General features: G+C 46.1%; 1 protein-coding gene across 1 annotated transcript in view; it reads right to left on the reverse strand.

Annotated features, from left to right (window-relative positions):
* Positions 1 to 3,984, reverse strand: part of LOC123428752 (disease resistance protein RGA2-like) — a gene marked incomplete at its 5' end in the record, with an annotated part of 4,919 nt that extends 935 nt beyond the window's left edge. Inside the window, one exon of the mRNA XM_045112910.1 lies at positions 1 to 3,984. This exon is cut by the window's left edge and continues 935 nt beyond it. Within this exon, the coding sequence (XP_044968845.1) occupies positions 1 to 3,984 (3,984 nt within the window).
* Between the last annotated feature and the right edge of the window lie 140,195 nt (positions 3,985 to 144,179).

Raw genomic sequence — 144,179 nt, forward strand, 5'->3', positions numbered from 1 at the left:
ATCAGTTAATCTCTTCACTTGCCTCGACCTCGCAAGTTGTAAGCGTTGCAAGGAGGTGAGGTGCTTGCAGAATGACGTGGTAAGGACAGACGTATCATTGATGCAAAGCGTTTCCAGCCGAGGGCACAGCCTTGAAAAGCTCTCCAAACATGATTTCAAGCCGGGGCAGTCTGATACATCCAAATGCCTGATGCTGCCAAGGGCTTCCAAGCCTTCTAGTGCAGTGAGCGATCTACATAATCCAATCTTCAACTCGTCGAGTGCTGTGCATGAGTCCAACTGTATAGATTGCAAATCTGGACATATTCGTACCTCCAAAGTTTCAAGGCTAGTGCTATATGTAGGAAAGCAAGGTTTCAGGGTTCCATGGGAAGAGCTATTACTGATTTTAAGTTCGCGAAGTGATGTTGGGAGGAGCCATTTTCCGTTCGCCTGGTCAGCATTCCCGTCTTGATGCACCAAACCAGGGCAGCCTGATACATTCAAATGCGTGAGTCTGCCAAGGAACTGCAAGCCCTCTAGTGCTTTGAGCGATCGACAGTATCGAATCTCTAATTTTTCCAGCGCCATGCATGAACGCAGATGTATAGTATGCAAATCATGAGCCCACTCTACCACTAACTTTTTAAGGCTGGTTCTATGCCTACGAAAGCAGGATTGCAGCGTTCTGGGGGAGTAATACCCATTGACCTCAAGTTCTTCAAGTGATGGCAGCATCTCAAGGGAGGCGAATCCAGAGAAGCCTTTGTCGCTCCACTTAATAAATGTTAGACCAGGGCAGGACTTCGTAGTTATCTTCTTGAGAGAGGAGGCTAGATTTAATGGAATGTAAAAGTCTTTCTTTCTTGCTGACCATGCATCACCTGGATCTCCTGATGACAAGTCCTCCGTCAGTATTTCTAGTGATTTTAAATCCAATTCCTCTAAATTCGGTGCATGTTGCAACATCAGAGATAGCTGCTTCCCTGCTATTCCACATGACTTAATAGTGAGACTTCCAAGTGAAGGGAAGGCTGTCACATCTTCAAGGGTAGGCTGCGTCACATCTGAAGAGAAAAGTTTTTCACACCCTGTTATTACCAAACTCTTTAAAGAGGTGAGATGACTAAAACCTTCGAAAGAAAAAGACCTCAGGTTTTTCTGACCACATATCTTCATTGATTTAAGGTTTCCAAGATTACGGAACGCCAAAAAACTTTCATCCAGTATCCTCAACAGATAAGAATATTCATCAGTATCAATGTATGTATACTGATCAATATACCCAATACGTAAATTCCCGCTGGATGACCCCTCCATATCTGGAAGCATTGAAACTCCACTGATGAGTAATTCAGAACAGGTGGTTGAAGGCGGAAGAGGCTTCAGCACTTTCAATTGAGGGCAATGACACAGAATTAATTTTCTAAGAGAAGGCAACCATGAGCAACACTTGATTTCGAATTTATTATTGTTCTCAAATAGATCAAACTCCTTCAGTGCTGGACAATCCCTGATCTGCAGTTCTTTTAAGCTAGAGCTCATACGCCCCACAGAAGAGCATGAACATCTCTCCAACTTTGGCATTTCACCTAAATCTAACTCCTGCAGTGAAGGAACCAATACTTGTATTACTTCCTGCATGCTTCTCAATTTCAACCTTGTAAGCAATGGAAGACTTTCTAGTGAAGGAAGTATTTGCCATCCTCCACAATCATCAAGATGAAGTGTCTGCAAGGAGGTAACTGAGATATTCTTGGCAAGCCAAGTTGGTGAAGTAGTACCATTATACCCAGATATTTGTAGATGCTTTAAATCCATATGTGGTTGAAGACCATCAATCACTTCTCTTGCCATGTTTACAGAAGATTCAGGTCTAGTGTCGCTGACAGACTCGTTCTCTGGAAATGTATCATTCCAGGACAAATGAAGCTCCTCTAAGTGTTCTTTGTTTCTTAGTCCTGCCTCATAAGCCTCCTCCCAGGTTTTAACACTGCCAAGTTGAGACACTCCAAGTTGAACAAGCTCGTTCATGGATTTGAGTTGTGTAATCTCAAAGCCGGTAGAAATTCGAACCTTAAAATCATGTAGCTCCTGGATAGATGTCATGTTACCAATGTTAGCAATGGAAGAATGGACTCTCTTGTATGCAATAAGATGTCGCAGGCTAACAAGATTATGCAAGCCATTGAGTAGAGAAGTTTCCATGTTTGAGCCAACATCTAATACTTGAAGATGAAAAAACGTACACAAAACTTGTGGCACAACCCCGTACCACTTAAGTTTTATATAACGAAGATGCAAAGGATTTGCCAAACTGCACAGGAAGGAATTAAAATCAGCGGATGCTGCAGGCACTTGAAACGGATAAGTGGATGCTGGAGATACTTGCAGCAGGCGCAAATTATGTGCCTTCTGGAATATATCTTGGAACAACTGTACAAAGAAAGAGTCAAAGTTCCCAAGTACAACCAATGTTCTCAATTTGGTAACTGATGTAACTGAATTTCTCAGATTTTCTTCAAACTTCTCATTACGAGGAATCTTCCCATGCCGATCTTTGTTGTATGCATAATCAGTTATTATTGAAAGATGGTATATAGTTGGCAACATTTTATTGCTTTGTAGACCATCTATAATTGCATATTCAGCCCTTGAAACCAACCTCGCAAAATCATGCATGAGATCACACACAGAATACCAAATCTGACGATGTAGAGAGAACTCTTCTTCCTCATCCAATTCCTTTTGTTCTTCAATTTGCTGAAAAAATCCCATGTTTACCAAAACATTTAGATATTCCCATCCTGTCTCCTCAGATCTCTTACTTAAATGGTTGCAATGCACAAATCCCTGAGAAATCCAAATGTAGACCAAATCCTTACCAAGAAACATATATTTGTCAGGAAATATAGAACAATATGAGATGCATTGCTGTAATTGGTATGGCAACTCATCATAGCTCAGCTTCAAAGCAGACATGATGCCTCCACTGAGTCCCAATGATTTCCAGTTTTCTTTTTTGAGGATGTTACTCCAATGTTCAATGCTAAGATCATCTCTTAATAGTCGCCCTGCACTTATTGCTGCTAATGGGTTGCCCTTTAACTTGTCTGCTATTTTCCGTCCAACAGTGCTTAGATTTGGAGGACCTTCATGGTCCCCATCACCAAATGCACACGATTTGAATAATAACCAGAAATCATCATTTTCCAGTGCGTGCAAATTAATTGGCCCAGTTGTTCCCATCATTTTTGCAACAGACGATTTTCTGGTCGTCACAAGAATGACATTGCCGTTTGAACTGTCGGACTTAAATGGATCCAGCAGCAGGTTCCATCGGCAATCGTTCTTGTCATCCCACACGTCATCCAAAATAAGTAAGACCCTCTTCGATTTGACATGGCTTTTCAAGTTCTCCTGAAGCCTCGCAAAGCAGTTAGTTCCTTCATGTCTTTCTTGAGAAACAAAGCTCAACATCTCCATTGTGAACCTGATTTCGTCAAAGTTGCGAGACACTGAAATCCATATCCTATGGTCAAATAAGCTTTCCACATCCGGGTCATTGTATACAAGTTGAGTGAGAGCCGTCTTCCCAACACCTGCAATGCCTACAATAGGCAGAATAGTTACGCCATCGGATTTGTTTTCTGCGATCAACTGCATGATGTAGTTCCTTTCTATAACTCTCCCATACACTTTTCGTGGAGCGAGACTTGATGTTCTTAGGTGCTGGTTTGCGGGTGTACTCGCGCTGTGATTCGAACTTGAAGCAGAGTATAATCCATATAGCTTCAAAACCTCACTCACGTCCCCTCGGATGACTTGTAACTGATCTGTTATTTGTTGCATCCTGTTTGATAATTCGGCTTTGTCCCAAGGGGTGTGTGTATCAGCTGCAGTTATCGGGGCCAGCTCCTCACTCGTTCTCCTTCTTTTTCTACCAGATGAATCACCTACTAGAACGGGTGTAGCATTCGCAGTAGCATCACCGGTGCTGCAGTAAGAAAAAGACTGTCAAAAATGTGCTACATATTACTCCAACTACAATTATTTAGATACAGAGAAAGTAGAACCGGAGCTCTGTTACACAGAATCAACGGAGGTTAGGTCAGATGATGAGCTAATGATTTTTTAAGCGCTTTAGAAGAGGGATGGGTGAGGCGACGGACGGGGCGACTGGCGGGGCAACGCCGCCGCTTGCATCCCTGCCGCCTCAACGACCATCGGCGCCTCCCGACGAGATCGCCGGGCCGTTTGCCGACGCAACTGACGCGGAGATCGGCGAGACGATTGCCAGGACGATCATTGCGGCGACTAGCGAGGCGTTTGGCGGGGAGATTGCCAGGACGAGAGGCGATGTTACCGGTGGGGCGGCCTACTGTGAGATCAATCGATCTGCGGCTGATCTCGGGGCGGGCACTACGGCTTATCGCCGGTGGGATGTTGATTTCGAGGACACCACCTTGGTAACAAGGAGCGTTTTTCATGGATCCATCTGCCTCCACGAGCCTTCTCGCTGGATTACGGTAAGGGATGAGGAGGATGATATACTAGCAGGTAGATACCTGCAAATTCACGAATACCCCAAGGATGGGGAGGCACTTGACATCGACGGATTTCATCTGGTCGTGCGGAACCCTGCGTCGCCGCAAAAGAGTAACGAGCAGGTCACGGTATGCGTTGATCTTACTTCAAATCATATTCGTTTTGGTGGCCGTTTTTGGGTTCTTGCAGATCACGAGGAAGATGAAGATGCGGAAGGAATGGACAGGCTTCAGATCGAGGAGCCATCGCTGCCACGCTCGAACATGGCGATGCCGACTGCGGTGATTCAAGAACGTACGATCCATTCGGATTTCAAGGTGACGAAGAAGACGGTGGTGCCGTCTAAAGGAGGTAAACCTTGGATTGGACCAATCCCAAAGGTAAACCTTCTACCTCTCACTTTGTCAGATTTTATCAAGCCGGGATCCTGGACTGTGGTTAAGAAGAACGTGAAGAAGAGCAGCCGTTCTGGTTGGCCGTCGCTGGCGACGGTGCTGCCTACTTCCTTGCGTGATTCGAGGGGAAAAAATTTGAACGCTGTGATTGCGGAATGTGGGCCTGGGGTAAACGGCAGCGAGATGGGCTTGCTAACACCTGGGTATATGGCCCAGGAAGGAGCCCGGGCTGTCAATAACCCGCCGCCATGCAGTATCATCGTCCCAGTTGAGGATATACTGTCGTCGCACGCTAGGTTTCCAAGCCGACCGATACCTGGATTCCCATCATTGAGGACGGGTCGTGCCACTCGCATCCCTCCTCTCTTGGCGGCGATGACTGGGCGTGGTACGAACCAGCAGCCGGCGCAGCCGCCTGGTCGCCCGACAAACCAGGTGCAGCGTCGTTCTAACCAGTCTGGTCGGACGGCGGCTCCTACTACGGCTGATGCCAACAGAATGCAACCGAGGGGTAGATGGGGTGATGATGGCGTCAACGCCTACGGAGATGGGAAGCATCGTGGCTCCTCTTCCGTTGGGGGGAGGCGCGTCGACGCGTGGCAGGGCAATGGAGGTTTTGGCAATGGCTATACTGGTCCTCCTGGAAAGTTTGTGCCGGGGGTATCAGGCCCTCCCAATCCAAAGTGGGGGGGGGGGGGTTCAAGCAGAATTGGGGTGGCAGAGGAGGGGGCAGGAAGCCGAGGCCGCCTCTTCCGCCTCAGGAAGTTGCTGCCGACAAGGCTGATAATCCTCCTCTTGAACTCAAGATGGGGCCGACGAAGGAGGCACCCAAGGGTCAACCACAGCCTCAGCAAGAGCAACACGCTTGGGAAGCCTGAGGGGGGTGATCGACCATCCAAATGGTCGCGCAAGAAGGAGAAGATGATTTGCTATCGATGCGGTGAGACGGGACACTTTGTTTCCGAATGCAAGGTGGATCTTTGTGAGTTTTGCTTGAAGCCCAAGCATGGCTCGGCTCAGTGCCCTCTTACGATTGGTCCAATGCCAGTGGTGACTATTTACGGCGTCAGCTGCGAGGAGCTGATGTTCTTTGAGTCACCAACTGCTATGACATCGGTTCATGCGCCTGATGCGGCCTTTACAAGGACAGTTACCGTGGCTCGTGGGACAATGACTGTTGAGCAGGTGGTGCAGTAGCTTCGGGAACTAGTGTCTTCGTCGTGTCGGTGGGAACCAGTTTTGATTGCAGACAATGTGTTCAAGGTGGTTTTTCCTACCAATTAAGGAGGATTTAGCACGGCTGCTCAAGTTTGGCATGTGTAGAGTGCCTAGCACGAGCTGTGTGTTAGAGTTTGATGCGTGGAAGAGCGAGGAGCCACAAGGAGTGCCTCTTCCTCAGATTTGGGTTCGCTTTACGGGAGCTCCATCAAAGGCTGTCAATGACTTTCTGGTTACTTGGAGCTTGGGGTCATTGATAGGAAAGACTGAAAAAGTGGATATGCAGTATACCCGGGCTAAAGGAGTTGCGAGGTTGCTGGTTAGTGTCATTGACATCGAGCTCGTTCCAAATGAAGTTATATGGACTCATGAGGGAATGCATTATACCCTACAGCTTGAGATGGAGAGTCCACCTCTGTTTGAGGAAGGAGGGTCGGACAAAGATGTCCATATGACGGACGGGGATGATGCTTCTGGTTCTAGGGAGTCGGATAAAAAACTACAACCGCCCGAGACCGCTAAGGATTTGGAACTACCAGAATCAACATCTTCAGATGGAGGTGCCAATCATTCGGTCACAGCTCCATCGGCGCAACTCAGGTTCGGTTCATTTGAACCTGCTTTGGCGCCGGCCATGGTTGGAAGAGCCTGAGGGGGTGCGACCGTGGAGGGGCCGGTTCGGCCTACAAACCTAAAGCTCCTAGGCAAGAAACCCAAGGGTGCTTCTCTCGGTTTCTCGCAGCCTAAGGAGGATCTACCGGCAGTTTCGCTTGGAGACTATCTCACAGGAGCAAGGACCGATGGTTCAGGGGCGCTCTATGGCGGTTTGAACTCGAGGATCCCCAAGCCAGGTGTGTCGGTTGTTGTGCAGGAATCAGCTCCTGTCGCGACGCTGGCAACAGAGAAACCAGTACAGGGGAGTACCGAGCAGGGTCTTGCACAGGTCTCTGTTGTGGAATTCATAGCTTTGGGTGGTATCCAGAATTCGATGACACTGGATAGAAGGTCCAGTCAACGAATTCAGACCCAGCCAGATGCGGATGACTTGCAGTTGGGGCGTGCAATGCGTGCTGCAAAAATGAGAGATGTGGAAATTTTGACAGGTATGTCTATTAGCAAAGAAAATTCCATTCTTCATTTTTCTCTGCATGAAATCATAGATAATGCTGCTACTGTTGGGGTTTCCTTGGGGAGCACGAGTAGAGAAATTTTGAAATCTATTAATGATCTAGTGGACTTAGAAGTAGATAGAGCGTTGGATATTGTTCGAAATTTAGCTGAAGTAAAACCAATGCAAGAATCTGACATCACTGATCTCGGAGGCCTGAACTCGCTATGTGAGAGTCTGGCCCCAATGGAGGATCTGGAGGAAGGAGATGATCATGTCCTTGATAAGCGTTTAGCGTATGAATAGACTCTTCATGTAGACTCACAAATACCTGGTTATATGGACCAGGTCTTTGGATAAAAATCAAAACGGTCGTGGAAACGGAAAGTATATCCGGTTTCTGCGGTGTGTAGAAGCGCTAGATTTAAGACTGCCAAAAAAATCTATGATGAATAATGAGAGGATTTTTTTGGAATAGCAGAGGTCTTAGAGACTTGGCTAAAAAAAGATTTCTAGTAGAGGCTACTTTAGAGCATCACCTTGATTTTATCGCGCTTATGGAGACAGGGCGGGATAATTTTACTTCACAGTTCTTAAGTTCTTTATCAGCGGGGGTTGATTTTGACTCGCACTGTCTCCCTCCAAGAGGAAGGTCCGGTGGGATTTTACTTGGAGTTCGATGTGACACCCTTCAAGTGAGGGAAGTGGTGTTGGGGAATTTTGCGGTTAAATTCAGGATTAGATCTAAGGGGGGGCGGATTTCAATGGGCTCTTGTAGCTGTGTATGGTGCAGCACAGCCAGAGCTTAAGCCTGATTTTCTCGCTGGTCTGGTTAGGATTTGTGATGAGAAACTACCAATTTTGGTAGGGGGCGATTTTAATATTATTAGGCGGGCTGATGAAAAGAGCAGTGATAATTTTGATGGCAGATGGCCATTCATGTTTAACACAATTATTGAGAGCCTGGACCTAAGGGAGATTGAACTCTTTGGTAGGAAATTCACCTGGGCCAATGCTCTACAAAACCAGAATTTTGAAAAGTTGGATCGGGTCCTTACTAGTATTGAATGGGAACAGAAGTTCCCACTAGTAACTATTAGAGCGCTTCAAAGAGCGATCTCGGACCATACTCCACTTTTGCTGGACTCTGGTGATGCAAATCATATGGGTAACAAGCATGGATTCTCTTTTGAATCAAGTTGGTTCACACGGGAGGGATTCATGGATATGATTGCGAGGGAATGGAACAAGGAGTTGGGTGGGGCATCCAGTGTCGATAGATGGCAAAACAAGATACGACATCTTAGACAATACCTTCGGTGTTGGTCCAAGAATGTATCCGGGATTTATAAGGATGAGCAGGAGAAGCTTCTCAAACTTATAGATGATCTCGATCGTAAGGCAGAGATTTATACTTTGAATGCGAAAGAACGGTCTTTGAAGTATGAGGCTGAACAACGACTGCGTGTACTCCTTAGGGAGGAGGAAATGAAATGGGCACTTAGAGCCAAAGTGCGGGCAATAGTTCATGGGGATAATAACACTAAATTTTTCCACTTGATTGCAAATGGCAAGCATAGAAAAAAGAGAATTTTGCAGCTCGAGCAAGATGAGGGTACAATAGTAGGTCACGAGAATCTTAAATTGTACATCTCTAACTATTATAAACAGTTATTTGGTGCTCCTGACCATAGTTATGTGTCTATGGATGAGCATCAAGTTGCGGATATTCCTTAAGTTGGAGAGGTCGACAATGAGATCTTATCCGCTCCTTTCTCGAAGAAAGAGGTGCTAGATGCTATTGGGCAAATGAAGAATGGCAAAGCTCCCGGTCCAGATGAATTTTCGGCTGAGTTTTATAAGAAGTGTTGGCATATTATTAAGAAAGATCTTATGTCAATGTTTCATGATCTATTCTGTGGCCACCTCCAACTCTTTCATTTGAATTTGGTACTATAACGCTGCTACCAAAGAAGGAGGGGGCGACGCGTATTGAACAATTTCGTCCGATCTGTTTGCTAAATATTAGCTTCAAGATTTTCACAAAGGTGGGAACTGATAGGTTGACTAAGATGGCTCATTAGGTGGTGCAATCTACGCAAACAACTTTTATGCCTATAAGGGGTCGTTGTCTTACATGAAACTCTTCATGAAATACACTCGAAGAAACTTGACGGGGTGATCTTCAAAGTGGATTTTAAAAAAGCATACGATAAAGTCAAATGGTCTTTTTTGCAACAAACCCTACGTATGAAGGGGTTCGATGAGCTTTGGCGAAAGCATGTCGACAGTTTTATAAAAAAGGGAAGTGTCAGTATTAAAGTAAATGATGATGTGGGTCATTTCTTTCAAACACTGAAGGGTCTCAGACAAGGTGATCCAATGCCATCTATTTTATTCAACATTGTTGCTGATATGTTGGCATTAATGATTAAGCAGGCCAATGAGAAGGACCTTGTAGGGGGACTAATCCTGCATCTTGTCGATGGGGGCGTCTCTATTCTACAGTATGCGGATGACACAATTCTCTTTGTGGAGCATGATCTTAGCAAAGCCAGAAATATGAAACTCATCTTATGCTTATTTGAGCAGTTATCTGGGCTGAAGCTTAATTTTAATAAAAGTGAATAGTTTTGTTTTGGAAAGACCAAAACCGAACAACATACTTATAATCAATTGTTCGGTTGTGCAGGTTGGAATTTACCTTTCACGTATTTAGGGATTACTATTCATCACCGAAAACTATCAAATAAGGAATGGAAATGCATCGAGGATCGATTTGAAAAAAAGTTAAGCTGCTGGAAAGGCAAGGTTTTATCCTATGGAGGATGGGTGGTACTTGTTAATTCGGTATTATCAAGCAGGCCTATGTTTCTCTTATCCTTTTTCGAAGTACCTGTCGGGGTGCGAAAAAGGTTGGGTTTTTATCGATCTCAGTTTTTCTGGCAGAGTGATGAGGTCAAGACCAAGTATAGGCTCACGAGATGGGACATCATTTGTAGACCAAAAGAGCAAGGGGGTTTAGGGATTGAAAATTTAAAGATAAACAATAGATGTTTACTTAGTAAATGGTTGTTTAGACCATCTATGGAAACTGAAGGTATGTGGGTATAGATTCTGACGAACAAGTACTTACAAAACAAGACCTTGGCTCAGGTTACAGCGCGACCAACTGACTCTCCATTCTGGAAGGGTTTGATGAGGTCTAAAAATGCATTTTCAACAGGACTAGGTTTGTCATTGGTAATGGTGAATCAACTAGATTCTGGGAAGATACTTGGCTAGGGGAGACACCTTTAGCTATTCAGTATCCGCAACTGTACCATATTGCACAACGTCGATAGGCGTCCGTTGCGTCAATATTATGCGAGACTCCTCTAAATATTTAGTTCTGTAGAGCCTTAATTAGTAACAGATGGATTAGCTGGTTGCATCTAGTCAGAAGGTTGATGGACATTAACCTCTCTGATTACCCACATAGTGTTCATTGGAAGTTGACCACTAAGGGAGTATTTACGGTAAAATCTATGTACATGCACCTCATAGATTCAACGGCTATTCCAAAATCATTGCATATATGGAAGGTCAAAGTTCCACTTAGAATTAAGATCTTCATTTGGTTTGTTCACAAAGGGGTTATTCTAACGAAGGATAATTTGGCAAAACGTAAATGGAAAGGCAATCCAAGATGCAGCTTCTGTCAGAATAACGAAACTATTAAGCACCTCTTTCTTGATTGTCCTATGGCTAAACTTTTATTCGATCGCTTCATATTGCTTTCAACAGCAATCCACCTAATAATATAAACACGTTATTTGGGACATGGTTAAAGGGAGTTGATGTTAAAACTGCTCAACTTATCCGTGTAGGATCATGTGCACTATTATGGGCTGAATGGAATTGCAGAAATGACTTAGTTTTTAACAGACAACACCACATTCACTTTTTGCAGGTCATATTCAGGGCTACTGCATTGATCCGCATGTGGTCCTTACTAACTCCTGTGGAAGCCAGGGAGCCTATGGTTACTGGGTGTGTCCGATGGGAGATAGTAGCTCAGGGTATCTTCAACCGGTTTGGATGGCGACATATTAATATGATAGGTGGTTAGTCATCTAGGACTATTATCCTCTCCGGTTGTCGCGTGACAGATGCCGTGTATTTTTTTATTTACTTTTGTTAGACTTTTTTGTACTCTGTTGAGACTTGACTTTGATTTTAATATAAGGTTGTATGCATTTTTCGATGCAGAAGCCGGGGCTATGCCTCTTTTTTTTTTTAAAAGAAGTAGAACCATAGCGGTCTCTTAACTTTAGACAATAGAGTCACTGTTGTACTGTTAAACTATGTACATAGCGAAATTTAAAAACACGCCTATGTAACTATGCAAGGTATGGGATTCTTGAGCAGCCTTGACGGGTTAGGTGGCTGGTGGTGACTGTTGTATTGTTAAACTAGTGTAAATGATTTCAAATTTCCGTGACCGATATGCTACTTCCTCCGTCTCGGTGCATTAGACATCTTATGAAAATCAAATGTTTCCCAAATGCTAAGGCATATTACAGTAGTACTAGTTGCATGCATATTAATTAGACCCCATCTATTAATTGAAGGACCAATGCATGTAATTTATGCGTCATGTTTTTTGAATTTGAAGAGGTCTTCTAATTAATAGCATGTTTTTAGTTGAGAAAGGGATAGTGTGATCCTACCCAATCTCTATGTGCCTAGGTTGCAGTGCATCTTTTAATATGCCTAATGCACCGAGATGGAGGGAGTAGTGCTGATTCTTGAGCAGCCTACGACATTGGAAGAACCATCCTTCTATTTTTAAACTGATCTATGCAAATGATCTCAAAAGATATTGAGATTTTTTTTGACAAACTCGGGTAGGTCCCCCTCGCGTCGCCTCCCCTCGGGTGACGACAGAGACCCCGAAACCCTAGCCGCCAGAGAGTTTCTCCCCTTCCCCGGTCGTCGCTGCCGACGGCGAGGGCCGCGGTGGCGGCGGGTCCTGTGCCTTAGTGCCAGGGCGGGTGGTAGCCGCGGAGTCTCAGTGAGGCGGAGGGGCCGTCGCGCTCGTGGATGACGGGGGTGGCAGTCAGGGCGGCGTCCCTGCTGCGCGGCGGCGTTCATGGCCCTCATGGCCGGCCGTGGTCGGAGGTTGGATGATGGCGGTGCAACGCTCCATCCAGCAAGGGCGGCGGTTGCGTGCAAGGGCTTCATCGAGGACTGCGGATTTGGCGTGTCCTGGCCAGATCCGTCACGGCTTGATCTAGATCCGCCGGTGGCGCGAGGAGGATCGGTGAGGGGCGGCTGGAGGCCCCCTGCCGGCATGCCGACGGCGGCCTCGTCTACACAACGAGCCTTCCTCGGTTCCATCCAGCCACGAGATCGGGGGACGCGACTTCCGGTGAAAACCGCACCGACTTCGGTCATGGCGGACGATGGCGGCGTCTAGGACGTCGTTACCATCTTGAGGCATCGTTGTTGCAGGTTGTGGAACCACACTCGTGATGCTCCGGGGGAAACTCTAGATCTGGATCTACTGATCGGACGATGATGGCATCTACGATGTCGTTTCCTTCCTAAGGGCATCGTTTTGGGGGTACACGCTGGGTGGACGGGACAAGAGGAGGAGCGGTGTTTGATCTACCGCGAGCCCTGCGGTGGATCCCGGCAGCATGGCACTGCGGTGATTCGGCGACATGCACGTGTAAACGGATACGTGCAGGATGGTGGCCCTGTCTGGCGTCGTGGTGGCGTCGACGGCAGACCTAGCAAGGAAGATGCGTCTGATCTAGCTCTAGAGATGGAATGGTGGAAGATGGTGGAGGCAGCCTCTGAGAGTGCGCCGGACCGGTATGGGATCCAGTCCCAGTGGTGGCTGGGCTGGGGCATCCGGCTATAGATATTAGGATTTTGTGCGATATTTGTTTGGTATTTAGTCCGGATATTCAGCACACATTCATCAACGGATAGAAGTAGCAACAGGTGTTGCCTAGCTAGACGATGGCTTCAGACTGACTGATGTATTACTTTATATGGTGTCTGTGAATAATTAATAAAATAGTTGTATGCATCGTCCAGATAGAGACCGGGGGTATATCCTCCTTTTTCTAAAAAAAAAAGATATTAAGATGCAAGATTGTTTAGCTACCTTGACGGGTTTGGGGCGTGGCCATTCGGCCCAGCTGGTTTCTTCTTACAAACCCTGTTATGGCTGTGCATCCCGGAGGTTCCGTTCAAGGTTGTGCACTTGATCTCTGTGAGACAATGCTTACATCTCGCTTTGGCAGGCTTTTCGCTGTCATCTTCTTCTATGACATCAAAAGTTTCCCATGCCTTGGACCGTCGTTTCCTTCCGCGACGGCTACTGGTGGGTATATCAGAATTGCCCCTTGATGGATGTACTTGCTCTGGTGCGTTCACGTCTTCCGGATCGTCAACTGTTGCCGTGCGAAAAGCAACATGCATGTAACATGTATCAGAAAATCAAGGGGAGTCGGCATGATCCTGCTTGAATGATGGTCAACCGTGGCATGCAGTAGGCGCGTACCTCCTTCTACTTGCTGTTGCAGCCTGTAGTAGTCGAGCTCGTCGACAATGTCGTCGGCGTCGTAGAGCAGCTCCTTAAGACGATTGAGAGACCGGGACAAGGGCCTGTTCCCGGCCTCCCTCCCCTTCACAGCAGCCACCACCATCTCGACTCTCTCCACCTCAGACTGGAGCCTCTCGACGGCGTCGGCAAGCCCGACATGTGCAACCCACTCCACCATCTTGTCCATCACGAGGGTTGCAAGGATGGTCTGCGCCAGCCATGCAATCGCTGCCTCCATGAAATCCCTGCAGAAGCAGCTCCTGCGATGGTAAGTGGAGGAAAGTACAAGGGGAATGGCTTCGAGGGGAAGCAACCGAGAAGAGGAGCAACAATATACCATGCGATAGGAACTATAGAAGCTGGGGTCCACTACGTACATGGCAGCTGTTCTTACCTTGGTGCTCACGCCCATGCCTGCCGGGTCGCTCTCGCGGGCGATGATCCCCGAGGCCTCCAGCCACCACCACAACCCCCTCTCCCCTTTCCTCGTACCTTCGCCGCTGGCCGAAGTATATAGCAAAAAAAAAAAAAAAAACTACCACATTTGACTACAAGATTTTTTTTCTTTCAAAATGCTATCATAAAATTGGTCCACTGTTCCGAAAAACTATCATGTCGTACTGATGACTATGTTAATTAACTTTGAATGTTATTAAGACAGCTCGGGTCAACTTATCAGGTTCACCGTTAGATTTCATCGTTAGGTTGACCATTGAGAGGTTATGATAGATGGACCCAAATATTTTTTGAAATACAATCAGGTCCCTGAAAAAATATATAAACCAATTGGGTCTCTAGAAAATAAAATAAAAAGCAATCGGGTCCCTCGAACACACATAAGTTTCCATGAAAAACTAGATTTCCTTTCTAAACTTTCAAATGGGCGTTTTGGTCTTTCGAAAAAAAACTTCCTTGATGGTAGTCGACACCAAAAATCCACGCTCGTATGAGTAACTCTTACCTCATTACCTCCCGTGTTCAGAGAAGGTAAGATTGATCATGTTAAAAATTGCCCTATTATAAATGTTCACCAAAAGTACAAAGCATCCCAACACCTGATAGAAATTACATCGAAGGCCCTGGACCGCCAAACGACCACTTTGGTCGTCTAAACGATCTGGTCTCTCTTGTAAGAGTCGGCTTGATCGTGTCGATGACACATGAAAAGTCTTCATGACGTGCCCCTAAGGACGAGTGCTCCAAAGCCATGATCATCGTCGTTGAACCCTTGAGAAGTCTTCATGACGTGCCCCTAAGGACGAGTGCTCCAAAGCCATTATCATCGTCGTTGAACCATTGAATCGATCCGAAGAGCCTGACACCAGATCTCCCTATCGCGTAAGCATGACGAAAAATCCTATCCTTGCAATGGCAAGGATCTGACAAGAATCTATGTCGAATCTCTGTCTAATTCGTCCCATGGAAAAACACAAGGAGGATCGGAGCTCGGAAGACCGACTCAATAACGGAACAGGGCCATCCGCATGAGTGTCACCCATGTGAGGACTAAAACCCTAACCTATGCACTAACTAGAGCAAAGGCACGAGGATTCCCGTCACTGGCCGTTGGAGCAGCAGGCAGAGGGGTGTGAATCCATGGGCTTGCCAAATGAAGATCGATGAGAGGAAGGCTTCACCCTAGTTGCCTTGCATGACGCAAAAGAAAGAGTCGATCTCAATGGTGAGCTATTGGTTGTTCTTTTTTGTGAACTTTTGTGGCTAGTCACATCCCCAAAAAATTGCACATTTGAAATATGTAGGGACAATTAATGTTTTTAAAAATTGCTTGTGGTTGCTGGATCTTAGCCAAGAATTGACAAGGAGTTGATTGATTTGAGTGTATTCCTGGCTCAAAACAAATTGTGGAAATAGTAAGAAGTACTCCCTTCGTTTCTAAATATAAGTCTTTTAAGAAATTTCATCAAGGGTCTACATACGGAGCAAAATAAGTGAATCTACACTCTAAAGTATGTTTACATACATCTGTATGTAATCCACTAGTGGAATCTTAGGAAGACTTATATTTAGGAACGCAAACCAAAATTGCGCTAAAAATGTATGTGACCTTTTATTCAATATTTTGGATTAGAAATCAATTTCCATAAATCCCACGTATATTGAGACTATACCTGGCCATGGGCAATCCGGCCCAGACGGCCCGACCCGATCCGATCAAAAATCCCACGCCATTGGGTCGGGCCCGGGCCTGGAATTTGAGCCCAACGGCCGGGCTCGGGCAGGCTCGGGCTTGAGGAATACAAAATTTAAGCTGCGGTCGGTCTCGGCCAGTCGGGCCCAGTCGAGCTTTTTCGAGCTTGGGCTGGAATTGGGCCCAGCATTCTGGCCCGATGATTGGACCGGGCTGGGCATGGGCCTAGGTTTTCAGCACTGGGCTTTTTTCGGCCCGGCTCGAAGCCCAGCCCATCCCGACCTATGACCGGGTATAATTGAGACCCTATATAAAACCGGGTATAATTGAGACCCTATATAAAACCGGGCATTATATCAAACCCTAAAGTATTTAGAGAATAAATCAGTATTCCAAAATAGAGTGGCAATTCATACCTCTAAATTGGGTTGAAAAGTAATTTTCCTAAGTCCCAAATGCCTTCGTAATTTCTCTTAACAAGATTTGGAACACATTCGTTTTTGAATAAAATGTAAAGGTAATGAAAACATAAAAGAAAAAAGAGGAGAAAACCCTAACTAACTTGGCCTAGCCCATTTATTCTCTCTCTCTCTCCCTCCCTCCCTCCCTCTCTCTCTCTCTAACAGAGCGGCCTCAACGGCTAGGCCATCTCCTAACTCTCGCCCACGTCAATTGCGCATGTTGTGCATTACCCGAGCAAACATTTCCCACGACCTCCACAACCGCATGCCCCGTGCACGACAGGTAAACCATACCAATCCTATAAGTAGCCCCGACAGGCACGACAGGTACACAAACACGTCCCTGGCTTTTTTCCAATTCCGATAGGCACAAATCCGTGCCTCCACGAGAAACAGTGCCTCTCGCGGGGAAAAATAAAAAATGTTTTTTTCACTTTCCAAAAGGCACATATGTGGCTCTCTCAGAATCAAATTCTTGTTTCTTCGGAAAGAGAAAAAAACAACAAAAATCATATATTTTTTTAAAAAAATTCATCCAAATACTAGAAAAAACTAGAAAAAAATGCATACAGAAAAATAATAAAAAATTCAAAAGAAAACGCCTATAACACGATACGTGACAACGGCTGAGAGTGTACTCTTATGTTACCCACGTGACTCTTGAGGAGGCTTTCAAAAAGTATTCTCGATTATAGCATCTCCATCTGCCTTTATATATTTGCACTTACTTGTTATTTTACAAATCTTGGTCAAGAAACCTTCTTCAACAAGTGATTTCCACCATTTTTTTACAAAGCTTGCTATATTTGCACCCACACTTTGCATATTTGCCAAGCCAAAGACCACTTTGTAATTTTTAGTAAGACTCCTAAAGCCTCACTTTCTCTCAATGACAGGTGGATTCGTGTACTACTGTGTGTGTTGCGCATGCGCTGTGTGTTCGTATGTACGTGTTTTTTGTGTTTACGTGTACGCGGGTGCTGCATGTGTACGCGTGTGCGCACCATGTGTACGTGTGTGTATGCGCTGCATGTATGTAAGTGTACACGTGTGTGTGTATGCGCTGCATGTGTGTAAGTGTACGCGTGTGTGCATGTGTACGTGGACGCGATTTGTGATAGTATACATATACATGTATGTATGCTTGTGTGTAATGTGTCTATGACAAACTGTCGCCACATGTCATTGTGTGTTTTGTGCAATATAGCAATTCAATATACAAAGGCTATCAAAATAAAAACGTGTTTGTTTTGTAAACCTTCTCTCTTCTTTTATTATAATAAGTTTTTAGCAATTCAATATATAAAGGCTATTGGAGATGGTCTTAGTTGTTTCCCTGCTTCCTGGTGTTGTGTGTTTTTTATTTTTTTATTTTGAGGGGTTCCTGGCGCTGTAGGTGCCAACGTCCCCTTTGACCGGAGCGTGGTCGCCCTAGTGTGTTGTGGGCTGTGTGAGTTGGATCGGGCATTAATTTTCTTTAGAGGCCTGGCCTGTCCATTTCCAAAAGCTGAATTGAACCTTTTTTCATAAGGGTTATTTAACGTCTTAAGCGATCGGAATGGACGCCATGCTAACCATTCGACCCAAGCTTTTGTGCTAAGAACTAGCGGCGCGTAGTACTTGAGGCTACTCTAGCCGTTTCTTTGAGGATTTTTTTTGTTTTCGTTCTTACTTTCGTTTTTCTTTTATTGATTTTTTGCATTTTGTTTTTATTTGGTTATTATGTTTGTTTTTTTGCATTATTCTATTTTTGTTTTGTTTTCCTTTTGTTCTCCATTTTTTTTTCTTATGTTTGGTTTCGTTTTCACTTTACATTTTTCTATATGTCCGAAAACAAATGTAATAAATGATCAACATTTTTTCTATGCATGTTCAACATTGTGAAAACGCATATTCAACATATTTTAAATACTTGTTAAACATTTAGAAGTTACTCAATATTTTTTAAATACTTTTTAAACATTCTAAATACTTGTTTGACATTTTTAAGATATTCATTCAATATTTCTAATATATTATTTATTTTTAATATTTATTTAACCTTTTAAAATACATCTTCAGTATTTTTCATATACTTGTTCAACATTTTGTATTGCTTGTTCAGCATTTTTTTAAATACTTGTTGAACATTTTTCAAATACTTATTTTATATTTTATATACATGATCAACATTTTTTAAATACTTGTTCAACATTATTCAAATATTTGTTCAACATTTTTTAAATACTTGTTCTACATTTATATATACATGATCAACATTTTTTAAAATACTTCTTGAACATTTTTCAGATACATAATTACGAATTCAATAGCTTCCAAATACTTGTTCAACACTTTTCAATTTATTGTTAAATATTTTTCAAATGTTTCAATAGAGTGTTGTTTTCTAATATATAAATTTTAAATATTTTAAAGTAAAAAAAAAGAAAAAAAGGAAAAAATGAAATAGAAAACATAAAAAGACGAAAAACAAATGTTGTGACCTCTCGTCGTCGTGTGCCAGACCATTTAGGTCCCCTTCCAGAAAGTGATTCCTCCCCTCTCGCTGAAGGCGAGACGTAGGGACACTGCTCTTTTTCAGCATTTCGGCTGGTGCAAGTTCAGCCCAAATTTATAGTTAAATTGGCCAGTCTGAGCACATCAGCGCATTAAAGTGTTGAACGTTTGTTTTGCTGTTCTTGACTGCTTCTTTCCTTCCTCTGATTTTTTTTTGAATAATACGAGAGTTCTACTTCAAAGTCACATGGTTACAATCGAGAGGCAATAAATCCATACCGCAGTACATGACTCAATAAGGCTATAACTTACCATACAATTTGTTACCCTATTTTGAATTCTACTAATTTTTTGTTGAACAAGCTCCCTCTAATTCTTAAAAGATTTAATTTCTGCTACTAGACGACCATAGGCCGATCGGGACATACTATCACCAGAGAGGATCAAAAGTGCAGTATAGGAATCAGATTGCACCCTAACTGGTAGATCAGTATGTTGTAAAGCAAGGGCCATCCTCTGCAATATTGCATGTATCTCTGCCTCAAGTGCCTCATTGCAATTGAATATAACACCGTAAGCAGCAAAAATAACAAAGCCATCATTACAACGTAAAATTATACGAACACCTGCCTTGCCATGATGAGCCGAGAAAGATCCATCAACAAACAACGCAACCCAATTTTTTGGAGGTGATGGCCAATGAACAAGAGTCACGGCCTGCTGAAACAGATGCACTTTCGTTTATATTGAAAAACCTAATGACAAACCCGCCGATTAAAAGGCACAAGAGAAATCTGAAGCTCTGTTATCACTCTCAAGTAATCATAGTGTAAAGGGTTAAAAAAATAGCGAAATTTGAGTGAAATTTCCAAAATTCCGCATAATTCAGTAAGGTCTGAAATGTTTTTTAACCCTGAAATTTCAAGACAGATTCAAACTGATTTCAACACAAATTTAAATCATGTGAAATTTCTGAAATTATGTGCAAAATTTCAACACAAATTCATTAAAATTAGGTGAAATTTTAAATCTCAAAATTTGACATAATTTGCAAAATATACAAAAAATCCTAAATTTTGCATATTTTAGCGAGGCCCGAAATTATTTTGTTTTTGAAATAAAAAATCTTAGACTCACATCTCACTCTCACAAACATGTGAAACACACACGGATTACAACTGAAAGATTCTTGGAAAAAAAGAGAGATTACAAGTGGAAGCAAATGAAACATCAAATTCAGAGGTACAGACGCCACAACCTTTGTTATGTTGCAAGAGTAATACTTCCTCTGTTCGAAATTATTTGTCATATAAATGTATAAAAATAAATGTATGTAGAACTTAGATATATTTATTTCTATTACAAGTATTTGCCGGATGGAGGGAGTAGTACCTATATGACAGAGACAGACAGCAAACGAAATGAGCGAGAAATGGCATCAGCTATTTCACGTTCAGGAGGACCAACCCTCCGAGCGCAGCGACCATGACGAGGGGCACGATAGACACCCACATGATCGTCTTCCCGACGGCACGCCGTCCGACCACGTCGCCGGACACCCAGAAGCCAGCGGACGCCTCGAAGAGCCCGAAGATGGCCACGGCGACGAGGATGCCGTAGTACAGGTAGTATGGCGCCTTGCCGTGATGGAGAAACAGACCTCTGGGCGCGCTGGAGATGATCAGGCAGAGTGCTGCCGCCGCTTCGACGACGCCGCATGAGATAAGAGCGCCCGGCAGCTTCTCCGCTTCCTGGCACGCGTCGGAGATCATGGCACCGAGCTCGGTGGCGCTGGCCATGGAATCCACCATTGTATTTGTACGTCGTCTCCACTGAGGTTTATAAACATCGAAATGTCTTGGGAGGATTTATATAGGGGACGCTCGGCTAGCACACGACAAAGTGGAGTCACCGAGACAGGCAAAATCAAATGTCAAATCCAAAGTTGATATATTTTTAATCGCTCCCGAAACCGAAACCGTAACCGCAACCGGAGTACCGAACCGAAACACATTGGTTTCCAGACGTGATTGACAGTTCTCCCCGTCGTAATCATCCTTCGTTAGCATATATGCATACGCTCTCTTTGGCGGACGAGAAACAGAGCAACAACAACAACCACAAAGTGCAGTCAAGTTCCTTCGAATTTTTTTTCTTCTCTTTTGGATACACTGTTTTTTTTTTGTCGCTTAATTTTCAGTCCATGCTCCGAAAAAAGGATTCTCCAGTTCTACATAATCGAGCTAAAAAATATAAAAGGGTTTTGGTGCAATAATCTTATCTTCAAATGTGCATTGTGTCCTACTCCGATCGGTCGTTGGCGGATCTGCGTTTTGCGTGGCAAGAGGGTCGGTGGTGGCCTCCGCGAGGTGCGGACGGTTGTGTCGGTTGTGACGTGGCATGTTCGGCGGTGGTGGTAGAGGTGGACGGTGGGCCCTCATGTGGGAGGTTGATCGTCGGCAATCTCCACGAGGTGTGGTTGGCCGCGGCGGTCTAGGTGCATCTTCGTCGGCGGGCAACTTCGATGGTGGTGTCGGTCGGTGGGCTTGTCGGCGCTAGTGCAAGATGATGTGTGGCTGAGGTGGTGTGCGAGCTAGGGTGAAGAAACATTCTCGGCCTTGGGTCGTTACCAACGATGGCGGCGATCGTGGCCATCGTGTCCTTCATGGAGACATCTCTGCTCTGTTGCCACACCCCTCCTGCACGGACATGTCCATCACGACCTCTCCATGGGAAACCCTTGATCTTGTGATCGGGCCATGGCAACACTTTGGTGTGTCGCTCCCCCTCTTGGGGGCATTGTCTCGAAACTCGGCATCGACAAGCGGGACCGATGGTTTGTGGTGGTTTTGGCATCCATACTTCTATAGCAACGATGATGGTGGGAGCAAGGTCGGCGGCGCAACAATGGTAGCGGTAGTCGATTCTTCTCCGACGTGTCTGCGGTATTGCCTCGGTTCGTTTGTTGCCTTGGAGTCGATGCTGCGGCGGCGGGGCCTGTGGTATACGATGACTGGTTTTAGGTGGCCTATTTGGTGACCTTTCGTGGCGTCAACCGTGCCAGGTTTTGTCTTTTAGAGTTCTTCGTCGCAGTTGGAGCTGTGATGTGTGACCGCAGGTGGCTGGGTTTGCACGCAAATCTTCATAGAGCTTCACGTACTCGCTATAATGTGGATTGAGTTGACGATCGCCCATGGAAAAGTTGGAGCCAATTGCTCAGGGGGTAGGGATGGCGATGACGTCTCTAGGGGAGGAGTGATGCTGATGTAGTGTGTGTGTGTTGCCTCGTCGAGGCCCTCTTTGGAATGGTGCGTGAGGTTTCTTATGTGTGTCGCTCAGCGGTTGTGATGATTTTCGCTCGGATCTTCATAATTAACTCGGCAATCTGATTTTCACTCGCTTTTTCCTAATTAACTGAGCAACTTTTTTCTTTTTAATGAATGCAGGATAACTACCATTTTGAAAATAAAATCTAAAGTTGCACAACTTTTAATAAAATGTGCCAACCAATAGCTAGTTAAAAAAAATATGTTTTGATCTTTGACTTGGCAATAAACATTATGATAAATTGCAATTTAGACCAGTTATAGTGTAGTTGTTTCAGTTAAACAAGTTATTGTCATTTGTTGCACATTGCACACGTCCACATCAATTTTGCATTTTGGGTTTGGTTTTGAACTCTTTGTACGAATGACATCCGGTTCAGAAGGAAAATCATATCTAGTCCATTTCCATGTTACATGAAGCAGTCGAGCGGAGACCTATATGAGCAGATGCTTCACATGCTACACGCATAAAGCCTTCGAAGTCTTTAGTTCAGACAACTCACAACATTGGACTACCTATTCCACCTATGCCTTGACTTTAGCTTCCTCAACTTGGCACCACTCTCCCACCTATCAATGCCCTAAGCCCTCATCATGCTCCCATCTATGCATGCTCATGAAGGGGCTTTTGAACCAGAGAAAATGTTTAGGTCACAGAGAACCTTCAAGGACACAGTTGACATGTCCACAACACTATCAAAAACCTCAACCCTATTACTGGAATAGAGAACTAAATATTTGGTGAAGTGTGTCTACACCCGTTGGGTACCATGTGTATATATACTGATAGGAGGCCAATTGACCTAGGTTTTATACACCTTGGGTTACAAGAAAGGTTTAAGAAACAACTTGGTCTTCATCCATATGTAAATACCTTCCAATCATTAACTTACCAAACACAAATTTCCCTATCTTTATCCCCTCGATCCCAGCTTTCCCGTGTTGATATTATTCATAATCTCTGTGAGCATTCCAACTAGAAGAGATATAGTAAACCCATCGCCCAAATTGATTCTGGATAGAATGAATAGAATTTCTAACTTTCACTGAGGTACTATTTTTATCATTAAGTGGAAATTATAGCTCACTATGTTGTCCTTGCCTCCAAATCAACGAAATATCCATGGAGAGTCAGATGCCAAACTATGCCCTCAATGACGACAAATGTCGCGTCTTCTTCTTGGAGAGTCTCCGCCAACAAATGCCCTTTGCTCCCTTCACTATTGAGGACACCTCGCATGAAGTCCAGGTTCATCTCTCCCTTTATTTTCCTTTATTATCTATTTTTTTCATTTCTTGTATTTTTTATGTTTTTGTTATATTTTGTTCTTTCCTTTTTAATTATATACCATTTAAAGTTATTCCATTTTTCTATGTTCCATTTTGCATTTTCTTTGGTGGCAAACACATGAATATTTCTATGTGATATGAGAAATTGTTATACGTTTATTACCTTATTTTCCTATATATATTTTTTCCTTTCTCTTTTACCATTCTTTCATTATAAATTAGTGAACATTTGTTTTCATACATATGAGCATTTTGATCTGAGATATTTAAACAACGCTTTGATATACACAAAACATATACTTTAAAATGCATGAATATTTTAAATTAGAACGAAACATTGTGTTACGTATAACATTCTTTTTTTACACAATTTGTTTTTGAAAGTGTATGTTTTTCTAGTAGAGTGAACAAATATTTAGTATGCTTGAAAAAATTTCAGAAGTCGTGTAAACAAAGTTAAATATTCCTACTCCCTCCATTAAAGTATATTGGGCATATCTCTAAAACGATAATTTTTCATAATTAGAAGGAAATAAGACACATGGCATTAATTAGCCTATTAATTGAGATGTTTTAAAAACCGTCTCCATCAATGCATGCGAGGAAGTCGTTCATTTAGTGGACGGGGGGTTACTAATGCGTTAGTTTTGCGATTAATTAGGCGCTTCTACAGCTCGTTGGCTCGGTTTTTCCCATCAATAGAAAAACATCTAGGTCCCAGAGCCCTGTAAGATACGTCCAATATATTGTGATGGAGGTAGTACTAGATGAAACAGTTTTTATTGATCTCTTAAATGAATCATTAATATATGATATCTTAAAGTGATTACTGAAAATTTTAAGACCTATACTTTCTTGGAAAAAATAAAAACATACATGTGCTAATGGCCCGTGATAATTTCTGGCCCATTTAGTTTGTTGTCTTCAGGCTTACCCTCCGGCGCCACGCCCGGATAGTTGCCACTTGCCAGACGCCGCCGGTCGGATGCCGAACGTTCCGGCCAGCTCACCTTTTGGCATGTGTCATTTCTTTTGGCATGAAGTGGGAAGACTGCCTACCTTTCGCTGAGTTCTCGTATAACAACAGTTATCAAGCTAGTTCAGGCAAAGCTCCGTTTGAGATTCTCTATGGCAGGAAGTGTCGTACCCCGCTCAACTGGTCCGAGACCGGCGAGCGTCAGATTCTTGGGAATGACTTGATCGAAGAAGCTGAAGAGATGTGTCGGGTCATTCGGGATAATCTCATAGCAGCGCAGTCCCGTCAGAAGAGCTACTATGATAGCAAGCATCGTGACATGTCTTATGAGCTCGATGACTTCGTCTATCTCAAAGTGTCTCCTATGAAGGGCACACATCGTTTTGGCATCAAAGGCAAGCTTGCTCCTCGTTTCATTGGTCCTTTCAGAGTTGTTGGCAAGAGAGGCGACCTTGCGTATAAACTTGAGCTCCCTTCCAACTTTGCAAATGTGCATGACGTGTTCCATGTCTCTCAGCTCCGGAGATGCTTCAAGACTCCTGAGCGCACAGTTGATCTTCAAGACATCGACCTTCAACCCGACCTATCCTATTGTGAGCATCCAGTGGCAATTCTCGAGACGACCGAGCGCAAGACCCGCAACAAGTCTATCAAGTTTCTCAAGGTGCAGTGGTCACACCATTCCGATAAAAGAGGCCACTTGGGAACGCGAGGATCACCTCCGTTCCGAATTCCCACAGTTCTTTCAGTCCTAGATCTCGGGACAAGATCTTTTTGTAGTGTGGAAGAGTTTGTAATGCCCCAGAGTGTAACTTGCCATATTTGGAACCTTCATGTATGTGGGTCCATGTTGTCATTGCCTTGTGAGATATATGCATGTGTTATTTCATGTGATATTACCTTGTCTCCCCTTTGCATTCATGCATCCATATCATCCATGCCTTCTTGTGTTCGTTGTTGTTGTGGATCCATGTATGTGGTTGTGATGTTGATGTGCTATGTGATGATGAAGTGGTGTATTTGAAAGTGGGTTTCAATTATGCTATATTTCAACTAGGTTTCAACCCCCCCCTTCTCTATTTCTCAAAGCTCAAGTTTTACTTGCTCTAACCCTGGTTCAAAAATGTAGATCTTTTAGAGTGATTTGTGGTGGATGTGGTGCTAGGTTTAATGTGTTTTGAATCTATGTTTGAGAGGGGTAGATATTCACAAAACAGATTATTTAATCTGTTTTGTAAATATTTAAGTGCTCCAAAAATCCTATTTTCATTTTATTTTATTGGGTCATAATTCCCTTATGACCAGGGGCATTTTTGTTTTATTTTAGGGTCAACAGTGATGGTTGTGTGTTTTAATTTGTCTCTGTTTTGTTTTTAAATAGAAAAAACCCAGTGGGTTTTTCTTTTCTTACCTGTCGCTTCCGAGTGGGCCTCCTCCTCCTCGCTGGCCCAGTACCCTCCTCGCGCGCAGCCCACTCCCTTCCCTCTCCTGTAGACGCCATCTCCCTCCTCCCGCACCTTTCCGTCAGTTCGTCAGAGAGAGCGCGAGACAGAGAGTCGACGCCGTCGCTCACGAACGTCTGTTGGGGAACGTCGCATGGGAAACAAAAAATTTCCTACGTGCACGAAGACCTATCATGGTGATGTCCATCTACGAGAGGGGATATTCGATCTATGTACCCTTGTAGATCGCACAGCAGAAGCGTTAGTGAACGCGGTTGATGTAGTGGAACATCCTCACGTCCCTCGATCCGCCCCGCGAACCGTCCCGCGATCAGTCCCACGATCTAGTGCCGAACGGACGGCACCTCCGCGTTCAGCACACGTACAGCTCGACGATGATCTCGGCCTTCTTGATCCAGCAAGAGAGACGGAGAGGTAGATGAGTTCTCCGGCAGCGTGACGGCGCTCCGGAGATTGGTGGTGATCTAATCTCAGCAGGGCTCCGCCCGAGCTCCGCAGAAACGTGATCTAGAGGTAAAACCGTGGAGATATGTGGTCGGGCTGCCGTGGCAAAGTTGTCTCAAATCAGCCCTAAAACCTCCGTATATATAGGTGGGAGAGGGGCGGCCTTGCCTTGGGGCTCAAGGAGCCCCAAGGGGGTCGGCCGAGCCAAGGGGGGGAGTCCTCCCCTTCCAAACCGAATCCAACTAGGTTTGGAAGGAGGAGTCCTTCCCCTTTTTCCCACCTCCTCTTTTTTTTTTCTTTTTCTCTCTTTGATTTTCTTCCTATGGCGCATAGGGCCTTCTTGGGCTGTCCCACCAGCCCACTAAGGGCTGGTGCGCCACCCCCAAGGCCTATGGGCTTCCTCGGGGTGGGTTGCCTCCCCGGTGAACACCCGGAACCCATTCGTCATTCCCGGTACATTCCCGGTAACTCCGAAAACCTTCTGGTAATCAAATGAGGTCATCCTATATATCAATCTTTGTTTACGGACCTTTCCGGAAACCCTCGTGACGTCCGTGATTTCATCCAGGACTCCGAACAACATCCCGTAACCAACCATATAACTCAAATACGCATAAAACAACGTCGAACCTTAAGTGTGCACACCCTGCGGGTTCGAGAACTATGTAGACATGACCCGAGTGACTCCTCGGTCAATATCCAATAGCGGGACCTGGATGCCCATATTGGATCCCACATATTCTACGAAGATCTTATCGTTTGAACCTCAGTGCCAAGGATTCATATAATCCCGTATGTCATTCCCTTTGTCCTTCGGTATGTTACTTGCCCGAGATTCGATCGTCAGTATCCGCATACCTATTTCAATCTCGTTTACCGGCAAGTCTCTTTACTCGTTTCGTAATACAAGATCCCGCAACTTACACTAAGTCACATTGCTTGCAAGGCTTGTGTGTGATGTTGTATTACCGAGTGGGCCCCGAGATACCTCTCCGTCACACGGAGTGACAAATCCCAGTCTTGATCCATACTAACTCAACGAACACCTTCACTAGTAGAAAACGGGCCTTTGGCCTGGACCATTTAGTCCCGGCCTGCCTCTGGGCCGGGACTAAAGGCCCGGCCACGTCGCCCCAATTCTCAATGCCTCCCTCGAGGCTTTAGTCCCGGCCCGTAAGGATCCTTTAGTCCCGGTTCGTGTCCCAAACCGGGACTAAAGGGCTACGCGGCGAGCAGTGGTGGTGGCAACCGTTCGTATCCCCCTTTAGTCCCGGTTGGTGGCTCAACCCGGGACTAAAGGCCTAACACGTGGCCTGCCGTGGTTGTGGCGACGGTTGGTATACCTCTTTAATCCCGGTTGGTGGCTCAACCCAGGACTAAAAGCCTAACACGTGGCCTGCCGTAGTGGTGGGAACCGTTTGGTATACCTCTTTAGTCCTGGTTGGTGGCTCAACCCGGGATTAAAGGCCCAAACGGTTTGCATCCCGCGTCGTTTCGGGCGATGAAAAACACGAACCGAAGCGTACAGTCGCCATTTCTCTGTTCTTCTTCTCTCTCGCGTCGCCCTCTCTGTTCTTCTCCTCTCTTCTTCCCTTCTCTTCTTCCACCATGCCAACTAGCTTTCATGAGGTGGTCGCGCATGGCACGACCAAGCTCCGTGTCGTGTACACGAACCTGAGCAGGGAGGTGCCGTTTTTTCTTCAACAGTTGAAGGAACGATGGTTTGACCATGCAGCGGATCATGAGAAGTTCTTCGGGCTCGATCTGGAGTACACGGCCGATCAACGCGGTGTTGCCGTCATCCAAATATGCTTCGCAAGCCATGTCTTGATCTTCCAATGGGCGAGGTAAGTTTTGAGGCTTTCTTTGATCCAAGATAATGACATTGTAAGTTTATTTGTTTCAATCATAGTTGGTTCCCTTCAAATAGTTGTAGTGAAACAATTTTGATTAGTTGAAGGGGAGCACAATCTAATTGGAATAGTGTTCCATAATCTGAAAAATCGTATTGGAATCAACTAGTGTTTAATATGTTCCATTGGAATCATAGTTGGTTCCCTTCAAATAGTTGTAGTGAAACAATTTTGATTACTTGAAGGGGAGCACAATCTAATTGGAATAGTGTTCCATAATCTGAAAAATCGTATTAGAATCAACTAGTGTTTAATATGTTCCATTGGAATCATAGTTGGTTCCCTTCAAATAGTTGTAGTGAAACAATTTTGATTAGTTGAAGGGGAACACAATCTGATTGGAATAGTGTTCCATAATCTGAAAAATCGTATTAGAATGAACTAGTGTTTAATATGTTCCATTGGAATCATAGTTGGTTCGCTTCAAATAGTTGTAGTGAAACAATTTTGATTAGTTGAAGGGAACACAATCTGATTGGAATAGTGTTCCATAATTTGAAAAATCTGATTGGTTCAATATGTTCCATTGAAATCATACTTGTAGTGATACAATTTTATGCGGTGTTCTTTGATCGAAGGTTATGAAAATTGAATATAGCCAGTGATCTCTCTAGGTTCCATTGGATAGCAATATGATATGTCATAGTCATGAAAATTGCATATAGCTAGTGATCTCTCTAGGTTCCATTGGATAGCTATAGTGATCTCTCTAGGTTCCATTGCATATGTTCTATTTGAATCCTAAAGATAAGTTTCTCTTTAGTTGTAGTGAAACATGTTTCCTTATTGCAGCAGTATGTAACATTTGTTCCATTTTAATTTGTTTCTGTTGCAGGAGTGACAAGCATTGTCCAGAACTCATGGAGTTCCTTCGCAGCGGCATCACTTTTGCTTCCGTTGACATAAGGAACGACAAGCTGAAGATGAGGCACAGCTTCGGTATTGAGATACCAGCTGATTGCCTCGTTGATCTCCAAACGATATTCAGGCTTCGACATGATAGGACTTCGATGGCTCATATGGCAGTTGCCTTGATCGACGAGTCATATGGTGATATGAAGACCAGTTTCCCAAAGTATCAGCACAAACTTTGGGAGAAGGGCCCACTTGATGATATCAACATTGAGTATGCAGCAAAAGATGCATACGTTTCATACGAGTTGTACCGCAAGATTCGAGTCGTCAACTATGGCCAGCGTCACCTCGAGGAACGTGGACATTCTGATTTAGATGATTCAGATGAGTAGTGTTCTGAACGTCGAACACTTGTATATATATCTATGGTAGCTATTATTATGTACTGTTTGGGCTGGTATCATGTACTTCTTGGAGCAATTTATATATGTCTAGTTTCTGTTTGTGCCATTATAGTTTCCAAATTTGAATGGTTTAGCCCTTTCTAACTTCATTTGCTACTTTTGAATGGTTTAGCCCTTTCTAACTTCATGGTATCATGCATTTCGACCACATATATATACAAAAAGTCTTCAGTTCAAATAAGTTCAAAAAATGAAATCCCTTTTGTAACAGATCTGTTTTTGATTAAAACAATCATTTAAAAATGAAAGACCATTAGTCTCACGTGGCGTGCAGCGGAACCACGTGGCGTGCCGCGGAACCACTTTTGTTGTGGGGGTCGCTTCTCCTTCTTCTCCTTGTGCTAGATATTGGTTAGGCACTAGGGGAAGTAGGAGTAGCGACCATCATCGACGGTTGAAAAATCAGGTGAGCTAGTGTCCACCATATATGAGAGAAGAAGAAATCCCTTTGTGATGTGCCTTTGAATGGTGCATTTTGAACACACAAAAAGTATGGAGTTCAAATAAGTTAAAAAAAATGAAATCCCCTTGTAAGAGATGAGTTCACGTTCGAAACCCTGCTACTTCGAGAGAGATTGTCAGTTTTGTACACGAATTGCATCCAGTTTTTGTCGTAGCCCTCTCAACTTTTTAACACATGCTATGTGGGTGAAATGATGATAGCATGCCAACTTTCAACATTTTCAGAGTTCATTTGTAGTGCTTTTCAATTTCAGGGTCAACTAGCTCAAAAAAATAAGTAAATGCACGAAATATACCAAATGAAGTCATAAATTGTTGAAATTTTGTGATGTACCTTTGAAAGGTGCATTTTGAACACACAAAAAGTATGGAGTTCAAATAAGTTAAAAAAAATGAAATCCCTTTGTAAGAGATGAGTTCACGTTCGAAACCCTGCTACTTCGAGAGAGATTGTCAGTTTTGTACACGAACTGCATCCAGTTTTTGTCGTAGCCCTCTCAACTTTTTAACATATGCTATGTGGGTGAAATGATGATAGCATGCCAACTTTCAACATTTTCAGAGTTCATTTGTAGTGCTTTTCAATTTCAAGGTCAACTAGCTCAAAAAAAAAAGTAAATGCACGAAATATACCAAATGAAGTCAGAAATTGTTGAAATTTTGTGATGTGCCTTTGAATGGTGCATTTTGAACACACAAAAATTATGGAGTTCAAATAAGTTAAAAAAAAATGAAATCCCTTTGTAAGAGAGGAGTTCTCGTTCGAAACCATGCTACTTCGAGAGAGATTGTGAGTTTTGTACACGAACTGCATCCAGTTTTTGTCGTAGCCCTCTCAACTTTTTAACACATGCTATGTGGGTGAAATGATGATAGCATGCCAACTTTCAACATTTTCAGAGTTCATTTGTAGTGCTTTTCAATTTTAGGGTCAACTAGCTCAAAAAAATAAGTAAATGCACGAAATATACCAAATGAAGTCAAAATAACAAAATAGATAATAGTTTGGATAGTCAAAATTATTAATTATGAAAATAAAAAATAGTTTTGCATTATTTATTCAATTTGAAACACTTTTCATTATCATAGTTTTGTCAAATTCTCAAATATGCAAAAAGAATTTTTAATAAACATAGTTTTTAATTGAAAATAACAAAATAGATAATAGTTTGGATAGTCAAAATTATTAATTATGAAAATAAAAAATAGTTTTGCATTATTTATTCAATTTGAAACACTTTTCATTATCATAGTTTTGTCAAATTCTCAAATATGCAAAAAGAATTTTTAATAAACATAGTTTTTAATTGAAAATAACAAAATAGATAATAGTTTGGATAGTCAAAATTATTAATTATGAAAATAAAAAATAGTTTTGAATTATTTATTCAATTTCAAACACTTTTAATTATCATAGTTTTGTCAAATTCTCAAATATGCAAAAAGAATTTTTAATAAACATAGTTTTTAATTGAAAATAACAAAATAAGTTAATAGTTTGGATAGTCAAAATAATTAATTTTGAAAATAGAAAAAAATTGAAACTATATGAGAAATCATGGACAAAATTTGACCTGAATTCACTTTGAATTCAGATTGAATTTTCTCCACAATTTCGAATATAGTTTCAATTTTCAGTAAGTTTAGGCCCGTAAGCGTGCTTTGGAGAGGAGCTCGATGGACAAGCTGCGACGGGGCTTATAAACAAGTGTTTGTCCCCCTCGCTTGGCGAGGTGGGACTAAACTTATCGTGCAGCCGAGGAGGGGCTTTAGTCACGGGTGGAGCCACGACCCGGGACTAAAGACCCCCTACTTCCCGCCTCCTGGTGTGCCCAAAAAGAGGCCTTTAGTCCCGGGTCGTGGCTCCACCCGGGACTAAAGGGGGTCTTTAGTCCCGGCCCGAGCCACGCGCCGGGACTATAGATTCACCTATATAAGCGGGACTTCGAAAATTTCCAACCCAATTCATCCATTTCTCTTCTTCTTCCTCTCGTTCTCCTGCCTGGCGCGGCACATCGACGAACTAACCGACGCCGTCAGGCTGCCCGCCATCCTACTCGCCGCCGCCTGCCGTCCTCCTCGCCGCTGCGCCGTCCTCCTAGCCGTCGCGTCGTGCTCCTCGCCGTCGCGCCGTCCTCCGCACCGTCCTCCTCGCCGCGCGCCGTCGACACCTCCGGCCGGTAAGCCCCCCGCCCCCTCCTCCCCAACACTCCGTCGAGTATATATAGAAGAAAGGAAGAAAAAGGAGAAGAAAAGAAGAAAAAGGAGAAGAAAAGAAGAAAAAGAAAAAGATTTTTTTTGTCATTTAATTCCTATTGTTATTAGGTTTGTGCTAGATTATTAGGGTTAGTAATATTTAGAATTAGGTTAGGGTTACAAGAAGAAGAAATATGAACAAAAATAAGAAAATAAGAATAGGAAAAATGAAAATAAGAAGAGGAGGAGAAGAAAAGAAGAAAACGTGTATATTGTATAGTGTATATGCTTAAGTGTATAGTGTATATAGTGTATAGTGTATAAGGAGAGGAGGAATTTTGCTATAGTGTATATAGTGTATAGTGTATAAGAAAAGAAGAAAAGAAGAGGAGGAGAAGAGAAGAAAAGAAGAGGAGGAGAATAAAAATGAAAATAAGAAGATGAGGAATTTTGCTATTGTATAGTGTATATGCTTAAGTGTTAATAGTGTTTCTTAGATTATTGCTTAATTTTGCTATTGTATATGCTTAAGTGTTAATAGTTTAATTTTGCTATTGTATATGCTTAAGTGTTAATAGTTTATTTTTAGCAAGAAAATTAATAGAACTTGTTTATTTTTTTAGTTCATTTTACGATGCCTATCCCGCATCCTCATCGTCGACTCGGCGGAGGACACCTGCTTGATCAGAGGGGCCCTGTCCGGGACTGGGCTCCGCCCTGCTGGTATTGGGAGGTGCTACCTTCCTGGGGGCGTAGGTTGGTGAGGAGCCAGCCCGTCGTTGACCCGATCCTTGGTTGGTGGCGGTCGCGTGGGCCAGTGAGGGTGTCGACGCTTCCGGACTCCGCGGAGGTGGTACGTCACCGTGTCAGCGAGGAGGATGAGCACGTCCGTCGCTACATGGTTGCGTTGGAGGGCAGGTTCGAGCATACCTGGCAGGTTCTTCGGGGATCTCACTGGAGCTATGATCCTGTGATGGTTCCTTCTCTTTGGGTGTCCACCACCCGCGCCGATACCCGTCGGGCGCTATGGTTCTAGATGTATTAGTGATGCTATATGTATGATAGTATTCGAGGAGTATTAGTGATAATATTCGACGATGTACGGACAAAAGTGATGATGTATTAGCTTATAATTGAATGCATGCTAATTTGAATACTACTTTATTTTACGATTTGGTTTTGCTTATTGAATGCTCAAATTGGAAAAGTACTCCTACTTTGAATACTATGCGGAAATCTAGGAGTCTCAAATTGGAAAAGTACTCCTACTTTGGTTTTTGGTACAAAGGTTAAGAGAATCCGTTTTTTGCAGAACTATGGATCCACATATTAGGAACCTCGAAGAGGAAGAACTTCTGGAAGATATAATCAAAGACGGCCCCGACGTTGAACCAGCTGAATCTCCGTTGTCATATCTAAACCAGGACGTTGGAATGGAGGTCGAGCGACACGAAGATGAAGCCGATGGGGCAGGAGATAGGTCCAATGACGGAGAAGGTGATAGCTCCACTGATGGAGAAGCCGGTGAAGAGAGAAGTCCGGCGAGGTATACATATGAAGTTCGACAATCACTTGTAATATGTGAAAAATATTGGAGATAGCTCTATATTGTATACATATACATTCATTTGACGAATGTTTCTCCCTCTTAGGCCTCCACATCGAGCAAAACTACGAAACGAGGCCCGACTAGAAAGTTGGATGCACGGACGCATTACACATTTGAGGTGATATTTCCTACGGGCGAACCCAAGCTTCCTAAGAATGTTGCTGACACATTCAAGAAGCAATGCGGAGTTCTCGTTAGGGATCACGTCCCGATCAGCGTTCGGGAGTGGAACAAGCGCAAAGGGGCAGCCGATAGTGACTATGTCGCCGAAAGGTACAAAGATAATCTTTGGAATGATCTCATGTCACATTTTAACCTGCCAGAATGTGAGAATGAAGACGCCGCAGACAAACTGAGGGCCAAAGTCAAGCAGTGGACTCTGAAGAAGATGGCTGAACTGTTCCGTAGCTGGAAGAAGAAGCTATGGAAAAACTATCTGAAGACACAGAAAGTGCCAGTATTCGAGGGGTATCTAGCCAAGCAGGCGAATCACTGGAAGGCATTTCAAGAGTACAAAGAGTCAGAAGATGCCCAGGCATTATCAGAAAAGAACAAGATAAATGCCGACAAGAAGAAATATCACCACAAGCTGGGGCCAGGGGGCTATGAGACTGCCATCCCAAAGTGGGATAAGAAAGAGCAAGATCTGATAGATAAAGGCGTTGTACCTGAACCACTCCGTGATGAGTGGGAATTGAGAGCAAGAAATTGGTTCCTTGCGCATGGTGGGTCGTACGACGAAACAACAGGGGACCTCATCTGCAATGACAATCTTAGGATACCCAGGGAGAATTGGAAAAGGATAGTGAAAGAAATTAAGGAGGGACAAAGAAAGTTCACTGCAGATAGAGATAAAGATTTGCTCACACTGGTCCTCGGCAATGACGAACATGGAGGACGAACGCGAGGCTTCGGTCCTTCTTACCCATGGTGGCTTGGGTTTGCCAGAGACCAAGACACTTACAGAAGCCGAGAGAGAGCAAAGAAGCGGCAGCAGGATGAGGAGAATGACAAGTTCAACCAGTTGCTTGCCAGGATTAACGAGCAACAGAAGCAGATTGATGAGCTTAGAGGAGTACCGCGCCAGGAAGATCCTGCAGTTGATATTACCGGCGCCCCATCTAAGCGGAAAAGCAGCGTGGCTGAATCTGACCCGCCCGACGATGAACGAAGAATGATAGAGGGCGGTCCCGGCTACCCCGTGGATGGAATCAAGGAGTCAACATCATGTGAACTCCATCAGAAATTCAAGAACATATCCATGAAGGTGGCTGTCGGACAAGCTTTACCTTCTGGCCCTGATGCACGCTGGCATGGCCGTGAGATTCCAGCTGGCTTTGCTAAAGTCGGGGTGGATGAAATCATGACGGGGTTTAATGATATGGAGCTCGACATAGCTGGACCCGAAGATGAGAGGACACTCGAAGAAGTACTGGGTGGAGTCATCCTATGGGACAAGAACTACATCAAGCTTCCAGGCTCGGCCCCAAGGACAACACCGCCTCCGAGTCGTCGCAGGTCACCTACACCTCCATTACCTCCAAGCCCTCCACATGACGTCGGCCAGCACAACACGAGTCCATCTCGATCACCGCCGCCGTACTTGGGTCGTCCATCTCCGCCGCCGCCCGCACATGATACTAAGCGGAAGCGTGCCAGCAAGAATGCTTCGTCGATGATTTCTAAGGGACGGAGCTCCCCAAAGCGCAAACTGTCGCCCCTCCCAAAGGTGTTGGGGAACGTCGCATGGGAAACAAAAATTTTCCTACGCGCACGAAGACCTATGATGGTGATGTCCATCTACGAGAGGGGATGAGTGATCTACGTACCCTTGTAGATCGCACAGCAGAAGCGTTAGAGAACGCGGTTGATGTAGTGGAACGTCCTCACGTCCCTCGATCCGCCCCGCGAACAATCCCGCGATCAGTCCCACGATCTAGTACCGAACGGACGGCACCTCCGCGTTCAGCACACGTACAGCTCGACGATGATCTCGACCTTCTTGATCCAGCAAGAGAGACGGAGAGGTAGAAGAGTTCTCCGGCAGCGTGACGGCGCTCCGGAGGTTGGTGATGATCTTGTCTCAGCAGGGCTCCGCCCGAGCTCCGCAGAAACACGATCTAGAGGAAAAACTATGGAGGTATGTGGTCGGGCAGCCGTGAGAAAGTCGTCTCAAATCTGCCCTAACAGCCCCATATATATAGGAGGAGGGAGGGGGACCTTGCCTTGGGGTCCAAGGGATCCCCAAGGGGTCGGCCGAGCCAGGGGGGAGGACTCTCCCCCCCCAAACCGAGTCCTACTTGGTTTGGTGGGAGGGAGTCCTTCCCCCTTTCCACTTCTTCCTTTTTTTCCCTTTCCTTTGATTTTTTCTCTCTTGGCGCATAGGGGATTGGTGGGCTGTCCCACCAGCCCACTAAGGGCTGGTGTGACCCCCCCAAATGCCTATGGGCTTCCCCGGAGTGGGTTGCCCCCTTCCGGTGAACTCCCGGAACCCATTCGTCATTCCCGGTACATTCCCGGTAACTCCGAAAACCTTCCGGTAATCAAATGAGGTCATCCTATATATCAATCTTCGTTTCCGGACTATTCCGGAAACCCTCGTGACGTCCGTGATCTCATCCGGGACTCGGAACAACATTCGGTAACCAACCATATAACTCAAATACGCATAAAACAACGTCAAACCTTAAGTGTGCAGACCCTGCGGGTTCGAGAACTATGTAGACATGACCCGAGAGACTCCTCGGTCAATATCCAACAGCGGGACCTGGATGCCCATATTGGATCCTACATATTCTACGAATATCTTATCGTTTGAACCTCAGTGCCAAGGATTCGTATAATCCCGTATGTCATTCCCTTTGTCCTTCGGTATGTTACTTGCCCGAGATTCGATCGTCAGTATCCGCATACCTATTTCAACCTCGTTTACCGGCAAGTCTCTTTACTTGTTCCGTAATACAAGATCCCGCAACTTACACTAAGTTACATTGCTTGCAAGGCTTATGTGTGATGTTGTATTACCGAGTGGGCCCCGAGATACCTCTCCGTCACACGGAGTGACAAATCCCAGTCTTGATCCATACTAACTCAACTAACACCTTCGGAGATACCTGTAGAGCATCTTTATAGTCACCCAGTTACGTTGCGACGTTTGATACACACAAAGCATTCCTCCGGTGTCAGTGAGTTATATGATCTCATGGTCATAGGAATAAATACTTGACACGCAGAAAACAGTAGCAACAAAATGACACGATCAACATGCTATGTCTATCAGTTTGGGTCTAGTCCATCACGTGATTCTCCCAATGACGTGATCCAGTTATCAAGCAACAACACCTTGTTCATAATCAGAAGACACTGACTATCATTGATCAACTGGCTAGCCAACTAGAGGCATGCTAGGGACGGTGTTTTGTCTATGTATCCACACATGTAAATGAGTCTTCATTCAATACAATTATAGCATGGATAATAAATTATTATCTTGATACAGGAATTATAATAATAACTATACATTTATTATTGCCTCTAGGGCATAATTCCAACAGTCTCCCACTTGCACTAGAGTCAATAATCTAGCCCTCACATCACCATGTGAATTACATTGTAATAAATCTAACACCCATACAGTTCTGGTGTCGATCATGTTTTGGCCGTGGAAGAGGTTTAGTCAGCGGGTCTGCTACATTCAGATCCGTGTGCACCTTGCATATATTTACGTCCTCCTCCTCGACGTAGTCGCGGATGAGGTTGAAGCATCGTTTGATGTGTCTGGTCTTCTTGTGAAACCTTGGTTCCTTTGCCAGGGCAATGGCACCAGTGTTGTCACAGAACAAGGTTATTGGATCCAGTGCACTTGGCACCACTCCAAGATCCGTCATGAACTGCTTCATCCAGACACCCTCCTTAGCTGCCTCCGAGGCAGCCATGTACTCCGCTTCACATGTAGAATCTGCTATGACGCTTTGCTTGGAACTGCACCAGCTTACTGCACCCCCATTAAGAATAAATACGTATCCGGTTTGTGACTTAGAGTCGTCCGGATCTGTGTCAAAGCTTGCATCAACGTAAACCTTTACGGCGAGCTCTTCGTCACCTCCATACACGAGAAACATCTCCTTAGTCCTTTTCAGGTACTTTAGGATATTCTTGACCGCTGTCCAGTGATCCACTCCTGGATTACTCTGGAACCTGCCTGCCATACTTATGGCCAGGCTAACATCCGGTCTAGTGCACATCATCGCATACATGATAGAACCTATGGCTGAAGCATAGGGGACGGAGCGCATATGCTCTCTATCTTCATCAGTTGCTGGGCACTGAGTCTTACTCAATCTCGTACCTTGTAAAACTGGCAAGAACCCTTTCTTGGACTGGTCCATTTTGAACCTCTTCAAAACTTTATCAAGGTATGTGCTTTGTGAAAGTCCTATCAGGCGTTTTGATCTATCCCTGTAGATCTTAATGCCTAGAATGTAAGCAGCTTCTCCTAGGTCCTTCATAGAGAAACTTTTATTCAAGTAATCCTTTATGCTCTCCAAAAACTCTACATTGTTTCCAATCAGCAATATGTCATCCACATATAATATTAGAAACGCCACAGAGCTCCCACTCACTTTCTTGTAAATACAAGATTCTCCAACCACTTGTATAAACCCAAATGCTTTGATCACCTCATCAAAGCGTTTGTTCCAACTCCGAGATGCTTGCACCAGTCCATAAATGGATCGCTGGAGCTTGCACACCTTGTTAGCATTCTTAGGATCGACAAAACCTTCGGGTTGCATCATATACAACTCTTCCTTAAGGAAACCGTTAAGGAACACCGTTTTGACATCCATCTGCCAGATTTCATAATCGAAAAATGCAGCTATTGCTAACATGATTCTGACGGACTTAAGCATCGCTACGGGTGAGAATGTCTCATCGTTGTCAACTCCTTGAACTTGTGAAAAACCCTTTGCCACAACTCGAGCTTTATAAACGGTCACATTGCCGTCAGCGTATGTCTTCCTCTTAAAGATCCATTTGTTCTGAATAGCTTTGCGGCCCTCAGGCAGTACCTCCAAAGTCCACACTTTGTTCTCATACATGGATCCTATCTCGGACTTCATGGCTTCTAGCCATTTGTTGGAATCTGGGCCCACCATTGCTTCTTCGTAATTTGCAGGTTCATTGTTGTCCAACAACATGATTGATAAGACGGGATTACCGTACCACTCTGGAGCAGCACGTGGTCTCGTTGACCTGCGTGGTTCGACAGAAACTTGAACTGGAGTTTCATGATCATCATCATTAACTTCCTCCTCAACCGGCGTTGCAACGACAGAGGTTTCCCCTTGCCCTGCGCCACCATCCAGAGGGATGAGAGGTTCGACAACCTCGTCAAGTTCTATCTTCCTCCCACTCAATTCTCTCGAGAGAAACTCCTTCTCGAGAAAAGCTCTGTTTTTAGCAACAAACACTTTGCCCTCGGATTTGAGATAGAAGGTGTACCCAACTGTCTCTTTTGGGTAACCTATGAAGACGCACTTTTCCGCTTTGGGTTCCATCTTTTCAGGCTGAAGCTTTTTGACATAAGCATCACATCCCCAAACTTTAAGAAACGACAACTTTGGCCTCTTGCCATACCACAGTTCGTATGGTGTCGTCTCAACGGATTTTGATGGTGCCCTATTTAAAGTGAATGCAGCTGTTTCTAATGCATAACCCCAAAACGATAATGGAAAATCAGTAAGAGACATCATAGATCGCACCATCTCTAACAAAGTACGATTACGACGTTCGGACACACCATTACGCTGTGGTGTTCCAGGCGGTGTCAACTGTGAAACAATTCCACATTGTCTTAAGTGAGCACCAAACTCGAAACTCAGATATTCACCCCCACGATCAGACCGTAGGAATTTGATCTTCTTGTTACGATGATTTTCCACTTCACTCTGAAATTGCTTGAACTTTTCAAATGTTTCAGACTTGTGCTTCATCAAGTAGACATAACCATATCTACTTAAATCGTCAGTGAAGGTGAGGAAATAACGATATCCGCCGCGTGCCTCCACGCTCATTGGGCCACACACATCGGTATGTATGATTTCCAACAAGTCACTTGCACGCTCCATTGTTCCGGAGAACGGAGTCTTAGTCATCTTGCCCATGAGGCATGGTTCGCACGTGTCAAGTGAATCAAAGTCAAGTGACTCCAAAAGTCCATCAGCATGGAGTTTCTTCATGCGCTTTACACCAATATGACCTAAACGGCAGTGCCATAAAAATATGGCGCTATCATTGTTAACTCTAACTCTTTTGGTCTCAATGTTATGTATATGCGTATTGCTATCAAGATTCAATATGAACAATCCTCTCACATTCGGTGCATGACCATAAAAGATGTTACTCATAGAAATAGAACAACCATTATTCTCAGACTTAAAAGAGTAACCGTCTCGCAATAAACAAGATCCAGATATAATGTTCATGCTCAACGCAGGCACTAAATAACAATGATTTAAGTTCATCACTAATCCCGATGGTAGCTGAAGTGACACTGTGCCGACGGCGATTGCATCAACCTTGGAACCGTTTCCTACGCGCATCGTCACTTCGTCTTTCGCCAGCCTTCGTCTATTCCGCAGTTCCTGCTTCGAGTTGCAAATGTGAGCAACAGAACCGGTATCAAATACCCAGGCACTACTACGAGAGCCGGTTAAGTACACATCAATAACATGTATATCAAATATACCTGATTTTTCTTTACCCGCCTTCTTATCTGCCAGATACTTGGGGCAATTGCGCTTCCAGTGACCCATACCCTTGCAATAGAAGCACTCTGTCTCAGGCTTAGGTCCAGCCTTGGGTTTCTTCGGCGGATTGGCAACAGGCTTGCCGCTCTTCTTCGAATTGCCCTTCTTGCCTTTGCCGTTTCTCTTGAAACTAGTGGTCTTGCTCATCATCAACACTTGATGCTCTTTACGGAGTTCAGACTCTGCGACTTTCAGCATCGCAAATAACTCGCCGGGAGACTTGTTCATCCCTTGCATGTTGTAGTTCAACACAAAGCCTTTATAGCTTGGCGGCAGTGATTGAAGGATTCTGTCAGTGATAGCTTCTTGCGGGAGTTCAATCCCCAGTTCAGCTAGACGGTTTGAGTACCCAGACATTTTGAGCACATGTTCACTGACAGATGAGTTTTCCTCCATCTTGCAAGCATAGAATTTATCGGAGGTCTCATACCTCTCGATCCGGGCGTTCTTCTGAAAGATAAACTTCAACTCCTGGAACATATCAAATGCTCCATGACGCTCAAAGCGACGTTGAAGTCCCGGTTCCAAGCCATACAAGACTGCACATTGAACTATTGAGTAGTCCTCCTTACATGCTAACCAAGCGTTCTTAACATCCTGATCAGCCGTAGCGGGTGGTTCATCTCCTAGCGCAGCATTAAGGACATAATCCTTCTTTCCAGCTTGTAAGATTAGCTTAAGATTACGAGCCCAGTCTACAAAGTTGCTTCCATCATCTTTCAACTTAGCTTTCTCTAGGAACGTATTAAAATTCAGGATGACACTTGCGTGAGCCATGATCTACAACACAAATACATACAAAGTGGACTTAGACTATGTTCAAGATAATTAGAGTTCAACTTAATCAAATTATATGCTAAACTCCTACTCAAAAAGTACATCTCTCTAGTCATTTGAGTGGTTCATGATCCACTTACACTATCCCAAGTCCGATCATCACGTGAGTCGAGAGTAGTTTCAGTGGTAAGCATCCCTATGCTAATCATATCAACTATATGATTCATGATCGACCTTTCGGTCTCATGTGTTCCGAGGCCATGTCTGCACATGCTAGGCTCGTCAAGCTTAACCCGAGTGTTCCGCGTGCGCAACTGTTTTGCACCCGTTGTATGTGAACGTTGAGTCTATCACACCCGATCATCACGTGGTGTCTCGAAACGACGAACTGTAGCAACGGTGCACAGTCGGGGAGAACACAATTTCGTCTTGAAATTTCAGTGAGAGATCACCTCATAATGCTACCGTCGTTCTAAGCAAAATAAGGTGCAAAAAAGGATTAACATCACATGCAATTCAGAAGTGACATGATATGGCCATCATCTCGTGCTTCTTGATCTCCATCGCCAAAGCACTGGCACGATCTTCTTGTCACCGGTGCCACACCATGATCATCCATCAACGTGTTGCCATCGGGGTTGTCGTGCTACTTATGCTATTACTACTAAAACTACATCCTAGCAAAATAGTAAACGCATCTGCAAGCACATATGTTAGTATAAAGACAACCCTATGGCTCCTGCCGGTTGCCGTACCATCGACGTGCAAGTCGATATTTCTATTACAACATGATCATCTCATACATCCAATATATCACATCACATCGTTGGCCATACCACATCACAATCATACCCTGCAAAAACAAGTTAGACGTCCTCTAATTTTGTTGTTGCATGGTTTACGTGGTGACCAAGGGTATCTAGTAGGATCGCATCTTACTTACGCAAACACCACAACGGAGATATATGAGTTGCTATTTAACCTCATCCAAGGACCTCCTCGGTCAAATCTGATTCAACTAAAGTTGGAGAAACCGTCACTTGCCAGTCATCTTTGAGCAAAGGGGGTTACTCGTAACGATGAAACCAGTCTCTCGTAAGCGTACGAGTAATGTCGGTCCAAGCCGCTTCAATCCAACAATACCGCGGAATCAAGAAAAGACTAAGGAGGGCAGCAAAATGCACATCACCGCCCACAAAACCTTTTGTGTTCTACTCGAGAAGACATCTACGCATGAACCTAGCTCATGATGCCACTGTTGGGGAACGTCGCATGGGAAACAAAAAATTTCCTACGCGCACGAAGACCTATCATGGTGATGTCCATCTACGAGAGGGGATGAGTGATCTACGTACCCTTGTAGATCGCACAGCAGAAGCGTTAGAGAACGCGGTTGATGTAGTGGAACGTCCTCACGTCCCTCGATCCGCCCCGCGAACAATCCCGCGATCAGTCCCACGATCTAGTACCGGACGGACGGCACCTCCGCGTTCAGCACACGTACAGCTCGACGATGATCTCGACCTTCTTGATCCAGCAAGAGAGACGGAGAGGTAGAAGAGTTCTCCGGCAGCGTGACGGCGCTCCGGAGGTTGGTGATGATCTTGTCTCAGCATGGCTCCGCCCGAGCTCCGCAGAAACACGATCTAGAGGAAAAACTATGGAGGTATGTGGTCGGGCAGCCGTGAGAAAGTCGTCTCAAATCTGCCCTAAAAGCCCCATATATATAGGAGGAGGGAGGGGGACCTTGCCTTGGGGTCCAAGGGATCCCCAAGGGGTCGGCCGAGCCAGGGGGGAGAACTCTCCCCCCCCCAAACCGAGTCCTACTTGGTTTGGTGGGAGGGAGTCCTTCCCCCTTCCCACTTCTTCCTTTTTTTTTCTTTTCCTTTGATTTTTTCTCTCTTGGCGCATAGGGGATTGGTGGGCTGTCCCACCAGCCCACTAAGGGCTGGTGTGACCCCCCCCAAATGCCTATGGGCTTCCCCGGAGTGGGTTGCCCCCTTCCGGTGAACTCCCGGAACCCATTCGTCATTCCCGGTACATTCCCGGTAACTCCGAAAACCTTCCAGTAATCAAATGAGGTCATCCTATATATCAATCTTCGTTTCCGGACTATTCCGGAAACCCTCGTGACGTCCGTGATCTCATCCGGGACTCCGAACAACATTCGGTAACCAACCATATAACTCAAATACGCATAAAACAACGTCGAACGTTAAGTGTGCAGACCCTGCGGGTTCGAGAACTATGTAGACATGACCCGAGAGACTCCTCGGTCAATATCCAACAGCGGGACCTGGATGCCCATATTGGATCCTACATATTCTACGAATATCTTATCGTTTGAACCTCAGTGCCAAGGATTCGTATAATCCCGTATGTCATTCCCTTTGTCCTTCGGTATGTTACTTGCCCGAGATTCGATCGTCAGTATCCGCATACCTATTTCGACCTCGTTTACCGGCAAGTCTCTTTACTCGTTCCGTAATACAAGATCCCACAACTTACACTAAGTTACATTGCTTGCAAGGCTTATGTGTGATGTTGTATTACCGAGTGGGCCCCGAGATACCTCTCCGTCACACGGAGTGACAAATCCCAGTCTTGATCCATACTAACTCAACTAACACCTTCGGAGATACCTGTAGAGCATCTTTATAGTCACCCAGTTACGTTGCGACGTTTGATACACACAAAGCATTCCTCCGGTGTCAGTGAGTTATATGATCTCATGGTCATAGGAATAAATACTTGACACGCAGAAAACAGTAGCAACAAAATGACACGATCAACATGCTATGTCTATCAGTTTGGGTCTAGTCCATCACGTGATTCTCCCAATGACGTGATCCAGTTATCAAGCAACAACACCTTGTTCATAATCAGAAGACACTGACTATCATTGATCAACTGGCTAGCCAACTAGAGGCATGCTAGGGACGGTGTTTTGTCTATGTATCCACACATGTAAATGAGTCTTCATTCAATACAATTATAGCATGGATAATAAACTATTATCTTGATACAGGAATTATAATAATAACTATACATTTATTATTGCCTCTAGGGCATAATTCCAACAGTATCTCGGTTGAAGATTTGCTGGCTTCCCAAGACGATAGGATACCCAAGGCTGTGGTAGCCCCTAAGCCACAGTTTGTCATGGGAGAGCCTTTGGTCAGCAAAGATGATCTCCCAACAAATATGCGTTACTTGCATACATGGTACTTAAGTGAATCAAAGAATGGGAGAACGATGATCGTGCTGAGTGTCCCACACGAGTACTACGGCCGCTCTGAAGAAATCCATATCGACTTTGATGAACTCTTCCATATGTACAATGGCGACGCCCTCGACAAATCGCTTATGAGTTGCTATTGTCTGTAAGTTTTTCAATTTGTTGTCTACATATAACTTGTTTAGTTATTTCAATTCATTGTCTATATATAACTTGTACTCTATTATGCAGAATGAAGACTCTGGAGTGTAAAAATAAGAGCATCCTAAATATTGGGTTTATTGATCCAGATAAAATACATATAGCGACGCTAACTAATTATCCCAAGGAGACGGAGGAAAACCTTCTAAGGTTTCTAAGAGATCAAAATTTCTGTGACCACATACTGTTTCCATACAACTTCAGGTGAGGGTCTTTACTCTGTTGTGTCCATTCACTTATAAGTGTAATTGATAAGTTACACACACACACACACACACACACACACACACACACACACACACATATATATATATATATATATATATACATGTGCAGCTTCCATTGGATTCTGTTGGACATTCAAATTGATGAGGGAAGAGTTGATGCCTTCGACCCATTATCGAGACCCTTGGAACAGTTCCAAAGCTTGCAGGACATGCTCCAAGGGTAATTTTAATCATTCTTGCGCTCTATCGGTCTCTTTCAATGATTTTCTGATATATCAATTAATGAAAAACTTAGCAAATCATTATCCTTGTCGGGCAGGGTTTGGAATCAGTTCAAGTGCGTGACTCCCGGTAACTTTCGTGAGAAGCTGACCTTTAGAGCGGCTCAGGTAAGTAGTAGTATGGCATACTTCTATTAATTTTCAATACATTTATGATGCTAGATTATTATTTTGATTATATATATTCTCTTCTCGTAAAGTGCGACCAGCAGCCACGGGGAACGCATCTATGCGGATACTATGTTTGCGAGACCATTCGCACGTTTACCTCTGAGTTCAAGGATCACAGATTCGACGTAAGAAATGAACATTCACACCTCTATTTTTACCCGTCATTCTTTGTTATCATGATTGATATTCATATTCATCTCCTCTTCTTATATAGCACACGGCCATGAGGACGAAGGTCCTACCAGAGCAACGCGCGATTGCTGTTGCAGAGGAGCTTGCGGGATTTTTGAGGACGAAAGCTATAGAAGACAAAGGACGATTTAGTGTAGCTAAGGTCCATTACTAATGTTCGTCCATGTAATCGAATAGACGGGCTCTAGTCCCGATAATTCAGATCTCCATATAATTGTATATATATGATCGCTTGTAAGATAAGTTAATCTTATATATATATATGCATAATTATTTCTATTTTAAATTATATGAAAACTAATTCCCGAACACCAAACGAGGCATCACGTTAATCTCCCGAACACCTAAACCCTAAAACCCTAAAACCCAAAAATAATTTCATTAAAAAAAACCCAAAAGCCAGCAAAATCTGAAAATCTTTAGTCCCGGACCATGTAACGAACCGGGACTAAAGGGCCTGCCCCTGGGGCGCTACGAGGCGCCCACGTGGAGCACCTTTAGCCCTCGCGTGTAAGAGGGCCGGGACGAAAAGGTTAGGCCTTTAGTCCCGCCCCTTTAGTCCCGGTTGGTGAACCGGGACTAAAGCCCCTTACGGGCCGGGGCTATAGGCCCTGACCCCACTAGTGCTTCGGATATACCTGTAGAGCATCTTTATAGTCACCCAGTTACGTTGCAACGTTTGATACACACAAAGCATTCCTCCGGTGTCAGTGAGTTATATGATCTCATGGTCATAGGAACAAATACTTGACACGTAGAAAACAGTAGCAGCAAAATGACACGATCAACATGCTACGTCTATTAGTTTGGGTCTAGTCCATCACATGATTCTCCTAATGATGTGATCCCGTTATCAAGTAACAACACTTGCCTATGGCCAGGAAACCTTGACCATCTTTGATCAACGAGCTAGTCAACTAGAGGCTTACTAGGGACAATGTTTTGTCTATGTATCCACACAAGTACCGTGTTTCCAATCAATACAATTATATCATGGATAATAAATGATTATCATGAACAAACAAATATAATAATAACTAATTATTATTGCCTCTAGGGCATATTTCCAACAGTCTCCCACTTGCACTAGAGTCAATAATCTAGTTCACATCACCATGTGATTTCAACGAATCCAACACCCATATAGTTCTGGGGTCTGATCACGTCTTGCTCGTGAGAGAGGTTTTAGTCAACGTTCTGAAACTTTCAGATCCGTGCGTTCTTTACAAATCTTTATGTCATCTTATAGATGCTGCTACTACGTGCTATTCGGAAATGCTCCAAATATCTACTCTACTATACGAATCCGTTTCACTACTCATAGTTATTTGGATTAGTGTCAAAGCTTGCATCGACGTAACCCGTTACGACGAACTCTTTAACCACCTCCATAATCGAGAAAAATTCCTTAGTCTATTCAGTTACTAAGGATAACTTTGATCGCTGATCAGTGATTCAATCCTGGATCACTCTGTGTACCTCTTAACAGACTTCCTGCAAGGCACACATCAGGTGCGGTACTCAGCATGGCATACTTTAGAGTCTAAGGCTAAGGCATAGAAGACGACCTTCGTCTATTCTCTTTATTCTGCCGTGGTCGGGTTTTGAGTCTTACTCAAATTCACACCTTACAACGCAACCAAGAACTCCTTCTTTGCTGATCTATTTTGAACTCCTTCAAAAACTTGTCAAGGCATGCATCTTGTTGAAACTTCCATTAAGCGCTTTTGATCTATCTCCATAGATCTTTGATGCTCAACGTTCAAGTAGCGCAATCCAGGTATTCCTTTGAAAACTCCTTTCAAACAACCTTGTATGCTTTACAGAAATTCTACATTACTTCTGATCCACAATATGTCAACCACATATACTTATCAGAAATTCTATAGTGCTCCCACTCACTTCTTTGGAAATACAAGTTTCTCATAAACCTTGTACAAACCCAAAATCTTTGATCATCTCATCAAAGTGTATATTCCAACTCCGAGATGCTTGCACCAGTCCATTGAAGGATCACTGGAGCTTGCATACTTGCTAGTATCTTTAGGATCGACAAAACCTCCTGGTTGTATCACATACAATGTTTGCTCAAGGAAACCGTCGAGGAAACAATGTTTTGACATCCTACGTGCAATATTTCATAAATAATGCAGCAACTACTAACATAATTCTAACAGACTTTTAGCATCGCTACGAGTGAGAAAGTCTCATCATAGTCAACTGTTTGATCTTGTCGGAAACATCTTTGCGACAAGTCGAGCTTTTCTTAATAGTGACTTATCACCATCATCGTCCGTCTTCCTTTTAAAGATCCATCTTTACTCAATAGTCTTATGACCATCAAGTAGTTCTTCCAAAGTCTACACTTTGTTTTCATACATGGATCCTCTCTCGGATTTCATGGCTTCTAGCCATTTGTCGGAATCCGGGCCCACCATTGCTTTCTCCATAACTCGTAGGTTCACTGTTGCTCAACAACATGACCTCCAAGACAGGTTTATCGTACCACTCTCCAGTAGTATGTGACCTTGTCAACCTACGAGGCTTGTAGTAACTTGATCCGATGCTCGATGATCACCATCATCAGCTTTCACTTCAATTGGTGTAGGCGCCACAGGAACAACTTCCTGCGCCCTTCTACACACTGGTTGAAGTGATGGTTCAATAACCTCATCAAGTTCTACCACCCTCCCACTCAATTCTTTCGAGAGAAACCTTTCCTCGAGAAAGGATCCATTTCTAGAAACAAACACTTTGCTTCCGGATCTGAGATAGAAGATGTACCCAACTGTTTTGGATATCCTATGAAGATGCATTTATCCGCTTTGGGTTCGAGCTTATGAGACTGAAACTTTTTCACATAAGTGTCGAAGCCCCAAACTTTCAAGAAACGACAGTTTAGATTTCTCTAAACCTCAGTCTATACTGTGTCATCTCAACGGAAATACGCGGTGCCCTATTTAAAGTGAATGCGGTTGTCTCTAATGCATAACCCATAAACGATAGTGGTAATTCGATAAGAGACATCATAGCATGCACCATACCAAATAGTGCGTGGCTATGATGTTCAGACACATCATCACACTATGATGTTCCAGGTGGCATGAACTGCGAAACAATTTCCACATTGTCTTAACTACGTACCAAAACTCGTAACTCAGATATTCATTTCTATGATCATATCGTAGACAGTTTATCCTCTTGTTACGACGAACTTCACTCCGAAATAGAATTGAACTTTTCAACATTTCAGACTTGTGATTCATTAAGTAAATACTCTTGTATCAGCTCAAATCGTCATTGAAGTAAGAACATAATGATATCCACTGCGTGCCTCAGTACCCATTGGACTGCATACATCAAAATGTATCACTTCCAATAAGTTACTATCTTGTTTCATCTCAATGAAAACAAGGCCTTGCTCATGTGGTACGATTTGCATGTCACTAGTGATTCAAAATCAAGTGAGTATAAAGATCCATCAGCATGGAGCCTCTTCATGCAATTTATACCAACATGACTCAAGCGACAGTGCCACAAGTAAGTGGTACTATTATCATTACCTCGTATCTTTGACACCAATATCATGAACATGTGTAACACTACGATCGAGATTCAATAAACCATTGAAGGTGATTATTCAAGCAAATAGAGTAACCATTATTCTCTTTAAATGAATAATCGTATTGCAATAAACACGATCCAATCATGTTCATGCTTAACGCAAGCACCAAATAACATTTATTTAGGTTTAACACCAATCCCGATGGTAGAGGGAGCGTGCGACGTTTGATCATATCAACCTTGGAAACACTTCCAACACGTATCGTCACCTCGCCTTTAGCTAGTCTCCATTTATGCCGTAGCTTTCATTTCGTGTTACTAATCACTTAGCAACCGAACCGGTATCCAATACCCTCGTGCTACTAGGAGTACTAGTAAAGTACACATCAACATCATGTATATCAAATATACTTCTTTCGACTTTTGCCAGCCTTCTTACCTACCAAGTATCTAGAGTTACTCCGCCTCAGTGACCGTTCCCCTCATAACAGAAGCACTCAGTCCCGGGCTTGGGTTTAATCTGGGGTCTTTTCATTAGTCCAGCAACTGTTTTGCCGTTTCACGAAGTATCCCTTCTAGCCCTTGCCTTTCTTGAAACTTAGTGGTTTTACAAACCATCAACTATTGATGCTCCTTCTTGATTTCTACTTTCGAGTGTCAAACATCGCGAATCGCTCAAGGATCATTGTATCTATCCTTGATATGTTATAGTTCATCACGAAGCTCTCACAGCTTGGTGGCAGTGACTTTGGAGAACCATCACTATCTCATCTGGAAGATTAACTCCCACTTGATTCAAGCGATTGTCGTACTCAGACAATTTGAGCACACGCTCAACGATTGAGCTTTTCTCCTTTACTTTGTGGACAAAGAATCTTGTCGGAGGTCTCGTACCTCTTAACAAGGGCACAAGCATGAAATCACAATTTCATCTCTTTAGAACATCACTTATGTTCCGTGACGTTTCAAAACATCTTCGGCGCCTTGCTTCTAAGCCATTAAGTATTTTGCACTGAACTATCGTGTAGTCATCAGAAACATGTATGTCGGATGTTCACAACATCCACAGACGATGCTCGAGGTGCAGCACACCGAGTGGTGCATTAAGGACATAAGCCTTTTGCGCAGCAACGAGGACAATCCTCTGCAAAGTTTGCTACTATCAACTTTCAACTAAATTTTCTCTAGGAACATATAAAAATAGTAGAGCTATAGCACAAGCTACATCGTAATTCGCAAAGACCATTAGACTATGTTCATGACAATTAGTTCAATTAATCATATTACTTAAGAACTCCCACTCAAAAAGTACATCTCTCTAGTCATTTGAGTGGTACATGATCCAAATCCACTATCTCAAGTCCGATCATCACGTGAGTCGAGAATAGTTTCAGTGGTAAGCATCTCTATGCTAATCATATCAACTATACGATTCATGCTCGACCTTTCGGTCTCATGTGTTCCGAGGCCATGTCTGCACATGCTAGGCTCGTCAAGCTTAACCCGAGTGTTCTGCGTGTGCAACTGTTTTGCACCCGTTGTATGTGAACGTTGAGTCTATCACACCCGATCATCACGTGGTGTCTCGAAACGAAGAACTGTCGCAACGGTGCACAGTCGGGGAGAACACTATTTCGTCTTGAAATTTTAGTGAGAGATCACCTCACAATGCTACCGTCGTTCTAAGCAAAAATAAGGTGCATAAAAGGATTAACATCACATGCAATTCATAAGTGACATGATATGGCCATCATCACGTGCTCCTTGATCTCCATCACCAAAGCACCGGCACGATCTTCTTGTCACCGGCGCCACACCATGATCTCCATCAACGTGTCGCCATCGGGGTTGTCGTGCTACTCATGCTATTACTACTAAAGCTACATCCTAGCAAAATAGTAAACGCATCTGCAAGCACAAACGTTAGTTCAAAGACAACCCTATGGCTCATGCCGGTTGCCGTACCATCGACGTGCAAGTCGATATTATCTATTACAACATGATCATCTCATACATCCAATATATGACATCACATCGTTGGCCATATCACATCACAAGCATACCCTGCAAAAACAAGTTAGACGTCCTCTAATTTTGTTGTTGCATGTTTTACGTGGTGACCATGGGTATCTAGTAGGATCGCATCTTACTTACGCAAACACCACAACGGAGATATATGAATTGCTATTTAACCTTATACACGGACCTCCTCGGTCAAATTCGATTCAACTAAAGTTGGAGAAACCGACACTTGCCAGTCATCTTTGAGCAACGGGGTTACTCGTAGCGATGAAACCAGTCTCTCGTAAGCGTACGAGTAATGCCGGTCCAAGCCGCTTCAATCTAACAATACCGCGGAATCAAGAAAAGACTAAGGAGGGCAGCAAAACGCACATCACCGCCCACAAAAACTTTTGTGTTCTACTCGAGAAGACATCTACGCATGAACCTAGCTCTGATACTACTGTTGGGGAACATCGCATGGGAAACAAAATTTTCCTACGCGCACGAAGACCTATCATGGTGATGTCCATCTATGAGAGGGGATATTCGATCTACGTACCCTTGTAGATCGCACAGCAGAAGCGTTAGTGAACACGGTTGATGTAGTGGAACGTCCTCACGTCCCTCAATCCGCCCCGTGAACCGTCCCGCAATCAGTCCCACGATCTAGTGCCGAACGGACGGCACCTCCTCGTTCAGCACACGTACAGCTCGACGATGATCTCGGCCTTCTTGATCCAGCAAGAGAGACGGAGAGGTAGATGAGTTCTCCGGCAGCGTGATGGCGCTCCGGAGGTTGGTGGTGATCTAATCTCAGCAGGGCTCCGCCCGAGCTCCGCAGAAACGCGATCTAGAGGTAAAACCGTGGAGATATGTGGTCGGGCTGCCGTGGCAAAGTTGTCTCAAATCAGCCCTAAAACCTCTGTATATATAGGTGGGAGAGGGGGGCCTTGCCTTGGGGATCAAGGAGCCCCAAGGGGGTCGGCCGAGCCAAGGGGGGGAGTCTTCCCCTTCCAAACCGAATCCAACTAGGTTTGGAAGGAGGAGTCCTTCCCCTTTTTCCCACCTCCTCTTTTTTTTCTCTCTTTGATTTTCTTCCAATGGCGCATAGGGCCTTCTTGGGCTGTCCCACCAGCCCACTAAGGGCTGGTGCGCCACCCCCAAGGCCTATGGCCTTCCCCGGGGTGGGTTGCCCCCCCCTCGGTGAACACCCGGAACCCATTCGTCATTCCCGGTACATTCCCGGTAACTCCGAAAACCTTCCGGTAATCAAATGAGGTCATCCTATATATCAATCTTCGTTTCTGGACCATTCCGGACACCCTCGTGACGTCTGTGATCTCATCCGGGACTCCGAACAACAATTGATAACCAACCATATAACTCAAATATGCATAAAACAACGTCGAACCTTAAGTGTGCAGACCCTGCGGGTTCGAGAACTATGTAGACATGACCCGAGTGACTCCTCGGTCAATATCCAATAGCGGGACCTGGATGCCCATATTGGATCCCACATATTCTACAAAGATCTTATCGTTTGAACCTTAGTGCCAAGGATTCATATAATCCCGTATGTCATTCCCTTTGTCCTTCGGTATGTTACTTGCCCGAGATTCGATCGTCAGTATCCGCATACCTATTTCAATCTCGTTTACCGGCAAGTCTCTTTACTCATTCCGTAATACAAGATCCCGCAACTTACACTAAGTCACATTGCTTGCAAGGCTTGTGTGTGATGTTGTATTATCGAGTGTGCCCCGAGATACCTCTCCGTCACACGGAGTGACAAATCCCAGTCTCGATCCATACTAACTCAACGAACACCTTCAGATATACCTGTAGAGCATCTTTATAGTCACCCAGTTACGTTGCGACATTTGATACACACAAAGCATTCCTTCGGTGTCAGTGAATTATATGATCTCATGGTCATAGGAACAAATACTTGACATGCAGAAAACAGTAGCAACAAAATGACACGATCAACATGCTACGTCTATTAGTTTGGGTCTAGTCCATCACATGATTCTCCTAATGATGTGATCCCGTTATCAAGTAACAACACTTGCCTATGGCCAGGAAACCTTGACCATCTTTGATCAACGAGCTAGTCAACTAGAGGCTTACTAGGGACACTGTTTTGTCTATGTATCCACACAAGTACTGTGTTTCCAATCAATACAATTATAGCATGGATAATAAACGATTATCATGAACAAAGAAATATAATAATAACTAATTATTATTGCCTCTAGGGCATATTTCCAACAACGTCGAGGCGGGCCTCCCTCGCCCCCTATTTAACCCTTGGCGTCCGGGCAGTGTGCTAGGGTTCCTTCACAACGCCGCCACCTCCTTTCCCATCTTCCTCCTCCCTCTCCATCGTCGACAATAGGTAGGTGAGCTCCTCCTCCGCCATGGCTGATCCGTGAAGAGCTCGTCGCCGTCGTCGCCGTACACCTCCTTCCTCTCCAAGCGTTCCAGGAGCACGCGGGATCTCAGGGGAGTCCGTTCCCGTAGCTAATCGTCGCCGATCGCACGTGCTTCCACTACTTCCTCGTCGAACCCTTTCGCTCCGACGACCACCTCCGCCACGGCTTCTTCCTCGACGTCCCCTGCTTCCTCTTTGACAGGCATGTCCTCCTCGTCCAGTGGGTGAGCAGAAGCACTCCTCCCCCTTCCCCTCCTAGCAGATCTCGAGTAGAGCCGTAGCAGCGCCACCGCAGCTTTCTTTGTCGCCGGCGCTGCCGTGCACGTTGCTGCTGTAGTTGTAGGTGTTCCCCTCGCGCGTTTAGTTGAGGAATGGGTTCGTGGGAGTTCCCTCTTCCTCCCAGCGATGAGCCCGTGCTCAATTTGTAGTGGATCACCGGCGGTGTCCTTCCCCTGTTCCGGCCAGCGTCGGGCTGTAGTAGATCCAGAGGGGGTTGCTCAAAATAGCAGAGCCCCCCTCGCTGTTAACATTCGAACGCGCAGCGCGGTGGTAGGTGGGGTTTTGCAGATCGACAGGTCGTGGGTTCGAAACACAGTGGCGCCCCCTTTTGCTTATTTTGTTTTCTGTGGCACAGTAGCAGCAGAGGCAATCATACCCTGTTTGTCTTCCTCTATCTGTCGAGCCAGGAGTAGTAGCGCATTGGTTGTGCCTATGTGTGGTGTGGATCAGGTTGTGGGTTCGACCCCCCAAGCCTCCCCTTTTTATTTTGTTTTTCTCTTCTTTGTTGTTCATAGTTTTTGTTGTAGCTTGCTTGGGCAACACTATTTTGTTGCCTAAGATATCTAAACCAGTAGGTTTCACCTTGGTTTTAGTCAGTATGTGTGTGTAGGGAGTTATTGATGTATGTGTATGTGTGTAGGAGGTGTGTGGTGCAACTTCCATGAGATGTGTGCTCGTGTGGTGCAAGCACCCAAGTGCTTGTGTAGGTGTATGAATCCATGTGTGTGTGTGTATTTGTGCTTGTGCATATGTGCACTAGTGCATGTGTAGGAGTAGAGTGTTGGTGTGGTTGCAAGCACACCCATGCTTGATGTATGTGAGTGTGAGCTCATGACCATGTGTAGGTGCTAGTGTGTGTATGCTTGATGTATGTGAGTGTGTATGGTGATGTGCTATGGCACACATACATGAGGTCTAAACCCTCATGTCAACATTGGAGTTGTGGGTGTGTGCAAATGCATGTGTAGGTGATGAGCTAGTGTGTAACACATGTGATATGGCACTATTTGCATCAATGTGATTCCATGTTGTTTTCCTTTCAACTTTGTGCCTTCATGTTGTATGCAAGTACCTAGGTATTATATATGTGTTGTGGGTAGAATCATCCCAGGAATCCATTGGTGAAATCAGATTTCCCTTTTGGACACTTTATGGAAATGTCATTTTTCTATTTTGATCTATGTTTAGAGCTTGGTGCTGATGACCCACAAGTATAGGGGATCAATCGTAGTCCTTACAATAAGTAAGAGTGTAGAACCCAATGAGGAGCAGAAGGCTCTGATAAACGGATTTCAGCAAGGTAATAACTGCAAGCACTGAAAGTAGCGGTAACAAGTGATTGTGTAGCGAGGTGAAATGTAGCGAGCAAAAAGTAACAAGTAACAAGTAGTAGCAACGGTGCAGCAAGTGGCCCAATCCCTTTTGTAGCAAGGGAAAAGCCTGAACAAAGTCTTATAGGAGGAAAAACACTCCCGAGGACACACGGGAATTTCTGTCATGCTAGTTTCATCATGTTCATATGATTCACGTTCGTTACTTTGATAGTTTGATATGTGGGTGGACCGGCGCTTGGGTACTGCCCTTACTTGGACAAGCATCCCACTTATGATTAACCTCTCTCGCAAGCATCCGCAACTACAAAAGAAGAATTAAGACAAAGTCTAACCATAGCATTAAACTAGTGGATCCAAATCAGCCCCTCACGAAGCAACACATAGACTGGGGTTTAAGCTTCTGTCACTCCAGCAACCCATCATCTACTTACTACTTCCAAATGCCTTCCTCTAGGCCCAAATATGGTGAAGTGTTATGTAGCCGACGTTCACATAACACCACTAGAGGAAAAGACAACATACAACATATCAAAATACCGAACGAATATCAAATTCACATGACTATTATTAACATGACTTATCCCATGTCCCCAGGAACAAAAGTAACTACTCACAAAACATAATCATAATCATGATCAGAGGTGTAATGAATAGCATCAAGGATCTGAACATAAACTCTTCCACCAAGTAATTCAACTAGCATCAACTACAAAGAGTAATCAACACTACTAGCAACCTTACAAGTACCAATCGGAGTTGCGAGACGAAGATTGGTTACAAGAGATGAACTAGGGATTGGAGAGGAGATGGTGCTGATGAAGATGTTGATGAAGATGCCTCCCCTCCGACGAGAGGAGTGTTGGTGATGACAATGGCGACGATTCCCCCCTCCGGGAGGGAAGTTTCCCCGCCAGGATCGTCCTGCCGAAGCTCTAGATTGGATCTGCTAAAGTTCCACCTCGTGGAGGCGGCGAAACCACAAAAAAGCTCCCTTCTGATTTTTTCTGGACCAGGACGCTTCATATAGCAAAAGAGGGGGGCTAGTGGGCCGCCAGGGAGCCCACAAGCCCCCACTCCGCCACCAGGGGGTGGCGGTGTCAGGGCTTGTGGCGCCCTGACAGCCCCCACTCCGCCACCAGGGGGTGGCGGTGTCGGGGCTTGTGGTGCCTTGACAGCCCCCTCCGGTAGTTCTTTCGCCCAATATTTTTTATATAATCCAGAAAAATCCACGTAACTTTTCAGGGCATTTGGAGATGTGCAGAATAGTTGACTAGGATTTGCTCCTTTTCTAGTCCAGAATTCCAGCTGCCTGAATTCTCCCACTTCAAATAAACCTTGTAAAATAAGAGAGAAAAGGCATAAATATGGTACCACTAGTAATATAACAGCCCAAAAAGAAACAAATATCAACATGAAAGCATGATGCAAAATGGACGTATCAACTCCCCCAAGCTTAGACCTCGCTTGTCCTCAAGCGAAAACCAAGTCCAATAAACATGTCCACATGTTTGGGGACGAAGGTGTCGATAAAACATAATACGTACATGAGGGCATCATGATCACACATAGAACAATAATACATCATAAAGATTCTTATGGGAAAGTAACAATTCCTTCACAAAGCAAAGCATGAAGCAAAAACCTTACCGAAAAGTAACAAACAATAATCCATAGTCATTGAAGCAATTGCAATTTATCACAACATCAGAAAGAGTCAAATAAGAGCTTGTAAGGCAAACCCACATACTCAATCATCTCTTTCGTTTTTCACAATTGTTACAACTCACGTGGTACTCATGGTGTCAAAGTTTCAGCTGGACACAGAGGAAGATAGGGGCTTACAGTTTTTCCTCCCAACGGTTTACCTCAAGGATAAAGTCAACAACAATAAAGCATGAATACTCAACTCCAAGTTGATATATGAATATAGATCTTTCCCAAGCATGTGACGGTAGCCAAGACAAAGGCAAAAAGGTAATTGGTAAAGATCACCATGACTCTTACAAGGGTAAAAAGTAAAGGTACAAGATAGGCCCTTCGCAGAGGGAAGCAGAGGTTGTCATGCGCTTTTGAGGTTTGAATGCGTGTCCTCTTAGTGCGGAGGAACGTCACTTTATATTGCCTCCTGTGATAAAGAACTTTATTATGCAGTCTATCGCTTTTATGTATTCCTCATCACAGGTTCGTACAAAGCTTATTTTCACACACTAATAGATCATACATATTAGAGAGCAATTTTTATTGCTTGCACCGATGACAACTTACTTGAAGGATCTTATTCAATCCATAGGTAGGTATCGTGGACTCTCATGGCAAAACTGGGTTGGAGGTTTATGGATGCACAAGTAGTATATCTACTTGGTGCGGGAGTTTTGGCTAATATGAGGTGGAAGCAATCGTCACATGCTAAGGGATCTCTAATCATATAACATTGTTTGGAACCAAGCAAACACAATTCATTATGTTGTCTTCCTTGTCCAACATCTACTCCTAAGCATGTAATAGTTTGGTGAGTGCTCACAATTGCAAAAAGTGTCTAAGATGATATATTTATATGTGAACCTCTCTTTCCTTATTACTTCTTATTAATTGCAACAATGACTGAGGTCTATGTTGATTTATTCTCAATAAGTTCCAATCATCATACGTGTCATATGTGAAGTTATCACTTTCCATAAGATCGTCTCATGATATTTCATGCCATCGTTCTTTTCATACTCTTTGATCATGGCACAAAGCAAAGCCCTTGACTAAGACACTCTTTATTATATAGCTCGTAAGCTCGAATACATAGGGGGAGAGACAAAAGCAAGAGACTCAAACTAGAAACTAAAGACTTATTCCTCTAAAAGAACAAATAAAAACTGAAAAGGAAAGAACTAAAACAAAGGTAAAAGCAAACGATATAAAGGTGTTACGATACCAGGGCAACTCCCCCAAGCTTGGCAGAAGTCAAGGGAATTGCCCATACCAATGCTTAGTTGTCTTCCTTTGGTGGTGATGGTGGTGTTGTTGTCGCCTTTGATTCCAAAAGAGCTATCAATCTTTGATTTATACCTTTGAGATCTGTGACATGGTTTTCCAGCAAAACAACTTCACGAGAAAGGGAAATATTGCGAGCACGAGTTGTTTCGCAAAACCTCAAGAGTTCAATCAAGGATGGAGACAGCACGTGGAGGAAGGGTTGGAGAAAGTCTACCCCTTCAACGTCTTCAATGTTGAACATAGGTTGAACTTCCTCCCTAACTTGGGTTTTCTCCCTAGCTTGGTGCCTGGCTTCCATGACTTCTACTCTTTTCAAATCAGCATCTACTTCCTCATGAACTTGGTGAAGATCATTCTCCCCAACAGATTCCTAAGACATCTTTGCTCTAAATCTGCGGCAGACAACAAGCTTGAAACGAAAACAGAGGAAAACTGCGCGATATGGAGATCAAAACCTTCAGGCAACTATATATTGATTTTTTTCTGGGCCAGAAGGAGTCCTCCACAAGAAAACGGAGTCCGGGAGGCACATGAGGTGCCCACAAGCTTGCCCTCCGCCACCAGGGGGTAGGGGCGGTGGCAGGGCTTGTGGCTGCCTCGTTCGCTCTCCAGACTGATTTTTATTTTTCTAATTTTCCAAAAATTTCAAAATGGTAGAAATTTCCTATTGGAAAAGTATCGGAGTCCAATTTCTTACCGAAATAGATACATTTTCGTTTTGAAGGTGATGACGGGAAAATGGCGAGCGTGGAGAACACGCGTCCACGTCATTGATATAGAGTGAATATATTTAAAATGCATAATATAAATTCATACAATAAAAAGAGGATCAAACATTGTAGGTTCTTTATTTCCAGAACTCTTACATTTACATAAAAGATCTGTTAATTACATCTCTGTGGAGAAAACCCCTGATTAAGAATTCCAACATATATCTATTACATAGCATTGCAACATATGGGAACTACAAAATGTAGAAATAAAAGAAAACTACAAAATGTAGAAACAAAATCCTCCTCGCGGTCGTCGATGTCGGCATACTCGGGAAGCCTTGAAGTTCGTCCACGCTAATGTATGTGTTGCATAGCACTCATAATTTGACTATGCTCGTTCATATAACACATGCATTCCTGGCTCTTTAACCATCACGGATTTTAATACAAATATATATTTAATGGTTAACTAGCCTGGCTTGTGAGCATGTGTGCAATATATGGGATAACTCTTTTTATGAGTTAATTTTATCATGCATTTGATTCCCGTATGAATGCATGGAATTTAGGGAATATGTGTTCACTTTATGATAAAGGATATATTTTGTCAAACCACATATGAGGAGGCTATATGGAGTTGATGATGCACTAAGTTATGTTTAGTGCAAGTAACATAGGCTATGATCCTAGTTATCATTTAATTTTGTGGGCATATGCACCTATATGAGGGGAGTGCATGGTTTAATTTTAATCTATATGAGGTTATCTTATAACATGTGAGTTGATTTTATACATGCATTTGTATATAGAGCTTATGGTTTGATTTCAATTTATATGGGATTATCTTTTGACATGTAAGTTGATTGCCTACATGCACCTTACCCATACTAGTTCTTAACTATATCATATAGAACTAGTGAAATATTTATGTGATATTAGATTTCAGATTTATGAGAATATTTGTAAAGTCTGGTTTCACTTGTATTAGTACTATCATCATGTAGCAACATTGTGCCCATGTGTAGCCTAACCAAGAGGAGTTTGGTAATTTCTTCTTGCTTGTATTATCACCAGCAAAGCATAGAGTATATACATGTGGTGTAACCAAACTCGAAGCATATGTCAACTTATAAGTGTGTTACGTTTTCCTTGCGTATATGCATGCACTTTAACGGTATAATATGATTCTATCCCCTATGTTGCTACACTAGTTTTATATGAGGGACTAGTGACATGGGTATTTTGATTAAGTTTCGCTTCACTCGTATTATTACTATCACCGTGTAGCGATAAGCTCACGTGTAGCATGACCGAGTGAAGCATGATGATTTCTCTTTGTTTGTATTATCACTATCAAGGCATAGAATATATGCTCGTAGTGAAACCAAACTCGGAGTATGTGCCAATTCATATTTGCATGGGCATGATGAAAATTATCAATTTAGTTTACCTATATAAGACTAAACAATGCATAGGGTGATTATCATGTATGAGTATTTTGATTGTCATGTTTTATTTTAATATTAACAACATGATGCACTATGCTATTTCTAGTGCCAAATTAGTATAGGAAAAACGTTTGTCGAACAATTCATTTAGATGATACATGCATGCATCCATATAAGGAAATACATAATGTGATTCCTTTGCTAATGGCGACACCGATTCATACTTGTAGGGGATTAGCCTATACTAGCATGTGGGGGCAAATATGTCCTAGTTTCTATTGGTAGGACTTCGTGAGAGCAAACGAATATGAAGTTTTAATTCTATTCTAGATTTGTATCAACATGGGATCGGAATCACCATGTGACCAAACCAAGAAGGATTTTATTTTGTGTACCTAATTTGTATCACCATAGGACCAAAGATCACTATGTGACTAATTTAGGAATTTGGTTTGTTTCCTTAATTTGTATCAACATGAAGATCAATCAAGGTAAATTTAATTTAGTCATACCATGTGCCCATAAGCAATATGTATTCTACTCAAGGAAGGTAGCATACAAATATCCTTTTATCCAGTCTGAATGACCACAATAGTATGCATTTGATTTCTCATTCCAATCCTCAATTTGTATCAGCATGAGACCGGAGTCATCATGTGACCAAACAAGGGGCATATTAATTTTGGGCAGTACATATGCATATACAGAATAAAGTTTTATCCACATAATTAAATTAGTTTGGGTAATCTTTTATTTTTATCCTTAATTTGTATCTACATGGAAACCGGAGTAACCATATGACCGAACAAGGCCTAATTTAATTGGACAAGTTAGAACATGCATGTGCATGATATATATTCTACTCAGATATGATGCTAGCGAACAAGTCTGAAACTAGCAAGGCAGATGGTATACAAGAATTATCTCAATGGATCATATAGTAACCCATGACAATATGCTTTGATTTCTTTCTCTAACCTTAAATCGTATCAACACGGGACCGGAGTCACCGTGCGACCGAATAAGGAGCAGGTTCATTCGGACATGCTAGAACAACCAGATTATGTAAGATAGCGTGGAGAGGCACGCTATGAAATCTTACCTTGTCTTGGATGTCCTTACGTATGTGTGAAGGAGGGATGCAGATGAGCAGCCGGCGACGACGACGACGAGCGGCCGACGGCGACGGCGGCAAGCGAACGGCCGACGGCGACGATGAGCGGATGCGACGGCAACGACGACGGCGAGCGGACGGCCGGCGGCGACGAAGCGTAAAATGGATGATGTGCTTGACGATGGATCCACCCGCGACGTCGACGATGTGTGGCGTAGACGAAGAGCGGTCTTCGGCGGCAACGATGACAATTGACTGGTGTGTATGGGAGCAGTGGCTGGATGTATGAATGAGCAACGATGGAATGAATGAATGAGCCGGCCGCTGGATGGATGATGTGCTTAACGATGGATCCAACCAGTCCCTCTATACACTGCCGGGTTGGTATATATAGGACCGAGGACACTAGCGGGAGGCCTCCGGCTGGGCGCGGTCAAGTCATGTGATCGTGGGATCGTGGGAGTTTTGACCACGTTCTTCTGATCGTGCATAACCGAATGGACCTTTGATTTTTCTAATGGGCTTCAAGAGTTTAGTTGGATAAGCTTCAACTGATTATCATAAGTTAATGCATGCAGGCCTTACGCATTCGGGCCATGGGCTAGCTAATTACCCATTTAAAATTTGTGTGCAACGACGTCGGCTAATCAACGTGCACGTCTGAGCTGCAATCTTTTTGCCATGAAGCTGCATGTATGTGGGGCATGGGCTGCTAATTAGCCAGTTACTATTTATATGTAATGACGCCGGTAAATCCATGCACGTATGGGCTACAATTCCTTTGCATAGGGCTGCATGGGACATGGTCTGCTAATTACCCTCTCATAATTAATTAGCTGGGTAATGGCGCTGGCTAATCAACTTATGTAATCTTGCCGCCTAATCCATGCACGTAGCTCTTTGGCCATTATGGACATGGAATTTGGTTTGGGTATTTTATTAGCACCTATATGTTTGTATTTTCATCATTGCAGCGTATGGCTTATAAGATTTAGCAAGCTAGTATGTATTGCACAACTTTTTAATTTTAAATATTATTTGTACATATGATTTCGGTACAACCCGATCGTATTTTACGGGTGCGATCGCGTTGCCGAATATTTTGTAGACTATTATTGTTGGCGATATTTGGAAATTTAGATCTTAAATTTATTTAATTATTTTATCATATCTCACGGTTAACCGTATTTTTTTATATCCGTGACAAAATCGATGTCAACACAAGGTCTGAAACAGACTGATAAACATCCCTTATGTATTCCTCTGGAGTTATGACATTGATGATATTGGTCTCAACATTTATGGAAGTACCAGAAATGTAATGTTTGATTCTTTGCCCATTTACCACTCTAGGAAAATTTCCTTCCGTGTTATTGATTTTGATGGCATCAGAACGATATACTTCCTCGATAACATAGGGACCTCTTGCCTGCAAAGAATCTCAAACGAGAATTGTATAGCAAGACATAATCACCTACATTGAACTCTCGTTTCTGTATTCGTTTGTCGTGCCATCTCTTAACCTTTTTCTTGAACAAAACCTGGCATTCTCGTATGCCTGGGCTCTCCATTCATCTAACGAGCTGATATCAAACAACCGCTTCTCACCAGCAAGTTTGAAATCAAAGTTGAGCTCTTTGATTGCCCAATAAGCTTTGTGTTCCAGCTCAAGAGGTAAATGACAGGCCTTACCGTAAACCATTTTATACGGTGACATGCCCATGGGATTCTTATAAGCAGTCCTATAAGCTCATAGTGTATCGTCAAGTTTGCTAGACCAGTTATTTCGAGATCTATTGACGGTCTTTTGTAGGATCAACTTGATCTCCCTATTACTCAACTCCACTTGACCACTAGACTGAGGATGATAAGGAGATGCAACTCTATGGTTGACATCATACTTAGCTAGCATCTTGCGGAAAACACCATGAATGAAGTGTGAACCGCCATCACTCATCAAGTATCTAGGGACTCCAAATCTTGGGAATATGACTTCTTTAAGCATCTTGATAGAGGTGTGGTGATCAGCATTTTTAGTGGGGATATCTTCTACCCACTTAGTAACGTAATCCACAGCAACTAAGATGTGAGTGTACCCATTGGAACTCGGGAAGGGTCCCATATAATCAAAGCCCCAGACATCAAATGGTTCAATGACAAGTGAATAGTTCATAGGCATTTCTTGTCGCTTACTAATGTTCCCTATCCTTTGGCATTCGTCACAAGACAAGACAAACTTATGGGCATCCTTGAAGAGAGTGGGCTAATAGAAACCTGATTGCAATACCTTATGGGCAGTTCTATCTCCCGCATGGTGTCCTCCGTAGGCTTCGGAATGACACTTCTGCACGATCTGTCCCTGTTCATGTTCAGGCACACAATGTCTAATAACACCATCTACTCCTTCCTTATAAAGGTGAGGGTCATCCCAAAAGTAGTGTCTCAAATCAAAGAAGAATTTCTTCTTTTGTTGATAGGTGAAACTGGATGGTATGTATTTGGCTACGATATAGTTTGCATAATCGGCATACCACGGTGCACTATGTGAAGTGCGGATGACATTTAATTGCTCATCAGGAAAGCTATTGTCGTGGGTATAAGCCTGACAGTAGATGTGTAGGGTACGAATGAGATGGGCAGAGTCCTAGCTACGGCGAGGTTGTATGAGTTCAGGCCCCTCTGCGGTGGAGGTAACAGCCCTACGTCTCAGTGCTCTCGGAGCTTGTTACCGAGTGTAATATGGAGTACAATGATTTGCTAACCCTTTTACCAGTGGGGGAGGGCGGCTTATATAGAGTGCGCTGCCCTCCACAACGGTTCTGATTCAGGGGTGGAGTAGTGGCGATTGAATGCGTACGTTACAGGTAACGTATGCTCTAAATGCTAATAAATGGACCCGGAAACGTACGGCAGTTTCCCTCCAGAGAGGTTACGATGTACCGAGTGTATCCAGTCGGTTGGCCTGGTGCCTTCCGAATGCTAGTCTCCGACTGGATGATTCTGGGCCTGTTACCGACTGGATGATGGGGACTCCTTAATTCAGTCGGGGCAGACTTAGGGTCCTGTCCTTTGCGTGGGGTAGTCCTTGGGTAGGACATGTACGGCAGGCCTATGACCCTACCCTAGGACTATGACCCCATCATTAGTCCCCGAATGGATTGGGGTTGAAACGCCGAAGCGGTGCTTGAGGTTCAGATCCGACTGGACTAGGTTCGGCTTGGGTGTTGCTTGCCTCTATCCATTTTATCTTTCCTGACCAGCGATCCGAGTGGAAGTGTTTGTGAAACAGATTGTCGGGAACCGAGTGCTTCTGCGGCATCTTTTGACGCGACCGGTCAACTGACAGCAGCGGATTTTCCGGGATCTCAAATTTCGGATTCCGCGCGCTCAGCGGGGATGACGCCAGCGCGCTCGAGTAGCGCCTGACGCCTCGATTCTCGCGCCTTCAACTCCTCCACTGATATCGCGGCGGCCGGTCGGGCGGATAAGATTTCGGGCCCATTCGCCAGTGACTCAGTCGGCGCTCTATTTAACTCTGGGCGACGAGACTCCTCGGTTACGCTCGCCGAATCTTTCGCTCTCGCCTGCTCCGTCTTCCTCGCCACCTCCTGTGCTCATACGCTCCTTCCTTCTCCTTCTTCTCGAGGGCTCGCTGTCGCCTCCATGACCAAAGGTCAGACCAGCAAGATGGAGGCGAGGAAGAAGAAGAACAAGGCGGCGGCTGCTCAACGGCGGCAGTGGCCGTTGCCGGCGGGTGGATCCAAGGAGACTTCCTCCCCTCCACGGTGACGGAGGGAGATCTGCTGGAGCTGGTGGAGCATGGAATGCTCGTGCATAAGTCCTGGCGGCTGCCGGCGGACGACGAGGTCGAGCCGGTGCCTTGGGAGGGGGAGCGCGTCCTGCTCCTCAGCCATGCTCACAGAGGTTTTTCTTTGCCCCCGCACCCCTTCTTTAAAGGCATCATGAATCACTTCGGAGCTCAACTCCATCACTTTCCTCCGAATGCCATCGCCCATCTTTCTGCCTTTACCGTTTTGTGCGAGTGCTTTATCGGTTGCCCCCCCATTGGGGTTTGTTCAAACACATCTTCTCCGCCCGCTCCCAAACCATGAAATGTCTTAGTCAGTCGGACGATAAGACGCACCTCCTCCAGCTCTGCGGGGGTTTAGGGTTCCAGAAGAAGAGTCGGAGCAGCTATCTTGCTCTCCAGTTGAGTGAGTCGGTTAGGAACTGGCAGTCGACGTGGTTCTACTGCCAGGACATCGCCTGTCCGAATGCATCGACTGGGCTGCCTCCGTTTAGTCTAGACCGTCCCGCTCCGCCTAAGCAACTCGCGCTCTCGAAGGCCGAGAGGAACGACATCCAGCCTTTGGTTGAGGCACTCGTGGATGTTGTCAGGAGGGGGTCACCGGTATAGACCTGCTGGAAGTCTTCCTTGGTCGGCGGATCCAGCCGCTGCAGGCCCGCGACCACGCTATGTGGCACTACACAGGGCCCGAGGATTCCACTCGGACCAATGTAGTGGGCGTACCCGAGGAGAGGGTGACCTCGTGGGTGCTCCAAATCACGGGTCCCTGTGAGAACCCCAAAGGAGCCCGCCGAGTGACGCCTTACAGCGCGGACCACCCTCCACCGAATCAGGTGAGTGGCATTAGCCGAGTGCATTGAACTGTCTTGATTCCAGTCATTTACTTATATCTCCGTGTGATGCCTAATGTTTCCGACTGAACTTCATGCAGGCGTGGACCAACTGGTTCTCCCCCGTCTCGAATGGGAATCCGGAGGAGGAAGAGGAGGAAGGCAGCCAGGAGGGGAGCGTGGAGAGCGCCGAATACGTCTCCGATAGCGGGGAGTTGGAGGAGGAGGACAGCGAGGAAGAGGAAGAGGATGAAGAGCAAGACTCGCCACCTCCACGACCAGAGCATCAGACAAAGCGCCGACACGAGCCCGCCGTCCCTTCTGCTCCTCCTGCGTCGTCGAGTGCTCCGCCTGTTGCTCCGGTGGTCCCGAGTGTTCGAGGCACCAAGAGGGCCAGGGACGCCGCCGTTGAACCCGCAGGTCAGTCTTCCAGGGCGCCCAAGCCTAGTGGGCCCAAACCTCGGAAGGCTCTGCCGCGAATGAGGGTCGCTATCCCTATCACCTCCATGTAAGTGATTCTAGCTTTCGGCTCTTTCTGTTATCCGAGTGAACCTCTGTTTACGAGTTGAATGGATTTCACTCGACAGGGTCGCTACCTCTGCAACCTCTCGGGCTCGCCAAGGGGACGACCCCATGGACACGGACAACGTCGTTTCGTCCCAGCCAGGTGTGTTGTAGGAGAGTCGGGTGTTTTGCCTCCACAGACTATGCCATTCTTTCTTTTTCTGAGACGTCATGTCATTCGGCTTCTCAGGGGCGATTTTCCTGGGCGAGGACGACCAGGGGAGAGCTGACCCCGCCGTGGAGCCCGTCCTGGAGCCTGTCCTTGAGGCTGCTCCTCTTGCTGCCACACCTGCTGCCGACGCCCCGCTGACCGAAGCGCCGTCACCGACTGAACCGGTGCTGGTGGGGGAGGATCCGACTGGGGCGGACCTTGGGATGCCCCAGGAACCTCCGACGATTCCCGGTTCGTCGAATGCTGAATTCAGCATCCGGCGTCTTCCGGAGGAGCAGGTGGGAGCGGCCAAGGGGGCCATGGTTTAGGCGGAGCTGATGGCTGGAGAAGCCAAGAGGGCTTATGACTCCGTTGCGGCCTTGTACCAGCGGAGCTTGGAGCTGCGCGATGATATCCGAGTAAGTAGTCTAGTAAGTACTTACTTTTCTTCCGTAACCCACTGGGTGTTGTTGTTGTTTGCAATGGGTTCACTCCGAGTGAACCCAGTGGGTGTAGTCCCCGAGACTTCTGTCGAGTGCTTGCACCGACAGTTGTCTTTAGTTTGGTTGTGTCTGTAGATAGGATTTCCGAGTGCGAGTACTTGTTGCAGTCGGAGTGCACTCGCGGTAAGAGTCCCCGAGTGTAAGTTGCACTCAGGTCGGGTAGTATTGGCCTCTGAGGCGTATGTGAAAACATGCATCTCAATAGGGCAGGCCTGCTTGAGGTGCATGCCAGTGGGGTCACTCTCAGTGAACCCACTGGGTGTAGTCCCCGAGACCGCTATCGACTGCTTGCGTCGGCAGGGGTCTGAAGAACTTAGACTGTGAACTGATAAACTTGCTGATGGTCCTTTGTTTCTTGGTTGCAGAAAACTTGTGAAATGGGAACGGCCTATGAAGCCCTGAGGGCGGAGAGGAACCAGTACGCTGGTGAACTTGAAGCTGCTATGCTTGCCATGGCCGGTATGAAGGATGCTCTGTAAGTACGAGAGAAGTCCTTGGAGGAGGCTCTGGAGGCAAACAAGGTGTTGACGGCGGAGGTGGAGAGGATGAAGAAACAGAGGACTGAGCTGCACAATTAGATGGCCGTTCGGAACAAACGATACATAGCTCAAGAGAAGTATGTCACCGACTGGGCTGCGCAGATGATTACTCGTCTGGCTGGTAAGCTGTTGGAATTATGCCCTAGAGGCAATAATAAATGTATAGTTATTATTATTCCTGTATCAAGATAATAGTTTATTATCCATGCTATAATTGTATTGAATGAAGACTCATTTACATGTGTGGATACATAGACAAAACACCGTCCCTAGCATGCCTCTAGTTGGCTAGCCAGTTGATCGATGATAGTCAGTGTCTTCTGATTATGAACAAGGTGTTGTTGCTTGATAACTGCATCACGTCATTGGGAGAATCACGTGATGGACTAGACCCAAACTAATAGACGTAGCATGTTGATCGTGTCATTTTGTTGCTACTGTTTTCTGCGTGTCAAGTATTTATTCCTATGACCATGAGATCATATAACTCACTGACACCGGAGGAATGCTTTGTGTGTATCAAACGTCGCAACGTAACTGGGTGACTATAAAGATGCTCTACAGGTATCTCCGAAGGTGTTAGTTGAGTTAGTATGGATCAAGACTGGGATTTGTCACTCCGTGTGACGGAGAGGTATCTCGGGGCCCACTCGGTAATACAACATCACACACAAGCCTTGCAAGCAATGTAACTTAGTGTAAGTTGCGGGATCTTGTATTACGGAACGAGTAAAGAGACTTGCCGGTAAACGAGGTTGAAATAGGTATACGGATACTGACGATCGAATCTCGGGCAAGTAACATACCGAAGGACAAAGGGAATGACATACGGGATTATACGAATCCTTGGCACTGAGGTTCAAACGATAAGATCTTCGTAGAATATGTAGGATCCAATATGGGCATCCAGGTCCCGCTGTTGGATATTGACCGAGGAGTCTCTCGGGTCATGTCTACATAGTTCTCGAACCCGCAGGGTCTGCACACTTAAGGTTCGACGTTGTTTTATGCGTATTTGAGTTATATGGTTGGTTACCGAATGTTGTTCGGAGTCCCGGATGAGATCATGGACGTCACGAGGGTTTACGGAATAGTCCGGAAACGAAGATTGATATATAGGATGACCTCATTTGATTACCGGAAGGTTTTCGGAGTTACCGGGAATGTACCGGGAATGACGAATGGGTTCCGGGAGTTCACCGGAGGGGGGCAACCCACTCCGGGGAAGCCTATAGGCATTTGGGGGGGTCACACCAGCCCTTAGTGGGCTGGTGGGACAGCCCACCAATTCCCTATGCGCCAAGAGAGAAAAAATCAAAGGAAAGAAAAAAAAAAAGGAAGAAGTGGGAAGGGGGAAGGACTCCCTCCCACCAAACCAAGTAGGACTCGGTTTGGGGGGGGAGAGTCCTCCCCCCTGGCTCGGCCGACCCCTTGGGGATCCCTTGGACCCCAAGGCAAGGTCCCCCTCCCTCCTCCTATATATATGGGGCTTTTAGGGCAGATTTGAGACGACTTTCTCACGGCTGCCCGACCACATACCTCCATAGTTTTTCCTCTAGATCGCGTTTCTGCGGAGCTCGGGCGGAGCCCTGCTGAGATGAGATCATCACCAACCTCCGGAGCGCCGTCACGCTGCCGGAGAACTCTTCTACCTCTCCGTCTCTCTTGCTGGATCAAGAAGGCCGAGATCATCGTCGAGCTGTACGTGTGCTGAACGCGGAGGTGCCGTCCGTTCGGTACTAGATCGTGGGACTGATCGCGGGATTGTTCGCGGGGCGGATCGAGGGACGTGAGGACATTCCACTACATCAACCGCGTTCTCTAACACTTCTGCTGTACGATCTACAAGGGTACGTAGATCACTCATCCCCTCTCGTAGATGGACATCACCATGATAGGTCTTCGTGCGCATAGGAAAATTTTTGTTTCCCATGCGACGTTCCCCAACAGTGGCATCATGAGCTAGGTTCATGCGTAGATGTCTTCTCGAGTAGAACACAAAAGGTTTTGTGGGCGGTGATGTGCGTTTTTCTTCCCTCCTTAGTCTTTTCTTGATTCCGCGGTATTGTTGGATTGAAGCGGCTTGGACCGACATTACTCGTACGCTTACGAGAGACTGGTTTCATCGTTACGAGTAACCCCCTTTGCTCAAAGATGACTGGCAAGTGACGGTTTCTCCAACTTTAGTTGAATCGGATTTGACCGAGGAGGTCCTTGGATGAGGTTAAATAGCAACTCATATATCTCCGTTGTGGTGTTTGCGTAAGTAAGATGCGATCCTACTAGATACCCTTGGTCACCACGTAAAACATGCAACAACAAAATTAGAGGACGTCTAACTTGTTTTTGCAGGGTATGATTGTGATGTGATATGGCCAACGACGTGATGTGATATATTGGATGTATGAGATGATCATGTTGTAATAGAAATATCGACTTGCATGTCGATGGTACGACAACCGGCAGGAGCCATAGGGTTGTCTTTATACTAACGTTTGTGCTTGCAGATGCGTTTACTATTTTGCTAGGATGTAGCTTTAGTAGTAATAGCATAAGTAGCACGACAACCCCGATGGCAACACGTTGATGGATGATCATGGTGTGGCGCCGGTGACAAGAAGATCGTGCCGGTGCTTTGGTGATGGAGATCAAGAAGCACGTGATGATGGCCATATCATGTCACTTATGAATTGCATGTGATGTTAATCCTTTTTTGCACCTTATTTTGCTTAGAACGACGGTAGCATTATGAGGTGATCTCTCACTAAAATTTCAAGACGAAATTGTGTTCTCCCCGACTGTGCACCGTTGCTACAGTTCGTCGTTTCGAGACACCACGTGATGATCGGGTGTGATAGACTCAACGTTCACATACAACGGGTGCAAAACAGTTGCGCACGCGGAACACTCAGGTTAAGCTTGACGAGCCTAGCATGTGCAGACATGGCCTCGGAACACATGAGACCGAAAGGTCGATCATGAATCATATAGTTGATATGATTAGCATAGGGATGCTTACCACTGAAACTATACTCAACTCACGTGATGATCGGACTTGGGATAGTGTAAGTGGATCATGAACCACTCAAATGACTAGAGAGATGTACTTTTTGAGTGGGAGTTTAGCATATAATTTGATTAAGTTGAACTCTAATTATCTTGAACATAGTCTAAGTCCACTTTGAATATATTTGTGTTGTAGATCATGGCTCACGCAAGTGTCATCCTGAATTTTAATACGTTCCTAGAGAAAGCTAAGTTGAAAGATGATGGAAGCAACTTTGTAGACTGGGCTCGTAATCTTAAGCTAATCTTACAAGCTGGAAAGAAGGATTATGTCCTTAATGCTGCGCTAGGAGATGAACCACCCACTACGGCTGATCAGGGTGTTAAGAACGCTTGGTTAGCACGTAAGGAGGACTACTCAATAGTTCAATGTGCAGTCTTGTATGGCTTAGAACTGGGACTTCAACGTCGCTTTGAGCGTCATGGAGCATTTGAGATGTTCTAGGAGTTGAAGTTTATCTTTCAGAAGAACGCCCGGATCGAGAGGTATGAGACCTCCGATAAATTCTATGCTTGCAAGATGGAGGAAAACTCGTCTGTCAGTGAACATGTGCTCAAAATGTCTGGGTACTCAAACCGTCTAGCTGAACTGGGGATTGAACTCCCGCAAGAAGCTATCACTGACAGAATCCTTCAATCACTGCCGCCAAGCTATAAAGGCTTTGTGTTGAACTACAACATGCAAGGGATGAACAAGTCTCCCGGCGAGTTGTTTGCGATGCTGAAAGTCGCAGAGTCTGAACTCCGTAAAGAGCATCAAGTGTTGATGGTGAGCAAGACCACTAGTTTCAAGAGAAACGGCAAAGGCAAGAAGGGCAATTCGAAGAAGAGCGGCAATCCTGTTGCCAATCCGCCGAAGAAACCCAAGGCTGGACCTAAGCCTGAAACAGAGTGCTTCTATTGCAAGGGTATGGGTCACTGGAAGCGCAATTGCCCCAAGTATCTGGCAGATAAGAAGGCGGGCAAAGAAAAATCAGGTATATTTGATATACATGTTATTGATGTGTACTTAACCGGCTCTCGTAGTAGTGCCTGGGTATTCGATACCGGTTCTGTTGCTCACATTTGCAACTCGAAGCAGGAACTGCGGAATAGACGAAGGCTGGCGAAAGACGAAGTGACGATGCGCGTAGGAAACGGTTCCAAGGTTGATGCAATCGCCGTCGGCACAGTGTCACTTCAACTACCATCGGGATTAGTGATGAACTTAAATCATTGTTATTTAGTGCCTGCGTTGAGCATGAACATTATATCTGGATCTTGTTTATTGCGAGACGGTTACTCTTTTAAGTCTGAGAATAATGGTTGTTCTATTTCTATGAGTAACATCTTTTATGGTCATGCACCGAATGTGAGAGGATTGTTCATATTGAATCTTGATAGAGATACGCATATACATAACATTGAGACCAAAAGAGTTAGAGTAAACAATGATAGCGCCATATTTTTGTGGCACTACCGCTTGGGTCATATTGGTGTAAAGCGCATGAAGAAACTCCATGCTGATGGACTTTTGGAGTCACTTGACTTTGATTCACTTGACACGTGCGAACCATGCCTCATGGGCAAGATGACTAAGACTCCGTTCTCCGGAACAATGGAGCGTGCAAGTGACTTGTTGGAAATCATACATACCGATGTGTGTGGTCCAATGAGCGTGGAGGCACGCGGCGGATATCGTTATTTTCTCACCTTCACTGACGATTTAAGTAGATATGGTTATGTCTACTTGATGAAGCACAAGTCTGAAACATTTGAAAAGTTTAAGCAATTTCAGAGTGAAGTGGAAAATCATCGTAACAAGAAGATCAAGTTCCTACGGTCTGATCGTGGGGGTGAATATCTGAGTTTCGAGTTTGGTACTCACTTAAGACAATGTGGAGTTGTTTCGCAGTTAACACCGCCTAGAACACCACAGCGTAATGGTGTGTCCGAACGTCGTAATCGTACTTTGTTAGAAATGGTGCGATCTATGATGTCTCTTACTGATTTGCCGTTATCGTTTTGGGGTTATGCATTAGAAACAGCTGCATTCACTATAAATTGGGCACCATCGAAATCCGTTGAGACGACACCATACGAACTGTGGTATGGCAAAAGGCCAAAGTTGTCGTTTCTTAAAGTTTGGGGATGTGATGCTTATGTCAAAAAGCTTCAGCCTGAAAAGCTGGAACCCAAAGCGGAAAAGTGCGTCTTCATAGGTTACCCAAAAGAGACAGTTGGGTACACCTTCTATCTCAAATCCGAGGGCAAAGTGTTTGTTGCTAAGAACGGAACTTTTCTCGAGAAGGAGTTTCTCTCGAGACAATTGAGTGGGAGGAAGATAGAACTTGACGAGGTTGTCGAACCTCTCATCCCTCTGGATGGTGGCGCAGGGCAAGGGGAAACCTCTGTCATTGCGACGCCGGTTGAGGAGGAAGTTAATGATGATGATCATGAAACTCCAGTTCAAGTTTCTGTTGAACCACGCAGGTCGACGAGATCACGCGCTGCTCCAGAGTGGTACGGTAATCCCGTCTTATCAATCATGTTGTTAGACAACAATGAACCTGCAAATTATGAAGAAGCAATGGTGGGCCCAGATTCCAACAAATGGCTAGAAGCCATGAAATCCGAGATAGGATCCATGTATGAGAACAAAGTGTGGACTTTGGAGATACTGCCTGAGGGCCGCAAGGCTATTCAGAACAAATGGATCTTTAAGAAGAAGACGGACGCTGACGGTAATGTGACCGTTTATAAAGCTCGACTTGTGGCAAAGGGTTTTTCACAAGTTCCAGGAATTGACTACGATGAGACTTTCTCTCCCGTAGCGATGCTTAAGTCTGTCAGAATCATGTTAGCAATAGCTGCATTTTTTGATTATGAAATCTGGCAGATGGATGTCAAAACGGCGTTCCTTAACGGTTTCCTTAAGGAAGAGTTGTATATGATGCAACCCGAAGGTTTTGTCGATCCTAAAAATGCTGACAAGGTGTGCAAGCTCCAGCGATCCATTTATGGACTGGTGCAAGCATCTCGGAGTTGGAACAAACGCTTTGATGAGGTGATCAAAGCATTTGGGTTTATGCAAGTGGTTGGAGAATCTTGTATTTACAAGAAAGTGAGTGGGAGCTCTGTGGCGTTTCTAATATTATATGTGGATGACATATTACTGATTGGAAACAACGTAGAGCTTTTGGAGAGCATAAAAGGTTACTTGAATAAAAGTTTCTCTATGAAGGACCTAGGAGAAGCTGCTTACATTCTAGGCATTAAGATCTATAGGGATAGATCAAAACGCCTGATAGGACTTTCACAAAGCACATACCTTGATAAAGTTTTGAAGAGGTTCAAAATGGAACAGTCCAAGAAAGGGTTCTTGCCAGTGTTACAAGGTACGAGATTGAGTAAGACTCAGTGCCCAGCAACTGATGAAGATAGAGAGCATATGCGCTCCGTCCCCTATGCTTCAGCCATAGGCTCTATCATGTATGCAATGCTGTGCACTAGACCGGATGTTAGCCTCGCCATAAGTATGGCAGGTAGGTTCCAGAGTAATCCAGGAGTGGATCACTGGACGGCGGTCAAGAATATCCTGAAGTACATGAAAAGGACTAAGGAGATGTTTCTCGTGTATGGAGGTGACGAAGAGCTCGCCGTAAAAGGTTACGTCGATGCAAGCTTTGACACAGATCCGGACGACTCTAAGTCGCAAACCGGATACGTATTTATTCTTAATGGGGGTGCAGTAAGCTGGTGCAGTTCCAAGCAAAGCGTCGTAGCACATTCTACATGTGAAGCGGAGTACATGGCTGCCTCGGAGGCGGCTAAGGAGGGTGTCTGGATGAAGCAGTTCATGACGGATCTTGGAGTGGTGCCAAGTGCACTGGATCCAATAACCTTGTTCTGTGACAACACTGGTGCCATTGCCTTAGCAAAGGAACCAAGGTTTCACAAGAAGACCAGACACATCAAACGACGCTTCAACCTCATCCGCGACTACGTCGAGGAGGAGGACGTAAATAAATGCAAAGTGCACACGGATCTGAATGTAGCAGACCCGCTAACTAAACCTCTTCCACGGCCAAAACATGATCGACACCAGAACTGTATGGGTGTTAGATTCATTACAATGTAATTCACATGGTGATGTGAGGGCTAGATTATTGACTCTAGTGCAAGTGGGAGACTGTTGGAATTATGCCCTAGAGGCAATAATAAATGTATAGTTATTATTATTCCTGTATCAAGATAATAGTTTATTATCCATGCTATAATTGTATTGAATGAAGACTCATTTACATGTGTGGATACATAGACAAAACACCGTCCCTAGCATGCCTCTAGTTGGCTAGCCAGTTGATCGATGATAGTCAGTGTCTTCTGATTATGAACAAGGTGTTGTTGCTTGATAACTGGATCACGTCATTGGGAGAATCACGTGATGGACTAGACCCAAACTAATAGACGTAGCATGTTGATCGTGTCATTTTGTTGCTACTGTTTTCTGCGTGTCAAGTATTTATTCCTATGACCATGAGATCATATAACTCACTGACACCGGAGGAATGCTTTGTGTGTATCAAACGTCGCAACGTAACTGGGTGACTATAAAGATGCTCTACAGGTATCTCCGAAGGTGTTAGTTGAGTTAGTATGGATCAAGACTGGGATTTGTCACTCCGTGTGATGGAGAGGTATCTCGGGGCCCACTCGGTAATACAACATCACACACAAGCCTTGCAAGCAATGTAACTTAGTGTAAGTTGCGGGATCTTGTATTACGGAACGAGTAAAGAGACTTGCCGGTAAACGAGGTTGAAATAGGTATACGGATACTGACGATCGAATCTCGGGCAAGTAACATACCGAAGGACAAAGGGAATGACATACGGGATTATACGAATCCTTGGCACTGAGGTTCAAACGATAAGATCTTCATAGAATATGTAGGATCCAAAATGGGCATCCAGGTCCCGCTGTTGGATATTGACCGAGGAGTCTCTCGGGTCATGTCTACATAGTTCTCGAACCCGCAGGGTCTGCACACTTAAGGTTCGACGTTGTTTTATGCGTATTTGAGTTATATGGTTGGTTACCGAATGTTGTTCGGAGTCCCGGATGAGATCACGGACGTCACGAGGGTTTCCGGAATAGTCCGGAAACGAAGATTGATATATAGGATGACCTCATTTGATTACCGGAAGGTTTTCGGAGTTACCGGGAATGTACCGGGAATGACGAATGGGTTCCGGGAGTTCACCGGAGGGGGGCAACCCACTCCGGGGAAGCCCATAGGCATTTGGGGGGGTCACACCAGCCCTTAGTGGGCTGGTGGGACAGCCCACCAATGCCCTATGTGCCAAGAGAGAAAAAATCAAAGGAAAGAAAAAAAAAGGAAGAAGTGGGAAGGGGGAAGGACTCCCTCCCACCAAACCAAGTAGGACTCGGTTTGGGGGGGGGGAGAGTCCTCCCCCCTGGCTCGGCCGACCCCTTGGGGATCCCTTGGACCCCAAGGCAAGGTCCCCCTCCCTCCTCCTATATATATGGGGCTTTTAGGGCAGATTTGAGACGACTTTCTCACGGCTGCCCGACCACATACCTCCATAGTTTTTCCTCTAGATCGCGTTTCTGCGGAGCTCGGGCGGAGCCCTGCTGAGACGAGATCATCACCAACCTCCGGAGCGCCGTCACGCTGCCGGAGAACTATTCTACCTCTCCGTCTCTCTTGCTGGATCAAGAAGGCCGAGATCATCGTCGAGCTGTACGTGTGCTGAACGCGGAGGTGCCGTCCGTTCGGTACTAGATCGTGGGACTGATCGCGGGATTGTTCGCGGGGTGGATCGAGGGACGTGAGGACGTTCCACTACATCAACCACGTTCTCTAACGCTTCTGCTGTACGATCTACAAGGGTACATAGATCACTCATCCCCTCTCGTAGATGGACATCACCATGGTAGGTCTTCGTGCGCGTAGGAAAATTTTTGTTTCCCATGCGACGTTCCCCAACATAAGCCTTATGTTTTGCCGAGTGCTTGTACCGTGTGTATTACACTCGGTTTTATTGTACACTTGCCCTGTTGTTGCAGACTTTTGCGTGGACGCTGAAGCTGAAGCAGCCGCTGTGGAGCGGTCCATTAAGGACAACGTGCCACTCGGCGAGGATGCCAACCGGGATCTGCTCCGGGCGCATATCCGCGTAGGCAAAGTGAGTCCTTTCATCGGTCGACTGAGAGAAGTCGTTGACCGAATTGACAAGGAACTTTGGCCAGAAGATGAGTCGCGGCAGGAGATGGAATCCTTAATGGCGCGACTGGAGGAGATTCCGGGCCGAGTGCAAGCGTGGAAGAAATCAGCAGCGCATTGCGGTGCTGATGTTGCGCTGTCCTTGGTCCGAGTCCATTGCAAGGAGGTGCGGGAAGATAAGCTGAAGACATTGAAGGTCGCCAACACGAAGAAGCTTCGATTTGAAGACTTCATGGAGACGTTCCTTGAGACTGCTACCCGCATCGCCGATGGAATCGACTTGGACACTTTCGTGGAGCCCTCCAGTCCTGGCGCCGGCCCAGCTGACGAGTAATAAAACTTTATCCTCGGTATGCCGAGTGTTTATCTGTAAGGTACTCTTGCCACTTCTGTTGGCTGTGATACTTTTAAATCGGTGTGGGTAAGCTTGATCCGCACCGAGTTAGCTATCCTTTCTAGACTTTTGGAATCGGAATGAAAGCATTTAGTCTTTTGCTTGAATGCTGTTTCGAGTGGGACGTTTAGTGTACACTCGGAGGAAGTTACTACTTAGGCGATGTGTGATCGCAGTTAAGTCCCCGAGTGCGACGTGTAGTGCACACTCGGAGGAAGTTACTACTTAGGTGATGCTTGATCGCAGCTAAGTCTCCGAGTGCAACGTGTGGTGCACACTCGGAGGAAGTGAGTACCTAGGCGATTCTTGATCACAGCGAAGTCCTCGAGTGCGACGTACAGTGCACACTCGGAGGAAGTTATTACTTAGGTGATTCTTGATTGCAGCTAAGTCCCTGAGTGCGACGTATAGTGCGCACTCGGAGGAGGTTAGTACTTAGGTGATTCTTGATCACAGCTAAGTCCCCGAGTGGAACGTGTGGTGCACACTCGGAGGAAGTGAGTACTTAGGCGATTCTTGATCGCAGCTAAGTCCCCGAGTGCGACGTATAGTGCGCACTCGGAGGGGGTTAGTACTTAGGCGATTCAGGATCGCAGCTAAGTCCCCAAGTGCGACGTATAGTGCACACTCGGAGGGGGTTAGTACTTAGGCGATTCAGGATCGCAGCTAAGTCCCCGAGTACGACGTATAGTGCACACTCGGAGGGGGTTAGTACTTAGGCGATTCAGGATCGCAGCTAAGTCCCCGAGTGCGACGTATAGTGCACGCTCGGAGGGGGTTAGTACTTAGGCGATTCAGGATCGCAGCTAAGTCCCCAAGTGCGACGTATAGTGCACACTCGGAGGAGGTTAGTAGTTAGGTGATTCTTGATCACAGCTAAGTCTCCGAGTGCGACGTATAGTGCACACTCGGAAGGGGTTAGTACTTAGGCGATTCAGGATCGCAGCTAAGTTTTTTTTTGTGACCGGAGTCTGCGACCGTGGGAGAACTCTGAATCTGCAAAAAACTGAATCTGTTGTACATATTATTTCGTCAAAACTTGTTCGTTACACTGCTTCAGTCGACGATCACGTATAAAAACGCTTGAGGAGATCCCCGTTCCATGTGCGCGGCTCGTCTATCTCCCTCTGAATGTTGTAGAGTCTGTATGCTCCGTTGTTCAGCACCTTGGAGATGATGAAAGGTCCTTCCCAGGCCGGAGCCAACTTGTGGGGTCTTTGTTGATCCACTCGGAGCACTAGGTCGCCTGCTTGAAATGTGCGACTCCTGACGTGACGCGCATGAAAGTGTCGCAGATCTTGCTGGTAATCGTTGAGCGAGTAAGTGCCATCTCGCGTTCCTCTTCTAGAAGATCGACTCCATCTTGCCTTGCTTGTTCTGCTTCAGCTTCGGAGAAGAGCTCGACTCGTGGGGCATTGTGAAGCAGGTCACTCGGAAGGACCGCTTCTGCTCCATAAACGAGGAAGAACGGCGATCGCCCCGTTGATCTGTTCGGAGTGGTGCGGAGGCCCCAAAGCACTGAAGGTAACTCGGTGACCCATGCGCCAGCAGCGTGTCCTACCTCTCGCAGGAGTCGGGGCTTCAAACCTTGAAGAATAAGCCCATTCGCCCGCTCAGCTTGCCCGTTGGATTGAGGATGTGCTACGGAAGCAAAATCCACTCGGATACCCTGACTCGCACAGAAGCCTTTGAATTTGTCCGAGTCGAAGTTTGTCCCGTTGTCCGTGATTATGCTGTGAGGTACCCCGAATCTGGAAATGATGTCCCTGACAAACTTGACAACTGTTGAGGCATCGAGTTTCTTGATGGGCTTGGCTTCTATCCATTTCGTAAACTTGTCGACTCCCACCAACAGATGTGTGTAGCCTCCTTGGCCTGTCTTGAATGGTCCGACTGTATCTAATCCCCAAACTGCAAATGGCCACACAAGTGGGATCGTCTTTAATTCAGATGTTGCTTGTGGGACTTGTTGGAGTAGAACTGACAGCCTTCACATCGATCGACCATATCTTTAGCCATCTCGTTTGCCTGCAGCCAAAAGAAACCAGCTCTGAATGCCTTGGCGACAATTGCTCTTGAAGAAGCGTGATGACCGCAGGTTCCCGAGTGAATATCCTCTAGGATCAACTGCCCTTCCTCTGGGGAAATGCAACGTTGAAGAACGCCTGAAACACTCTCCTTGTATAATTGACCATCAATGACAGTGAATGCCTTCGACCTGCGGACTATTTGCCTGGCTTGGACTTCATCTTTTGGAAGTTCTTGCTTTAGGATATATGCAATGATCGGCACAGTCCAATCGGGAATGACGGCCAGAATCTCTGTGATCAGATCAACCATAGCAGGTACATCGACTTCAGTCGGATCTGTTGCGCTCTTGGGTTGTACCGGTTCTTCTGTGAAGGGATCTTCTTTGACTGAGGGAAGATGAAGGTGCTCGAGGCAGACATCACTCAGGACTGGTCGCCGAGTGGATCCGAGTTTTGCCAACTCGTCAGCTGCTTGGTTCTTCAGTCTCGGAACATGATGGAGTTCTAGACCTTCAAACTTCTTCTCTAGCTTCCTCACTGCATTGCAGTATGTTGTCATGGTGGGGTTCCTTACGTCCCATTCTTTCATCACTTGGTTGACCACCAAATCCGAATCACCGTAGACCATCAGGCGACGGACGCCGAGTGAGATGGCCATGCGCAATCCGTAGAGGAGAGCTTCATACTCTGCCTCATTGTTGGAGGAATCAAAGTGTATCTGAAGCATGTACTTGAGCTTGTCACCCTTTGGTGATATGATCACAACACCAGCGCCGGATCCATTCAACATCTTAGACCCATCGAAGAACATTGTCCAATGAGCCGAGTAGATGTGAGTCGGTTGCTGTTGTTCTACCCATTCTGCTATAAAGTCAGCCAGGGCTTGAGACTTAATAGCTTTCTTGGCCTCGAACTTGATGTCACAGTACAGCATCTCCATTGCGCACTTCGCCACTCGGCCTGACGCGTCTCGATTGTGGAGAATTTCCGACAACGGAGCATCAGAAACGACAGATACTGAGTGGTCTTGGAAATAATGGGCCACCTTCTTCGCAGTCATATAGATCCCATAGATAAGTTTCTGATAATGGGGATACCTCTGCTTGGAAGGGGTCAGGACTTCGGAGACGTAGTACACTGGCCGCTGAACTTTGTATGCTTTGCCTTCTTCTTCTCGCTCGACTGTAAGAACAGTACTGACGACTTGATTTGTAGCCGCGATATATAGAAGAAGGGGCTCTTTACTGAGCGGAGCAGTAAGAACCGGCTGGGTGGAAAGTAGGACTTTGAGGTCATCGAATGCGACTTGGGCTTCGTCTGTCCACTTGAAGGTATCTGACTTCTTCATGAGTCGGTACAGAGGAAGTGCTTTTTCGCCGAGTCGACTGATGAACCTGCTCAAAGCTGCTAGGCAAACTGTGAGCCGTTGAACATCGTGTATTCTAACCGGCCTCTCCATTCGAACGATGGTCCCGATCTTTTCGGGGTTAACGTCGATCCCTCGTTCGGAAACGAAGAAACCAAGTAACTTTCCGCTGGGAACACCGAATGAACATTTGGCTGTGTTGAGCTTGATATCGTACCTACGAAGGTTGGCGAATGTTTCTGCCAAGTCAGTCAGCAGGTCGAAACCTTTGCGTGACTTGACTACGATATCATCCATGTATGCCTCCACATTGCGACCGATCTGGTCGAGGAGACATTTTTGGATCATGCGCATAAAGGTAGCTCCTGCATTCTTCAGACCGAAAGGCATAGTGATGTAGCAGAAGCACCCAAACGGGGTGATGAAGGCTGTTTTTAACTCGTCGGGACCATACAGACGGATCTGATGATAGCCCGAATAGGCATCAAGAAATGACAACCGCTCGCATCCCGTAGTCGAATCGACAATTTGATCTATGCGGGGGAGCGAAAAATGGTCTTTCGGGCAGACCTTATTGAGATGCTTGAAGTCAATGCACATTCGGAGTGACTTGTCCTTCTTGGGCACCATGACGACATTGGCGAGCCACTCGGAGTGGTGAACCTCGCGAATGAAGTTAGCAGCCAACAGCTTGGCCACCTCTTCTCCGATTGCCTTCCTCTTGTGCGCGGCGGACCGACGCAGGCGCTCTCGGACAGGCCGAGCGGCGGGATCCACATGCACTCGGTGCTCAGGCAACTCCCTGGGTACACCTGGCATGTTAGACGGTTTCCATGCGAAGATGTCCCAGTTCTCACGGAGGAATTGGGTGAGCTCGGCTTCCTATTTAGGATCGAGGGTGGTGGAGATGTTCGTCGGGGCGGTAGAGTTGTCCGTCGGGTGGATGCTGACCTTCTTCGTCTCCCCCGCCGACTAGAACGCGGACTCAGAAGCTGGTTTCTTTGAGCGCATCAGGTCGGCAGGGTCGACTGTCTTCTTGTATTCGTCGAGCTCGAGTACCGCCATCTGCTGGTCGGCGATTCTCGATCCCTCCTGCAGACACTCCTCTGCTCGCTGGCGGTTGCCCGTAATGGTGATAACACCTTTTGGGCCTGGCATCTTCAACTTCCAGTACACATAGCATGGACGTGCCATGAAGCTCACGTATGCCGGGCGGCCCAGAATTGCGTGGTAAGCGCTCTGGAAATCCACCACCTCAAATGTAAGCCTTTCCTTGCGAAAGTTTTTCTCGGAGCAGAAGATGACGTCCAACGAGATCTGGCCGAGTGACTTGGCCTTCCGTCCAGGGACGACTCCGTGGAATTGCATACTGCTCTCGCTGAGTCTGGACATCGGAATGCCCATTCCCTTGAGAGTGTCGGCGTACATGATGTTCAGTCCGCTACCGCCGTCCATGAGGACTTTGCGCAGTCAGACTCCTTCCACCACCGGGTCAACGACCAGAGCCTGCCTTCCTGGGGTGGGGACGTGCGTTGGATGATCTGACTGGTCAAAGGTGATCGTAGTCTGAGACCATTTAAGGAACTTAGGGGCAGTCGGAACGGCCATGTTGACTTCTCTGTTCACCAGCTTCAGTCAACTCTTGCTTTCGATGTTAGCAAAGATCATGAGGGTTGCATGGACTTGGGGGAACGGATCCTCCTTATCCTCCTCATCTTGTTCAGGATTCTTCTCACTCGGTTGCCCTTCGCTGAACCCCTGGATCAGGAGACGACACTGGCGAGTGGTGTGCTTCGCGTATATGGGGTTGCCTTCTTCGTCCATCTTCGTGTGAACCGGGCAAGGCTGGTCCAGGATGGGATTGTTGAACGGCTTCTTCTTGGGGGTAAACTGCGCTTTCCCTTTGCCTTTGAACTTGGCGCTGGTCACAGCTGCAGCTTCTGCTTGCGGTGTGGGCGGAACTTTTTGTTTCTGCTTCCAAGTGTTACCTCCGTCGACATCGCCGACTGTCTTGTGTTTGCCGCTCCGGATGCGGTCCTCTTCTTCGCCATTTGCATAGCGAGCCGCTATCTCCATCATCTTGCTCATGGAGATGTCGCCCATTCGGCTGAACTTCAAGTACAGCTCCCTGTATCGTACGCCTGCCTTGAATGCGCAGACCGCTTGATGCTCGGTGACGTTCTCCACCGTGTGGTAGAGAGTTGTCCATCGCTGGATGAAGTCGTGCAAGGGCTCATTCGGCTTCTGGACACAGTGCTGAAGCTCCACAAGGCCTGCAGGGCGTTTGCACGTCCCTTCGAAGGTTCTGATGAACACTCGGGCCAGATCTGCCCAACTGTAAATGCTTGAGGGGGCCAACTGGTTCAGCCAAGCTCGAGCCGAGCCGTCGAGCATCAGAGGGAGGTGCTTCATAGCGACATGGTCATCCCCTCCTTCAATCTGGACTGCCACTCGGTAGTCGTCTAGCCATGTTTCAGGCTTGGACTCCCCCGTAAAAATTTACCGATTCCCGCTGCCAATCGGAAGTTGGGCGGGATGTCAGCCGAGCGGATGGCTCGACTAAAATACTCGGGGCCGGACACGATGGTCCTGCTTCCAGTCGGACGGTCCATATCGCGAGCATCGCGATGGGCTCGACCCCTGTCGACTCTTCGTTGGGCGATTCGCCCTCTTGCGTCGGGTCTTGGGTCGTAAGTGTCGTCGACCGAACGCCGATCATCATGATTTCGGGACCCATAGGGCCCACCCCGCGGAGGGGTGCGTGACCGGCGGCGATCTTCACGGATCATGGAACGGCTGCCTCCCCTGTGATGCTGATGGGAACCAGGGCTGTGAACCGATCGATGCGTGTTTGCATGGACGGAACTATTGTAGATCCGATTGTGTGACTGGGAGACTGCCGAATTCTGCTGCTGCGCCGTGCGCAACAGAGCTCGGATCTGCTCGATTCCCCTTCTTGCCTCTGAATCAGTCGGCTGGACGGAATCGGCAATCTGGGCAGCCGCAGCCAAAGTTGAGGAGAGGTGTGCGGAACAACTCCACGTTGCTCCGCCGAGTGTGTCGACTGGCAGAACGACAAGGTGGACGGCGTGCACCGGATGCTTCGCCGATTTCGCGCTCGCTCCGGACGGCTTGACGGGGATCTTCATGGGAGTTGGCCATGTGTACTTCTGCTGCAGGCCCACGACCTGCGTACTCGGAAGGGAGCTCAGTCGGAACCGAGTCCGAGCACTGGGAACGCGGGGCAACCACAACAGACTCCAGAACTGCCACTTGAGAGCATGCGATCTGACGCGCTCGGGCATGCTGCACCCAACGTTGGAGACGCGGACTGCGGGACCACTTGTTGCGGCGCATGACGGAGGTGCAAGCCGATAATGGAGTCGATTGTTGGAGAAGAAGAACGCCGCGAGCGCCAGCATGGAAGTGCGTGGCCCCGCGACGGGGAAGCATCTCGACGTCGAGAGGCGCCTCCCGAAGCCACGCCGAATCGTCGACGGTGAAGGAGAGAACGCCGAAGAGGATCTGGTGACCCATGCTCGAATCTCCACCAGACGACATGACTAAAGGAAGTAGTCGCAAACTCGCCGGAAGTCGGTTAGACGCCTGCCCCATGGTGGGCGCCAACTGTCGTGGGTATAAGCCTGACAGTAGATGTGTAGGGTACGAATGAGATGGGCAGAGTCCTAGCTACGGCGAGGTTGTATGAGTTCAGGCCCCTCTGCGGTGGAGGTAACGGCCCTACGTCTCAGTGCTCTCGGAGCTTGTTACCGAGTGTAATATGGAGTACAATGATTTGCTAACCCTTTTACCAGTGGGGGAGGGCGGCTTATATAGAGTGCGCTGCCCTCCACAACGGTTCTGATTCAGGGGTGGAGTAGTGGCGATTGAATGCGTACGTTACAGGTAACGTATGCTCTAAATGCTAATAAATGCACCCGGAAACGTACGGCAGTTTCCCTCCAGAGAGGTTACGATGTACCGAGTGTATCGAGTCGGTTGGCCTGGTGCCCTCCGAATGCTAGTCTCCGACTGGATGATTCTGGGCCTGTTACCGACTGGATGATGGGGACTCCTTAATTCAGTCGGGGCAGACTTAGGGTCCTGTCCTTTGCGTGGGGTAGTCCTTGGGTAGGACATGTACGGCAGACCTATGACCCTACCCTAGGACTATGACCCCATCAGCTATCATCAATAGGTAGTGGGTCATCAAGGACATTCTCTAGCCTAGACAAGTTATCTGCTACAGGATTATCAGCACCCTTTCGGTCAACGACGTGCAAATCAAATTCCTGTAGCAGGAGAACCCATCTGATCAGCCTAGGCTTAGCGTCCTTCTTATCCATGAGGTACTTAATAGCAGCATGATCAGAGTGAATAGTGACTTTGGAGTCAACTATGTAAGATCTGAACTTTTCACATGCAAACACGACTGCTAAAAATTCCTTCTCCGTAGTGGCATAGTTTCTTTGGGCACTGTCTAGAGTTTTACTAGTGTAGTGAATAACATTCAACTTATTGTCAACTCTTTGTCCTAGAACAACACCAACAGCATAATCACTAGCGTCGCACATGATTTCAAAGGGCAAGTTCCAGTCAGGTGGTTGAACAATAGGTGCGGTTATCAAAGCCTTCTTAAGTATTTTGAAGGCTTCCTCACAATCCTCATCAAAAACAAAAGGAACATCCTTCTGCAAGAGGTTGGTAAGAGGCCTAGAAATCTTAGAGAAGTCTTTAATGAACCTTCTATAGAAACCAACATGACCTAGGAAACTTCGTATACCTCTGATATCTGTGGGGCAAGGCATTTTCTCAATTGCATCAACCTTAGCCTTATCAACTTCGATGCCTCTTTCAGAAATTTTGTGTCCTAAGACGATACCTTCATTAACCATAAAGTGGCACTTCTCCCAATTCAAGACGAGGTTGGTTTCTTCGCATCTCTGTAAGACTCGATCAAGGTTGCTGAGGCAATCATCAAAGGAAGACCCATAAACGGAGAAGTCATCCATGAAAACCTCGACAATATTTTCACAAAAGTCAGAGAATATAGCCATCATACATCTTTGGAAGGTGGCAGGTGCATTACATAAGCCAAAAGGCATACATCTATAGGCAAAGGTACCGAAAGGGCAGGTGAAAGTGGTTTTCTCTTGATCAGATTGTGCAATAGGTATCTGCGAGAAACCTGAATAGCCGTCTAGAAAGCAGAAGTGTGTGTGCTTTGATAGCCTTTATAGCATTTGGTCGATAAATGACAAAGGATAATGATTTTTCCTGGTTGCCTTGTTCAGTTTCCGGAAGTCTATCACCATTCTATAGCCGGTAATAATCCTTTGTGGGATTAGGTCATCCTTATCATTAGGAACGACGGTGATACCTCCCTTCTTAGGTACGCAATGTACTAGACTTACCCAATCACTATGAGCAACATGATAAATGATTCTTGCTTCCAGAAGTTTTAATATTTCTTTTCTAACGACCTATTTCATCTTAGGATTTAATCTCCTTTGATGACCAGTAGCTGGTTTAAAGTCAGGATCGGTTTTAATCTTGTGCTGACATAGAGTAGGACTAATACCCTTAAGATCATCAAGAGTATATCCAATAGCAGCGCGGTGCTTCCTCAGAGTCTTTAGTAACTTCTTCTCTTCGCGCTCTGAGAGGAGAGAACTAATAATGATAGGATATATCTCCTTCTCATCAAGATAGGCATACTTAAGAGTATCCGACAACTGTTTAAGCTCGAACACAGGATCACCCTTTGGTGGGGGAGGATCCCCAAGCAGTTCAACAGGCAGATTATTCTTGAGAATAGGATATTGTTCTAAGACAATTTTATCTATCTCATCTCTCTCCTCCATATGCATATCATTTTCATGCTCAAGAAGATATTTCTCTAAAGGATCCGTAGGAGGTACGACAATAGAGGCAAGAGCAATGATTTCATCTCTACCAGACGACTCTCTTTCATGGGTTTGTCTTCCAAACTTGGAGAAGTTAAATTCATGAGACACACCCTCGAAACTTACTGTGACAGTCTGCTTAATGCAATCAATGTGAGCATTGACAGTGTTGAGAAAGGGTCTACCGAATATGATGGGACAAAAGCTATCTTGTGCAGTACCAAGGACGAGGAAATCAGTAGGATACTTCGTCTTACCACATAGGACTTCTACGTCTCTCATAATTCCGAGAGGACAGATAGTGTCTCTATTAGCTAGCGTAATAGTGACATCAATGGGTTCTAACTCAGCAGGTGCAATCTCATCTTTGATTTCATCATATAGAGAACGGGGTATTGCACTAACACTAGCTCCCATATCACATAACCCATGGTAACAGTTATCTCCTATCTTAACAGAAACAACGGGCAGGCCAACTACAGGTCCGTGCTTGTCTTTCGCGTCAGGTTTAGCAATTCTAGCGAAGTCCTCACAAAATTTGATAACATGCATGCCTATGTCTTTGGCTAAGAGATCTTTGATAATAGCAACACTAGGTTCAACTCTAATCTCCTCAGGGGGTGCAAGTGATCTAATGTAACCCCTACGTATCACAGTTGGAGCTTTAGAATAATCCTTTATCCTAGCAGGGTATGGTGGTTTCTCAGTGTAAGCACAAGGGACAACAGGATCACTAAAAGCAACGACTTTCTCCTCAACTAGATTGGTTTTGGCTATGTTGCTTTCTATAGGAGGATGATATTTAAACCACTTCTCTTTGGGAAGATCAACATGAGCAGCAAAAGATTCACATAGAGAAGCTACTATCTCAGAGTCAAGTCCATACTTAGCGCTAAAATCTCTAGAAGTGTTTGTCTCAACAAAAGATTTAACGCAATCAAACTGTAAATTCATACCTGACTCCTTACCTTCCTCCAGCTCCCAATCTTCGGAGTTGCGTTTGATTCTTTCCAATAAATTCCACTTGTGATCAATATCCTTCTTCATAAAAGAACCGGCACAAGAAGTGTCAAGCATGGTACGATCTTCATGAGAAAGCCGAGCATAAAAGTTTTGAGTGATGATTTCTCTCGAGAGCTCATGATTGGGGCATGAATATAGCATTGATTTAAGCCTCCCCCGAGCTTGAGCTATGCTTTCCCTGTCACGAGGCAAAAGGTTATAAATAAAGTTCCGATCACGATGTATTAAATGCATAGGATAGAACTTTTGATGAAATTCCAATTTCAACCGACTGTAGCCCCATGATCCAGGATCATCACATAGCCTATACCATGTCAACGCCTTATCCTTCAAAGATAAAGGAAATACTTTCTTCTTTACCTCATCCTCGGGCAAACGAGAAAGCTTAAATAAACCACAAACTTCATCTACATAGATCAGATGCAAGTCTAGATGTGAAGATCCATTTCCTGTGGAAGGATTAGCCAGCAGTTTCTCACGCATACCCGAAGGAATTTCATAAAAGATATTTTCTGTAGGTACCTAAGGTTGAGGAGCAACTCCTCGTGATTCCGTTCGTGGTGAAGATACCTCGAACAAACTCCTCAAAGGAACAACTTCCATAGTGACAAGTGATAATAAATTTCAGCACAGTATAAAAATATTTCCTTACCAACTTCCACTTACCAAAGGCACTTCACTCCCCGGCAACGGCGCCAAAAAAGAGTCTTGATGACCCACAAGTATAGGGGATCAATCGTAGTCCTTTCGATAAGTAAGAGTGTCGAACCCAACGAGGAGCAGAAGGCTCTGATAAACGGATTTCAGCAAGATAATAACTGCAAGCACTGAAAGTAGCGGTAACAAGTGATTGTGTAGCGAGGTGAAATGTAGCTAGCAAAAAGTAACAAGTAACAAGTAGTAGCAACGGTGCAGCAAGTGGCCCAATCCCTTTTGTAGCAAGGGAAAACCCTGAACAAAGTCTTATAGGAGGAAAAACGCTCCCGAGGACACACGGGAATTTCTGTCATGCTAGTTTCATCATGTTCATATGATTCGCGTTCATTACTTTGATAGTTTGATATGTGGGTGGACAGGCGCTTGGGTACTGCCCTTACTTGGACAAGCATCCCACTTATGATTAACCTCTCTCGCAAGCATCCGCAACTACAAAAGAAGAATTAAGACAAAGTCTAACCATAGCATTAAACTAGTGGATCCAAATCAGCCCTCATGAAGCAACGCATAGACTGGGGTTTAAGCTTCTGTCACTCCAGCAACCCATCATCTACTTACTACTTCCCAATACCTTCCTCTAGGCCCAAATATGGTGAAGTGTTATGTAGTTGACGTTCACATAACACCACTAGAGGAAAAGACAACATACAACATATCAAAATACCGAACGAATATCAAATTCACATGACTATTATTAACATGACTTATCCCATGTCCTCAGGAACAAAAGTAACTACTCACAAAACATAATCATAATCATGATCAGAGGTGTAATGAATAGCATCAAGGATCTGAACATAAACTCTTCCACCAAGTAATCCAACTAGCATCAACTACAAAGAGTAATCAACACTACTAGCAACCTTACAAGTACCAATCGGAGTTGCGAAACGAAGATTGGTTACAAGAGATGAACTAGGGATTGGAGAGGAGATGGTGCTGATGAAGATGTTGATGAAGATGCCTCCCCTCTGATGAGAGGAGTGTTGGTGATGAGGATGGCGACAATTCCCCCCTCCGGGAGGGAAGTTTCCCTGACAGGATCGTCCTGCCGGAGCTCTAGATTGGATCTGCTCAAGTTCCGCCTCGTGGCGGCGGCGAAATCACGAAAAAGCTCCCTTATGATTTTTTATGGACCAGGACGCTTCATATAGCAAAAGAGGGGGGCTAGTGGGCCGTCAGGGAGCCCACAAGCCCCCACTCCGCCACCAGGGGGTGGCGGTGTCAGGGCTTGTGGCGCCCTGGCAGCCCCCCTCCGGTAGTTCTTTCGCCTAGTATTTTTTATATAATCCAGAAAAAATCCACATAACTTTTCTGGGATTTGGAGATGTGCAGAATAGTGGACTAGGATTTGCTCCTTTTCCAGTCCAGAATTTCAGTTGCATGAATTCTCCCTCTTCAAATAAACCTTGTAAAATAAGAGAGAAAATGCATAAATATGGTACCACAAGTAATATAACAGCCCAAAAAGCAACAAATATCAACATGAAAGCATGATGCAAAATGGATGTATCAGGTGCCATGTGGTGTGATGAGCCTAAGAGGATGATTCCTTGATGTGGCAGTAGTGGGTGAACCCCTCTACAGCATGGTGGTTTTGTTTCATGCTTAGGATTTTATATGTGCAAGTTGTGTCTTGTCAAAGTAGGCATGTGGCTGAAATTGTCAGCTTAGTGAAAACCACTAAGTCTGAGAAAATGTTGTTATTTTCTTCCCTTGTAGTTGTGGTTGCAAAAGTTCATGTGTTGGGAATCAGCCCTTGCAATCAACTAGAGAGTTGGAGCTTTTGTGTTTGTCTAGCTCCCCGTCAATTTTCATGCACTTTCTTTTCCTGTAGATATTTTTTTGGAGGCTGTCAAAATGCTTCAGAGCATAAACAGCTGGTGAGAATCTGAGTTTTTCACTAAGTCCCTGAAATCTGTTATTTTGTCCAAGTTAGCACTTGTAGATCTTTCTGTGTGTAACTCCTTTGTGTTATCTAAATGCTCATGCTTGTAGAGATTTTGAATAGCTTTTGCCACATATCTTGTTTGGCACATTTGGTTGGTTGTAGGTGCTTTGCATGTTGCTCTCAAACTGCTATGATGTTGTATAGGACAGAATGCATACTTTTGTTGTTTTGATGCTTGTGAGTTCATAGTTTGTGTTGTGGTGAGTTTCTTTGAACCACCCCACCTATATTTGTTTGTTTGGTCATGTGGCAGCCTGGGAATACCAGAAGTGTGCCATTGGAGTGTGCTTGTGGTGGATTTGATCCGTAGAACTCCATATTTTGTTTCATAGTTTCCGGTTGATCTGTAGCTCCGTTCTCTATGTTCTTTATATGTTTTTGCATTGTTTTCTCGTGATGCACCTGCTCATGTCATCTTCATGCATGTCAAGATAGCTTAGAGTGAAGTTATGTCCAGAAGTTTGTCTTTTCTTCTCATGCATATGCAAGTAACTAGAATAGCGATGCATGTTCATTCTCATCTCATGCATCATGTGTATGTTGCATCATGTTGTGTTGTTGTTCATTGGATGCTATTTTTATCTTGGATAGCACCGGGATCGGAGAGCGAGTACGTGGATTCGGGAGAGTACGTGCATGACGAACAAGAGCAGTTCCAAGCTAAAGACATCACAGGCAAGATGACCATGACCTTGATACCGTCTCTAGCTTTATTATGCTTAGATTCACGTTTCCTTCGTCATTGCCCGCTGCCTACCACTGATATAATTGCCTCCTGATATTGCCATGAAACCCAGACACCTTCCCCTCCTAGCTAATATTGAATGGCTAAGTAGGCTTGCTCAGCTTCTAATGTTAGCGTTGCTAGTTGAAGGTGCCAGCTGTCTCATGTGTTAAGATGAGTTTGATATCATTATGCTTTAAACTGCTATCTATTTTAATGCACCTATATACTTGGTAAATGACGGAAGACCTAGCCTTACGCCGGGTGATTTGTTCCGTTATTGCCGCCCTAGTTTCCAGCTATCGGTGTTTGGTCCCATAACTGATCGCTCCTAACACGTTCGGGGTTGTTATGGGGACCCCCTTGATAAATCGTGTAGTGTTAAGACTTGTCCGGCAGGACCCAACATTGATTTTAATTGCTAATCACTTAATAATAATTCTGCATAGGGAATAGCTACCCCGAGGATTTAATCAACAACCCAGGCCAGTGCTCCTCATGAGTGCTGGTCCACCCACCTATAGCAGTCGGCAATACCACCTCAGGGAAACTTGAGGCATTTGGTCATTGTCCACTATGCATAGACGGTGTTGTCCTGAGACTGAGATACGCGGCTCTTATCGGGGTCGTCGACACACCGGGAGGTCCTGCTAGTCTTGTCTTACCTTAGCGATATATCTTGCGTATAGGAATCCCGGTGAAGCTTTGGTTCTCCCCAGAGTTGAGGTTTTCCTCTAAGGAATCCGACGAGATCACGAGATTCGTGATAGAGGATTACTTTGCGGCCCGTGACCGTTTGTGATGTACTAGTTGGAGCACCCCTGCAGGGTTTAATCATTCGGAAAGTCGTGCCCGCGGTTATGTGGCAACATGGATTATTTGTTAACATCCGGTTCTAGATAACTTGAACTAATACTAATAAAACTGCCAACCGTGTGCGTAACCGTGACTGTCCCCTTCGAAGACCTCTCTTCGATCGGGGATATAATGGGGTTATGTTTGACGTAAGTAGGTGTTCAGGATCACTTAGTGATCACCTAGTCTCCGACCGCTCACGTAGACCACCACATCTATAACTTGTTCTTCGTAAGTTAGCCACCATAATGCTTAGGATGCTGCAACTCAAACACTGAACCTTCCTCACCTAATAACTTGACTAGTTTCGGTACCGAGGTCATAGATTGTTGAGTCCCTGTGGCTCACAGATTACTTCAACACCCCAACAGGTACAGGTACGCCCGACGCAGGTGATCCAGATGGCACGCAGCTGGCGTGGCAGTACGATGAGGAGAACGACCGCCTGTACGTGAACTATCCAGAAGATTGAGGCGTGGTCGTGATCGTGGGGAAACATGCGGGATAGCATAGCCTTTTCCTTATGTTATGTAGTCCGTAGCGGAACTACCTTGTCTGAATAAATGTGTGGATGTAAACTCTGATATTATCTATGTGAGATGGCAAATGATTCCCTATTTGTCATTCTTTAATTATGTATGTGCTATGTTTATCTTGCTTGCGAAATGCATAGATGCGCTTCTTTCCATTTTGGGGCATCGCCCCCTAAATCGGAAAGGACCGCATCTTAGTCGTTAGAGGTGGGGCCTCATGTGGGAGGTTGATCGTTGGCGATCTCCACGAGGTGCGCTTGGCTATGGTAGTCTAGGTGCATCTTCGTCGGTGGGCAACTTCGATGGTGGTGTCGGTCGGTGGGCTTGTCAGCGCCAGTGCGAGATGATGTGTGGCTGAGGTGGTGTGCGAGCTTGGGTGAAGAAACATTCTCGCCCTTGGGTCGTTACCAACGATGGCGGCGATTGTGGCCATCGTGTCCTTCATGGAGACATCTCTGCTCTGTTGCCACACCCCTCCTGCACGGACATGTCCATCATGACCTCTCCATGGGGAACCCTTGATGTTGTGATCGGACGATGGCGACACTTTGGTGTGTCCTCTCCCTTTAGGGGGCTTTGTCTCGAAACTCGTCATCGACAAGCGGGACCGATGGTTTGTGGTGGTTTTGGCATCCATACTTCTATAGCAACGATGATGGTGGGAGCAAGGTCGAAGGCGCAACAATGGTAGCGGTAGTCAATTCTTCTCCGCGCGTGTCTGCGGTATTGCCTCGGTTCGTTTGTTGCCTTGGAGTCGATGCTGCGGCAGCGGGTTTGTGGTATACGATGACTGGTTGCAGGTGGCCTCTTTGGTGACCTTTCGTGGCGTCAACCGTGCCTGGTTTTGTCTTTTAGAGTTCTTCGTCGCAGTTGGAGCTATGATGTGTGACCGCGGGTGGTTGGGTTTGCACGCAAATCTTCATAGAGCTTCACGTGCTCGCTATAATGTGGATTGAGTTGATGATCGCCCATGGCAAAGTTGGAGCCAATTGCTCAGGGTGTAGGGATGGCGATGACGTCTCTAGGGGAGGAGTGATGCTGATGCAGTGTGTGTGTTGCCTCGTCGAGGCCCTCTTTGGAGTGGTGCGTGAGGTTTCTTATGTGTGTCGCTCAGCGGTTGTGATTATTTTCGCTCGGTTCTTCATAATTAACTCGGCAATCTGATTTTCACTCGCTTTTTCCTAATTAACTGAGCAACTTTTTTCTTTTTAATGAATGCAGGATAACTACCATTTTGAAAATAAAATCTAAAGTTGCACAACTTTTAATAAAATGTGCCAACCAATAGCAAGTTAAAAAAATATGTTTTGATCTTTGACTTGGCAATAAACATTATGATAAATAGCAATTTAGACCACTTATAGTGCAGTTGTTTCAGTTAAACAAGTTATTGTCATTTGTTGCACATTGCACACGTCCACATCAATTTTGCATTTTGGGCCTGGTTTTGAACTCTTCGTAGGAAGGACATCCGGTTCAGAAGGAAAATCATATCCAGTACATTTCCATGTTACATGAAGCACTCGAGCGGAGACCTATATGAGCAGATGCTTCACATGCTACACGCATAAAGCCTTCGAAGTCTTCAGTTTACACAACTCACAACATTGGACTACCTATTCCACCTATGCCTTGACTTTAGCTTCCTCAACTTGGCACCACTCTCCCACCTATCAATGCCATAAGCCCTCATCATGCTCCCATCTATGCTCATGAAGGGGCTTTTGAACCAGAGAAAATGTTTAGGTTAGAGAGAACCTTCAAGGACACATTTAACATGACCGCAACACTATCAAAAACCTCAACCCTATTACTGGAATAGAGAACTAAATATTTGGTGAAGTGTGTCTACACCCGTTGGGTACCATGTGTATATATACTGATAGGAGGCCGATTGACCTAGGGTTTATACACCTTGGGTTATAATAAAGGTTTAAGAAACAACTTGGTCTTCATCCATATGTAAATACCTTCCAATCTTCCCGTGTTGATATTATTCATAATCTCTGTGAGCATTCCAACTAGAAGAGATTTAGTAAACCCATCGCCCAAATTGATTCTAGGATAGAATGAATAGAATTTCTAACTTTCACTGAGGTACTATTTTTATCATTAAGTGAAAATTATAGCTCACTATGTTGTCCTTGCCTCCAAATAAACGAAATCTCCATGGAGAGCCAGATGCCAAACAATGCCCTCAATGACGACAAATGTCTCGCCTTCTTCTTGGAGAGTCTCGGCCAACAAATGCCCTTTGCTCCCTTCACTACCGAGGACACCTCACATGAAGTTCAGGTTCATCTCTTCCTTTATTTTTCTTTATCATCTATTTATTCTTGTTTCCATTTCTTGTATTTTTTATGTTTTTGTTATATTTTGTTCTTTCCTTTTTAATTATATACCATTTAAAATTGTTCCACTTTTCTATGTTCCATTTTGCATTTTCTTTGGTGGCAAACACATGAATATTTCTATGTGATATGAGAAATTTTTATATGTTTATTACCTTATTTTCCTATTTATATTTTTTCCTTTCTCTTTTACCATTCTTCCATTATAAATTTGTGAACATTTACATATGAGCATTTTGATCTGAGATATTTAAACAACGTTTTGATATACACAAAACATATACTTTAAAATGCATGAATATTTTAAATTAGAACGAAACATTGTGTTACGTATAACATTCTTTTTTTACACAATTTGTTTTTGAAAGTGTATGTTTTTCTAGTGGAGTGAACAAATATTTAGTATGCTTGAAAAAATTTCAGAAGTCGTGTGAACAAAGTTAAATACGTACTAGATGAAACAGTTTTTATTGATCTCTTAAATGAATCATTAATAGTATATGATATCTTAAAGTGATTACTGAATAATTTTAAGACCTATACTTTCTTGGAAAAAATAAAAACATACATGTGCTAATGGCCCGTGATAATTTCCGGCCCATTAGTTTGTTGTCTTCAGGCTTACCCTCCGACGCCACGCGCGGATAGTTGCCACTTGCCAGACGCCGCCGGCCGGATGCCGGACGTTCCGGCCAGCGGGGGCTGGCCCGCCGTGATGCTTGATGGCGGTGTGCTCAGGGAACGCCTCGCAGGCGAGCACGCACCCCCCTCCCCCGCGGCTCCGGTGAACCTCTTGGCGTCGATGCGGAGCCGGAGGGCTGTGGCCAGATCCTTACGAAGCCGCAGAAGGCCATTGGCGAGGTCGACGGTGCTGCTGAGGCTGAAGCTGTGAGTGGAGATCGAGCAGGATGCTCACTTGCGGAGGTATTGAATGTCTCTGGCGGTTCGGGCAGCGGCTCCTCATCATCCAATGGTACTGTCGAACTCCTTGTTTATTCTCCATGAACTGAAGTTCTTGCATTGCATAGGAGCTTGTTTTAACAGAATGATTTGAGTTAAGAGAGCATCCTATGTTAGTTTCGGAGGATAGGTAGCTTAAATTCCTGTAGCATCTTACTTGAACAGTATGATTTGAGTGTTTCTTGTCTCTGAGATGTGCAGGTTGCCTTGGATTCAGTTAACTTGGTGTCTGCTATGGAATCCGTCCTGATTCTGATGTTGCGACATATGAGCTCTGTCGACCACAAAATGTTCATCTGGTCTGTTCATCCCATAGAGCTAGGATTCTGATTTCTGAAGCGCATATGAGCATGGATCACGGAGTAACAAAGAATATGTAGAAAGTCTTCAATAAACATAGTTACAGAATAATCCAATGCATCTTTGGATTCTCTTTTGTAGTTCTCTCTGTTGTCAAGGAGATGATAATTAATCATCACACTGAACCAGCAACGAAGCATGAAGCGGCTTGGATTCCTGCAAACACACCATGTTTTAGAATGAGCACACTGTAATTTAGGCAGTATGTTAACTCTGATTATAACATGATATATTTGGTACAAGTTCATACCTGAAAAACAACCCAGGTGTATAGGCTGTGCCTGCAGAAACATGTTTATCGAACAACTCTGACATTCAGCTTGCTTGTTGCTAGGAGCATGCACTCATCAGCTAGCTCCTTCCTGCAATGCAGGATTTCCAGTTTTTCAAGCGAAAGTGGGAGGCCTGTTTCCGGCAGCCTCAATATGCATGGACATGAAAGTATCTCCAACCTCTTGAGGGAAGGAAGAGTGTGCAACCCCGCAGGAAGTTCCACGAGATCAGAACAGCAACAAAATCCTAGCTCTTGCATGGACCTGAGCAAGCAAGATATCATCCACATACAAGATTAGGAAAATGTATTTCCCATTTTTAAACTTTGCATAAACACAGTTATTCTCAACATTTTCTTGAAATCCAAACCTTTTAATAGTATCGCTAAACTTTAGATACCACTGTCTAGAGGCTTGCCTTAGTCCATAAATAGATTTCTTTCGGCGGCATCCCATATCTTCCTTGCCTTCCATGATAAAACCCTTGGGTTGTTTCATGTAGACATTTTTTTCTTCTAAATCTCCGTTTAGAAATGCCGTATTTACATCCATTTGATGCAACTCTAAATCAAAATGTGCAACTAATGCCATTATGATTCTGAAGGAATCCTTACATGAGACTGGGGAAAAAGTCTCATTGTAGTCTATCCCTTCTCTTTGTGTAAATCCTTTTGCGACGAGTCGTGCTTTATACTTTTCTATATTCCCATTAGAGTCATACTTTGTTTTGTAGACCCACTTACAGCCTACTGTTTTGGCTCCTTTAGGAATAATTTCTAAGTCCCAAACATTGTTGGAACTCGTCGATTTCATCTCGTCTTCCATTGCCTCTAGCCACTTCGATGAGTGAGGACTTCTCATCGCTTCTTCATATGAAGTGGGATCACCTTCGATATGAACCAATTATGTGTTATAAACTTTATAATCAGCAAAAATAGATGATCTTCTTGTTCTGTTAGATCTTCTAAGTGCCTCATTCTCAGGCACATCCTCTAAAATTGGCTGTTGTACCTCCCTTTCATGCTCAACCACATGTTCAATTGGGTCCTGAAGGACAGGTTCCGGATCTTCTTCCATAGTTGTCATGGTTGGAGTTATAACTGGTAGTGCGAAAAATGGCTCTTGAATCATCGGATTAGGTGCATGCACCCTCTTCTCCTCAAGATCAATTTTTCGAGCTACCATGCTCCCCCTCATCATTTCGTCCTCTAAGAAGACCGCATGTCTCGTTTCTACAAACTTTGTGTATCTTTATGGACAGTAGAAACGGAAACCTTTTGAACTATCAGGATGGCCAATGAAATGACAACTCACTGTTTTGGGATCTAACTTTCCAATGTTTGAATTAAACATTTTGGCCTCAACTGGGCATCCCCACACCCTGAAGTGTTGCTGGGATGGTACTCTTCCTGTCCACAGCTCATGCGGTGTTTTCGGCACCGACTTGCTTGGTACTCTATTGAGAATGTGAATGGCGGTTTTAAGCCCCTCCATCCATAATCCCAATGGCAGGTTGGAGTAACTCATCATGCTGCGCACCATATCCATAAGGGTACGATTACGCCTTTCAGCTACTCCATTTTGCTGAGGCTCTCCTGGCATTGAATACTGAGCAACTATGCCAGTCTCGTGCAAGAACTTTGCAAAAGGTCCAGGGACATGGCCACATGGAGTGTGTCGACCGTAGTACTCCCCCACGGTCAGACATCACTATCTTTATCTTTTTGTCAAGCTGATTTTCTACTTCAGCTTTGAATATTTTGAATTTATCCAATGCTTCATTTCTTTCTTTGATTGGATAAATATAACCGAAGCGGGAGTAATCATCTGTGAATGTTATGAACGAATCATAGCCATCCACACTTTTAACATGAAATGGTCCATGATGGGGTTATAGTCCCAGGGTAGGGTCATAGGCCTGCCCTATAGGTCCTACCCAAGGACTACCCTTCATAAAGGACAAGGCCCTTAGACAGTTCCGACTGAACTAAGGACTTCCCATCATCCAGGTGGTGACGATTCCCCCATCATCCAGACGGTGGCGAGCATTCGGAGCATATTAAACGTACCGATTGGATTCCACTCTGTATATCGTAACCTCCCTGGAGGGAAACGGTCATACGTTTTCATACACCATTATTAGCATTTAAGGCATACGTTACCTGTAACTTATGCATTTATTCGCCACTACTCCACCCCTGTCCACCGGGCCGTTGTGAAGTGCAGCGCACTCTATATAAGCCGCCCTTCCCCACTGGTGCAGGGGTTGGCATTTACTGTAACCTATATTCCACTCGACACTAAGCTGCCAAGAGCACTGAGACATAGGGCTTTTACCTCCACCGTAGAGGGGCTTGAACTCATACAACCTCGCCGTAGCTAAGGCTCTGCCCATCCTTTCGTACCCTACACATCTACTATCAGACTTATACCCACGACAGTTGGCGCCCACCGTGGGGCAGGCGTCTAAGCGACTTCCGACGAGTTTGCGACTTCATCTTTTCATCATGTCGTCGGGTGGAGATTTGTGCATGGGTCATGAGATCCTCTTCGGCGCACTCTCCTTCATCGTCGATGATTCGGCATGGCATCGGGATGCACCTCTCGACGTCGAGGCGCTCCCCAGTCGCGGGGCCACACACTTTCGTGCCGGTGCCCGCGGCGTCCTCCTTCTCCCGCAATCGGCTCCGGTGTCGATCTTCGCCCCCGTCACGCGCCGCAACAAGCGGTCCCGCCGTCCGCGGCTCCAACGTTGGGTGCGACACGCCCAGGCGCGCCAGAACGCGTCCTCTCAAGTGGCGGTCCTCGAGTCGGTTGTGGTCGCGCCGCCGTCCCAGTGCTTGGACTCAGTTCCGACTGAGTTGCCTTCCGAGTACTTGGGTCGCGGGCCTACAGCCGAAGTTCTCATGGCCAATTCCCATGAAAGTCCCCGCCAGACTGGTCGGAACGAGCACGAGGTTGACGAGTCATCCGGCGCTCGCTGTCAGCCCCGCCGTTCTGCCAGTCGATGCACTCGTCAGAGCAACGTGGAGGTGTTCCGCACACCCGTCCTCAACCTGGCTGCCGCTGCCAAGATAGCCGATTCCCTCCAACCGACTGATTCAGAGGCTGGTAGAGGGATCGAGCAGATCCGTGCCCTATTGCACACGGCGCAGCAGCAGAATTCGGCGGTCTCCCAGTCGCACAACAGGATCCACAACAGTTTTGTTCACGCGAACACGCATCGGTCGGTTTACAGCCCCGATTCTCATCAGCGACGCAAAGGAGGCAGTCGTACCATGAATCCCAAAGATCGTCGCCGTTCACGCACCCCTCCGCGGGGTGGTCCTTACGGGCTCCGACATCATGATGATCGGCGTTCAGTCGGTGACACGTATGATCCAAGGCCCGACGCAAGAGGGTGCATCGCCCAGAGGAAGGTCGACAGGAGTCGAGCCCACCGTGATGGTCACGATAGAGACCGTCCGAGTGGAAGCAGGACCATCGTCTCTGGCCCCGAGTGCTTCAGTCGAGCCATCCGTTTAGCTGACATCCCTCCCAACTTCCGATTGGCGACGGGGATCAGCAAGTTTACACGAGAATCCAAGCCAGAAACGTGGCTGGACGACTACCGAGTGGCGGTCCAGATCGGTGGCGGAGATGACCAGGTCGCCATGAAACATCTCCCCCTGATGCTCGACGGCTCGGCACGAGCGTGGCTGAACCAGTTGGCCCCTTCAAGCATCTACAGCTGGGCAGATCTGGCCCGAGTCTTCATCAGGACCTTCGAGGGCACATGCAAACGCCCTGCTGGTCTCGTGGAGCTCCAGCACTGTGTCCAGAAGCAGAATGAGCCCCTGCGCGATTTCATCCAGCGTTGGACGACCCTCTACCACACGGTGGAGAACGTCACAGAGCACCAAGCAGTCTGCGCCCTCAAGGCAGGCGTGCGGTACAGAGATCTGTACCTGAAGTTCGGTCGGACAGGCGACATCTCCATGAGCAAGATAATGGAGATAGCCGCACGCTATGCAAATGGCGAAGAAGAGGACCGCATTCGTAGCGGCAAGCATAAGGCAGTCGCCGATGGAGATGGGAACAGCAATCGGAAGCAGAAGCAGAAAGCTCCGTCCACTCCGCAGGCAGAGGCAGCAACCGTTACCAATGCCAAGTTCAAGGGCAAGGGGAAAGCTCAGTACACCCCCAAGAAGAAGCAGTTCGTAAACTCCATCCTGGATCAGCCATGTCCAATCCACACGAAGATGGACAAAGAAGGCAATGCCATATTCCCGAAACACACCACTCTGCAATGTCGCCTCCTGATCCAAGGGTTCGGCGAAGGGCAGCCGAGTGAAAAGGACAATGAACAGGATGATGAGGACAAGGAGGATCCGTTCCCCCAAGTCCATGCAACACTGATGATTTTTGCTGACGTGGAAAGCAAGAGTCGACTGAAGCTGGTGAACAGGGAGGTGAACATGGCCACCCCAACCAACCCCACGTTCCTCAAATGGTCTCAGACTGCGATCACCTTTGACCAGTCGGATCATCCAGCACATGTGCCCACCCCAGGGAGGCAGGCTCTGGTCATCGACCCGGTGGTGGAAGGAGTCCGACTGCGCAAAGTCCTCATGGACGGTGGCAGCGGCTTGAACATCATGTACGCCGACACTCTCAAGGGGATGGGCATTCCGATGTCCAAACTTAGCGAGAGCAGCATGCAGTTCCACGGAGTCGTCCCTGGACGAAAGTGTTGGAATTATGCCCTAGAGGCAATAATAAATGTATAGTTATTATTATAATTCCTGTATCAAGATAATAGTTTATTATCCATGCTATAATTGTATTGAATGAAGACTCATTTACATGTGTGGATACATAGACAAAACACCGTCCCTAGCATGCCTCTAGTTGGCTAGCCAGTTGATCAATGATAGTCAGTGTCTTCTGATTATGAACAAGGTGTTGTTGCTTGATAACTGGATCACGTCATTGGGAGAATCACGTGATGGACTAGACCCAAACTGATAGACATAGCATGTTGATCGTGTCATTTTGTTGCTACTGTTTTCTGCGTGTCAAGTATTTATTCCTATGACCATGAGATCATATAACTCACTGACACCGGAGGAATGCTTTGTGTGTATAAAACGTCGCAACGTAACTGGGTGACTATAAAGATGCTCTACAGGTATCTCCGAAGGTGTTAGTTGAGTTAGTATGGATCAAGACTGGGATTTGTCACTCCGTGTGACGGAGAGGTATCTCGGGGCCCACTCGGTAATACAACATCACACATAAGCCTTGCAAGCAATGTAACTTAGTGTAAGTTGCGGGATCTTGTATTACGGAACGAGTAAAGAGACTTGCCGGTACACGAGGTTGAAATAGGTATGCGGATACTGACGATCGAATCTCGGGCAAGTAACATACCGAAGGACAAAGGGAATGACATACGGGATTATACGAATCCTTGGCACTGAGGTTCAAACGATAAGATCTTCGTAGAATATGTAGGATCCAATATGGGCATCCAGGTCCCGCTGTTGGATATTGACCGAGGAGTCTCTCGGGTCATGTCTACATAGTTCTCGAACCCGCAGGGTCTACACACTTAAGGTTCGACGTTGTTTTATGCGTATTTGAGTTATATGGTTGGTTACCGAATGTTGTTCGGAGTCCCGGATGAGATCACGGACGTCACGAGGGTTTCCGGAATAGTCCGGAAACGAAGATTGATATATAGGATGACCTCATTTGATTACCGGAAGGTTTTCGGAGTTACCGGGAATGTACCGGGAATGACGAATGGGTTCCAGGAGTTCACCGGAAGAGGCAACCCACTCCGGGGAAGCCCATAGGCATTTGGGGGGGTCACACCAGCCCTTAGTGGGCTGGTGGGACAGCCCACCAATCCCCTATGCGCCAAGAGAGAAAAAATCAAAGGAAAGGAAAAAAAAAGGAAGAAGTGGGAAGGGGGAAGGACTCCCTCCCACCAAACCAAGTAGGACTCGGTTTGGGGGGGAGAGTCCTCCCCCCTGGCTCGGCCGACCCCTTGGGGATCCCTTGGACCCCAAGGCAAGGTCCCCCTCCCTCCTCCTATATATATGGGGCTTTTAGGGCAGATTTGAGACGACTTTCTCACGGCTGCCCGACCACATACCTCCATAGTTTTTCCTCTAGATCGTGTTTCTGCGGAGCTCGGGCGGAGCCCTGCTGAGACAAGATCATCACCAACCTCCGGAACGCCGTCACGCTGCTGGAGAACTCTTCTACCTCTCCGTCTCTCTTGCTGGATCAAGAAGGCCGAGATCATCGTCGAGCTGTACGTGTGCTGAACGCGGAGGTGCCGTCCGTTCGGTACTAGATCGTGGGACTGATCGCGGGATTGTTCGCGGGGCGGATCGAGGGACGTGAGGACGTTCCACTACATCAACCGCGTTCTCTAACGCTTCTGCTGTGCGATCTACAAGGGTACGTAGATCACTCATCCCCTCTCGTAGATGGACATCACCATGATAGGTCTTCGTGCGCGTAGGAAAATTTTTGTTTCCCATGCGACGTTCCCCAACAGAAAGGCCAAGTCACTCGGCCAGAACGCGTTGGACGTCGTTTTCGGCTCCGACAAGAACTTCCGCAAGGAAAAGCTGACATTCGAGGTGGTGGACTTCCAGAGTGCATACCATGCGATTCTGGGCCGTCCGGCGTATGCGCGTTTCATGGCCCGTCCATGTTACGTGTATCTGAAGCTGAAGATGCCGGGTCCCAAAGGTGTGATCACTGTCACAGGCAATCGGCAGCGGGCCGAGGAGTGTCTGCAACAGGGGTCAAGGATCACCGATCAGCGGATGGCTATCCTCGAGCTGGACGAGTACAAGAAGATAGCCGACCCCGCTGACTTGATGCGTTCGAAGAAGCCAGCTTCGGAGTCCGCATTCCAGTCGGCGGGAGACACGAAGAAGGTCAGCATCCACCCGACGGACGACACTGCTGCCCCGACGAACATCTCCACCACCCTTGATCCAAAATAGGAAGCCGAGCTCATCCAATTCCTCCGTGAGAACTGGGACATTTTCGCATGGAAGCCCGCTGACATGCGAGGTGTACACAGGGAGTTGGCTGAGCATCGACTGCATGTGGATCTTGCTGCTCGGCCCATTCGAGAACGCCTGCGTCGGTCCGCCGCGCACAAGAAGAAGGCAATCGGAGAGGAGGTGGCTAAACTTTTGGCAGCCAACTTCATTCGCGAGGTACACCACTCCGAGTGGCTCGCCAATGTTGTCATGGTGCCCAAGAAGGACAAGTCTCTCCGAATGTGCATCGACTTCAAGCATTTCAATAAGGTCTGCCCGAAAGACCATTTCCCGCTCCCCCGCATTGATCAAATTGTCGATTCGACTGTGGGTTGCGAGCGTTTGTCATTCCTTGATGCCTACTCGGGCTATCATCAGATCCGTCTGTATGGTCCCGATGAACTAAAAACAGCCTTCATCACCCCATTCGGGTGCTTCTGCTACATCACTATGCCATTCGGTTTGAAGAATGCAGGAGCAACTTTTATGCGCATGATCCAAAAATGCCTCCTTGACCAGATCGGTCGAAATGTGGAGGCGTATATGGATGATATCGTAGTCAAGTCACGCAAAGGTTCCGACCTGCTGACTGACTTGGCAGAAACATTCGCCAACCTTCGTAGGTACGATATCAAGCTCAACCCTGCCAAGTGTTCATTCGGTGTTCCCAGCGGAAAGTTACTCGGTTTCTTCGTTTCCGAACGAGGGATCGATGTCAGCCCCGAAAAGATCGGGACCATCGTCCGAATGGAGCGGCCAGTCAGAATACATGATGTTCAAAGAATCATAGGTTGCCTAGCGACTTTGAGCAGGTTTATCAGTCGACTCGGCGAGAAGGCGCTACCTCTGTACCAAATCATGAAGAAATCAAATACTTTTGAGTGGACAGACGAAGCCCAAATTGCATTCGACGACCTCAAAGCCCTGCTTTCCACCCAGCCGGTTCTTACTGCCCCGCTCAGTAAAGAACCCCTTCTTCTGTACATCGCGGCTACAAATCAAGTCGTCAGCACTGTTCTCACAGTCGAACGCGAAGAAGAAGGTAAAGCGTACAAGGTTCAGCGGCCAGTATACCATGTCTCCGTAGTCCTGACTCCTTCCAAGCAGAGGTATCCCCATTATCAAAACCTTATTTACGGGATCTACATGACTGCGAAGAAGGTGGCTCATTGTTTCCAAGACCACTCGGTATCTGTCATTTCTGATGCTCCGTTGTCGGAAATCCTCCACAATCGGGACGCATCAGGCCGAGTGGCGAAGTGGGAAATGGAGATGTTACACTGCGACATCAAGTTTGAAGCCAAGAAGGCTATAAAGTCTCAAGCTCTGGCTGACTTCATAGCAGAATGGGTAGAACAACAACAACCGACTCACATCTACTCGGCTCATTGGACAATGTTCTTCGATGGGTCCAAGATGTTGAATGGCTCCGGCGCTGGCGTAGTGCTCATATCGCCAAAGGGTGATAAACTTAAGTATGTGTTGCAGATACATTTCGATTCCTCCAACAATGAGGCAGAGTATGAAGCTCTCCTTTATGGATTGCGCATGGCCATCACACTCGGCGTCCGTCGCCTGATGGTTTATGGCGATTCAGATTTGGTGGTTAATCAAGTGATGAAGGAGTGGGATGTAAGGAACCCCACCATGACTACATACTGCAACGCAGTGAGGAAGCTCGAGAAGAAGTTTGAAGGTCTGGAACTTCACCATGTTCCACGACTGAAAAACCAAGCAGCTGATGAATTGGCGAAACTTGGATCCACTCGGAGACCAGTCCCGAGTGATGTCTGCCTCGAGCACCTACACCTTCCCTCAGTAAAAGAAGATCCTTTCATAGAGGAACCAGTACAACCAAAGAGCTCAACAGATCCGACTAAAGTTGAGGTCCCCGCTGTGGTTGATTTGATCATGGAGATTCTTGCTCTCATCCCCGATTGGACTGTGCCGTTCATTGCGTACATCCTGAGGCAAGAGTTACGGGAAGACGAAGTCCAAGCGAGGCAGATTGTCCGCAGGTCGAAGTCCTTCATCGTCATTGATGGCCAGTTGCACAAGGAAAGTGTTTCAGGCGTCCTTCAGCGATGCATCTCCCCTGAGGAGGGACAGTTAATCCTGGAAGAAATTCACTCGGGAACCTGCGGCCATCATGCCTCCTCAAGAGCAATCGTCGCCAAAGCATTCAGAACTGGTTTCTTCTGGTTGCAGGCGAATGAAATGGCGAAGGATATGGTCGACCGATGCGAAGGCTGTCAGTTCTACTCGAACAAGTCCCACAAGCCAACATCTGCGTTGAAGACAATCCCTCTTGTTTGGCCATTCACAGTGTGGGGATTAGATATAGTCGGTCCATTCAAAAAAGGCCAAGGGAGATTCACTCATCTGTTGATGGCAGTCGACAAGTTCACCAAGTGGATTGAAGCCAAGCCCATCAAGAAGCTCGACGCCCTTACGACCATCAAGTTTGTCAGAGACATCATCGCCAGATTCAGGGTTCCGCACAACATAATCACTAACAATGGCACAAACTTTGACTCGGACATATTCAAAGGTTTTTGCACAGGCCAAGGTATCCGAGTGGAGTTTGCATCTGTGGCACATCCCCAAACAAACGGGCAAGCAGAGCGGGCGAATGGACTTATTCTTCAAGGGTTGAAGCCTCGACTCCTGCGAGAAGTTGGACATGCTGCCGGCGCATGGGTCACCGAGCTGCCTTCAGTGTTGTGGGGCCTCCGCACAACTCCAAATAGATCTACAGGGCGATCCCCATTCTTCCTCGTTTATGGAGCAGAGGCAGTCCTTTCGAGTGACTTGCTTCACAACTCTCCACGAGTCGAACTCTTCTCCGAAGCCGAAGCAGAGCAAGCCAGGTAAGATGGAGTGGATCTTCTAGAAGAAGAGCGCGAGATGGCACTGACTCGCTCAACAATTTATCAACAAGACCTACGGCGTTTTCACGCGCGGCACGTCAGGAGTCGTACATTCCAAGCAGGCGACCTGGTGCTCCGAGTGGATCAGCAGAGACCTCACAAGTTGGCTCCCGCCTGGGAAGGACCCTTCATCATCTCCAAGGTGCTGAACAACGGAGCATATCGACTCTACAACCTCGACAGGGAAACGGACGAGCCGCGAGCATGGAACGGAGATCTCCTGAAGCGCTTCTACACGTGACCGCCGACAGAGGCAATGTAAAGAACAAGTATCATTGAAGTAATACAAAGCAGATTGATTTCTTGCAAGTTCAAAATTCTTCCGCGTTGGCAGACTCCGGTCTAAAAAATAAAAAATTCGCTTCGAGTGCGCACTAAAAGTCGCACTCGGGGGCTTAGCTGCGACCCAGAGTCGCCTAAGTACAAACTCTCTCCAAGTGTGCACTAAAAGTCGCACTCGGGGGCTTAGCTGCGATCCAGAATCGCCTAAGTACAAACTCTCTCCGAGTGTGCACTAAAAGTCGCACTCGGGCACTTAGCTGCGATCCAGAATCGCCTAAGTACAAACTCTCTCCGAGTGTGCACTAAAAGTCGCACTCGGGGACTTAGCTGCGATCCAGAATCGCCTAAGTAAAAACTCTCTCCGAGTGTGCCCTAAAAGTCGCACTCGGGGACTTAGCTGCGATCCAGAATCTCCTAAGTACAAACTCTCTCCGAGAGTGCACTAAAAGTCGCAGTCGGGGACTTAGCTGCGATCCAGAATCGCCTAAGTACAAACTCTCTCCGAGTGCGCACTAAAAGTCACACTCGGGGACTTAGCTGCGACCCAGAGTTGCCTAAGTAAAAACTCGCTCCGAGTGCGTACTAAAAAACGCACTCGGGGACTTAGCTGCGACACAGAATCGCCTAAGTAAAAAACTCGCTCCGAGTGCGCCCTAAAAGCCGCACTCGGGGACTTAGCTGCGACCCAGAATCGCCTAAGTAAAAAGCTTCCTTCGAGTGTATCCTAGATATCCACTCGGAGGCTTAGCAGACCCTCATTGAGGCTCATGTGGATGTGAAGACAACTGACAACTACATGAGTAGCAACTCGCTCCGAGTGCGAGCTTACAGTCGCGCTCGGGGACTTAGCTGCGATCCAGAATCGCCTAAGTAAAAAAGCTTCCTTCGAGTGTATCCTAGAGATCCACTCGGAGGCTTAGCAGACCCTCATTGAGGCTCATGTGGATGTGAAGACAACTGACAACTACACGAGCAACAACTCGCTCCGAGTGTGCACTAAAAGCTCGCACTCGGAGACTGAGCCGCGACAAAGAGTCGCCTAAGTAAAAGCTCGCTCCGAGTGCGCACTCGGAGACTTGGCAGACCCTCATTGAGGCTTATGTGGATGTGAAGACAACTGACAACTACATGCTCCGCATGTTTGCCACTGGCTTCACCAAGAAACGCCAAACAAAAACCACGAGCCAAAATCGTGTCAAAACAATTTTGGCGAAAGAAGAGCAAAATATTCGAATCGAATTCAAAGTTGGTTCAACGATAGTCGGCTCGCTGTGGATCAAGCTTATCCACACCGAAACACGAATGTGACGGCCAACAGCAGTGGCCAAAGTTTGATACAGATACCACTCGGCATACCGAGGTAAAGTTTTTCAAGCGTCACCAGGACTGGCACCGGGACTGGCAGGCTCCACAAAAGTGTCAAGGTCGATCCCGTCTGCGATGCGAGTGGCTGTCTCAAGGAAGGTCTCCATGAAGTCTTCGAATCGAAGCTTCTTAGTGTTAGCGACCTGCAATGCCTTCAGCTTTTCTTCGCGAGCTTCCTTGTAGTGCACTCGGACGAGCGATAGCGCCACATCCGCACCACAATGAGCGGCAGACTTCTTCCACGCCTGCACTCTGTTCGGGACGTCCTCCAGCCGAGTCATCAACCCTTCTATTTCCCGCCGGGAATCATCTTCGGGCCACAACTCCTTGTTGATCCGGCCGAGGACTTCTCTGTTGGGGAACGTTGCGTGGGAAACAAAAAATTTCCTATGCGCACAAAGACCTATCATGGTGATGTCCATCTACGAGAGGGGATTTCCGATCTATGTACCCTTGTAGATCGCATAGCAGAAGCGTTAGTGAACGCGGTTGATGTAGTGGAACGTCCTCACGTCCCTCGATCCGCCCCGCGAACCGTCCCGCGATCCGTCCCACGATCTAGTGCCGAACGGACGGCACCTCCGCGTTCAGCACACGTACAGCTCGATGATGATCTCGGCCTTCTTGATCCAGCAAGAGAGACGGAGAGGTAGATGAGTTCTCCGGCAGCGTGACGGCGCTCCGGAGGTTGGTGGTGATCTTATCTCGGCAGGGCTCCGCCCGAGCTCCGCAGAAACGCGATCTACAGGAAAAACCGTGGAGGTATGTGGTCGGGCTGCCGTGGCAAAAGTTGTCTCAAATCAACCCTAATACCTCTGTATATATAGGTGGTAGGGGAGGGGCCTTGCCTTGAGGCTCAAGGAGCCCCAAGGGGGTCGGCCGAGCCAAGGGCGGAAGTCCTCCCCTTCCAAACCGAATCCAACCTGGTTTGGAAGGTGGACTCCTTCTCTCCTTTCCCACCTCCCTTTTTTTCTTTCTCTTTGATTTCTTATCCTTTGGCGCATAGGGCCTTCTTGGGCTGTCCCACCAGCCCACCAAGGGCTGGTGCACCACCCCCAAGGCCTACGGGTTTCCCCGGGGTGGGTTCCCCCCCCCCGGTGAACACCCGGAACCCATTCGTCATTCCCGGCACATTCCCGGTAACTCCGAAAACCTTCCGGCAATCAAATGAGGTCATCCTATATATCAATCTTCGTTTCTGGACCATTCCGGAAACCCTCGTGACGTCCGTGATCTCATCCGGGACTCCGAACAACATTCGGTAACCAACCATATAACTCAAATACGCATAAAACAACGTTGAACCTTAAGTGTGCAGACCCTGCGGGTTCGAGAACTATGCAGACATGACCCGAGTGATTCCTCGGTCAATATCCAATAGCGGGACCTGGATTCCCATATTGGATCCCACATATTCTACGAAGATCTTATCGTTTGAACCTCGGTGCCAAGGATTCATATAATCCCGTATGTCATTCCCTTTGTCCTTCGGTATGTTACTTGCCCGAGATTTGATCGTCAGTATCCGCATACCTATTTCAATCTCGTTTACCGGCAAGTCTCTTTACTCGTTCCGTAATACAAGATCCCGCAACTTACACTAAGTCACATTGCTTGCAAGGATTGTGTGTGATGTTGTATTACCGAGTGGGCCCCCGAGATACCTCTCCATCACATGGAGTGACAAATCCCAGTCTTGATCCATACTAACTCAACGAACACCTTCGGAGATACCTGTAGAGCATCTTTATAGTCACCCAGTTACGTTGCGACGTTTGATACACACAAAGCACTCCTCCGGTGTCAGTGAGTTATATGATCCCATGGTCATAGGAACAAATACTTGACACGCAGAAAACAGTAGCAACAAAATGACATGATCAACATGCTACGTCTATTAGTTTGGGTCTAGTCCATCACGTGATTCTCCTAATGACGTGATCCAGTTATCAAACAACAACACCTTGCATATAATCAGAAGACCCTGACTATCTTTGATCAACTGGCTAGCCAACTAGAGGCTTGCTAGGGACAGTGTTTTGTCTATGTATCCACACATGTATATAAGTCTTCATTCAATACAATTATAGCATGGATAATAAACGTTTATCTTGATACATGAATTATAATAATAACTATATTTATTATTGCCTCTAGGGCATAATTCCAACAGTCTCCCACTTGCACTAGAGTCAATAGTCTAGCCCTCACATCATCATGCGAATTACATTGTAATAAATCTAAGACCCATACAGTTCTGGTGTTGATCATGCTTTGCCCGTGGAAGAGGTTTAGTCAGTGGGTCTGCTACATTCAGATCCGTGTGCACATTGCATATATTTACGTCCTCCCCTTCGACGTAGTCGCGGATGAGGTTGAAGCGTCGTTTGATGTGTCTGGTCTTCTTGTGAAACCGTGGTTCCTTTGCTAAGGCAATGGCACCCGTGTTGTCACAGAACAAGGTTATTGGATTCAGTGCGCTTGGCACCACTCCAAGATCCGTCATGAACTGCTTCATCCAGACACCCTCCTTAGCCGCCTTCGAGGCAGCCATGTACTCCGCTTCACATGTAGAATCTGCTACGACGCTTTGCTTCGAACTGCACCAGCTTACCGCACCCCCATTAAGAATAAATACGTATCCGGTCTGTGACTTAGAGTCGTCCGGATCTGTGTCAAAGCTTGCATCGACGTAACCCTTTACGGCGAGCTCTTCGTCACCTCCATACACGAGAAACATCTCCTTAGTCCTTTTCAGGTACTTCAGGATATTCTTGACCGCCGTCCAGTGATCCACTCCTGGATTACTCTGGAACCTGCCTGCCATACTTATGGCCAGGCTAACATCCGGTCTAGTGCACAGTATTGCATACATGATAGATCCTATAGCTGAAGCATAGGGGACGGTGCTCATATGCTCTCTATCTTTATCAGTTGCTGGGCACTGAGTCTTACTCAATCTCGTACCTTGTAAAACCGGCAAGAACCCTTTCTTGGACTGTTCCATTTTGAACCTCTTCAAAACTTTATCAAGGTATGTGCTTTGTGAAAGTCCTATCCCTGTAGATCTTAATGCCTAGAATGTAAGCAGCTTCTCCTAGGTCCTTCATAGAGAAACTTTTATTCAAGTAATCCTTTATGCTCTCCAAAAACTCTACGTTGTTTCCAATCAGCAATATGTCATCCACATATAATATTAGAAACGCCACAGAGCTCCCACTCACTTTCTTGTAAATACTGTATAAACCCAAATGCTTTGATCACCTCATGAAAGCATTTGTTCCAACTCCGAGATGCTTGCACCAGTCCATAAATGGATCGCTGGAGCTTGCACACCTTGTTAGCATCCTTAGGATCGACAAAACCTTCGGGTTGCATCATATACAACTCTTCCTTAAGGAAACCGATAAGGAACGCCGTGTTGATATCCATCTGCCAGATTTCATAATCGTAAAATGCAGCTATTGCTAACATGATTCTGACGGACTTAAGCATCGCTACGGGTGAGAATGTCTCATGTTAGTCAACTCCTTGAACTTGTGAAAAACCCTTTGCCACAAGTCGAGCTTTATAAACGGTCACATTGCCGTCAGCGTCCGTCTTCTTCTTAAAGATCCATTTGTTCTGAATAGCCTTGCGGCCCTCAGGTAGTACTTCCAAAGTCCACACTTTGTTTTCATACATGGATCCTATCTCGGACTTCATGGCCTCCAGCCATTTGTTGGAATCTGGGCCCACCATTGCTTCTTCATAATTTGCAGGTTCATTGTTGTCTAACAACATGATTGACAAAACGGGATTACCGTACCACTCTGGAGCAGCACGTGGTCTCATCGACCTACGTGGTTCGAGAGGAACTTGAACCGGAGTTTCATGATCATCATCATTAACTTCCTCCTCAACTGGCATCGCAACGACAGAGGTTTCCCATTGCCCTGCGCCACCATCTAGAGGGATGAGAGGTTTGACAACCTCATCAAGTTCTATTTTCCTCCCACTCAATTCTCTCGAGAGAAACTCCTTCTCGAGAAAAGCTCCGTTTTTAGCAACAAACACTTTGCCCTCGGATTTGAGATAGAAGGTGTACCCAACTATCTCTTTTGGGTAACCTATGAAGATGCACTTTTCCGCTTTGGGTTCCAGCTTTTCAGGCTGAAGCTTTTTGACATAAGCATCACATCCCCAAACTTTAAGAAATGACAACTTTGGCCTTTTGCCATACCACAGTTCGTATGGTGTCGTCTCAACGGATTTTGATGGTGCCCTATTTAATGTGAATGCAGCCGTGTCTAATGCATAACCCCAAAACGATAACGACAAATCGGTAAGAGACATCATAGATCGCACCATCTCTAATAAAGTATGATTACAACGTTCGGACACACCATTACGCTGTGGTGTTCCAGGCGGTGTCAACTGTGAAACAATTCCACATTGTCTTAAGTGAGCACCAAACTCGAAACTTAGATATTCACCCCCACGATCAGACCGTAGGAACTTGATCTTCTTGTTACAATGATTTTCAACTTCACTCTGAAATTGCTTGAACTTTTCAAATGTTTCAGACGTGTGCTTCATTAAGTAGACATAACCATATCTACTCAAATCGTTAGTGAAGGTGAGAAAATAACGATATCCGCCGCGTGCCTCTACGCTCATCGGACTGCACACATCGGTATGTATGATTTCCAACAAGTCACTGGCACGCTCCATTGTTCCGGAGAACGGAGTTTTAGTCATCTTGCCCATAAGGCATGGTTCGCACGTGTCAAGTGAATCAAAGTCAACTGACTCCAAAAGTCCATCGGCATGGAGTTTCTTCATGCGCTTTACACCAATATGACATAAGCGGCAGTGCCACAAAAATATGGCGCTATCATTGTTAACTCTAACTCTTTTGGTCTCAATGTTATGTATATGTGTATCACTATCAAGATTCAATATGAACAATCCTCTCACACTGGGTGCATGACCATAAAAGATGTTACTCATAGAAATAGAACAACCATTATTCTCTGACTTAAAAGAGTAACCGTCTCGCAATAAACAAGATCCAGATATAATGTTCATGCTCAACGCAGGCACTAAATAAAAATTATTCAAGTTCATAACTAATCCTGATGGTAACTGAAGTGAAACTTTGCCGACGGCGATTGCATCAACCTTGGAACCATTTCCTACGCGCATCGTCACTTCATCTTTCGCCAGCCTTCGCCTATTCCGCAGTTCCTGTTTTGAGTTGCAAATATGAGCAACAGAACCGGTATCGAATACCCAGGCACTACTACGAGAGCCGGTTAAGTACACATCAATAACATGTATATCAAATATACCTGATTTTTCTTTGCCGCCTTCTTATCAGCCAGATACTTGGGGCAGTTGCGCTTCCAGTGACCCATACCCTTGCAATAGTAGCACTCTGTTTCAGGCTTAGGTCCATCTTTGGGTTTCTTCGTCGGATTGGCAACAGGCTTGCCGCTCTTCTTTGAATTACCCTTCTTGCCTTTGCCGTTTCTCTTGAAACTAGTGGTCTTATTCACCATCAACACTTGATGCTCTTTACGGAGTTCAGACTCTGCGACTTTCAGCATCGCAAACAACTCGCCGGTGACTTGTTCATCCCTTGCATGCTGTAGTTCAACACAAAGCGCTTATAGCTTGGCGGCAGTGATTGAAGGATTCTGTCAGTGATAGCCTCTTGCGGGAGTTCAATCCCCAGCTCAGCTAGACGGTTTGAGTACCCAGACATTTTGAGCACATATTCACTGACAGACGACTTCTCCTCCATCTTGCAAGCATATAATTTATCGGAGGTCTCATACCTCTCGATCCGGGCGTTCTTCTGAAAGATGAACTTCAACTCCTGAAACATCTCATATGCTCCATGATGCTCAAAGCGACGTTGAAGTCCCGGTTCTAAGCCATACAAGACTGCACATTGAACTACTGAGTAGTCCTCCTTACGTGTTAACCAAGCGTTCTTAACATCCTGGTCAGCCGTAGCGGGTGGTTCATCTCCTTGCGCAGCATTAAGGACATAATCCTTCTTCCCAGCTTGTAGGATTAACTTAAGATTGACGAGCCCAGTCTACAAAGTTGCTTCCATCATCTTTCAACTTAGCTTTCTCTAGGAACGTATTAAAATTCAGGGTGACTGTTGCGTGAGCCATGATCTACAGCACAAATATATTCAAAGTGGACTTAGACTATGTTCAAGATAATTAGAGTTTAACTTAATCAAATTACTTGCTAAACTCCCACTCAAAAAGTACATCTCTCTAGTCATTTGAGTGGTTCATGACCCACTTACACTAGCTCAAGTCCGATCATCACGTGAGTTGAGTATAGTTTCAGTGGTAAGCATCCCTATGCTAATCATATCATCTATATGATTCATGATCGACCTTTCGGTCTCATGTGTTCTGAGGCCATGTCTGCACATGCTAGGCTCGTCAAGCTTAACCCGAGTGTTCCGCGTGTGCAATTGTTTTGCACCCGTTGTATGTGAACGTTGAGTCTATCACACCCGATCATCACGTGGTGTCTCGAAACGACGAACTGTAGCAACGGTGCACAGTCGGGGAGAACACAATTTCGTCTTGAAATTTTAGTGAGAGATCACCTCATAATGCTACCGTCGTTCTAAGCAAAATAAGGTGCAAAAAAGGATTAACATCACATGCAATTCATAAGTGACATGATATGGCCATCATCACGTGCTTCTTGATCTCCATCACCAAAGCACCGGCACGATCTTCTTGTCACCGGCGCCACACCATGATCATCCATCAACGTGTTGCCATCGGGGTTGTCGTGCTACTTATGCTATTACTACTAAAGCTACATCCTAGCAAAATAGTAAACGCATCTGCAAGCACAAACGTTAGTATAAAGACAACCCTATGGCTCCTGCCGGTTGTCGTACCATCGACATGCAAGTCGATATTTCTATTACAACATGATCATCTCATACATCCAATATATCACATCACGTCGTTGGCCATATCACATCACAATCATACCCTGCAAAAACAAGTTAGACGTCCTCTAATTTTGTTGTTGCATGTTTTACGTGGTGACCAAGGGTATCTAGTAGGATCGCATCTTACTTACGCAAACACCACAACGGAGATATATGAGTTGCTATTTAACCTCATCCAAGGACCTCCTCGGTCAAATCCGATTCAACTAAAGTTGGAGAAACCGTCACTTGCCAGTCATCTTTGAGCAACGGGGTTACTCGTAGCGATGAAACCAGTCTCTCGTAAGCGTACGAGTAATGTCGGTCCAAGCCGCTTCAATCCAACAATACCGCGGAATCAAGAAAAGACTAAGGAGGGCAGCAAAACGCACATCACTGCCCACAAAAACTTTTGTGTTCTACTCGAGAAGACATCTACGCATGAACCTAGCTCATGATGCCACTGTTGGGGAACGTTGCATGGGAAACAAAAATTTTCCTACGCGCACGAAGACCTATCATGGTGATGTCCATCTACGAGAGGGGATTTCCGATCTACGTACCCTTGTAGATCGCACAGCAGAAGCGTTAGTGAACGCGGTTGATGTAGTGGAACGTCCTCACGTCCCTCGATCCGCCCCGCGAACCGTCCCACGATCCGTCCCACGATCTAGTGCCGAACGGACGGCACCTCCGCGTTCAGCACACGTACAGCTCGACGATGATCTCGGCCTTCTTGATCCAGCAAGAGAGACGAAGAGGTACATGAGTTCTCCGACAGCGTGACGGCGCTCCGGAGGTTGGTGGTGATCTGATCTCGGCAGGGCTCCGCCCGAGCTCCGCAGAAACACGATCTAGAGGAAAAACCGTGGAGGTATGTGGTCGGGCTGCCGTGGCAAAAGTTGTCTCAAATCAGCCCTAATACCTCTGTATATATAGGTGGGAGGGGAGGGGCCTTGCCTTGAGGCTCAAGGAGCCCCAAGGGGGTCGGCCGAGCCAAGGGGGGAAGTCCTCCCCTTCCAAACCGAATCCAACCTGGTTTGGAAGGTGGAGTCCTTCTCTCCTTTCCCACCTCCTTTTTTTCTTTCTCTTTGATTTCTTATCCTTTGGCGCATAGGGCCTTCTTGGGCTGTCCCACCAGCCCACCAAGGGCTGGTGCGCCACCCCCAAGGCCTATGGGCTTCCCCGGGGTGGGTTGCCCCCCCCCCCTGGTGAACACCCGGAACCCATTCGTCATTCCCGGCACATTCCCGGTAACTCCGAAAACCTTCCGGCAATCAAATGAGGTCATCCTATATATCAATCTTCGTTTCTGGACCATTCCGGAAACCCTCGTGACGTCCGTGATCTCATCCGGGACTCCTAACAACATTCGGTAACCAACCATATAACTCAAATACGCATAAAACAACGTCGAACCTTAAGTGTGCAGACCCTGCGGGTTCGAGAACTATGCAGACATGACCCGAGTGACTCCTCGGTCAATATCCGATAGCGGGACCTGGATGCCCATATTGGATCCCACATATTCTACGAAGATCTTATCGTTTGAACCTCAGTGCCAAGGATTCATATAATCCCGTATGTCATTCCCTTTGCCCTTCGGTATGTTACTTGCCCGAGATTTGATCGTCAGTATCCGCATACCTATTTCAATCTCGTTTACCGGCAAGTCTCTTTACTCGTTCCATAATACAAGATCCCGCAACTTACACTAAGTCACATTGCTTGCAAGGCTTGTGTGTGATGTTGTATTACCGAGTGGGCCCCCGAGATACCTCTCCGTCACATGGAGTGAAAATCCCAGTCTTGATCCATACTAACTCAAAGAACACCTTCGGAGGTACCTGTAGAGCATCTTTATAGTCACCCAGTTACGTTGCGACGTTTGATACACACAAAGCACTCCTCCGGTGTCAGTGAGTTATATGATCTCATGGTCATAGGAGCAAATACTTGACACGCAGAAAACAGTAGCAACAAAATGACACGATCAACATGCTACGTCTATTAGTTTGGGTCTAGTCCATCATGTGATTCTCCTAATGACGTGATCCAGTTATCAAACAACAACACCTTGTATATAATCAGAAGACCCTGACTATCTTTGATCAACTGGCTAGCCAACTAGAGGCTTGCTAGGGACAGTGTTTTGTCTATGTATCCACACATGTATATAAGTCTTCATTCAATACAATTATAGCATGGATAATAAATGATTATCTTGATACAGGAATTATAATAATAATTATATTTATTATTGCCTCTAGGGCATAATTCCAACATTCTCTCAGGCGGCCGATGAAAGGTCCCACTCTGCCAAGGCGAATATGCGCTCGGAGCATGTGTCGATTGGCTTCGTCGCCGAGTGGAACGTTTGGAATAACCGACCGCTCAATGTCAGCTGCTTCAGCCTCAGCATCCATACAAAAATTTGCAAAGAATAGACGAGCAGAAAGTAAGCGCAGAACGAACTACAAAGTCAGGAAGCACTCGGCAAAAAGCTTACCACCGAGCAGCGCAATCATCTTCCTTGCCCAGTCGCTGACGTACTTCTCGTGCGAAATGCACCGACTATTCATCAACTTCATCTGACCCATCAGTTCAGTTCTTTGCTTGCCCATTTTCTCAATTTCAGCCACCAATGCCTTGTTGGTCTCCCGGGACTCCTCCAAAGACTTCTCTCGGTCAGCAAGAGCCCCCTTCACACCAGCTAAGTCATTCACAGCCGCCTCCAATTCCGCAGCAAGCTGAATCTTTTCAGCCTTCAGAGCATTGTACGCGGATCCCATTTCGCAAGTCTTCTGCAAATCAGCGCAAAGGGAAGATTAGACACATTCAACAAGGAAAACAACAAAAGCTCAAAGTTCTTCAGACCCCTGCCGACGCAAGCAGTCGACAGCGGTCTCGGGGACTACACCCAGTGGGTTCACTAAGATTGACCCCACTGGCATGAAGCTCGAACAGGCCCGCCCTATTGAGCTACATGACAAACAGACAAGAATATGAGACTACTATTACCCGACCTGAGTAAAACTACTCTCGGGGACTACTTCCAGTGGGTGCACTCGGAGTGCCCCCACTGGTACCATTCGGGCAGATCAACTCTGATCCGATCAAGTCACGGAAAATGTATATAAAGACAACTGCCGGTGCAAGCACTCGACAGAAGTCTCGGGGACTACACCCACTGGGTTCACTCGGAGTGAACCCACTGCAAAATAATCCTACTGTATCCGAGTATATCGCTTAAACCCCAAGTGGGTTACAAGAGGAAAGTAAACACTTACTAGCGCACTTACTCGGATATTGTCCCGGAGCTCCAAGTTCTCTTGTACAAAGATGCGATGGAGTCGTACGCTCCCTTGGCATCACCCACCATCAACTCCACCTGCACCATGGCCTCCTTGGCGGCTCCCACTGTTGGAAATATGCCCTAGAGGCAATAATAAAATGGTTATTATCATATTTCCTTGTTCATGATAATCGTCTATCGTTCATGCTATAATTGTATTAATAGGAAACAGTAATACATGTGTGAATGAATAGATCACAATGTGTCCCTAGCAAGCCTCTAGTTAGCTAGCTCGTTAGTCAATAGATGATCATGGTTTCCTGATCATGGGCATTAGATGTCATTGATAACGGGATCACATCATTGGGAGAATGATGTGATGGACAAGACCCAATCCTAAGCCTAGCACTAAATCTTATTGTTCGTATGCTAATGCTTTTCTAATGTTAAGTATCTTTTCCTTCGACCGTGAGATTGTGCAACTCCCGGATACCGTAGGAGTGCTTTGGGTGTATCAAACGTCACAACGTAACTGGGTGACTATAAAGGTGCAGTACGGGTACCTCCGAAAGTGTCTGTTGGGTTGGCACGAATCGAGATCGGGATTTGTCACTCCGTGTGACGGAGAGGTATCTCTGGGCCCACTCGGTAGAACATCATCATGAGCTCAATGTGACTAAGGAGTTAGTCACACGATGACGTGCTACGGAACGAGTAAAGAGACTTACCGGTAACGAGATTGAACAAGGTATAGGTATACCGACGATTGAATCTCGGGCAAGTTCTATACCGACAGACAAAGGGAATCGTATACGGGGTTGATTGAATCCTTGACATCGTGGTTCATCCGATGAGATCATCGTGGAGCTAGTGGGAGCCACCATGGGTATCCAGACCCCGCTGATGGTTATTGGCCAGAGAGGTGTCTCGGTCATGTCTACCTGTCTCCCGAACCCGTAGGGTCTACACACTTAAGGTTCGATGACGCTAGGGTTATAGGGAATTGTTATACGAGGTTACTGAAAGTTGTTCGGAGTCCCGGATGAGATCCCGGACGTCACGAGGAGTTCCGGAATGGTCCGGAGGTAAAGATTGATATATAGGACGGATGGTTTCGGACACCGGAAGTGTTTCGGCATCACCGGTAACGTACCGGGACCACCGAGACCACCGGAGGTGGTCCCGGGGGACCACCGAAGGGGGGCAACGACCCCAGTAGGTAAGGTGGGCCAAGTGGGGGTGGGAACCAGCCCCTAGGTGGGCTGGTGCGCCTCCCCACTCAGCCCATGGCGCAAGGGAAAGAAAAGGGGGGGGGGCAAACCCTAGGCCAGGTGGGCCTAAGGCCCACCAGTGGGTGCGCCACCCCCTCCTCCCCCTCTGGCCACCGCACCACCCATCTGGGAGGGCTGACGCACCCCCTAGGGTGGGAACCCTAGGGGTGGCACCCCCTCTCCCCTTCCCCTATATATAGTGGGCACTTTTGGCCTATGGAGGACACCGTTTTCTCTCTCTCTCGGCGCAGCCCTGCTCCTCTCCCTCCTCCTCTGTGCCGGCGCTTGGCGAAGCCCTGCCGGGAGACCTCGTCTCTCCACCGACACCATGTCGTCGTGTTGCTGGACTTCTTCCCCAAGCTCTCCCTCCTCCTTGCTGGATCAAGGTGCGGGAGACGTCACCGGGCTGCACGTGTGTTGAACGCGGAGGTGCCGTTGTTCGGCACTAGATCGGAATCGCCGCGAGTACGACTCCATCAACCGTGTTCTAGCAACGCTTCCGCTTAGCGATCTTCAAAGGTACGAAGATTCTCTTACCCCTCTCTCGTTGCTGGTCTCTCCATAGGAAGATCTGAACATGCGTAGGAAATTTTTTGAATTTATGCTACGTTACCTAACAGTGGCATCCGAGCCAGGTTACCTATGCGTAGATTCTATGCACGAGTAGAACACAAAATGTTGTGGGCGATGGTTTGTCAATTTGCTTGCCGTTACTAGTCTTATTCTTTTCCGGTGGTATTGTGGGATGAAGCGGCCCGGACTGACCTTACACGTACGCTTACGTGAGACTGGTTCCACCGACAGACATGCACATCGTGCATAAAGGTGGCTAGCGGGTGTCTGTCTCTCCTACTCTAGTCGGATTGGATTTGATGAAAAGGGTCCTTATGAAGGGTAAATAGCTTTGGCATATCATCGTTGTGGCTGTCACGTAGGTAAGAAGGCGTTCTTGCTAGAAACCCAAATCAGCCACGTAAAACTTGCAACAACAATTAGAGGACGTCTAACTTGTTTTTGCAGGGTTTGACATGTGATGTGATATGGCCAAAGTTGTGATGTTGCATGTATGATGTATGAGATGGTCATGTTATTGTAATAGGTTTCACGACTTGCATGTCGATGAGTATGACAACCGGCAGGAGCCATAGGAGTTGTCTTAATTTATTGTATGAGATGCAACGCCATGTGCTTACTACTTTTACTTCATTGCTAACGGTTAGCCATAGTAGTAGTGATAGCAGTAGTTGGCGTGACGACTTCACGGAGACACGATGATGGAGATCATGGTGTCACGCCGGTGACGATGATGATCATGCGATGCCTGAAGATGGAGATCGAAAGAGCAAAGATGATAATGGCCATATCATGTCACTATATGATTGCATTGTGATGTCTATCATGTTTTACATCTTATTGCTTAAAACGACGGTAGCATAATAAGATGATCCCTCTTAAAATTTCGAGAACGTATTCCCCTAAGTGTGCACCGTTGCGAAGGTTCGTTGTCTCGAAGCACCACGTGATGATCGGGTGTGATAGATTCTAACGTTCGCATACAACGGGTGTAAGCTAGATTTACACACGCGAAACACCTAGGTTGACTCGACGAGCTTAGCATGTACAGACATGACCTCGAATACAAGAGACCGAAAGGTCGAACATGAGTCGTATGGTTGAATACGATCAGCATGAAGTTGCTCACCATGGTGACTAGTCCGTCTCACGTGATGATCGGACACGGGTTAGTCAACATGGATCATGTATCACTTAGATGACTAGAGGGATGTCGATTTAAGTGGGAGTTCATACTTAATTTGATTAAATGAACTTAATTGTCATGAACTAAGTCTAAAAGTTGTCTTTACAAATATTGTAGATGTCCAACGTCAACCTCAACTTCAACGCATTCCTAGAGAAAAACAAGCTGAAAGATGATGGTAGCAACTATGCGGACTGGGTTCGCAACCTGAAGCCCATCCTTGAAGCAGCTAAAAAGGCTTATGTCCTTAATGCGCCGCTAGGTGACCCTCCCGCTCCCGCAGCAGCCCAGGACATTCTAAACGTCTGGCAAGCGCGGAGTGATGACTACTCTCTGGGTCAGGTGTGGCATGTTATACAGTTTAGAAACGGGGCTCCAAAGACGTTTTGAGCAACACGGGGCATATGAGATGTTCCAGGAGCTGAAGCTAGTTTTTCAAGCTCATGCCCGTGGCGAGAGATATGAAGTCTCTGACAAGTTCTTCAGCTATAAGATGGATGAGAACAGTTCTGTCAGTGAGCACATACTCAAAATGTCTGGGTTACACGGTCGTCTGACTTCACTTGGAGTCGAACTTCTGGATGATGCTATCATTGACAGAATCCTCCAGTCTCTCCCACCAAGCTACAAAGGCTTTGTGCTTAACTACAACATGCAAGGGATGGAGAAAACCATTCCCGAGTTGTACTCGATGCTCAAGTCTGCAGAAGTAGAAATCAAGAAGGAGCATCAAGTGTTGATGGTCAACAAGACCACTAGTTTCAAGAAAGGCAGGGGTAAGAAGAACTTCAAGAAAGACGGCAAAGCTGTTGCCGCGCCCGGTAAGCCAGATGCCAGGAAGAAGAAAAAGAACGGACCCAAGCCTGAGACTGAGTGCTTCTATTGCAAGGGAAAAGGTCAGTGGAAGCGGAACTGCCCCAAATACTTAGCGGACAAGAAGGCCGGCAACGTTAAAGGTATATGTGATATACATGTTATTGATGTGCACCTTACCAGCGCTCGTAGTAGCTCCTGGGTATTTGATACCGGTGTTGTTGCTCACATTTGCAACTCAAAGCAGGAACTGCGGAATAAGCGGAGACTGGCCAAAGACGAGGTGACGATGCGCGTCGGGAATGGTTCAAAGGTCGATGTGATCGCCGTCGGCACGCTTCCTCTACATCTACCGTCGGGATTAGTTTTAAACCTTAATAATTGTTATTTAGTACCAGCTTTAAGCATGAACATTGTATCAGGGTCTTGCTTAATGCGAGACGGCTACTCATTTAAGTCAGAGAATAATGGTTGTTCTATTTATATGAGTGATATGTTTTATGGTCATGCTCCGCTGGTGAATGGTTTATTCTTGATGAATCTCGATCGTGATGTTACACATATTCATAGTGTGAGTACCAAAAGATGCAAAGTTGATAATGATAGTCCCACATACTTGTGGCACTGCCACCTTGGTCATATCGGCGTTAAGCGCATGAAGAAGCTCCATACTGATGGACTGTTAGAGTCTCTTGACTTTGAATCATTTGACACATGCGAACCGTGCCTCATGGGCAAGATGACTAAGACTCCATTCTCAGGAATGATGGAGAGAGCAACCGACTTATTGGAAATAATACATACTGATGTGTGTGGTCCAATGAACGTCGAAGCTCGTGGTGGTTATCGTTATGTTCTCACTCTCACCGATGATTTGAGTAGGTATGGGTATATCTACTTGATGAAGCACAAATCTGAGACATTTGAAAAGTTCAAGGAATTTCAGAGTGAGGTTGAGAATCAACGTGACAGAAAAATTAAATGTCTACGATCTGATCGTGGAGGAGAATATTTGAGTCACGAGTTTGGCACACACCTAAGGAAGTGTGGAATCGTTTCACAACTAACGCCGCCTGGCATACCGCAGCACAACGGAGTGTCTGAACGTCGTAATCGCACTTTATTAGATATGGTACGATCTATGATGTCTCTCACCGACTTACCGCTATCATTTTGGGGATACGCATTAGAAACTGCAGCATTCACTTTAAATAGGGCACCGTCTAAATCCGTTGAGACGACACCGTATGAACTATGGTTTGGCAAGAAACCTAAGTTGTCGTTTCTTAAAGTTTGGGGCTGCGATGCTTATGTGAAGAAACTTCAACCAGAAAAGCTCGAACCCAAAGCGGAGAAATGTGTATTCATAGGATACCCTAAGGAAACTATTGGGTATACCTTCTATCTTAGATCCGAAGGTAAAACCTTTGTTGCCAAGAACGGATCCTTTCTAGAGAAAGAGTTTCTCTCGAAAGAAGTAAGTGGGAGGAAGGTAGAACTTGATGAGGTAATTACACCCCCTCTCGAACAGGAAAGTAGCGCAGCGCAGGAAGTTGTTCCTGTGGCGCCTACACCGACTGAAGAGGAAGTTAATGATGATGATCATGAGGCTTCGGATCAAGTTACTACTGAACCTCGAAGGTCCACAAGGGTACGATCCGCACCAGAGTGGTACGGCAACCCTGTGATGGAAATCATGTTGTTAAACAACGGTGAACCTTCGAACTATGAAGAAGCGATGGCGGGCCCAGATTCCAACAAATGGCTTGAGGCCATGAAATCCGAGATAGGATCCATGTATGAGAACAAAGTATGGACTTTGGTGGACTTGCCCGATGACTGGCGAGCCATAGAAAATAAATGGATCTTCAAGAAGAAGACTGATGCAAACGGTAATGTAACCATTTACAAAGCTCGACTTGTCGCAAAGGGTTTTCGACAAATTCAAGGAGTTGACTACGAAGAGACTTTCTCTCCCGTAGCGAAGCTGAAATCAGTCCGAATCATGTTAGCAATTGCCGCCTTTTATGATTATGAAATTTGGCAAATGGACGTCAAAACAGCGTTCCTTAACGGGAACCTTAAGGAAGAGTTGTATATGATGCAACCAGAAGGTTTTGTCGACCCTAAGGGAGCTAACAAAGTGTGCAAGCTCCAGCGCTCCATATATGGGCTGGTGCAAGCATCTCGGAGTTGGAACATTCGCTTTAATGAGGTGATTAAAGCGTTTGGGTTCATACAGGTTTACGGAGAAGCCTGTCTGTACAAGAAAGTGAGTGGGAGCTCTGTAGCTTTCCTCGTACTATATGTAGATGACATATTATTGATGGGGAATGATATAGAGATGTTGGAGAGCATAAAGGCCTATTTGAACAAGAGTTTTTCAATGAAGGACCTTGGAGAAGCTGCATACATATTAGGCATCAAGATCTATAGAGATAGATCGAGATGCCTCATAGGTCTTTCGCAAAGTACATACCTTGACAAGATATTGAAGAAGTTCAATATGGAAAACTCAAAGAAAGGGTTCTTGCCAGTTTTGCAAGGTATGAGATTGAGTAAGACTCAGTCACCGACCACGGCAGCAGATAGAGAGAAGATGAGTTCTGTCCCCTACGCTTCAGCCGTGGGCTCTCTAATGTATGCCATACTGTGTACCCCCATACCTGATATAAACCTTGCCATAAGCTTGGTAGGGAGGTACCAAAGTAATCCCGGTGCGGAACACTGGACAGCGGTCAAGAATATCCTTAAGTACCTGAAAAGGACTAAGGAAATGTTTCTCGTTTATGGAGGTGACGAAGAGCTCGTCGTAAAGGGTTACGTCGACGCTAGCTTCGACACAGATCCGGATGACTCTAAGTCACAAACCGGATACGTATATGTGTTGAATGGTGGGGCAGTGAGCTGGTGCAGCAGCAAGCAAGAAGTCGTGGCAGCATCTACATGTGAAGCGGAGTACATAGCTGCTTCAGAAGCGGCTCATGAAGGAATTTGGATGAAGGAGCTCATCACCGACCTTGGAGTGGTTCCAAGCGCGTCGGGTCCTATGACACTCTTCTGTGATAACACTGGAGCCATTGCCATAGCCAAGGAGCCCAGGTTTCACCGGAAGACGAAGCACATCAAGCGCCGCTACAACTCCATCCAGGACCATGTCCAGAGTGGAGTGATAGATATTTGTAAAGTACACACGGATCTGAATATTGCACACCCGTTGACTAAACCTCTTCCACGAGCAAAACATGATCAACACCATGGTGCTATGGGTGTTCGATACATCACAATGTAACTAGATTATTGACTCTAGTGCAAGTGGGAGACTGTTGGAAATATGCCCTAGAGGCAATAATAAAATGGTTATTATCATATTTCCTTGTTCATGATAATCGTCTATCGTTCATGCTATAATTGTATTAACAGGAAACAGTAATACATGTGTGAATGAATAGATCACAATGTGTCCCTAGCAAGCCTCTAGTTAGCTAGCTCGTTAGTCAATAGATGATCATGGTTTCCTGATCATGGGCATTAGATGTCATTGATAACGGGATCACATCATTGGGAGAATGATGTGATGGACAAGACCCAATCCTAAGCCTAGCACTAGATCGTATTGTTCGTATGCTAATGCTTTTCTAATGTCAAGTATCTTTTCCTTCGACCGTGAGATTGTGCAACTCCCGGATACCGTAGGAGTTCTTTGGGTGTATCAAACGTCACAACATAACTGGGTGACTATAAAGGTGCACTACGGGTACCTCCGAAAGTGTCTGTTGGGTTGGCACGAATCGAGATCGGGATTTGTCACTCCGTGTGACGGAGAGGTATCTCTGGGCCCACTCGGTAGAACATCATCATGAGCTCAATGTGACTAAGGAGTTAGTCACACGATGACGTGCTACGGAACGAGTAAAGAGACTTACCGGTAACGAGATTGAACAAGGTATAGGTATACCGACGATCGAATCTCGGGCAAGTTCTATACTGACAGACAAAGGGAATCGTATACGGGATTGATTGAATCCTTGACATCGTGGTTCATCCGATGAGATCATCGTGGAGCTAGTGGGAGCCACCATGGGTATCCAGACCCCGCAGATGGTTATTGGCCAGAGAGGTGTCTCGATCATGTCTGCCTGTCTCCCGAACCCGTAGGGTCTACACACTTAAGGTTCGATCACGCTAGGGTTATAGGGAATTGTTATACGAGGTTACCGAAAGTTGTTCGGAGTCCCGGATGAGATCCCGGACATCAGGGGAGCTCCGGAATGGTCCGGAGGTAAAGATTGATATATAGGACGGATGGTTTCGGACACCGGAAGTGTTTCGGGCATCACCGGTAACGTACCGGGACCACCGGGACCACCGGAGGTGGTCCCGGGGGACCACCGAAGGGGGGCAACGACCCCGGGAACCCTAGGGGTGGCACCCCCTCTCCCCTACCCCTATATATAGTGGGCACTTTTGGCCTTTGGAGGACACCGTTTTCTCTCTCTCTCGGCGCAGCCCTGCTCCTCTCCCTCCTTCTCTGTGCCGGCGCTTGGCGAAGCCTTGCCGGGAGACCTCGTCTCTCCACCGACACCACGCCGTCGTGTTGCTGGACTTCTTCCCCAACCTATCCCTCCTCCTTGCTGGATCAAGGTGCGGGAGACGTCACCGGGCTGCACGTGTGTTGAACGCGGAGGTGCCGTTGTTCGGCACTAGATCGGAATCGCCGCGAGTACGACTCCATCAACCGCGTTCTAGCAACGCTTCCGCTTAGCGATCTTCAAAGGTACGAAGATGCTCTTACCCCTCTCTCGTTGCTGGTCTCTCCATAGGAAGATCTGAACATGCGTAGGAAATTTTTTGAATTTATGCTACGTTACCTAACACCCACTTGGTCTTCCGGGAGGTGTCGGGCGTCGTACTGGACGGTCGACGGACCCGGCACGACAGGAGACTCCTTGGGCATCCCAAGTCCCGCTCCAGTCGGTTCCGCCGCGAGGGGCACCGCCTCAGTCGACGAGATCATCTCGGTCGGCGAGGCGTCCATGGTGGGAGCAGCAGCAGATGGAACAGCCTCAAGGACAGGCGCCAAAGTTTGCCCTGACCCCTTCTGGTCGTCCTCCTCCAGATGAATCACCTCCGAAGGAAGCCCGACTGAACAACGTGACATTACAGAAAAAGGGCAAGATTAAAGACAGCACTCGCGAAACAATAATGCGAACTCTCGGAGTCGTCACAACGTACCTTGCTGGGATGTAGCAGCGTTATCCGTATCCATGGGATCATCGTCCTGGCGTGGCAGAGAGGTGGCGGAGGTAGCAGCTCTATCGAGTAAAATCCACTCGACCGGTAAGCATGAGTTCAATCAAATATTGAAAGAAGATAGGAGAACAAGACACTTACGCTGGGGCAACTGGAACAGCGATCCTCATCCGAGGCAAAGCTTTCTGAGGCTTGGACCCACTCGGTTTGGACACCTTGGACGGTTGGTCCGTGGACTCGGCAGCAGCATCCCTGGTCCTCTTCACGCTCCGAGCACTCGGAGCCACGGGAGGAGCTGGCGGAGCACTCGGGGCCGCTGGAGGAGCCGACGGAGTTACAGGTTCGTGACGACGCTTGGTTCGAGGCTCTGATGGTGGAGGTGGCGACCTCTGCTACCCAACCTCCCCCTCCTCCTCTTCGGTCTCCTCCTCCGTCTCCCACTGTCGGAGACGTACTCGGCGTTGTCCACGCTGCCCTCCTGGCTGCCCTCCTCTTCCTCAGCTGGATTCCCGTTCAAGACGGGAGAATACCAGTTGGTCCACTCCTGCACAAATTACAGTCGACAACATCAGACGTCAGGCGGTGGTACAAGAAAAAGTGATAAATCTAAGAAGATTGAAAGCACTCGACAAGATGTGCTCACCTCATTCGGAGGAGGATTGTCAGCGCGGAAGGGCTTCACTCGCCGGGCTCCTCTGGGTTATCACAGGCGCCTGTGATGCCGCAGACCCACGCCGTCACAACCTCCCCGGTTACGCATTCTGGATGAGTCCGAGTGGAGTCCTCAGGCCCCGTGTAGTGCCACATGGCATGGTGTCGGGCTTGCAGCGGCTGGATGCGCCGACCCAGGAAAATCTCCAGCAAATCCGTGCCGGTGACCCCCTTGCGGACGATAGCAATCAATGCGTTGACCAGAGGTTGGATCTGGATCTTCTCCACCTTTGTGAGCGCAAGCTGCCTGGGAGGGGCTGGACGGTCTAGGCTAAAGGGTGGCAACCGAGTCGCGGCATTCGTACAAGCTATGTCCTGGCAGTAGAACCAGGTCGACTGCCAGTTCCTAACTGACTCGGACAACTAGAGAGAGGGGTAGCTACTCTTCGTTTTCTTTTGGAAGCCTAAGCCCCCGCAGAGCTGGAGGAGATGGGTTTTGTCGTCCGACTGGCTAAGCTTTTTGACAGTCTGGGACCTAGTGGAGAAGATGTACTTAAAGAGCCCCCAATGGGGGGACATCCGATAAAACACTCCCAAAGGGTGACGAATGCGGCGAGATGGGCTATCGCGTTTGGAGGAAAATGATGGAGCTGCGCCCCGAAGTGGTTCATAATACCTCTGAAGAAGGGGTGAGGAGGCAGAGAGAAGCCCCTGTACACGTGGCTGAGCAGCAAGGCGCGCTCTCCCTCCTGCGGCGCCGGCTCCATCTCGCCCTCCGCCGGTAGCCTCCACGACTTGTTGGCAATCATGCCTTGCTCCACCAGCTCCAGCAGGTCCTCCGCCGTCACCGTGGAGGGGAGGAAATCCCCCTGGATCCAACCCGCCGGCAGTGCCCGCTGTCGCCGCTGAGCAGGGGCCGCCTTCTTCTTCTTCTTCTTCTTCTTCTTCTGTGACTCGAGCTTGCTCGTCTGCCCCTTCGTCATGGTGGAGGCAGCAGATCCGCAGAGGAGGAGAGGAAGGAGGAGGCTTGGAGCATGCAGGGAGCTACGGGAGAAGCGACACGAGTGCGAGTAACCAGGGGAGCGCAACAAGAAACCCCCGCTGGAGAGGTTTAAATAAGCTTCCGACTGGGTCACTAACAGGTGGCCCCGAAATCTTATCCCCCGACCAGCTGCTGCGATATTAGTGGAGAAGATAAAGGCGCGGTAATCGAGGCGGCAGAAACTACTCGATGACGATGTCGTCATCCCCGCTGAGCGTGCGGCAACCGAAATTTGAGGATCCCAGAAAATCCGCCGCTGTCAGTTGACCGGTCACATCGAAAGATTCTGCGGAAGCACTCGGTCCCTGACGGTTCGTTTCACGGATATATTCACTCGGATCACTGGTCGAGAGGATAAAATGGATCGAGGCAAACAACGCCAAAGTCACATCCATACCAGTCGGATCCGTACTCCCGGCATCACTTCGTCGTTCCAACCCCGATCCATTCGGGAACTAATGATGGGGTTATAGTCCTAGGGTAGGGTCATAGGCCTGCCCTATAGGTCCTACCCAAGGACTACCCTTCATAAAGGACAAGGCCCTTAGACAGTTCCGACTGAACTAAGGACTTCCCATCATCCAGTCGGTGACGATTCCCCCATCATCCAGTCGGTGACGAGCATTCGGAGCGTATTAAACGTACCGACTGGATTCCACTCTGTATATCGTAACCTCCCTAGAGGGCAATGGCCATACGTTTTCATACACCATTATTAGCATTTAAGGCATACGTTACCTGTAACGTAGGCATTTATTCGCCACTACTCCACCCCTGTCCACCGGGCCGTTGTGAAGGGCAGCGCACTTTATATAAGCCGCCCTTCCCCACTGGTGCAGGGGTTGGCATTTACTGTAACCTATATTCCACTCGACACTAAGCTCCCAAGAGCACTGAGAGTAGGGCTTTTACCTCCACCGTAGAGGGGCCTGAACTCATACAACCTCGCCGTAGCTAAGGCTCTGCCCATCCTTTCGTACCATACACATCTACTTTCAAACTTATACCCACGACAGTCCACAAATGTCAGTGTGAATAATTTTCAGTGTTCTTGTGCTTCGGTTTGCATCCTTTTTGATTTGTTTTACATACTTTCCTTTAATGCAATCGATGCATTGTTCTAAGTCAGAGAACTCCAACGAAGGAAGAATTTCACTTTTGACTAATCTTTCTATTCCCCCCGGAAATATGGCCCAAGCGACGGTGTCATAATTTCGATGAGTTGTGAGTTCTTTTCTTTTCTTTTGTTCTTTGTTCGACGAGGAACTTTGCTCATTCACATTATATGCATAATGCACTTTTCACGAAGTGATAACAAATAAAGCTCATTGTGAAGGAAAGCATCACCTACATAAGCATTATTATACCAAATGACACATTTGCCATGTCCAAAAAAGCATTCATAATTGTCTTTATCCAAACATGAGACGCTAATTAAATTTCTATTACATGAAGGAACAAATAGAACATCTCTAAGCAAAAGCTTGAATCCTTCGGTTAGCTCCAAGGAGACGTCACCGAGAGCTTCAACTTCTGCTTGGACACCATTTGCGACTTCAATACTTCTTTATTTTCTTTGCATGATCCTCGTTGAATTGAATCCATGTAAAGAGTTTGCAACATGAACAATTGCACTTGAGTCAATCCACCAAGTAGATTTCGAAAACTTTAAATACAGAGATTCATTAACAAAAGAAACGATGTTGTTACCTCTCTTTGCCATGAAGGCCTTTAGCCACTCAGGGCAATCCTTTTTATAGTGCCCCGTTTTCTTGTAGTGGAGACAAGTGTCCCTGTCCACTCGAAGAGGCTTTTGTTGATGCTGAAAATGAGCGGGACCTTTACCATATGGCTTTGAGGGAGAACTTTGTTGTTGGGTTGGAAATTCTTTTTCTTTTCCTTCACATAGTTCAGGGAGCCACCATGTAAGGCTTTAGTTCTCTCCTCTTCTTGGGCACACATTGTTATTACCTTTTCTATGTCCCATGTATCAGGCTGCATGTTGTAGTTCACAACAAAAGTTTCAAATTCCTTTGGCAGTGAAGCCATGACCAGGTGGACGAGGAGAGCTGGTTTGATCTCCAGATCCGCGTCCATTGGCTTTAGCTTTGCTGCCATGTTGCTCATCCGAAGGATGTGCTCTCTTATGCCATGGCCACCTCCAGTCTAGTTCTCTATGACCAGTTGTTTTATCAACTTGGTAGCATATGTCTTTGAAGAGCGAGTGAACCGACTTTTTATCTTGGCAAGCAACTCCCCTGCGGAAGCGCACTCTGCAACCGAGCCCACAATGGAGTTCTCAATTGTATTCTTTATGAATGCCAAACACTTTTTGTTGGCATTTACCCACTTTTGGTTGCTAAGGGAGTAGGACATCTCTGGAGCATGATACCTCTGTTTTTCTGCCCATGCAGCATCATTGTCTTTTGCATCTCTGACTGGCTCTTGATGTTTAACGGGATGTGGTTCCTCCAGAACCCAGTCCACCTCAGCACAGATAAAAGCCATGTCAACTTTCTTCTTCCACCTAGTGTAATTATCACCTCTGAGTGTAGGAACATCCTTTAGGCAACTCATCAGGTGGAAGCCTCCTTAAATCATAATGTAAGTTATATCAGTATAACATGTTGGGGAATGTCGCATGGGAAACAAAAAATCTCTTACGCGCACGAAGACCTATCATGGTGATGTCCATCTACGAGGGGGATTTCCGATCTACGTACCCTTGTAGATCGCACAACAGGAAGCGTTAAGAAACGCGGTTGATGTAGTGGAACGTCCTCACGTCCCTTGATCCGCCCCGCGAACCGTCCCACGAACCGTCCCGCGATCCATCCCACGATCTGTTCCGATCTAGTGTCGAACGGACGACACCTCCGCGTTCAGCACACGTACAACTCGACGATGATCTCGGCCTTCTGGATCCAGCAAGAGAGACGAAGAGGTAGATAAGTTCTCCGGCAGCATGACGGCGCTTCGAAGGTTGGTGGTGGTCTATCTCAGCAGGGCTCCGCCCGAGCTCCACACAAATATGATCTAGAGGAAAAACCGTGGAGGTATGTGGTCGGGCTGCTGTGGCAAAGTTGTCTCAAATCAGCCCTAATACCTCATTATATATAGGAGGGAGGGGAGGGGCCTTGCCTTGAGGCTCAAGAGAGCCCCAAGGGGTCGGCCGAAGGGGGGAGGAATCCTCCTCCAATCCTAGTCCAACTAGGATTGGAAGGTGGAGTCCTTCCCTTCCTTCCCACTTCCCCTTTTTTTCTCTTTGATTTTCTTTATCTCCTGCGCAAGGGCCCTCTTGGGCTTGCCCACCAGCCCACTAAGGGCTGGTGCGGCACCCCTAAGGCCTATGGGCTTTCCCCAGGTGGGTTGGCCCCTCCGGTGAACATCCGGAACCCATTCGTCACTCCCGGTACATTCCCGGTAATGCCGAAAACTTTCCGGTAATCAAATGAGGTCATCCTATATATCAATCTTCGTCTCCGGACCATTCCAGAAACCCTCGTGACGTCCATGATCTCATCTGGGACTCCGAACAACATTCGGTAACCAACCATATAACTCAAATACGCATAAAACATCACCGAACCTTAAGCGTGCAGACCCTGCGGGTTCGACAACTATGTAGACATGACCCGAGGGAATCCTCGGTCAATATCCAATAGCGGGACCTGGATGCCCATATTGGATCCTACATATTCTACGAAGATCTTATCAATTGAACCTGAGTGCCAAGGATTCATATAATCTCGTATGTCATTCCCTTTGTCCTTCGGTATGTTACTTGCCCGAGATTCGATCGTCAGTATCCGCATACCTATTTCAATCTCGTTTACCGGCAAGTCTCTTTACTCGTTCCATAATACAAGATCCCGTGACTTACACTAAGTCACATTGCTTGCAAGGCTTGTGTGTGATGTTGTATTACCGAGTGGGCCCCGAGATACCTCTCCGTCACATGGAGTGACAAATCCCAGTCTTGATCCATACTAACTCAACGGACACCTTCGGAGATACCTGTACAACATCTTTATAGTCACCCAGTTACGTTGTGACGTTTGATACACACAAGGCATTCCTCCGGTGCCAGTAAGTTATATGATCTCATGGTCATAGGAATAAATAATTGACACGCAGAAAACAGTAGCAACAAAATAACATGATCAACATGCTACGTTCATTAGTTTGGGTCTAGTCCATCACATGATTCACCCAATGATGTGATCTAGTTATCAAGCAACAACACCTTGTACATAGTGAGAAAACCTTGACTATGATTGATCAACTGGCTAGCCAACTAGAGGCTTTCTAGGGACAGTGTTTTGTCTATGTATCCACACATGTCTAAGTCTTCATTCAATACAATTATAGCATGGATAATAAACGATTATCTTGATACAGGAATTATAATAATAACTTATTTATCATTGCCTCTAGGGCATAATTCCAATAGTCTCCCACTTGCACTAGAGTCACTAATCTAGTCCTCACATCACCATGCGAATTACATTGTAATAAATCTAACACCCATACAGTTCTAGTGTTGATCATGCTTTGCCCGTGGAAGAGGTCTAGTCAGCGGGTCTGCCACATTCAGATCCGTGTGCACTCTGCAGATATTCATGTCCTCCTCCTCGACCTAGTCCCGGATGAGGTTGAAGCGTCGTTTGATGTGTCTGGTCTTCTTGTGAAACCGTGGTTCCTTTGCTAAGGCAATGGCACCTGTGTTGTCCGAAAACAGGGTTATTGGATTCAGTGCGCTCGGCACCACTCCAAGATCCTTGATGAACTGCTTCATCCAGACACCCTCCTTAGCTGCCTCCGAGGCAGCCATGTACTCCGCTTCACATGTAGAATCAGCTACGACGCTTTGCTTGGAACTACACTAGCTTACCGCACCCCCATTAAGAATAAATATGTATCCGGTCTGTGACTTAGAGTCGTCCGGATCTGTGTCAAAGCTTACATCGACGTAACCTTTTACGGCGAGCTCTTTGTCACCTCCATATACGAGAAACATCTCCTTAGTCCTTTTCATGTACTTCGGGATATTCTTGACCACCGTCCAGTGATCCAATCCTGGATTACTCTGGAACCTGCCTGCCATACTTATGGCCAGGCTAACATCCGGTCTAGTGCACAACATTGCATACATGATAGAACCTATGGCTGAAGCATAGGGGACGATGCTCATATGCTCTCTATCTTTATCAGTTGTTGGGCACTGAGTCTTACTCAATCTCGTACCTTGTAAAACTGGCAAGAACCCCTTCTTGGACTGTTCCATTTTGAACCTCTTCAAAACTTTATCAAGGTATGTGCTTTGTGAAAGTCCTATCACGCGTTTCGATCTATCCCTATAGATCTTTATGCCTAGAATGTAAGCAACTTCTCCTAGGTCCTTCATAGAGAAACTTTTATTCAAGTAATCCTTTATGCTCTCCAAAAACTCCACGCCGTTTCCAATCAGTAATATGTCATCCACATATAGTATTAGGAACGCCACACAGCTCCCACTCACTTTCTTGAAATACAAGATTCTCCAACCACTTGTATAAACCCAAATGCTTTGATCACCTCATCAAAGCGTTTATTCCAACTCCGAGATGCTTGCACCAGTCCATAAATGGATTGTTGGAGCTTGTAGACTTTGTTACCATTTTTAGGATCGACAAAACCTTTGGGTTGCATCATATACAAATCTTCCTTAAGGAAACTGTTAAGGAACGCCGTTTTGACATCCATCTGCCATATTTCATAATCGAAAAATGCGGCTATTGCTAACATGATTCGGACGGACTTAAGCATCGCTACGGGTGAGAATGTCTCATCGTAGTCAATTCCTTGAACTTGTGAAAAACCCTTTGCCACAAGTTGAGCTTTATAAACGGTCACATTACCGTCAGCGTCCGTCTTCTTCTTAAAGGTCCAATTGTTCTGAATAGCCTTGCGGCCTTCAGGTAGTACTTCCAAAGTCCACACTTTGTTTTCATACATAGATCCTATCTCGGACTTCATGGCCTCCAGCCATTTGTTGGAATCTGGGCCCACCATTGCTTCTTCATAATTCGCAGGCTCATTGTTGTCCAACAACATAATTGATAAGACGGGATTACTGTACCACTCTGGAGTAGTACGCGGTCTCGTCGACCTACGAGGTTCGACACGAACTTGATCTGGAGTTTCATGATCATCATCATTAACTTCCTCCTCAACCGGCATCGCAACAAAAGGGGTTTCCCCTTGCCCTGCGCCACCATCCAGAGGGATGAGAGGTTCGACAACCTCATCAAGTTCTATCTTCCTCCCACTCAATTCTCTCGAGAGAAACTCCTTCTCGAGAAAAGCTCCATTTTTAGCAACAAACACTTTGCCCTCGGATTTGAGATAGAAGGTGTACCCAACTATCTCTTTTGGGTAACCTATGAAGATGCACTTTTCCGCTTTGGGTTCCAGCTTTTCAGGCTGAAGCTTTTTGACATAAGCATCACATCCCCAAACTTTAAGAAATGACAACTTTGGCCTTTTGCCATACCACAATTCGTATGGTGTCGTCTCAACGGATTTTGATGGTGCCCTATTTAAAGTGAATGCAGCCGTGTCTAATGCATAACCCCAAAACGATAATGACAAATCGGTAAGAGACATCATAGATCGCACCATCTCTAATAAAGTACGATTACGACGTTCGGACACACCATTACGCTGTGGTGTTCCAGGCGGTGTCAACTGTGAAACAATTCCACATTGTCTTAAGTGAGCACCAAACTCGAAACTCAGATATTCACCCCCACGACCAGACCGTAGGAAATTGATCTTCTTGTTACGATGATTTTCAACTTCACTCTAAAATTGCTTGAACTTTTCAAATGTTTCAGACTTGTGCTTCATCAAGTAGACATAACCATATCTGCTCAAATCGTCAGTGAAGGTGAGAAAATAACGATATCCGCCGCGTGCCTCCACACTCATCGGACCACACACATCGGTATGTATGATTTCCAACAAGTCACTTGCACGCTCCATTGTTCCGGAGAACAGAGTTTTAGTCATCTTGCCCATGAGGCATGGTTCACACGTGTCAAGTGAATCAAAGTCAAGTGACTCCAAAAGTCCATCGGTATGGAGTTTCTTCAAGCGCTTTACACCAATATGACCTAAGCGACAGTGTCATAAAAACATGGCGCTATCATTGTTAACTCTAACTCTTTTGGTCTCAATGTTATGTATATGTGTATTATCACTATCAAGATTCAATATGAACAATCCTCTCACATTGGGTGCATGACCATAAAAGATATTACTCATAGAAATAGAATAACCATTATTCTCTGACTTAAACGAGTAACCGTCTCGCAATAAACAAGATCAGAATATAATGTTTATGCTTAACACAGGCACTAAATAACATTTATTTAAGTTCATAAATAATCCTGATGGTAACTGAACTGAAACTGTGACGACGGCGATTGCATCAACCTTGGAACCATTTCCCACGTGCATCATCACTTCATCCTTCGCCAGCCTTCGCTTATTCCGTAGTTCCTGTTTCGAGTTGCAAATATGAGCAACAAAACCGGTATCGAATACCCAGGCACTACTATGAGAGTTGGTTAAGTACACATCAATAACATGTATATCGAATATACCTGATTTTTCTTTGGCCGCCTTCTTATCAGCCAGATACTTGGGACAGTTCCGCTTCCAGTGACCCATACCCTTGCAATAATAGCACTCCGTTTCAGGCTTAGGTCTAGCTTTAGGTTTCTTCGTCGGATTGGAAACAGGCTTGCCGCTCTTCTTTGAATTACCCTTCTTTCCTTTGTCGTTTCTCTTGAAATCAGTGGTCTTATTCACCATCAACACTTGATGCTCTTTACGGAGTTCTGACTCTGTGACTTTTAGCATCGCGAATAACTCGCTGGGTGACTTGTTCATCCCTTGCATGTTATAGTTCAACACAAAGCCCTTATAGCTTGGTGGTAGTGATTGAAGAATTATGTCAGTGATAGCCTCTTACGGGAGTTCAATCCCCAGCTCAGCTAGACGGTTTGAGTATCTAGACATTTTAAGCACATGTTCACTGACAAACGAAGTCTCCTCCATCTTGCAAGCATAGAATTTATCAGAGGTCTCATACCTCTCGATCCGGGCGTTTGCTGCTGGCTACGCCTATAGGAATTTCCTTGTAAGTATGCAAAGGATTCCCCCGCGGCCTTGGAGCCTTGCGTTGGTGTTCCCTTGAAGAGGAAAGGGTGATGTAGCACAGCGGCGGTAAGTATTTCCCTCAGTTTGAGAACCAAGGTATCAATCCAATAGGAGGATCGCGTCAAGTCACAAGTACCTGCACAAACACAAAGATCTTGCACCCAACGCTGTGAAGGGGTTGTCAATCCCTTATAGATTGTTTGCAAAGTGAGAACTGAAAGCAAAAAGTAAACAAACCAAAGTAAAAGTAAAAGCAGAGATGATAATTGTGAGTAGACCCGGGGGCCGTAGTGTTCACTAGTGGCTTCTCTCATGAAAGCAAGTAGACGGTGGGTGAACGAATTACTGTCGAGCAATTGATAGAACCGCGCAAAGTCATGACGTTATCTATGGCAATGATCATACATATAGGCATCACGTCCAAAACAAGTAGACCGATACTTTCTGCATCTACTACTATTACTCCACACGTCGACCGCTATCCAGCATGCATCTAGTGCATTGAGTTCATAAGAACAGAGTAACGCCTTAAGCAAGATGACATGATGTAGATGGACAATCTCAAATCGATGATGAAAGCCCATCTTGTTACCCTTGATGGCAACAACACGATGCATGCCTTGCTGCCCCTTGTGTCACTGCGAAAGGTCACCGCACGGTATGAACCCAAAACCAAGCACTTCTCCCATTGCAAGAATCATAGATCTAGTTGGCCAAATAAAACCCAAGACTCGGAGAGACTTACAAGGATATCAAATCATGCATATAAGAAATCAGCAAAGACTCAAATATAATTCATAGATAATCTGATCACAAATCCACAATTCATTGGATCTCGACAAACACACCGCCAAAGAGGATTACATCGGATAGATCTCCATGAAGATCATGGAGAACTTTGTATTGAAGATCCAAGAGAGAGAAGAAGCCATCTAGCTACTAACTACGGACCCGTAGTCTGAAGTAGACTACTCACGAGTCATTGGAGAGGCAATGATGTTGATGTAGAAGCCCTCCAACTCCAAAGTCCCCTCCGGCAGGGCACCGGGAAGGGTCTCCAGATGAGATCTCGCGAAAACGGAAGCTTGCGGCGGCGGAAAAGTGGTTTCGTGGACGCCCTGATTTTTTTCTGGGATTTTAGGGAATATATAGGCCTAAGAGCTAGGGCAGGGGAGCTCCAGGGAGGCCACAAGCCTGGCAGCCGCGACCCCCTGGCCGCGGCTACACGGCTTGTGGGCTCCCTGTGGGCCTCCTGCCTTGGCTCTCAAGTCCCCCGATCTTCTTCTGTTCTGGAAAAATACATTTCGGGGATTTTATTCCGTTTGGACTCCGTTCCAAAATCAGATCTCAAAAGAGTCAAAAACACAGAAAAAATAGGAACTGGCACTTGGTACTGAATTAATAAGTTAGTCCAAAAAAAGATATAAAAGGTATATAAAACATCCAAAGTTGACAAGATAACAACATGAAACCATCAAAAATTATAGATACGTTTGAGACGTATCAGCGTTCTTCTGAAAGATAAACTTCAACTCCTCGAACATCTCATATACTCCATGATGCTCAAAGCGACGTTGAAGTCCCGGCTCTAAGCCATACAAGACTGCACATTGAACTACTCAGTAGTCCTCCTTGCATGCTAACCAAGCATTCTTAGCATCTTGGTCAGCCGCGGCCGGTGGTTCATCTCCCAGCGCAAAATTAAGGACATAATCCTTCTTCCCAGCTTGCAGGAGCAACTTAAGATTATGAGCCCAGTCTAAAAAGTTGCTTCCATCATCTTTCTACTTAGCTTTCTCTAGGAACGTATTAAAATTCAGGATGACTATCGCGTGAGCCATTGATCTACAACACAAATATATTCAAAGTGGACTTAGACTATGTTCAAGATAATTAGAGTTTAACTAATCAAATTACTTGCTAAACTCCCACTCAAAAAGTACATCTCTCTAGTCATTTGAGTGGTTCATGATCCAATTCCACTAGCTCAAGTCCGATCATCACGTGAGTTGAGGATAGTTTCAGTGGTAAGCATCCATATGCTAATCATATCAACTATATGATTCATGATCGACCTTTCGGTCTCATGTGTTCCGAGGCCATGTCTGCACATGCTAGGCTCGTCAAGCTTAACCCGAGTGTTCCGCGTGTGCAACTGTTTTGCACTCGTTGTATGTGAACGTTGAGTCTATCACACCCGATAATCACGTGGTGTCTCGAAACGACGAACTGTAGCAACGGTGCACAGTCGGGGAGGACACAATTTCGTGTTAAAATTTTAGTGAGAGATCACCTCATAATGCTACCATCGTTCTAAGCAAAATAAGGTGCATAAAAGGATTAACATCACATGCAATTCATAAGTGACATGATATGGCCATCATCATGTGCTTCTTGATCTCCATCACCAAAGCACCGGCACGATCTTCTTGTCACCGACGCCACACAATGATCTCCATCAACATGTCGTCATCGGGGTTGTCGTGCTACTCATGCTATTACTACTAAAGCTACGTCCTAGCAATATAGTAAACGCATCTGCAAGCACAAACATTAGTTTAAAGACAACCCTATGGCTCCAGCCGGTTGCCGTACCATCGACGTGCAAGTCGATATTAACCATTACAACATGATCATCTCATACATCCAATATATCACATCACATCGTCGGCCATATCACATCACATGCATACCCTGCAAAAACAAGTTAGACGTCCTCTAATTGTTGTTGCATGTTTTACGTGGTTGCCATGGGTATCTAGTAGGATCGCATCTTACTTACGCAAACACCACAACGGAGATGTATGAATTGCTATTTAACCTCTCTCCAAGGACCTCCTCGGTCAAATCCGATTCAACTAAAGTTGGAGAAACCGACACTCGCGAGTCATCTTTGAGCAACGGGGTTGCTCGTAGCGATGAAACCATTCTCTCGTAAGCGTACGAGTAATGTCGGTCCGAGCCGCTTCGATCCAACAATACCGCGGAATCAAGAAAAGACTAAGGAGGGCAGCAAATCGCACATCACTGCCCAAAAAAACTTTTGTGTTCTACTCGAGATGACATCTACGCATGAACCTAGCTCATGATGCCACTGTTGGGGAACGTCGCATTGGAAACACAAATTTTCCTACGCGCACGAAGACCTATCATGGTGACGTCCATCTACGAGGGGGATTTCCGATCTACGTACCCTTGTAGATCGCACAGCAGGAAGCGTTAAGAAACGCGGTTGATGTAGTGGAACGTCCTCACGTCCCTCGATCCGCCCCGCGAACCGTCCCACGAACCGTCCCGCGATCCGTCCCACGATCCGTTCCGATCTAGTAACGAACGGACGGCACCTCCGCGTTCAGCACACGTATAGCTCGACGATGATCTCGGCCTTCTTGATCCAGCAAGAGAGACGGAGAGGTAGATGAGTTCTCCAGCAGCGTGACGGCGCTCCGGAGGTTGGTGGTGATCTATCTCAGCAGGGCTCCGCCCGAGCTCCGCAGAAATACGATCTAGAGGGAGAACCATGGCGGTATGTGGTCAGGCTGCCGTGGCAAAGTTGTCTTAAATCAGCCCTAATACCTCAGTATATATAGGAGGGAGGGGAGGGGCCTTGCCTTGAGGCTCAAGAGAGCCCCAAGGGGTCGGCCGAAAGGGGGGGAGGAGGAATCCTCCTCCAATCGTAGTTGGAAGGTGGAGTCCTTCCCTTCCTTCCCACTTCCCCTTTTTTTTCTTTCTCTTTGATTTTCTTTATCTCATGCGCAAGGGCCATCCTGGGCTTGCCCACCAACCCACTAAGGGCTGGTGCGACACCCCTAAGGCCAATGGGCTTCCCCCGGGTGGGCTGCCCCCCCCCCCCGGTGAACATCCGGAACCCATTTGTCACTCCCGATACATTCCCTGTAATGCCGAAAACTTTCCGGTAATCAAATGAGGTCATCCTATATATCAATCTTCGTCTACGGACCATTCTGGAAACCCTCGTGACGTTCGTGATCTCATCCGGACCAACCATATAACTCAATACGCATAAAACAACACCGAACCTTAAGCGTGCAGACCCTGCAGGTTCGAGAACTATGTAGATATGACCCGAGGGACTCCTCGGTCAATATCCAATAGCGGGACCTGGATGCCCATATTGGATCCTACATATTCTACGAAGATCTTATCGATTGAACCTTAGTGCCAAGGATTCATAGAATCCCGTATGTCATTCCCTTTGTCCTTCGGTAAGTTACTTGCCCGAGATTCGATCGTCAGTATCCGCATACCTATTTCAGTTCTGTAATACAAGATCCCGTGACTTACACTAAGTCACATTGCTTGCAAGGCTTGTGTGTGATGTTGTATTACCGAGTGGGCCCCGAGATATCTCTCCGTCACACGGAGTGACAAATCTCAGTCTTGATCCATACTAACTCAACAGACACCTTGGGAGATACCTGTAGAGCATCTTTATAGTCACCCAGTTATGATGTGACGTTTGATACACACAAGGCATTCCTCCGGTGCTAGTGAGTTATATGATCTCATGGTCATAGGAATAAATACTTGACACGCATAAAACAGTAGCAACAAAATGACACGATCAACATGCTACGTTCATTAGTTTGGGTCTAGTCCATCACATGATTCACCCAATGATGTGATCTAGTTATCAAGCAACAACACCTTGTACATAGTCAGAAAACCTTGACTATCCTTTATCAACTGGCTAGCAAACTAGAGGCTTGCTAGGGACAGTGTTTTGTCTATGTATCCACACATGTATCTAAGTCTTCATTCAATACAATTATAGCATGGATAATAAACGATTATCTTGATACAGGAATTATAATAATAACTTATTTAGCATTGCCTCTAGGGCATAGTTCCAACATAACAATCATATGCAATAATCTAACGTTGGCCAAATTAAACATACAATTGCCTATGCAAGTAAATCTATATTACCGTTGGGCAAATGATAAAAATAAATGCATATTTAATGCCAATAATGCAACATGATTATGTTATTAACAACGTTGGTCAGAAAAATAACATAACCATATTTTAATAATCACTTTAATATGCTCTTAAAGTTTATTCTTTCTAAACTATATTTACTTCATAAAAGAGCACTATTAAAATTACTTTGCAGCGGAAAACGTGAATATAAAATTCATGCATTTATTAACACTTCGGGATGCCCGTAAAGAACCGTGTTTTACTCTAAGGACATCTCCAATGGTCGTATGATCATCGTTAGTAAAATTGCCACATAGATGATTTTGATGACATGTCGCATAATAAAAGAAGAGAGAGAATGAAATCGTATGAACTTGAAGCAACGGTTCACGCACAAGCTCCGAGGCAAGCATGGTTATTTCTTCACTATTTAATGGATCCACTTAGTTATTTTACATACGATTAACATACACTCCATTGAAGAGCTTGTATGTTGTGCTGTTGGTTGTTGATGTGGACACTTATACCAACAATTGAACATACAAACTGTTGAAGATGCTCTAACATAGCAGACCTCGCCACTGCCACGGATGGTTCGAACTGCGTGCGTGCGTGGCCTAGGGGTCCTGCTTGTGAGCGCGAGCTAGCTTGAGGCTGCTAGTTTGATGCATGCCGCTACTGCTTGTGTGTTGTTGCTGCTATTTGCCGCCGCATCCGTTGGTTGAGTGTGAGCGTGCGTGCTTACCGCTGACCTTCCGCGACCACTTGTCGTTCATTCATACTAGAGGTTGGGGCGCCACCTGGTGGCGCTTCTTGAGGTGGGCCTGTGCGCTCCTAGCTTGGTTATGCACATGGTTCGATCACTGTGTTATTCATGTAAACATTAGCTTATTGGTAGATTAAACATGTCACTATTTCTTTATACAATCATCAGCAAGTAAATTTGGCAAAGATATGCCACAAAAGAATTTGCTTTCATTTTGCTTCATTAATACACAACCTGTTTGAGAGATTTACACTCACAATTTGAAGAACCTGTGATACAAATCATAAATATATGTAAAAACCCTTGCTTGGTCTCCTTCAACATCTCGGCAAGCAACACAAACGCCTCGTATAGGCTTCCACACAACTGGCAGCAATCAATGCTTCCTTAGCATTCATAAAAACCATGTATTAATGCATCCGCATTGCTCTAAAATTTTATCATACTTCTCGACAAAACTACATTTCACTTATGGGAATCAACTTGACGTATTACCGTATCAGCTAGCAATTGAGAACATTCATATTCATCTCAACATTGGTCAGTATCGTTGATCTGAGCTCTCCTGTGTCACTAGTAGAAAACAGGGCTATCGTTCGGCCCTGGACAGCCCATTAGTCCCGGTTCTTGACCAATGGGGGTATTAGACCCGGTTCGTGAGCCCAGGGGGCCGGCCGGAGCCTCGTGGGTATTGGTCCTAGTTCGTGTAGAACCATTTGTCCCGGTTCAAG

The sequence above is a fragment of the Hordeum vulgare genome, chromosome 2H, assembly GCF_904849725.1.
Source record: "Hordeum vulgare subsp. vulgare chromosome 2H, MorexV3_pseudomolecules_assembly, whole genome shotgun sequence".
Taxonomy (NCBI): domain Eukaryota; kingdom Viridiplantae; phylum Streptophyta; class Magnoliopsida; order Poales; family Poaceae; genus Hordeum; species Hordeum vulgare.